This window comes from Pezoporus flaviventris, unplaced genomic scaffold (assembly GCF_033815535.1).
Source record: "Pezoporus flaviventris isolate CSIRO_AGI_PZ_B2104156 unplaced genomic scaffold, CSIRO_AGI_Pfla_v1 ptg000213l, whole genome shotgun sequence".
In the NCBI taxonomy this organism is placed as follows: Eukaryota; Metazoa; Chordata; class Aves; order Psittaciformes; family Psittacidae; genus Pezoporus; species Pezoporus flaviventris.
The window spans coordinates 3,921,200-4,026,447 of record NW_026892761.1 but is presented as its reverse complement, the minus strand read 5'-3'; the positions used below and the strand labels follow the sequence as shown (position 1 = coordinate 4,026,447).

The following is a 105,248-nucleotide window of genomic DNA, read 5'->3' as shown; positions in this document are numbered from 1 at the left end:
TGTGTTAGGATTTGGGAATAAAATGTACAAGCTCTTCACTTAAAACAATATCCAACATCTCAGTTTACCTACTGAGAATATCTGAGATGTGGAAAACAATCATTCCCATACTTTAGGAACAGTTAGGATCTCCATTCCTGTCGAACTACAGTATTTACATTTCAATGCTATGTGAAAAACAGTCCAAACCCGATTTTATTGGCTCATCATTAATTGAAAGAAAGACTTCACTAAGACTTAACCAACAAAAACCTATTTATTTATTCCAAACACCAAGATACAGAAGTTTTCAAGTTTTGCAAATATTGCTCCAAAGCAAAGTTCTATGTACAGCGCCCTCGGTTCTAATAGTGCATAAACAAAGACAAATATATTCATGTATCCACAGTGCAATGTTTGCTCATTTCATCAAGGCTCCACGTTGCATTCACTTACCAGTGATTTAAATAAAAAGTGACCTGCCAGACCAAACCGTGGGTCCACACTAAGAAACACCAATGTGGAAACTTGCAAGAACAGGGACAAAAATGAATCCAGGCAGAGCACAATAAAGCATCTTTCCTGAACATGAGGAAAGCTATTCTACTTTAAATAAATAGTTTCAGTCTTTAGCTACAAGGGCTCCCCCAGCTCTACCCACCAAGTCTCCAGTATTTGCCAGTTGATACCCCCATCAGAACCACCTCTTCTTCCAAATCTTAGGTCCTGCCCTGAGCAAAAAGAAACTGGCAAAGTAAAAGCCTACAATGGACACACAAAAAGCGATGGCTTGGGAAGGAGAAGTTCTGCTCTGGAGTGAAAAGTCTGCTCAGGGACTGAACTGCTTTCGTGCCCTCTAAGCACAGCTGATGTGTTAACACCACAGCTACGCTCTGCGAGATGCCCCGTGGGAGTGCTTGCTTTCATTTCAACCAGGGAACACCCTCCTGGCCCATCTCACCTGAAAACACCCCAAAACCTTCACAGTGTCTGGTGTGCTCCTTCTGATGCTGTCCTGGTTGTCCTGTTACTGCCGCCTGTTCTAGAGCTACACAGTACACACGAATCCAGGTATCATTCACAGGAAGGAGACAAGGTGTAAGCACTGGGCTCATCTTCGGGGAGCAAAGTGATACTTAAATATCAGGTAAGCTTTATTTCAATTGTGTTACAGAAAAATAACTATTTTTCTGCTGTACATGTGTTGTATTCACTATAGACCAACTAGGACTACAAAACCGTGACACAAATTATCCCCTCAAATGAATCTTGGCACAAAAGCCTCAGTTACTACCTAGAGCAGCCTAATTATTTTGATTTCTAAAGGAAATAAAATACTCACTGGGTAGATACCCTTATCTCCTACAATAATAGTGGATATTTCACGTTTACATTATTTGCTGTATACAAACATTACAGATTCATGTCCAAAATTAGTAATTCCTACAGTTATGGGCCTTTCAATTACAACTGTGTTTGAGCTTTCCCCTTTGGTGGTACCACCACACACAAGATCAAGGTAACAAATCCAGCTCTTTAAGGACACCCTCTCTCTGCAGAAACAGCTTTCCCACACTCCACACTGAACTTCTCAGCAACATTTGGGAAGGGAAACTAAAGTCACAGCCGGTATTTATGGAGCTATGATCTGCAGCTGAAAGACTTAACATTTCCAATACTTACAACACACCACCGTTTCATAGGGATAACGCGACCGGACCAGAAGCAGCATTTTCACCTTGCTCTCACAAAGGAACACAAACCAGAAAATTCAAACTTAAGGTATAAAAAGGGACTTGGTGAACATACACTGTGTAAGGTAATAACCCACTCACTGCCTGCGAGGCCACTACCTCATGCATAGATCTCGAGGCTTTATTTACACAATATAAAACTGATTCCCAAAACCACACATTCAGAGTAGAGTCTTTACAATGGACACGTTCAGAGGACTGAAAAGAAGTCGACATTTCAAAACAGAACCGGAATGGCAATTATTAACACATGGCTAGAAAATGACACAACATCCACCACAGACCTTGCGAAGTCTGGGACGCCGAGCGCGTCTATCCGGGGCGGCATTTCCCACTGCCACAACCAGGGTGTCCCACTGCACTGCTTCAGGAGGCACAGCGTGGCCATGTTTAAGAGCTCAAGAATGCACATCCACACAACGTTAACGGGTGTCTCCCCAGTACCAACTCATGTGATAGTGACAGGATAAATATGGAAAACAATCATTTATTCTGAAAGTGAGTGCAATCCACCTGTGACCTTCTGCTACATTATTTAACGTAATAGAAGTGGGGGTTAGGCCACTGTTACCTGCAAACCTCCACGTAACACGTGACAGTTAAGAGCTGGACATTCATACCTACTAAGTCTGAAAACTGTTATAACATTTCCTAATGATTAAATACTGTGTGCTATTATGCATAAACCAGAAGGAATAAAACATGACACAAGTCACTTAAACTATGCAAAGTTATTTACAACCTCTGTCAACTAAACATTTTTGGCTCTTAGAACTCTGTTCTTCAGTGGCACAATTTTTAGTCAATTTAAGGATGAAAAAGTCTACCGTTTAACTGAGCAACTTGTAAAGGAGTGAGAATTTAAGTGTAATTTACCAACACCCAACCTCTGAAGACAACAGCACGACCTCTTCGGTATCGTTACAATGGCCAAATACACCCGAAATAACCTTTTAGCTGTTCTTTGAACAGCGCTTCTTCACAAATCCCTGAAGTCAATCTGCATCTCATGCAACCAGCATGCTCATTTCATTTAAATATACAGAGCTGTTCACATCAGATGCTCCAACTTCGCACTCAGTAACAGTCTCCAACATCTTCTAGTCTCATGTTGAGCAGCAGAGTGCAATCTGTTGCACTTTGCCTAGGTCCGTTATAAGCTGCTTTATGCAACGTTTGAGCTGAGGGAGTCGAGCCAGTGGTTCTGGTGGTTCCAGCTCGCCTGTGTAATCCAGCCAGCTCTCCAAAACTGCAAAGAAAACCAGAAGTGTCACTACTGCAGTGCTCAGTGAACAGGTCACCTGAAGTCACAAACCAGGAATTCATTACATCTTCTGTGAAGAGCAGTGGGCAATAGTTTTACCATGTGGTATTTCAGAAACCCCAGCTCCTCATGCCAACCTTTGATACATGACAAACAATTCAGAGGGGGGTTCTGATGTTCCTAGGAAAAAGCAGGGAAGGAAAACTCATGACTAGATAGTGTGAAATCTGGTGCTAAACCTCCTCTGATGCATATCAGTTCCACCGCAAGGACACTGCGGGACAGGAAGCTTATACCATGAGATTACCTTTGAGATCAGCATTAGATGCAATTGAAGATCCTAAAAGGACAGGACTATTCTAATGAAAGAACTTTGCTATCAATAGACTATAATGGGCAAAGACAGAAAGAACTGGGTAACAGAAAACGAGGATGAAATCCAAAGGCACAAAAAGAACTGACTACCACACAAAGAAAATGAATTCCTGATCGAAAGCTTCTCAGTGGGAAACAAGAACCAGCAATACAACTGACCAGAAGTCAACTCAGGCCACACTGTACCAGAACCTTTTTCTGTGCAGTTCTGCTCAGTTTTAATTTGATCTTTCTTTTGAAATCCACACCACCACCCCCATACCAGTCCTGGCTGTTTGCTCTCAGTAAATGCAGTAATCGGACAAAGCAACGCTCACCTTTTTGTAGGGCTGCAGAAGTAAAACTCAGGTTAACATGTTCTGAATGAGTCATTCATCACAAGTTCGTTTTTGAAACAGGAAAGTGTCACCTACCATCTAGCTCCTTCTCAATGAAATCCATCCTGTGGATGACTTCATCTTGCAGAGATTCCACGTGAGCTAAAAGATTCAGCTGCCACTGCAGCTGCGAGTTCACAACTCCTTCTTTGTCTTTTTCCAGCAATTTCGTTTCAATTGCTTCCTCTGGAGAGCCTTTCTTAGAGACAGACTCTCTTACCTAGCAGGAACACACACATTAATGTTTGTTACTGTGAAACACAAGTGGGAAACCAGCCTGTCTGGGTCCTTACAGTTACTCAAGCTAATTGCTCAACTGATCTTAGCCTAATGGGAGTACAGAGACACAGAGAAGAGATCATACATGAACGTTAAGGCAGTTTGGGCAAATACAGACATATTTTTACATGTATTTTGCCAAGATCTATTCTTTGCACTTCACAGGCATCCGATTTTCAAGAGAAAACATAAATCCATGTAGCTAGCTCCCTGCCAAAGTCCAGCCCTTCACCTGTGCATCCTTGGGAACACTGAAGCCATTTGTAACATGACAGTAATCAAGTAAAGAGCAAATGACTTCGCAGTCAGAAGGGATTTTTCCTGAAGGAATATAATCTCAATTCTACTACAGCTTTCAGCGAAGCATCTAGAAAAAAAACCATCACCACCCCTTATAAAACTTGACTACACTGTCACAGTGTTGATTCTACCCCCCTACTTTTGTCATCATTCTGCTGAAACACAACAAATGCTCCTAGAAGACTGAAGAACTGAAATACACATCTTTCTGGGAAACACACTGCAATCCCAACTGATTTGATAGAGAAGTGAAAAAAAACCAAACATTTCACCTTACACATGCATGAAATAAAAGCTAAACAACCTTTTCATCTAAAGAAGGGAGGCTGGTATTTCCCAGAGGCTTTCATTTTAATTTGTATTGGCAACTTGCATTTAACAGCATAGAAAAAAGTTGAACACAAATAAATAAACTAAATACTGCTAAGAAGTGTTGAGGTCTTCACTTTGCCAGGCAAACACATCTTTAACGCAGAGACGGTTACTTTAATACAAATACCTTAGAGTAATTGTGTTTGGATTCATTCTCCATCTTGCATATTTCTCGGTCCAGATTCCAGCCAAACCTCTCTGACAGGGCATCGTCCCCGTTTTCCCGTATTCTATTTACTCCATCATCCATGGCTGAACCTCTTGTTTCCACAACCAGCCTCTGCTCTATCGCAGGGTAATAGGCTCGAGGCTTCTGGTAACAGTGTTCACTTGTAATGTACGATTCCTCCACAGAAGGAATGGTTGAGGGTTTCTCAACTGTCCCATTCCAAGTTCTATAACTTGCCGTCTCCTCTTTGCAACAGTTTTCCTCAATGTGAATGATGTGTTTTGTATGAATCTTCTCATCCACCGTGATGTGCTTCCACGGATGGCACCAAAGCTTCAGGTCAGGATGCTCTTTATTTCTGTTCAAACATAAAGAAAGTAAACCACCCGAATTTAAACGTCAAAGTGACGACACAAACTATCCTTTCCACAGAGGAAAGAGAAGTGTTTCAAGTACTGCCAGTGACCCTACTGCATCACTGCAGGTTAAATGGAAGGGGGAAAGTGCTTAAGTACATTGGAAGCACTAAAAGCTTTGCTTTCCAAACACCTCCTGCTGTGTAATTTATCAACTAGCATATTACAAATATGGAATTCAATCAGTTTAAAACTGCTGGATTTGTGTTAGAAATGTTTACAGTTGTCAGAACCCCAGGGTGAGTTTAAACAGGAAAAGATGCAGAAAACTCAATTTCTACAATCCTTGCAGAATACGTTATTTTTTCCATCTATATTTGTAGTAATCTTTGCATAGGAATGAACTGCTACACGTGGCTGAAGGTGCAACTGCTCTTCCATTAAAACATTATGCTGAACAAAAAGATTTGCTTTCTGCAGGAAAAGCTCTGATTTAGAATTACTGGAATGGAGAAGGCAAGCATTACAATAATGCTGTCATAGGTTATACACCCATCATTCTTGTTACTTACATCTATTTAGGTGCTTTAGGAGAAGCTGCTGCTACTAGTTTTCTCCCTCTTCCCTTCGTACTTTCCCAACCCTTCTATATACAAGTCAATTTACACCCTTCAACACACTTACATAGTTTTTAAGCAGCCAAGTCCTTTTCCCAGGTCACGTTAACAAGCCAAACTATGTTGTTATATACCCACAAAGAAGCACAAAAGTAAGTCCGAATTTCCAGTTATTTTTCTACTATTTGAAATCTGATTCACATCGAGAACATGCCAATTGATACTTAAACACTGCTTACTGTAATATGCTCATCTTCAGCTGCAGTCCATGCAGTACTTCTATCACTCTCTGTACATCGCCAAGAAGCTGGTGAGTGGCTACAATCTTCTTGGCATTCTGGTGGGAATAGTTTTCTTCCAAAAACGCTAAGCCATGCATGTGACCATTACTTAACCACTCCTTCTCATACCAGTACTTTAAGCTGGACCTCTGACCTAAAGCAACAGTAATGAGTGTGTTAAAATGAAGCATTCATTATGGTATGTTAACATTAATAGCAGCAATTCTGATTATCTCCAAGTCTTCCAACAGCTTATTTGTTATTACCAATGGTACCAATAAAGACCCTGAATAGCAGACAAAACCCTGAAGACATGAAAAACCTGTAAAGTGGGAAGTGAGATAACCTCAGTCAAAAATCTCTGCCCAACTATAAGAGCATTCAGATCCCAAATTCCATCAGGACAACCACAACAGGTAACTGCAGCTGATGCACAGGAAAAAAGTGTATTTTTAGCAGGTTATCAGTGTCTAGTAACCATGGTTATAACTAAGGCTACAGATTAAATAGAGCTCTCTACAGACAGAAAATGCAGCAAAAGGCAGTGAACATCCCTTCCCCACTGGCCTTGTTTTTAAGCATCATACATGCATTAGCACAGCCATTTACAAGTAAATTTTAAAGGAATCAATGATGAGGTTCTGATGGAGAACTTGCCTAAACTGGGCTATTAATAATGCAAATTCTACCTTAAGAGTTTGGAATATCAACAACAGCTGAAATGATGTTAAATGTGGTAAGTGCATCAGTATAAATAACTTAAAAAGCCAAACAAAATGATATTATTAGAAACAGTGGAGTTGAGATGCATGCTAATCTGCAAACACACAAACGTAAGCATAGCATGTATTCCTTGCTATTAGAATACAAGCTACACAAATCAATAAGTTAAGCTAGAGAAGAGTTAGTAGTTTTAAACACCCCAAAAAAACCAAAGCAGAGATGACAATGCAAATATGTACATAAATGGAAATTGTCTTAAAATGCCTTGTGATTAGGCACAAAGATCCCATTTTCTCATTATTAATGAACATGGACTGAAGCCCGGACCTCATCTGTTTCCATATTCAGCAAAGCTTTATAATTCATTGAGTAGGAAGCCAGAAAAGATGCCCACAACTGTAATTATACCTTGTGTTAGATGGACTAAGACATTTTAAAATCCATAATTAAGAGTAGAGAATGTGCTGCTTAATCAACTCTGACTGCATTACCCATTACCATTAAAAGTAATGCAGTCAGACAGGTAAGAGCTACTGCTGCTGAGAGCCTGGGAGCCTCTTGCTAACTTAAGGAACTCCTAAGCCTGGTCTTGCTGGAGGAAAGCTGCATTCACATCCCATTAGATGTGCCCACGGGGAGTTTTTGCTTAAGTTTCCTGAGTGCTTCTAAATTCATTTTCCATAGCCAGACAGTACAATCCTTATTAGTGGTATACATGTGACAGATGGTCACCACAGTTAAAACGTTCACTTCTATTCCTGTGCAGCTGCAATTCCACAATATTGACTCATGCAGAGTCACAGAAATTAAACTTTCTGTATCTATCACTCAACTTCTATTACCTGGAATGACAGGCGCAGCTAGGGGAGCAAGAAGTTTAATCTTTGCAATATGCAGATAAACTGATAAAGTTACTGCACATAAAAGAAAGCTCTGTAACCTGAAATGTCTGTACCTGGAGGATCTTGGCAAATATAGCAGGTATATTTCTCAGGTATATTATCTTCCAGTAAACCCATACAGACTCCATGCTGCCAGCACAGACACTCTTCACACTGTTTAAAGTCAAGAAGTGTACATCAACAGAAATGAAGCCTACAGGTGCTCAGCAAGATTACCTCAAGTAAAAGACACATCACCCCCACATTTTAAGACAAAAAGGTATATTAATACCCACCCCCTTTTCCAGCTACAAGCAAATACATTAAAGAATCAGACTACAGTAAAATTCAAACCCTTCCCACAGATTTTCACATGGATTCCTGGAGAATGACAACAATTACCAAGTAGAAGGAGAGATGCTGAAAAAATGTTCCCTTTGGAGATGAAAATCTTTCACACATAATCAGGACAGAAAACAGTATGCAATCAAGCTTGCTTAAGAAAATATATCAAGTATTCTGAATGAAAAAGTTTCCCCTTCAAACAGTAAATCACATTCCATTATAAAACTGAAGGGATATTTATGTCACACCAGACTAGCCAGTATTACCCTTTACTGACATCTGTATCTCTAACATCTTACCTATTTCAAAGGTACGTCTAACATCAAACCAAAATGCAGAAGCACTTGCACTAGCTTTAAAACTTCTGACATCCTTCCAAGTGTGGGCAATCATACTTGCCAGGACTGAACATAATTTAAATAGCACAGTTATGCTATTTAAAGATGCAATCATTGTACTTAAAGCCATACTGGTTTTAAGCAGGAAAAACTATCCACATGTTCTGTTTCAGTCACTTTCTCCCCTTTCACAAGGAGGCAAAACTTCAGCTGTAGCCTAAAGACTGCTGAAACATGGGGTGAATCTCCACTGAAGAACATCCAAGCCGATTCTGATTTAAACTGTGGTGTCATTCAGAATTACTGTTTTCATAAGCAGTTGAGACAACAGAGCACAACCTTTGCTTCTTGGAGCATAAGCCAAAAGCTTACTGCAAAAATCGTCAATATTGGCAAAGTCTTCAAAATGAGCTAAACCAAAGAGCAACTGCAGCAATCCCAGATGCTGCTCTTCACTGACCTACAGAGATGCCAACTTAGTCAACATCTGTGTTGAACACTACTTATGCCACTTTCAGTACTGCTGCTTTTATCTGCAGTCTTTCCTCAAGCTAGGAGGGACAGAAAGGGACCACCAGTTTTTGAACACATCACTGTATTAAATTAGTGGTCTACGTGTGGAGGAAACAGAAGTGCTGGGAACAGAGGATGTGTAAGGTCAGAGAGAAGAAGATTTCTGTAAGATGGGACTAACAATGTTTTGCCTTACAAAATGGGTAAACAGTCCTAAAGCAGTTAAGTTGCTTTAAAAACAGGCTGAGAGACCATCCACCTTTCACAAAGTGATCAGTAGGAGCCAGAAAAAGGTGTCCTTAAACAAAGGAAACAGTAAGAAAAATATGCTAAAGATAAGAACACTTGATACACACTTGCATCCTACCTTCCTGCCATATGGCAGAGAGACACTTTGGGATTTTCCAGGCAAATTTGCCCAGAACTCTAATGAAGCACCCCAACTGTTTTTATTTTACTCAACTGCTATTTAAATATCCATCCCATCAGGGCACGGGTCCTTCCTTTTATCTGCATGTCCCACTTCACAGCCTGGCTGGCCAGGCAACTACTCTGGACACATGCTACATAGGTGCTACCCCCTGCCCAAGCAGTAATAGGGAGATTCAAAGCAAAGCCAATATAAAATTTGAAGAGGAAAACCATGCAGAGTTGTGCAGTAACATCTAAATTGACGTAAAAAGGAAATAACCAAACTCAATGGGCATTTATTTAAACACCTTTTCATCCTCCAGAACAAAAATATCCCAAGTTCATTCACATCCATCACCTCCGAGGATGCCAAATCCAGCCCCGGAATTCTCTAACAAGCCCATACGTTGAGCAAAATTACATATCTTTAGGAAGAGAGGACAAGTCTAAAAGCAAGTTCTTTAGTGAAGATGCTTCCAAATTCGAGTTTCCAAGTGTCAAATTAAAGTCTGAGTAGGAAACAGGGGAGAAATCTTACAAAGTTATGATAACTACACAGGATTCTCATGCTATAGTCAAAAGGGAAGTGTCAATCTCAGCACTACACCTTTGGAAAGCTGAAAATAGGCTCCCCTCATCATAATTCCGTGTTATCTTTGCATTAAAGCTCTATACTCAACTAGCTAACTCAGGCATTTCTACACCAACAACAGAAGAGATTGTTCAACACATTTCCCCCCAAAACCACAGCCTGACAGGAAGGTGTGGGGGGAGCACAGCATATGGCACCTTAAGCAAACTATATGCCCATCCTACACCCCCCTCTGCCCCTAGATATTGTTACCAGCTCCTTGATCCCCACTTCCTATTGCTTCAGTCTCCATAATGAATGCAGGTACTTACCATGCTGCTGATCTGCATCTCTTTGCCAGAGAGAATAACCTGCTCTCCTAGGCAATTCTTTTATAACACAGCCAAAGCGTTTAAAACTTTGCAATACACTCAAAAAAAACCCCAATCCCCAAACTAGATCAACCCAGAAAACCCATCTCAGAAGCAGCCCACGAAACCTTATGTGAAAGCTATCCATAGACTATGTCCTCAGCTAGCTGACAGCTCTCTGCATTCTGCAGTCACAAACTAGTGCTGAGCCTACTTCTGCCAGAAAATTATACTACAGCCTGTATCTGTGTTTTACATTGATCCATCTCCCCTGAGGGCAGCCACCTCCTTTATCCCCAACTGTCAGGCTCCTGTTCCTCCTCTGCACTCAGATGTTATTCAGCCACTGCCCATCACTGCACCCTTTCCTACTAATGCACAAGGTATCTTTTGCCCTGCATGTGTAGCAAAATGCAAATCCAGAAGCGAGTAGCCAACTGTCAATGACTTGTATAGAATTGGCCCTTTCCCCTTACTTTTCTTCAATTAAAAACCCACACTGTATTAAAAAGGAAAGGTCTCTACTTATCATTGCAGCTGCTCAAGCTGACAGGTTACCTTAGACAAAAAATTCCTATTTCAGAGGACAGAGGCGGTTTATTTCATGTACAGACTGTACCTATGCGTGTTTCCTGACATCTTCTACTGCATTCACCAAAATGGGAATTCACCCCCCACGTCATACCTGAATCATGAAGTCATTTTCTTCTTTTACTTCACAAACACAGCGAACAATCTCAGAATCGCTTTCTTCAACTTCTTCATCAGGATTCGTGGTGACATCAACGTCCTGACTGCAGTCATCATCGCTCCACAGCAAGCTCTCCAGAGATGACTCACTCAGGGTGTCATCCTCTGTACCAAAAAAAGAAGTTAGGTAAAATCCCAAGTAATGACAAAACCCCCAAGCAAGTCTCACGATTTCACCCCGAGTATGCAGACAGACATTTCTAAAAGCACAAGTTCCCCATCTGATTTAAGGAACACTGCAATGTTACTACATCATATGATGAACTTTAATGCTAAAGTTACTACTATGTATAATGAAGTTTTATATTCTTATTAGTTCCTTCAAAATATTCCAACTTCACAGCTTCAGTCATTAACACTGTACTCTCGACACAGTGCCTCAAACCAAAGACAAAAAGTCTCTTAAGACAAGTAAGTGTAATAAAATCCCATTATATAAATTAGAACAGGATTCATAGTAGTTCCTGCAATCTGTATAGAACTGTGGCTTGGTACTCTAAGACTAGAGCTCCCAGAAAGAGATAAGAGGGTTCTGTGCTATGAACCATTCTGACTCACAAAGTAATGACTCCATTCGAGAAACATTCAGAGTCCAACACAGAATTTAATCCTGCTTCAGAAATGATTATGTTCATTAGCCTCCTGTTGAAGACACACTTATCAGTTCAGGGGCAGTGCAGGTATTCTTTAAGAACGCTCCCATAGCACTTAATGCTTCAAGTGGATTGAATAAAACTGCCAGGAAAATCTTGTCCCGAACAGCATGCTAAATTGAGATGCTCACCTCACTACTAATGCAATGTATTCCTTGGGGGTAGGATGGGAGGGTCAGAGGGAGAAGGCAAGGATTTTAATTATGTGCAAAATACTCTAATGAGGTGGAATAGAGTAAATTTAGTCGCTCTGAAACAGACTGTGGTCTCTCACCTATGTTGGGTAAGAACTATTTTGATCACTTAGGCCCCAGAACAGCACTGCAGAAACAGAAGAACCAGTCTGTGGTACAAACTCAGTCATGTGCGAAGACATCTCTTCTCAAATTTAAGGGCCTGAGAACCCACTGTATTAGTTCATTTCCAGGTTTAGAGCTTTATTCCATCTCTGAGATAGGACACTCCTCAAGTATTCTGGAAGCAACAGCGCTTCCATTCTACTACACAAGCTATACTATTGCTTACACCAGATCTTGTTTATCTGGGCACTGCTGTTCTTATTAATACGAGCTCTGCAGATGCAAAAAGCAGTTAAGAGAATTGCAAACAGGATGAAATAAAACCATTTCCAATACTTCTCACCTCTTTCAATGTCTACGAACTGATCAAAAGAATTCTGAGCAACTGATGGCCAAGTTACTAAACTGCAATACACACTATGGTAAATATATTCCATAACCAGAACTCATCAGACTTGCAGAACATGTTTTAAGACATTATCGCCATCTGCGCTTCAGTAGTTTTAAATGTTTCCTCTGTTCCCTGTGTGATGGAATTAACTGAAGTTAAATTTTTACACTTTGCCTAATTCCAAACAATAAAACAACTGTGTCAAAGCATAATCAAATGGTCACCAACAGTGCACGTCTACCACAAGGAATCAGTGAGGAACTTAAGGCTCCTGCACATAATCAAGCTGTCATATATTTCCCATTTCCTTCAAATTTGTGAGCTTTAATAACAGAAAGAACAAAATGTTTGTTTGCCTTTTTTTATTGTACCAGCTTGTGACAGTAAATACTGAAAACTCTGAAAGCTGGAACAGCAGCCACGTTTTTATGAGCTCTGTTTATGAAGTACTATGAAGATACTAATAAAGAGCTTATCATCATCATGAAGCTCAGGAAGTCATTGTAACCATATATCATAGTGTACACAACTACATGTAACCACATCCAGTGGTGTCTCAAACACAGCACACATACTGCATAAAGCTTGCATAACCTCTGTTTTTAACTCTGAATTATTACTTCATTGAAACCTTTGAAATACTAAAAGTTTAATTACTAAACTTCGACCACAGCTATGATAGAGTAAATACAGGGCTGCAAAAAGGTGCAAAATGAGTCTGAGTCTGAAATAAGGGCAACGGTCTTAAGAGTTTCTGTGAAGTCAAAGCAAAAAGCAACATCAAGCTCTGGCAAAGGAACTGGGTTCAACTAGTTCGGGCAGGGGAAAGGAAACACATGGTCCTGCATAAGAACAGCCAGATGTACATCATGGGTATTGACTTCGGCAGACGTTAGTGAGGCTCACACATTTACTGGTAGTACCAGACAGAACCAGCAAACCAGAGGGGAGAGTCAGCTTACCGTTTCTTTTTGATCTTCCTCTGTGCTGCCCGGACCCAGAGCAGTGCAGCACTGTGCTTGTATGGGCAGATGATTTATTGGAAGGAACAGATTTGGTGACACCTGATTTTTCAGGAGAAAGCTCCTGTGAAACATCCGTGTTTTCCTCGCTGCCAGAGTAGTCTGCAAAATCGTAACAAGTGGTATTCTTAGAAATCTGGGGTCAAGAGAAGTTGAGAAAAGAGAAAACCAGCACCATGCACGGAGCAGGGATGTATAATTCCTTGTGACAGTTTTCACTTCACTATGCCAGGACTGCAGGACTTTGTTACGCTGCTGGAAGCTTTCTAGAGGCAATAAAGTTATTGTCTGAACCAGGAAAACCTTACACAGCTCTGTCATCCTTCACTGCTGATGTATGTGAGAGAGGCTGAAAAGGCTGGCTAAACCTAACTTCTTCAGGGTGAACATGCTTACAATGCATTACAGGCATCTCCACGTAAGCACTGTTAGCTGGACACCTCTCCCTCGTATCCCACTATCATTCACATGGGCTACCACACACATCCCCTCATCTCTCAGATTACAAAGTGGGCAAAAAGCATCTCTTATTTTCTTAGTGTATGTATGGAACAGGATGCATGAGTGGAAAGAAGCCCAGTTAAGACCATGTGCAAAAAACACCTAGAATAGCTCCTCTGTGAAGCATCCATTCAGCACATCCTCGGTGTTGACACATCAAGGCTATGTGCAGTTATAAGCAGCACCCTCCAATCAGCTGTCTGGAGAAAACCTTCAAAGCTCCTGAAGAACCACAAGCAGCATCAAAAGAAGGGGGGCAAGCAGCATCTCAAAATCCAAGAGCAGGCGGACAAGTAATAGTGGGTACTACCTGCAAATTATTTGTGCATCTACAAATGATAGTATGCATATTATTGTCATATTTGAGGGCACCATACAATCAGAACCTCACTAAAATATTTGTTTCAGCACAATTCTGAGTCAGTCTGCCTATGGTTCCTTCTCCTGCTCTACTCTCTCATGACAGCTTGCCCTATTTCTTCACTTGCAGCAAACAAAAATGCAATCCATCTTCCTTCCCATCTCGGGAACTCCTCCGTAAGAAGCTCTGGTTTAACAAATTACGCATGCTAGTTTGAAATGTGCTGCATTAATGATCCTAGACATCCATCAATGGCAGAGAAAGCTGCCACGCTTGATCTCTAAGCATTTCACTAGAGACATCTTCCAGAATCAACTGCCATCTCCAGAGGAGAAGAATCCAATCACCAGTAACACCTGGGCCTAGATATGAATTTCAAAGTGTAAAGTGCCCCGAGGAAAGCATTCCCAAGCCTCTGTAGATAAAATCAAGAGTGAAGACGTGTTCCTACTACACCCCTATTACCATAGGTGGAACAGCATGTTAGGAGACATGACAGAGGGACACAGCATGAGTACAGACTTTAGATGAGGCTTTTAAAGAAGCACCAAAACTAAGTTATATAACTGAGAACATCTGGTACACACGGTGTTTGGTAGCAAATTCAGGGAATCTACACCCTCTATACTTATGTGCAACTTAAGGTGCATTTGCTAATGAAAAGCCATGCTTAATGTTATTAATACTTAATATTTATTTTAGAGTTAATTTATTCTGTGCCATTACATGCACTACTGCAAGCTGTCATCCAGCAATAATGGTGCAGCTCAACCAAGAAACAAATTATCTTGCAAATCACAATATTAACCACTTAATAATATTAGAACAGATTAACGAAGCAAGCAGTCTTCTCTGCAATGCTCACTCAAGAGCATGAAACTAAGGAACAGCCAAAACAAACCAATGAAGTTGTATTTCCCTACAGAAGAAAAAAGAGCTTTACCAGGCTTAGTTCTCTTTCTCTTTTTTTTCTTTTTCTTTGACTTGGACCTTCCATAGTCTTTGGATTTCCTTTCTTTGCTCTTCTCGTGTTCTTTGACAGCTGAAATTAGACAACATTCCAACTTAAGTTGTGAGACACATACACGCTTATTCTACTTAATTACTTTCTTAAAGACCTCACGGTTTCTTTGGACAATCAGGGCCAGTTCACTGCAAAAAACAAGCAGTAAGAAAACTTACCTGTAAGAATCCCCAGCTCTCATAATTGGAATGTGCTGGGTTAAGTCCTAATCTGACTGTCCCATGAGAAAATTACAATAGCATGTGTGAGAAATCAGTTGTACACTAATGCCCATTGCCTGCTTACGTGTTTCAGAGACTGTAAGTAAAGAAATTGGGGAGATTTGTTATAACTGTTTTCTAAATTATTATGGCTGAACATTTCAGTTGCATTGTGACTGAAGTCTGAAAGAACAAAACCCCAACCCCCCCCAAACTCTAGTATGGTTCCTCAGTCAAGTATTCAGTTTTCATTGAAGCTGGAGGAACAAGTGGTTCAGCTGGCTTTAACTGCAATCCTCTCATCATCTGTTCTCCATCCTACTTTTATGGGAATAAAACACCCTATAATTTTTAAATGATTGGGCAATACGTTTCAATCAAGTCCAAACTCAAAGCATGCTTCCAGAGCCCTCGCCATCAAGTATATGCCTGCTGGGAGGTGACGTGCACATAAACCCTTGTTTTCTATATCCTAGTGTTTGTTCACAACTCCTGTCTTTCAGATTTAAGTCTCTACAGCAGAATCTGTAGATACTTACGTGCTTCCTTAAATTATTCTGACTCAGCAGAGGCTGCAGATGCAATCATCAAATCTATTATGGAAGGATGCCTTGCATCTCAAAAGAGCTGTGCTCGCAGAGTGCTTGGCTCACTAAGCCGCTCACCATCCCATTCAGAGACCTATTTCATTTTCTGATTATTGGTACCAGAATAAGCACCTAACAACACTGTATTATAGGAAAGCTTCTCCTACAGAACACACTTAAGAACCCTAGGTGGTCACTCACGAAGCAAACCAGCAATACCAGTGTATTATGTTAGCCTCTTTCATACACACCGGTATTTAACTCCCCAGTTCACCACCTCAGGCTACGTATTTCTAGTACAAACAGCTCATTCTGAGAAACTGGCAGTCTCAGTCATATTTCCCCAGCTGGGATGAGCATACAGGAGATGTGCAATGAGCTCCTCCTTGTGAGAGGCTTCAGCTCTGTACCTCCCCACCCTCTTAGTCCTTGAACATCTCCTGCTACTTTGCCACTTGCACTCCTCTTTGCTGTCATTAGTGATGGCTGCTAAAGCTGCATTGCCAGCAGCCGCATCAACTGCTGGCACTGCTGGCAACCTGCCCTACCAATTACGTGCCCTTCAAAGGCAACACGACAGGCAGCACAAAAGACAAGCTTCATCCCCCCTCCGTGACCATTTGGAGGGGAAAGAGGTTCATATTTAAGTCTCAGCACAGAACCTCCAACTTCTTTCTTTCCTTTGTCCTCATTTCCCAGTCCTCCAGTGATCAGGATCCTCTGGGTACCATTTCCTGCTCCCTGCACACAGGGATGCAAGTAAATTCTGCCATTTTATTCTTCCAGAAGGGTACAGAGAGAATAACTGAAGTCAACATAAGCATGAAAATTTTGCATCTTTGCATTTGGAAACTGAGATTTGCATGGTCAGAACATTTGGTTTAAGATATCTGAGAGCAGAGTATGCTATTTCAGTCACAATCAACATATCTGTGATAAATATGACAAAAACCTGTCACTTTGTTCCACACTTTTCTCCCTTGAGCTTGCTGGTATGTCTAAAAATCTAGAAAAATCCCATTATTTGCAAATTTCTGTGTACAGCTGTTACCTTAACTGCACAACACAGCTAATGCACGTTTCCTTAATAAATCCACAAAGAATGAGTCTTCTAAAAGGGACCTTCCAAAACCCCCTGCCCTGAATAAGCTTTCTGACTCGAGTTGCTTCTTGCAAGCATTCTGAAGTCTAATGAATTCTCACTGAAAGAAGACCAGGTAAGGAGGCTGGCCAGGTTAGAAGCATCTTCGCAGTTCCACGTGGTCAAAGAGAAAGGTGAACTGCCTTGTATCATCCTAAAAAGTCATCACAAAACAACTACGTTTTTAAAAAGGGTTTTTTGGCAAAACCAGAAAGAGACCTAAGTCCTCCTGACCTCCTTGAATGGCAGAGTAATGAAGACTAGGATGAGTACTCGGTCACATCCTCCAACAGCACTATAAAAGTGTGTTCTCATCTTTATATGTCATCCTCTCAAGAAAGTGTGAGTTGAGAGGTGTGAGGTGTCCTTGCCCATGGCAGGGGGGTTGGAACTAGATGATCTTAAGGTCCTTTCCAACTCTTTCTATGATTCCATAAACATCCCACTGCATCAGCCCAATGAGGAGACACTAATGGATCTCATTCAGACCTTCCTACAAGGGAAGGCAGCAAAGGATGCCCAAGAATAGAGAGAGGTGGTGAGCACTGACTGACCACTATGACCAACAGAACAACAGAGCAACAGGTAAGAGGTGATCCTCTCAAGACTATCTTTAGAACAACAATCGCCTGTTACAGATAGAATAAGCCTAAGCTCAGATATTTTTGTGTTTTCCTCGTCACTGTGACTCAATTCTCACCACATATCCAAAGGAAAGTGGTGATGCAGTAAGTCTGGAAGTATGCTGAAAAGTTTTCTATGTATTATTTGTAAATAGGTATTTAAATATATGTATTACTTGTATATATGCGCATGTGTACGTATACCTACACACACCCTGCCCCATTATGGCTGTTACCCACCTACACTATAGTAGATTCCAGTATAAACTATACCACTGAATAAAGTCATGAAGCAAAGATCTTCAGAGATACTCAGTAAGTTTTGACTATCAGAAGTAGTCAAATATTATAAAAAGCCCGAAACTACAGAAGAAAAAACTGGATCATCCTGCTCCTGCTCCCCCCTCTGTTCTATTACGTTTAAGTATCTCAACAAGTTCAGGACACTTCCAATATTTAATGCTTTGGACAACCAAGAGTTTAACAGAATTAAGACTTGTCAAATAAGCAAGCATCTTTCATGCCCTTAAATACTTTAGTACTTTTACACCTTATTACCCACTGCCTGGGAATAATAAATCCCAATGCATACAGCAAGAAAAATTCAGAGAATTCCCTACATGGATTCTTCGTTTGAAACTACAGCAAAGAAGTGGCAAAACACCGCTTACATTTTACCCTGTACACTCATTAAAAATTAGACTCTCTGGAAGAAAGCAAACAGAACATTTGCTATCAGTATTACCAGATCCTTACAGTGTTTTAAAACCTTTCCAAGACTTCTCCAAGTTTAACTCTCTCAGGTCAGACTAAAAAGCATACCAGTTCCAACTCTCTTTTCTTGAGGCTTCCGCAGCGATCTCACTCCGTGGTTCTTGGTTTGTTCTCTAAGAGAGTGTCGGTGCCTATTTAATGCACTTACAGGAGTTGAAGCTCTTCTCCTTTCTACTTTGTCACCTCTATATTGGGTACTCCTTAGGGCTATGTGTAAAGGAGCATCTACAAAGAGAATAAAGACCAAGTCCAAGCTTTAAACACCTTCAAGATGCCAGTCTACTTTACCAGCAGTAGCTCTCACAGTCCATGGGGAGCATTTCGGAGCATTTGGATTGCTCAACTTGCAATCCAAAGCTGATGTAAAGGCTAAAACTTGGACTGCTTGTGTTGGTTTGGGAATTTTTCCACAAAAAAAAAGAAACAGAGCATGCAAATGCACTCCACAAAGCTCTACTCTTCCAGGAACACTGCAGCTTTGAAGAAAGATGGAAAGAGAAACAGCTCAGTTCAGCAGAGATATGGGTCAGGCAATTTTGTTATCAGTTTCTTTAAAAGAAAAGAAGCCCTGTTGATTTAATTAGAGGAATCAAAGCCTGTTCTCAAAGGCATGCTTTGTAATGAGACACGCAGAAGCGGTATAAAGCTCTGCACATCTAAGGAAGGGCAGCTTTAAAATCCACAGCACTGAAACAAGCAAGAATCCAGAATCACTACCTAAAACTCATAAAAATCACAAGATACAAACATGGCTTTAGCTGATATTCCACTTACTTTAAGTCAAGGCAAACAGTTCCTATCGCCTAACTACAGCTAGCAACTCCTACTGAAAGGCTCCTGGACATGGAAAAGGAAAGGTGAAGCTGACAAAAGCTAAGGCTGTATGGCATTTAGGACAGCCAAGCTAAACGAGACAAACACACCGCCACCATGGAGTGTGACATTAAGCATTTTGGTCAATGAGAGCCAGCAGCCACGGTGACAACTTGCTGACTTTCATCAAGAACATCCCATTCTATCACCATAAGCATCTCAGAGGTTCAGTGGATATGAAAGACAACGTCCTTCTTGTCTGAAGACTTACGTGCCAGGTGGATTTTCACCTGGACACCTCTAAATAATTCTGAGCAGTACCTGAAAACGACTGAAAACAGAGAGAAGAGCCCAAGAGAGCATACTTAGGAGAAGAACTGGCATCAAGTGCTCTGCCCTGGCCAACATTTCAACTTGAAGCTACAAGGCACACTAAAACATGTCATTACGGAGCTTTCAGAATAAAGTGGATGTCTTCAGGCAAAGAAAACTCCAAGAGCTGGAGGCCATCAGGGCCATTCTCACCTGGTCCTCTCCCTCTGATGCTGCATTAGAACTTATGGAAAAACAAAAGTATAGGAGCTTCCTAACTATTTCTGTAACCAACCTGTTACCTTCTGGTCACCTGCCATAGGGCTTAAGAGCAGCCACAAGACAGAAATTTGACTGAACTCCAAATTTCCATGCAAGACTGTCTCAAAGGCACCTTTTATCCAGTCAGGCAACAAACAGTTGCTTTTCCCTATGTTCTTATTTACCTCAAGAGCTGCAGAACTGTAATAGCTGCATGTTTTCCCCACAAGTATCAAAACCAGAAGATACTCCTTGATAAGATACTGCAGTGTGCGTGTGGCCTTCTGTTTTCAACAGGACTAAGTTCTCCTCTTGCAGGAGTAAGTATATAAAGGTTTTTCTTTTGTTGGTTTTAGAATCATAGAATCATAGAATCGTTAGGGTTGGAAAGGACCTTAACAACCAGTTCCAACCCCCCTGCCATGGGCAGGGACACCTCACACTAAACCATCTCACCCAAGGCTCTGTCCAACCTGGCCCTGAACACCACCAGGGATGGAGCATTCACAACCTCCCTGGGCAACCCATTCCAGTGCCTCACCACCCTCACAGGAAAGAATTTCTTCCTTATATCCAATCTAAACTTCCCCTGTTTAAGTTTTAACCCATTACCCCTTGTCCTGTCACTACAGTCCCTAATGAAGAGTCCCTCCCCAGCAGCCCTAGAGCCCCCCTTCAGATACTGGAAGGCTGCTCTGAGGTCTCCACGCAGCCTTCTCAAGGCTGAACAGCCCCAACTTTCTCAGCCTGTCTTCATATGGGAGGTGCTTCAGTCCCTGATCATCCTCGTGGCCTCCTCTGGACTTGTTCCAACAGTTCCATGTCCTTTTTATTTAAAATATGGGTCTATTTTTGTAGGACTTCTTGCTAACAGGATCTGCTCCTCTGAGAACTTCCACAGCTCGTGGGTTGAACAAGACAGCATCAGTTCAGACAGACAGAACTTCTTCCTGTGGCGCATGGTAGCTGAAAATTCAGATTAAGATACTGCATAGGCTGTTTGGGAATCCCAGTGTCCTAGCAAACCTTCCGAAATGCAAACTGTTTGCAGCAGTACAGCGTGAGAAGTCGGGTAAAGAAGCCTTTCTCAGGCTTTCCTGATTATCTACCATTGTGCATAGTTCCAAAACTATTTACAGAACATTACCTCAGGGAACCCCAAAATTACAGTACAAAAACCAGACAAGGTTCATTTAGGCCTCTCAGGTTCCCCTTCTCCCAGTTTCATGAATTAGCATCCGAGGAACCCCACAACCACCTTGAGCTCACCAGTCTTTCAAAGAGCACAGGCTTCTCATAGGCTGAGATCTGTAGATGCAGACTCTTGGTAGAACAAACCCACATTTTGTGTCCATAAGGGTTTTTTAGCTTGGCAAGACTGGGTTTTAAGGAGATGTTTCCCAAGAATATGTCGTATCTTTTAAGACCCTGCAGTTCAGAAGATAATGCAGCTTTCACAGGAAGCAGAGACTGAATTCCCCAGTGCTGTGAATTAGGCAATATTCACCATCCACAGCTGTGAGATCATTCGCTGAGAATATCCACTGGTATTTTTAAGACTGAAAGACCACACATCATCCTGACTTACAGCTGAAGCGTTTCGCACAGCCACCCTCCACAAACTAAATGCAGCCTTCTCAAGATAAGCTACAAAGACCATCAGTAATCCTGCAGAACACTGTGGGTGTGAATGCAGAGCTTCCCCTACTCCAGTGAGACACTCTGTGTTCGGAGGTCACCCATGCACATTCCAAGCCCAGCAGAGGCCTCCCTCAGCCAATCTTAAGAGGAAACAAGGAACCCCCTCAAAGGATCACCCTGCAAACCACTAACACACGTCAGAGGTTCACAAGTTAACAGCTATCAGCTGACAACTGGACATCTTAGATGTTTAACCTGCAAGTTTGCCAGCCTGCTTCCTATACAAGCACAGGTACAATCTCATCAGTCACACAAGACAAAGATCCCTTTATTCTTTAAGAGTATTCCTGGCATTACGACACTTACACATTAACTTGACATACTGTGACCAACTTTGAGTAGGCAGAACTTTTATCAATGAGGTCATACACAGAAATGTAAGCCCACTGACAAAATCAGTTTTGTTTCTCTTTAATTCTAAGGACTCTTCAGTAAAACAGATTTTCTACAGTCTCTGAACTACAAATCAAGGTCTGTTGCTTTCTCTTCTCCCTCATGGAAAGAACAACAGAGCCAAGCCGGGCAGCAGCTTGCCAGGCTGAGGCTGTCATTCTATACCTACACACCACAACTGCAGCCTAATACCACAGCACTTTTAAAGTCTCAAAACTAGCACTACTACATGGTTATAGGGTCTCCCCAGAGCCTTCTCTTCTCCAGGCTGAAGCCTGGCATAAGTTGCCATTCAGATTTCAGAACTGTACATCCGTCTTCATTCCTATGTGCTGAAATTCTGATTTTAAGCACTACAAGAAAAAGGTTTTGCTGCTGTTCTGAATATTATTACATCATCTCCTAATGACAGTAATTACAGCCATTACTTCAGGAACAATAAGTATTTTCACTTTCAATCTAGCCAACAGTCCACCTCCACCATTTATTTATTTCATGTGTAGCAGAAACAGTAAGGAGCTGCAGAACACCAAAATGAAACTTTTGAGATGAGGCCTTAAGTGTGATAAAGCTTCTAAATCAAGACTATCTCCAGGCTTATGGAATAAAAAGACCCATCATTTCTAGAGTTTTACCTGTTAGAAACTGCCAGCTTTTCTTAAGCACTGCATTAACTTATATAATGAAATACAAGAAAGGGAAATTTGTACCAAACGGTTAAATGACTTAAATATATTCACTTTGAGCAGAAGAATCTTTGCTCACAAAGACTGTAAAGATGTACCATGCTTAATGATGTATTCAAAAGCCTCCACTCTCACCAGGCAATACATCCAAAAAGCCTTTTTAACAAGAGACGTGTAGAAAGCCTTGCTCAGCTGGCTGTCTTCCTATACATAGACACCATTAAGAACAGAAGAGATGGCTGCAAAAGGACAGGAGAACAGAACACAAAATCCAACAGCCTGACCTTATAAACCCCATTAGCTCTACTTTAGAATGTGCAGTACCTCCACACCACCATTTAGAGGAATTGAGAACATACTGAGTTAAACCCTAAATAGCATTCAGCATCAGACATATGACTGATATATAATGACATTACTCTTTCTTGGTGAAGAAAACCTTACTGCAGTTCCAGTAGCAGGCTTTGACAGTGAAGGAGACTTGAGAACTTTACGGTCCACCTTCTACCTTGACACACTGTTCAATAGCCAGCACAACCCAAGGGCTATTTACAGGGATATGCTTTAGATCATCAAAACAATCCAGATTAAACGTGCTATCCACAAGTAGGGAATGAAAGGGGTGGATGCTTAGAATAAGGTTACAACTCAACACCATCAAGAATTACCTGCCAGTGCAGCCAAAACCATTACATCAAACCAGTGTGCACTTGAGGGAACGGATAAATGAAAGGCCCAAGACCTTGAGTGACTCATTACTTCATTCAAGACAATCACAGAACAACTTCTCAAACCAAAATAACTATGCAGTGACACAGAGCAGAAGTCTATGGAAAAGCACAGCATGCAAGAAGCCCATTCTGATCACTGTGCAGTTGTTAGCAGCCATTCCTCAAAGCAGTCATCTCACATGTGTTTGTCAGAGCAGCACTTCAGTTTCACCTAAGCTGCATGCAAAGCATAATACACACAAGCTGGCACATCCTAACACGTGAAGAACAACCTTCCTCTGCCCAGTCAAATCTTATGCTTTTGCCTTACTGAAGTTACAGATGTAGTTGGGGTCTAGGCGTTTACGTGCAGTAGTAGTGTGCTATCTTGTTAGGAACAGGCAGTAGCATCTCAAATGAGAAAACATTTGCTGGACACGTTAGGAAAAGCAGACATGACGCAAAGCAAAGCCAGATACATTCTGCTGTAGTGACCTGTAGCTCAGTGAACTTGCAAGACTTTGAAATTCTCAAACAGGATATTAATGAAACATCAAAAGCAAAGACAAAACACACCAGGGAACCGAGCAAAGAGGCAGTTGGGTTTGATAAAACAGGCTCAATCAGAAGACAAGAGATGTCAATTTTTATGGACCTGCAGTACAAAGACAAGTGAGTCCACAAGAACAAAGTCTAGACAGGTTATCAACACCACCCCGCAGCTCAAAACTAGACCTGCACTGCCACTCTGATGTTACACAGGACACCAGGAAGAAAAGCACTGTGGAGAATGAGATGTTGAAACAGAAGTTAGCATGATTCCCAAACACTGCAAAGCAGTTAGATCTTAAGCACTGATTTTTTCCCTAACCATTATGTTTTTATCCATTTCCACCACCCATGAGTTGTGTGAGGATCTTTTCCAAGTACAGCTGTAGCAATTACGTTTGTTTAACACTAGGACCTTCTTCCCCCACAGCTCTAGCAATGAAAATGGTAAATACTGCAGAAACTGGCAATGGGTTTCTAGTCAAGTATACTCTTCAAGTCAGACTATGAAATGTGAAGACTAAGTGAGAAATAGGAGAGAACTGGAGTTACTCACATCACTACCTTAATAACAGAACAGTGAGTTGTTACAAAGGAATAAGAGAAGCTGCATAGTTTGGTCACTGCAGAACATGAGCTATATTTCTAAATGAGGGAACTTCTTCAGCTTTATCTATTCTGAAACATGTTTACAGGTATCATGCTGCTTCTCCACAAAGATGCTAAGATGTAGCCCTAAAGAGACTCCGTCAGCCCCAAATTTCTGCTCCTTCCTGCTTGTCCTGCCTACTGCTGCTGTTTGAAAAAAGGAAGAGATCAGCAACATACTTACACAATGAACCAGCCGCGCTCCGTCCTCTTTTTGACCTTTCTTGATTAGCTTTTTCAGAAGCCAAAGAAGCTCTGGTTTGAATATTTCTTTTTACAGGGTTCTGCTGTGATTCTGCAGCCTTCTCCACTCCATGAAAGTATTTCATGTGATAATGCAATAACTTGGCTTTGCGGAAGGATTTTGAACAGTCCAAGAACTTGCATCTAAACTTGTGATCTTGATCAAGAGTTGCAGGTTTTTTTGATGCAAGAAAATCTGTTCTCCTACAAGGTTTTGTTACTGTAAGAACAAAACAGATAAATTCCCCCATGCATTTGCTATATTTATCAAATGGTTTCCTAAACTTAACAAAAAAAAAAAAGGTTAAGAAATGGGCATGCATTAAAACATGTTAGCCACAAAATGCTAAAAATGAAGTTTTAATGCTGTATCTGCCTTTAAGCTCAATAGCTTTGGAGGGAAAACTCTGCCCTACTGTGCTCTTAAAAACCCTTATAACAGCAGTGCTTTTATCAATGAGTTACTGTTGGAAAATGGTATTTTGCTTCCATGAGTCCCTTGCCCAACTGCTAATGTCACTGTAATATAGTGCTAACACAGATATGAAACTGAATTACACAGAGATTGTGCCTTTAGTCAGAATGCTGAAGGTTATGTCCTATCAAGCATGCATTTAATTGTTTATAACTGCTCACATCTTTGGTGAAAGAGCTTTCCAAGGAAAACAGTTCTGCTTCTTTGTTCACAAGTATTCTGCTATTTGCTTTCCTTCTCCTACCACCCAAGCCTGGTTACTCCCAAGAACAACGGAAGCAGTATGTCACAACTGCATTTCTCAACGAAAACTGAAGTTTTATTTCAATTTTCAAGCAGCAACTGAAGACTGAAACTGAGGAACAGGAAAATTGCCTGCATCTGTTCCAAAATGTCCCCGATGAGCTGCAGCTGGTTTCTCAAAAAAAAGCAGCAAACTGAAGAACACTTCCAGGTGCCTGGTGTACCGAGCACTGCTGCGCAAGCCAGGCCTGTACCTAAACGTAACCGGGCGAAATCTTACTTCTTTTCCAGCACTTCAGAAACTTTTCATTCGTGCTTTTGCCAAGAAATGCATAATAAAATCCCACTCTGAACTACATCAGAACTGTCACCAGTATCTGAGCCTAATACAACAGAGGAGAGGTAGCTGTTTGGAAACACAGAAATATACAGAGATCCAGGCAATCATCCATCACTAATACACACAGCATCAAAAAGTTCCTCACCAACTACAGACAACGGAAAGGAGGTGTCATTTCTTATAAACCAGCTTTCAAGTATGAGTTGTCCATTTGTTTTGCCAGTACTCAAATATTATTTCCATGTTGACAAGCATTTTCAAGCTTTGAGGACTGCTTAAAGCTAAAACCCAAACCGAGCAACAGTGATGCAAAACCGAAGGTATGCGGCACATGAATTAAGACATTCTATCAGAAACATGTGCAAAGAAGGAACACAGAAGGACCCAGAAACATCACAAACAAGAGTAAGTGAAGAGGAAGACTTTCCACATGTGCACATGTGCAGGAATGCATTGAATGGGAATGCTAAAGGTAATGTCAACACGATCTTGGTGTTAAGAACAGCACAGCTTGGTCAGAAGTTTTCAGCATGCAGCAACAAAAATGGTGTTACTGAGCTGCATACTTAAAGGTTAAATCACAGGGAAGAAGAGCATCCTAGACAGCAGTATCTGAAGCACACTCAGCTTTTAAGTACTGTGTTATGACAACGAAGCAACACTTGAAGTCATTCGTAGAGCAAAAACAAGCAATGGTACTGTGGAGGCTGATGTACAGGGAAGGATTAACAAGTCATATGCACAGACTGGTTAAAAAAGAACATTCAGTTAATTTTGAGAAGAAAACAGTAAAAATGAAGACATTGCTCTTGGGTGTTTCACAAAGGTAACAACAAGGTGAAAGACATTTTGGCATAGCCATATTAAGAACATGCTGACAGGGATGCTGCCTCAAGCAATTATGGTCAAAGACTGCAACAAAGCCAGACAACAGGGCCACATCTGCTCAATGACAAAGTTTGCCAATACCAAAATTGAAACACATCGTATACCATCAAAAGTTGCATTTCTGAAGAATGAGAGAGTGTTTCAGGAATGGTCAAGTGAAGTGGCCCTGGGGTTTAGTGAAGGTAATTCAGGAAGGCTCTCCTGCCCATAAAGCTAAAAACCAGGATTCAGGACAGTGAGAGAGAACTTGTTTCTATTTAATAACTAACGTGAAGACTGGAAAAGATTGGAAAACTTCACTGCAACGGAACTGGGTAATGGGGTCCAAAGACCTTTTAGCCAAAAAATATGACAAAGATAACGAGGAAACCCATTACAGCATCATACAACTATTGTGAGACCCTGTATCCAAGCTCGGAACAAGTCCCTTCCATTGATGGACAAATTCCAGAGAAGATACAGGGAATGGCTTCTAACTGATAAGCTACAGCTGGAAGAAGAGCACAAGATCACCTTAGCTGAAGTTTAGAAACAGAGGTAACAATATATGGGGTAGAGGGAAGCAAAGCAGACAAAAGCTTATTGCAACATACAAAAGCATCTATCCAGAGTAACAAAAACACAATCCCACAGTCTGAAGCAAAGCTTTAGTTATTACCATCACCACACATTTGGGGGCATCTTCCTCCTTTACAAGCAGCACAACAGAGCTTCCTGCTGCCAGGACACAGCAGAAAGCTCCAAGGAGAGGCTCTGAAGAGGCTGTGCTCCCAGCCCATGCTCTGAGGCCAACTCACTACACCAACATCCAAAGGGGGGACTTCCACCCCTGCACGTGTACATAATTTCTGCTCACAACACATGCTACTAAAACTGGTTTCTATGGGGAGAAAGTTTTGCTGTATTAGCTTCAGATTTTCAGTCACTTCCCTTTCCAGAGGAGCTTGGTGGGTGTTTTCTCCGAATATAAAGTTAATGATAGACCTACCACCTCTTCTTCCTTCCATGTTTATAACCCAAATGAAAACTCCTCACTTGGCAGTCAATTACGCATTACAATATTAAGTACAGAGACTCAAGGTCAAACAAGCATCAAAGGAGAAAAAAAACCCCATCTCTTCTGTGTTCAAAGAAGCCTCTTGCTTCTCATCGTGCCGTACTAGCAAGGTTTGAGCTATAACCACGTCAAGCAGTTAGTTTACAGTAAAATATCACCATGCGAAGCTTCTGAATCCACAAGGGACCTCCACATACAGACAAGCTCAACTTAAGTTAGAAACCAGATGTCCTTACAGGAGGCATTTTTTCATGGTATTTGATCACTAACCCCAAAGCTTTGTGATTACACCCAAGTAAGATCAACCTTATTTTTGAGACTATTCCATGATGACTTCTGGATTATTTTACAAAGGCAACGGCAACAGATGCTTTCTTGACACAGCATTAACTGCTTAGAAGAACATCTGTGATCATTAACACAGTTTTTCTACACTGTTAATACAGAAAAACCAAGATTCACCACTCCCCACATTCTCAGACCTTATGGAAGCTGTGCTTTGTCAATCTGCAGCTCAAGGAGTACCTTCAAAAGCTTACACAAAGATAAGTGTCATCTTAAAAATGCTACGCTTCAAGCTGAAAATCTGCTGGAATTTACAAACCAAAAGGCTAAATGCCTGTCAACCAGAACAACCTTGCTTTAAGAAATGCTGTGAGTCACTGAAGTTTTATATCAGGCTGGTTTTCTCCATAAGGCATACCCAAAAGGTGGCTCTTCACTGCTGTGGAGAGCTTTGCCATTCCTTCTCTTCTATTATATAGCTTGTCTCAAAAGGGAGTATTTTCAGACACACTCAATATTCTTTCAATCTTCAGAACTGCTACAATCTCCTGCTCTTTATAAGAGCTGTGCCTAAGGTGCAAGTCCTGCACAGTTCACCTCAAAGCAGTTCAGTTCACTGTACCTGTCTGGAGTCAGACCTGTACCTGCACACCTCACATGCCAACGGCTTGAGTCACAACAGCCACCAACCACTCTTTCTGCTTGCCTGAAGCACAAGATTCCAACAGAGTCAAGAATCATGTACTCATTACAGAGAGTAATGTCATTTCCTTGCTATTGGGAGACATTAACGTTCTGCTCAGGAATAACCACCCAGTGATTTTGCCTTCATGAGCCAAAACAAGCGACAGCCCATCAGTTAAAAAAGGTAAACCCAGAAGTACTTTACAGACTGACAAGAGTGCAGCAGCCTGACTAGCAAAAAGCTACTGCAGCCACTCTGTATCTTCTGAACTCACTGCCAGAACACAGGGAAGGAAAGGCATGGCCCCAACACACTCCAACTGAAAAGGCTCTGAACATACCATAGTTAAAATACAGGAGGATATTTCACCAGTCTGCTTAGGAAGGACAGGCAAGATCAACATAGCTTCAAGCTGTAAATATGAGACCATTCCATCCAACCTAAGCAAAGGAGAAGAGGCAAATTCCCTCCTGCACAGAAGGTACACATCAATGGCAAAGAGAGAGAGGGTGTTTTATTTGTACAACTACACAAGAGTGGGTGAAAGCACGTGCAAGCAGGAGGGCAAATTTGGAATAACCAAACAACATGATGACAGCCAGCACACACAGATTAGCAATGCTGAGCAATGGTACACGCCTCTAAATGTGCTGCTCCGCTTAAAACTAAGCTTCTTTGATAAAGCATAAACCAGGGAGTTTGTAGTTCAGGTTTCCCCAGTTAGCTGCAGATACAAGTGTTGAAGTTCCAAGAAATAATCACAGGACAGCACTATGTTTTGGCATTGTTACTATCTGTACAGGAAATTTCAATCTGAAAAAGCAAGGTAAGTACACACCCCAGCTAAGGGAAAACAGAATTATACACATTACTAAGTCAGATACTGCAGTGATTGAACCATTTCACAAATTTGCACTAAAACCTCTGAATAGTCTAAGGCTGAAGTATAACAGAAGCCAAAACGTGAGAATATAGAAATACACAATCAGGATTACCAAGCATTAATGCTTCCACACACGTGCAGCACAGAAATGACAGAAGAAGCTGCTCTTTTAAGATGTTAGTCCAACTTAATCCAGAATGACAAACATTGAATTATAACCTGAAACCAAGAGTTTGTTAATTTCATCATTCACATGCTAAAAATATTCCACCCATTTAAAAATTATGATTTCTACTTTTTGAAAGATCACCATCAAACGCCAGAGCTTAAGATCAAAACTGAGAACATAGGGAAGAAAAATAAGCATTTTCCCCCATGGTTACCATTGCAGTAATGCACATTTTTGTTAGTGACACTTGTACAAGCACAAAACACCTGGCAGCAGCTGCCTTAAGAAATGCATTAATATTAAATATGAAAGCAAAATTGAACCTGGAGCAGGAGAAGGTTCTTGAGTTACAGTTACAGAGGAAGACTCGGTGTCTCCAGCCTTCTCTTCCTGTAAACTGGCATCTGTGCTGGGTGCTGTGGTATGTGATGTGTTTCCAGGAGATCCTTGTTCACTGAAACTTTGGTCAGACTCAACAGGAATTTCTAACTGGACTAGAATGGAAGAGAAACATTTCACTGAGTACAACACACACAAAGGCGTATTTCGGAACACTGATGTATGTGTTCATCACGTTACAGTGGAGACAAACAGCCATCCACGCTCCGATGCTTGCTGTTGTATTAACACAAAATGAGTTTTTAACAGCACAGCTACTTGTAGCAACCCTCTAAATGTAGAGCTCCTTAGAAACACACAGGCTTACTCTTGATGGCCCAAAATGGGACAGGTCTCCTCAAACCATTATCAGAGCTCCCCCTGAAAGGGAAAGGCAGTGAAGCACTGGGCATCTCCACCCAGTCTAAGAATAAAAGCATCCTGTTTGAGGCTGAACAAGAGGATTAAACTGTAAGCTTAGCATTTGGGTTACTGCTTCAATCTCAAAGTGTGAAAACTTTGTAATTACCTCATTTTCACAAGCATAACCTGCATCTTTAAAAAAAAAAAAAACAAACCCAAAACTGCCACCACAAAACAAACTACCACATTTCCTTTACGTTATTTTACAGCCTATGGAGCTCTCCTTTTGCAAGGCCAGTCATCCCTCTGCTGGAAGAGCTCCAACCATGCAAAGGGAATACTAGGATTACTGATGGGAGAGGGAATCAAAAGCAAAAGGCAATCAGGGCTGCACAGAAAGATATAAACTTGAGTTTTCTCTGCACTGCTGATGTAACCAGGTTTCAGTTGCAGCTAAAGAGCCTGCAAGATACACAAGTATCATGCTTACAACTAGATGACTGCCACAAGAGTGTACCAGGAAGCTGCTTACCCTTCTCAGGCTCCTTTTGGTCAGATACTGCATCTTTCCAATGCTGAATTTCTGTTGAAGTTGTGACATGATCTGTATTTAAAATCTCTTGGCTAATACCAGATGAGAGTCTTGAAGATCGTCTCCTGATCTGGTCTTTTTCAGGGTTACCTGAAGAGCTCTTCAATTTATCTTGAGCTGGAACACACAAATGTAATGGTACCATGCAGTTACAGGATTACTAAATAGCTCACAAACAAACTTTAAAGATCTTCCAGTGGCAGTCTGAAAATGTATTTAAGGACTGAGGATAACAGCAAAGTTACACAGCCCTGGAGATCAGACCTCTCTGTAAAAGCTACAATCATATTAACAGTTATGTTACAGGTCCCTCAACTTTTCTTTTAGAAATAGATCTAAAGTAAGAATACAGATCAATACCTTACTGGTAAAACACTGCTTTAAACAGCAACTGTCCCACTGACATTAGTAATACCAGAAGTTAGATGGGATAATTCAGACACAAACCAACTTTGACTCTATGCACACTGAAGTTTTAACATTTGTGGACCTAAGGAAGGGAAAGACAGCTTTCCTCAGATCTTCACCACTAATGTAATTGTCTTTTCTCATCAACACACTCAAGCTCAACATCACTACACAGTATACCAAGATAAAGTAAAAGCTATTAGACTGCACTGATGTGGAAATTTACCTAGCATTAAAGTTTCTTTGCTAAGCAATGTGGTAAGCCCTCCATCTAGTAGTTAAAGTTTCTGTAACTAGAAAAAGGCTTTTATAATCTCCTGTGTATTACAATATAATTGCTGCCTCTCCTTCTGCATCAAGATTCACAGCTTGTGGATCCTTTATATAAACCCAGCTTCCAAAACTTAGGAGGAAATTCAGGCACAATGATGCTGCATACAAATGACCAATGGAAGAAGAATAGGTGACACATTTCAGCCATTGCATGTATCACGGTTCAAGGTCAGTATTACAGACTTTTTTTCCCACTCCACTTAAGCTTCAAGAACCTGTACGTACAAATACTGTGAGAGCTGAACACCAAGAAATACTCACATAAATTCTTTTCAATCCTGGGGCGCTTTGGTGGAATTTCACCTCCTTTAGGTATTTTCCGACGTCTTAACTCCAAAGTGATGGGCTGCAGCGTCTGAGAACTTTGCTCTACACGTTCAGATAGAGAACAAAATTGACTGGATGTGAAGCTGTAAAACAAATTCCCAAGCCTCACAGCTTACAATACTGGACTTGCATCAAGAGTTTCACCTGGCTTTCCAAAGTCTACACATTAGCATTTAATCCTGCTGTAGACATGGCTTATAACATATGAAGATTATCTGTCTAAATGTAATCTCTGACCAAACCACTGAAGCTCCAAACCTGCCTGACAAGGATGCTCTCAGCTGTCCTAACCAAGCCTGAACAAAGATGAGTTTAAACATTTCTGTGAGCTTCTAGAGACTGAGGCTGTGAAAGAGCAAGACACTTCTTGTTCCTTTAGGTAAGTTCACAAGGGTTCTGATATACGGCCTAAACATTTATGTTTAGATACATACCCGTTGGAGGAGTTACTGGTGGTCTTCCACGTTTTCGTTTAGTTTCTTTCACGTTTTCTTGTGGACTCTTTATGCTGTCATTCTCTGGCTTCTTCTCAATTTGTGTATCTATTGAATATTCCATATCATTCTCTGATATATTCTCCTTATCTTCTTTTCCATTCTTAGATATATTCTTTTCCGAGACCTTGCCTTTTTCTGAAATGCCTATCAATTTTCCTTCTTTATCAGGTTGCTTAACTCTTTTCTCAGTCTTTAATGTCTTTTCATCCTTGTCTTTCTTTGCATTACCTGTTGCTTTCCTCTGTTCTTTAAATTTCTCCTGCTTTTCAGGAGATGATGGAATTTCATTACCTCTTTCCTTCGGCTTAGCATTACCCACAATATTCTAGAATAAAGAGAACAACATATGAAAATTAACTTACTGCAATCTCAGAGTCCTCCCTCACTGCTGCATTTAGCAGACTTGCATCCTTGTCCCATTTTTCAGAGGACAGAATTTATTGTAAACCACAGATTAAAATTCAGAGGCACTTGAGCTGTTCAAGGACCCATGCAGCTTTCACAGGACACTGCAAGAGATTCAGATTCAATCTTTTCACAACTCAATGGCAAAGAGATTTGCTGTTTCTTTGTTGTCATGTGCCTCAGGTTTCATCAGCTGTGCTGCTCACAGAACAATTCCATTTGAAGCAGGTATGTGGTACTGGAACACTCACAAACCATCTCAATCAAATTATTCTCAAGAAACTAAACCACAAATACAGTATGTCTGAATTGTCTCTTGATATTCCCGAACTCTTAAAAGCTGTGTGTCCTTGTATAAGTACATTCACAGTGCAAGTCATTGGCATTTACCATGACTGTTCAATATAGCATCCTACACCCTCTACACAGGAACAGAGAAACACTCACATTAAAGAACAACCAGCTTATACTGCTGCCTTTGGAAATCAGGTGGTCTGGGGCTCTCTCCTACTGATGAACAGGAACAAGACACTTTCCATTTCCTGCCAGAATGCTGCTGCATCTGTACTGTACCTGAATCCACACTTTAAGTAACTTACACTCACCACTGAATCTTGAGCTCTGCAGTGGCTCAAGTATTTTTAAGCTTTGTTTCCGATTGTGTAACCAGAGCTCACTAGGAAATTCTCTCTTTATGTTTTTTATGCTGAAGGAGAGAACAAAATGTTTTAACATAAAACTTATCTCTTGGGTTAAGAGAAATTTTCCCAGTCGTTAAATGAAGAAAACAAAGTCCTTTCACGACCTACCCAAAGCTATGCAGAAACATGAGACTCCCTAAAGGAGATAGGAAAGACTAAATATTTTGCCTTTCTTATGCACAATAGTTCTTAAGATTCTTCAACTTCATACAATTAAGGTTAAATATGGCAGAATTATTTCTCAACCAGGCACAATATTCAATTCAACTCAGAATATTCCAGTAGCAAACACACAATATTTACCTGATCTTTGGAAATAGCTTTGACATGAATGTTTTTGACAGTCTGGACTACACCATCATAAAACTTCACAGTGTATGTACCTAAAATTTGAAAACAAGATACTTAACAGAGTATTTGCTCCAATACTCTAGCTGTATTATAGATAAAAGCTGCCTTATCTGTGTTGTTAGAATCTTCAACAGCAGAGGTCTTATCACAGGCCAGGTAAGGGCAAAACTGACATTACCAAAAACCCAATTCTGGTAAGCATAAAGATGCATGTCTAAACTTAGCGTTGCTCCTTTGATATACCTGCCTCTCAAACAGCTTCGGGGGAATACTCCAACAGATAATTACACAGACTTTTTCTTCTTAATCTTAGAATATACAATCTGAAGAAAGCACAGCACAAGTCCTTCATGATTCCTTACTGATATTAAAAAAGGATGAGGAGAAGCATGACTGTGCTGGTTTTTCCATTCATAAAGGGGTTTTGCAGCTCTGACACCAGTTTTACTGCAATTGCATGTATCTCTTGACAATAAACTCCAGAAGAAACAGCTTTTCCCAAATATATACTTAAAGCAATTACTGACCCAGCAGAAAGTTCTTTTATGTCATAAACCGAATGAGAGGTTAGGTTAAAAAAACTTGATGGCAGACTAAAAACTACAACTGAAAATAGAGCTTTTCACAGCAGTTTTCTGTCTGCTGTACTCTCTCCACCTTCACAAGAGGTTAGAATACGATCAGAAATGCATTACTAACAAGTGTGACAAAACAAGAAGTGACTCCTTACCATCTTTGTTAACAGAAGTAACTTTGGCTGGATAGAAGCGACAATCAGACCAGCATGCCAACACCTGATCATTTATATGAAATCCCTACAAGATAGAAGTGTTTTCATCTGAGAATTACTGAAATCTGTAACTTCATTAAAACATCTAAATTGTTTTCCAATACTTAGACTAGACTGTAAAACTCATAGAGCAAGCAACACTGAAGCATTTTAATGGTCATAATTCATATAATTGCATATTAAATTGTTACACACTCAAATGTCCTCTATTTTCTACTTACTGCACAACCTTCTTCCTCCTGTAATCCTTCTTTTCTTAACTGTATTTTCTCTAAGGGACGCAAATAAGGACTGTCCCAACAAAACCATTCATCATATCTATGGTTCCAGCGTTTGAAATGGATAAGCACTTTTCCTTCTTCATAATCAATTTCTTCAATGTGAGCTGGATACCTGGTCAAAAGGTAGATTAAAATATTCCAATTAAGAACAAGGTAAGTGGCCTCAGGCACTCAACTACAGCATAAAACATTACACAGATGGAGCCTTCTGCATGATCAAGAGCAAAATATCTGAAGATCTGTTTCATCAGGTGCAGGTGCTACGGGGAGCAGAGTAACTACACTCTAACCTTTAGTTTCTACCATCTTAATATTACTCGATTTATAACTTGTATAAGCAATAAAGATACTACAAAATGATTAAGCTCAGCTCACAACAAATCCCAAAGTGAACAGCCAAAGCAAATACTGGCTGCAGGAAGAGGAGACAACCGAGTTCTTAGTCTGGGATGGAAAAAAATATAACTAGAATCAGGAAATCCTTCCCTACACCTAGAAATTCCACATATTAGAAAGAAATGATAGCTCCAGCTCCCTCTTCGCAAGGATAACACCTGGAATACACTCACTTCTCTGAGACATCCATCAACAGGCACCATGAATCATCTTCCCAGTGTAACTGCAAAAGCCCGGCAGGCACTCTAAAGCTCATTTAAGTTTTATATTCTCAAAGTTAAACTTCATCTGCAAAGTCCTGGGAATTTTAAATAAAAATGCCCCAGTATTTTACAAAAGGAATCTGAGATGCTTCAGATCAAGCTGTTTCTGATCAGGAAGACCTTAAAAACTCTGCATTTCTTTAATTGCATTGGTAATTTCTTGACTTCAGCGAGTATTTCAGAATCACAGCATATTTCACTCTCCCAACTGAAGGTAACACCCCAAGTATTGATGTTTCCCCCTCTGCAACAGTAGTGCCAGGAGAAAATCTTCTTGTCAGCATTTTCAGTTATTTGTGGAAGAAAGGAAACGCCCCTGAGGAAAAAACCAAAACCAAAACCCAACAACAAACAATTCCACAAGTATTCTTTACCTGATAAATCACATTTAAAAGGATAGCACAAGTGGCAATAGAAAGAAATGGCATCTCAACAGGATCAAGCCTGATGCTCAAAATAAACCCCAGACATGCAGGAATTAAGATTTAAGGCAACACAGACTATCACTCTACACTCCTCCAAGGATGAAAAGCCACCTAAAACTGAAATTCTTCAGCCAATCTGTATGTCCGGTCAGGATGTGCCCAAAAAGGCCACACCAGAGACTAATGCCTGCCTTAACACTCGCTGCCACGTGCCTCAAGCTATGCCCTTAGTTCATCCCAATATATTACCAAAACACATGCAGCAAAGGCTGTGGAAGAGAGGAAGACAAATGGGAGATACTTAGGGCAGGGACATCTCTAACTGGTTACCAGCTTCCCAGGAATGAAATGGCTTCTTTTGTGTGACAGTCAATGTATTTCGCATTTAGGTAATTCCAGGGACTACTCTGCACAGGTTCACAAGGGGGGAACAGTCACAGTCTTTCTACATATAACAACACAGTTCTATTATAGTATATTCTTACATACCTCAATAACTGTCGATCACTAAGTAATGAACAAAAGTCAGTATCCAGTGCAGCACAAAGTCCTGCATGAACAATTAAACCCATGGGACTGACAAGGCAAGCCTTAACAGGGTAGTACAGTACTCCAACATACTAATTTTCTTCTCAATATCCAAGAGCCTCAACCAGAAGTCTCTTAAAATCCATTTTAGTCACACAGAGTGAACTTGAAGAGGTGTTATTACAACAGGTAACACAACAAGTGCCATCATCTACTGCAGGCATCCAGTGCAGCCATGCTCTTTTCAGTAAGAGAGGATGCCTGCAGTCAGTCAGCACTGAGGAGTTCAAATGATCCAATGCAAAACCCAACTCAATTCAAGCAGGACAGCATGTGCACGTACATCATCACAGCAAGATCTCTGGGATCTCTCCGTTTAGGACTGCATCACAAGTGCAGTCCCACAGCTCCATCCTCTGAACTCCACCACTATGTACCAAACAGACCTTTCAGCATGCACAGAGGCACTGCCTGATGGCCAGAGATCTTCAGCGCCCCAAGGTCAACAGACACCATCACAAGGCTTTCGAGACAGCTTTGCTGCATCAACCAAGTCCTGAGAACTAAGCCAAGTACCAAAAGTACTCAGTGTACTCACTGGAGTTCGAGTCTAAGAGGTGACAAACAACTGCACCAGGAACTGAAGCGCACTTCCAGAACGTTATGATTCCAGAGTAAACACAAATCAGTAAGAGCTCTAAAGATACAAAATTCACTTAGCCCTTTGGCAAGGAGAAGACTGCACTGGCTACTCTGCTGGCATACACATTTCTTCTTCCTCTTCAACAGGGTTGGCATCACAATCAAACACCCTGAAAGTCCTGAACTGTCATTTCAGGGTGCAAGCCACTGCAAGGAAAGGCAGGTAAACAGTGCTTTGAGATGAAATACTTCCCAAAGCACTACTGCCCTCTGAGAAGAGAAGCAGTACTGAGCGCAGGAATTAAAGCCAGCCCATCGAGCAAACAAGAAACTTCTGCCCATGTTTAAGAGCCAACACCACAACAAGTACACACCAGAAAAGCCTGGACCTCTGAAGGTCTAGCACCAGAAAAAGCAACTTCCAGCAAACAAAGTTTTGCATCCATGTAAAAGGAGCACACTGGTGCCAGAGTGGTCCTGCTCATAGAATGGCAGGTGAAAGCAGCAGGGGAAATGAGCAAGTAGCCTGTCCTCTACAAATCCACACCTGGGGAGGTGTCAGCCCATCAGCACTGATATTGCTAAGAGAAAACAGATCCCCAGCTCTTAACAATTTTGGTTCACAAACCCTGAAAGCACACACACAGATAACCAGCCAAGCAAACACAGACTTTCTGAACCAGGTTTCAAAAGCTTGGCATGCAAAAGAAAGCTTTCAGAATGGGAGAGTTAATAACTAAGATGCAAGATCAAGGAGTTACAATTCACTGTCACAATAAGACAGGTAATTTAAGTTCAAGTGTTTTCAAAAAGCAAACAACACAGCTTGGTTTTGGACATGCATCATATCCAACATTCAAGTTTAAGCCAAGGAATACACAGAAAGTATAGCAGGTGCTGAATCTACCAAAGTTTTCCCATCTAAGAGCTGTATGCCATACTTTGAGATACTGTTGTTACCTAAACATGTCAGAAGGATGATCGTTACGGACACAAGTTATTAGGCTTACTCAAACACAATCTATACTGAACTGCATCTTAATAAGCCTGCAGCACAGACAGGCCAAGAAAACTCATTTTTGTAGGCATGACAATTTCTTTTGCTGTACAAACAAAGCTCAAGAATACAAAGATACATGCAGATTCAGACTGAAGCCCTACCTAAGGCTGGTTATGCAGGAAGGCCAACATAACATGCAAGCATGAGTTAATGCTGTACTTCACATTCTTTCCAAAAGAGCTGCTTACTTATTTTCACAATTCCAATCCCCTTGTACCTGGAAAGGGGATAAATACTCTGCATGCAATTAAGATGCTTTGGAACAAGCACACTATGTCTAAGGCAGTGCTCCATCCTTATGGAATGTCCACATGGTTTTCAACACAGATTTCTGTACACTTAACCCACCAGCAGGTTTCAGAGCCTGAAGTACAATCAAGTCTAACCCACGTAGGCTCTTTAAAAACAAATTCCTGTATTTAAGAAGCCTTTGAATCCAGCAATTTTCACTGTATGCTTCATTCCCTGTGCATTATTCAATGCTAGCTTTTGAGCTAACTTCCTACAACAATCATTTAGAAGGCTCAAAGCTAGCTCAAGTAGCTTTTAGGCCCTTTTCCCCTTCCTACTCTTCCTCACAGCTGGAGTCTGCAAGACAGGCTCCAGAGAAGACGTCTCAGTGTGGAGTATGTTTCCTTACCCAATTCTTTATTCTAACTCTAACCACCCTCAAATGAGCAAGGGCCATAACAATTTCAAGCCAACTTCAAAGCCTCTGAGTTCACACCAGCAATAGTGAAGGAAGCAGCGAGGAACTACCCTGGGTGTTCTGTACTGCAAAGGATTTCTCTCTCCGTATAGCACAGAACTTGGGGTGAATTCACAAGTACCAAAGTCAAGTCCCACTGGATTTATGAGTAGCCCTGTTTCCCAAACAGACACAGCACCAGTACACTTCTTTTTAAGGACTAGCACAACACATCACCATCTAGTGCCCATTACAACCACTGGTATATAAACGTTTATCAGTTAACTACTTTCCTACAAACCAATGACCAGGACTCTAAATATGGTACCAATACAAAATGTTTAAGATATTAAAGACTTAGAGTTAATATAATATGAATGGTTTTAAAAAAAATACCAGTTTTTTAATCTGTCACGGGCTTCCAACTGGGCTCCCACCTCAAAGTTGATCCCTCTTCTATTCGGAGGATGTTTTGTCATTTTGTAATATCAACACTGCTGATTTTATTCCCCTGAAAAATGCAATTAAATATCAATCACTAATCAAGACATATACAAGATAAGCTTAAGTACCATAATCCCCCAAAAGCTAGATGTTACGGGACCTCTGTATTTGCGATTTGCAGGAAGTAATGGGGATGATTATCTCCAACCAGCGTTCCCAAGTGACAGTGTGCAGAACCATGCCAAAAACGCGTTCCAAATGGGAGCTACTGGACCATGAAACATTGAAGCTCAACCTCCGTCCATCGGTCCAAGTTCCAGGTCAGTTGAGAACTCTGCAACCCAAAGTTTATTCCCAGCTGAGTTGGAAGTTTCATAATATCCTCTCCCCCCTCCCAGTGTGGATGAAAACAAGGAATCCTGTAAACAGGAAGTGGGCAAAACCAAACACAATAAGAAGCTTTCACAGCTACCATGATAGTGAAACACTCCAGCACACTATGTCGCCTCATCACTACAAACGCAGTAAGAGTTCAAACAAGCCAGAAACACGTAGTTTGACCAGTTTTAGAAGGCTGTCTATGCTGCCTGCGTTGTCTGCATTGCTTTCTTCCCCCTTCTCCATTTTAACCAGAAAATACTCTTCATTGAGACATGTTTTCAACAGATGATACAGAAGGTTTAAGAAATCTTGCCAAAGCAGTTTCTCTCAAGGTACATGTACTGGAAAGCTTGATGAGGAGCTATTTTCCCCGAGTTTTTGTCAGTCATTTCCCGCAGCTGTAAGATACAAAACCCATTCCTGTAGTCTTCAAGCTCACAAGGTCCAAAAATATGAATTGCTTTATTCTGTACTGTCCTCCTTACAATAAGATTGTGCCTTGATGATTCAGTTAAAGACATATAAATTTTTAATTAAAAACCTTTCTAGTCTTACACTAGAAGAACAGAGACATGCACTGGCAACAGAAATAAGCAGCAGCAATTTGTTTTACACAATGCATAAGCAGCAACGATACCAACTGAGCTGCATCTCCAAAAGGACCGATATTATTTTATGAAGAACTACTCTCAAGTTCAAATGTGGTTCAGAAAAGAAGAGATCTTTAGGAAAGTCATAAAGCTCCTATCACAAGACAAAGCTACTCCATCAACACACCCTACACCAGGCCACTTCCCGAGTCTGGCCACGGAGGCACCCTGACACAGCAGGACTCAGCAAGCCCTGCACAGCAGGCTTTTTGTTTCGCAGCTGAATTCAGGAACAGCTTCCTCAGGCAGATACACACTTGGTAGAACATTACAAGAGAAATTACTCAATAGAGTACCTCAACAAGTTAACCCAAAACACACAGCTGTAGAGGAAGACTGAAATGATGTATGACATGAGCTTCACAGGGAGCCATCACACAGCTCTTCACAAACAAGGCAAAGAGGCACCACTAAATCCCATCCGCATTTCACCAGCACCACCCTGACCATGCAGAGAACTTTGTTTCTTAGAAAGACAGCACTAACACAAGGACTTGCCTCCGCTTCAAGAGTTTCAGCCTCTGTCCTCCCCTGCAAGGACTACTTAAAAACCTTGAAGTACATCAAAATACATTATTAACAACCAACCCCAGACTAAAGACAGAGTCATAACTACAACTTGGAAAGAACACTTCACCCAAACATCTCTTCTAAGATCTTCTTCAGCAGAAAATGAATTTGTACTAACTCGGTAACCAAACTGAGACAGAGCAGGCTTTTCACTTCGGTAACCCTGGGAATCCATTATTCTCAAGTGCTCAAGACCACAATTAAAACAAGGGATAGATACCAGGTCTATCCCCAAAGCTGTATGGCTTTTCTCCAAAGCTTCTTATTCCACTATGAGGATTAGACCTGTTTCAGGTACAGGCAGTCCATGATTTAAACAAGTTACTATTTCCAACAGAAAATATTTCTACATCACTGAAAGTACACACCTGTCATTTAAACGGGAGAGCCTCTTCTTCCCATCCCAAAAGTCACCCGGTAATTTAGTTTTTGAAGATTATTCAACTATTCAGATACGTAAAAGGTACCAATTAGGAAAGCACATTTCTATGAGGGCAATGCAAATGGGAATACAGTTACATTAGTATTGATCCCTTTAGGGATCATTATTTTCATCCCAGAACACACTTTCTGCTCTGCTAACAATGCAGGTTCTGTATACCTGCAGCCATTCTTATTCTCTCCTGTTTTAAGCTGTCAGTGCTGAGCCCCAAGTCTGGCACATCACTAGTGCTAAACAGGAGAGGGTTCCTCTGGAAACTGGAGGAGTCTTTCACGTTATCATACAGAGCAAAAAACCAAGCAGTCATGGCAAACTTTCACTAATAACAGCCTCTACTGTTTTCTCTCCGGAAACAGCAGATCCATTGCAGCCTTCTTCAAACATTACCTACCTTTGCAAACACCATTTTCCAAATCACTTGTAGGTATGGTTAAACACCTATGGGCATGAACTATCAAACCAAAACCCTCGCCTTCAAACTCAGTCCTCCTTCCAAACTTCATACTGTCTCAGTTCAATACTGCATAAGCAGCTCAGAAGAATGACAAATACACTCCCACAATCCAGACTCTTAACAACTTAATTCTTCAGTGTATTTGTGCAAAACTCACAATTCCCCCTCATCAGAGCACAACAAAGAGGAACTCCATGAAAAACACAGTTATTTGACTTGAGAAAGAAGCATGGTGAACTTTGACATAAATATAAGCTTTCAGTGTAAAGCAGTATTAAGTTTTATTCTGGATGGTGAGCTTGCTGTCCAATGCCTCTCAGGGATTCTACATCACTGGTGATTCAGTAGGACTGCATGGTAGGACAGCGGGTTAATAACAAGCACTGGCAAAACCAGGGTATAGAAGCAACCAGCAAGACATTGCCCTGTGCTCACTGGAAATGCAGCACAGGTTTAACTGCACTTTGACACTGAAGGCAGCCCCAAGATTTTATTTGCAGCTTCTATACAAGCAACAAGGCACAAGCTTGTTTTGCTGCCTTCATATATAGCAGTATAAGCAGCTTCGATGCCGTAACAGGTTTACAGGTCACCTAAACTGACTCTACTGTTCTCCAGCAGCAGACACCGTTTCAACTGCTAGCATATCTATATGCCCACTCTGAAACGGCCAACGACTAAATCCAGTCACACTTTGCGCATCAGGTTTTATTGTTCTGCAATAGTTAGTTCTGATCTTTCACCATCTGCATGCATGACACCAAGCCTCACATCTTCATCAGTGGTAAAACAATGAAAGCCTCACCCAGGGCACCCCCTACAACATGCACGCCCCCATCAGGGATGGTCAATCCAGAGAAGTCCGTGGTCCCCACCACAATCGGAAGACCTTGCAAGTGGATGACCACAGCCATGCTGTGCTGAAGCCACACACCTGCAGATAAGAAAAGGTAATGGCTATATCAGACTACAAAACAGCATTTACAGACACCATTTACATTGTACAGTCCTAATGGCACCTGAGGAAGACTAAGTGCAAGTCTCACAAACATCTGAAGACCACTTTTAAAACTTGTGATCAGCTTCCCAAGTCAGTGCCAAAACCAACAGACCTCTATTGCCTGCAGAGTCAAAATCTGCCTACCAGGTTTGCCTACAGCAGCACTGTAACCATGAAGTATGCCTCACTGTATTCTACCCTCATATAAAGCCAGAAATAAACCCTCACCCTGTTAAAGCGCTAACTCAAAGGTTCTGTACCAGCTGTTCACCTGAAGATCCCTATGCTCCTGCCTCATGTGTTGTTTATGCATACTATTTCATAGTAAGATGAGTAAGTTTTAGGACACAACCCCAAGTTTCAGATGTCCTTAGCACTGGTACTTCACAACACAATGCCTCAGATTTTCAGTCAAGTTGGATTTTTTTTTAATGCAACAGGAGCAGAAATGGGAAAGATCTGAACTGGCCGTGAAGACACTACCAACAAATTCCAAGGAATACTGCATCACCTCCCTTCTTCTATGCAAAAGGCATTTCAAACCAGACACCGGACTACATGCAGTTCTTATCTGCACCGTGTACAAACCTCAATTAGATCTTAACCAGCACTCACCTCTTGCTTAGAAAGTTTCCCAGATTCAACCAACAACTACACAGGCAAATTCTTTGACTGAGCAACACAACAGTGAAATTGGATCCTGAACTGATACTGAAAATTTCCCCGAGAATAACACTGCACAGATAATTCCTCAACACTAAAACATTCCCTCAAACCACAAGAGGTACGAAGTATTTCATCTCCGACTCCTATTCTTCCTTTACAGTAGACTAACAAAACCAACACCAATAAAAAAAATAATCTACATTTACTCCCTTCTTCAGGCAAGACTAAAGTACTCTATGACAAAGTAAAAAGGGGTCAGCACATGTAAGTTACCCTCCCCAAAGCAAGATCCTCACACCCTGCCTAAGATCACACGACAGTGAGAATGTCATTTCTATCCTCCCAACAATAACTGTGCTGTCAGTTCAAACTGGTGGCGAGAGTGGCACAGACCAGCATGGCAGCCAAAATTATGAACATGGGCAATTGAGCAGAAAAACTATTTTTCTATATTAAAACCTATTTGAATTACCAAGTGCAATTAAAGAAATACTCATTGCTGAAAAGAACTCTTTTCAATCGTGCGATCATCTCTCATTTAGCTGTTCTGGTTTCTCCTCTTTCTTCATGTCACACTAAAAGACAAACACTCCTGAGCACTGAAGAACCAAAAGATTTGGGAAAAGTGTTTAAGTCACAGGAAATAAAGCAGGTTTTTCCTAAATAAAACCACATTCAAAAAAGTCTACTTGAACAAAACTGCCGTTTTTTCCACCAACTGAAAATGTGCAGTCTTTGTTTCAAGAATGTAAGGATTTAATTTAGAGAAATGCTATCCACAGTGGCTGTGCAAGAATTAAGAAAAATCTGAACTTTAAAGTAAAACTTAAAAAGCTTAAAGAAAAGCTGTAATTAACAAGAACAAGGATCCATGCTTATACTCACCAAGAAGAAACTCGTTCCTTATCTGGCTGCAAGCATTCCAAACACTGTTGTACGACTATAGGGAAGGAAAAACATAAGTCATGTGAATTCCAAAACTTTAAGTAGTTTAGAGTTCAAAGAAGTATCTTCTCTACACAAACGATACCCCAATCATACAATAACACCTCTGGAACACCCATTTAATCTGAAGATATTTCAGTACCCAGGGTCAGCAGGCTGCTGTGAGCCAAATTAGAAACTTCAAGAGATCCTTAAAGACGCTGCATCCACACACCCACATCAAATTTCTCCAACACTTATGCTTTGCCAAACAGAAGCCAGTAGCACCTTTACCATCACTCCTACTTTGATGCAGCAGGTATTTCAGAATCACCCCATTAACTAAGCTAGTGGGCAGTGTAACTACCAAACCTCATATATGCAAGTAACTCCAAATTCAAGGTACTGCCTGCAAATACCTAAAGAACAGCTCACTGACATGTTAAGTGCACCTTATGCTGCACTTCAAGGAAATAACAGCCAGTTTTACTTGGTGATTCTAGTTGAAATGCCAGGCTAAAGATGCAGCACAGATGACCATCACGAGCTCATCATCTCCACCCCTTTATCTCTTTTGCCTTTTTTGTTCCTTTCCCTTCCTCTGCTACAACTGCAGAAATACTTACCTGCTCTCCCCACTTCTCTATTTAACCACCACAAGGCAGGTAACACTTTCAAGTAAATTTTCTGAAACCTTCAAAGATAGCTAAATGCAATCAATCTGCCCCAAATCTAACACCTTCTTTTCCTTTCAGTTTTATGAGAGCTACTACTGAGAAACCCAGACAAATACCACTGCAATTATACTCCCATCTTCCAAACAATCTTTAACTCTGAGGACAGCAGCTAAAAAAAGAGAAAGCCTCCATTCTGAAATACCAAGTATGAGAAGCAGCCTACAAACAAAACTGAAACTGCCAAATCCGAGTGGAAGGGTCAGAACACCAGAGTGTTCTAGATTTGGAAGTACATCAAAATGCTTTTGCCAAACGACTACAGCAGGCTGGGATTCATACCACTGATTCACTTCTGATGTAACACACAATTCCTGCTCATACCAGTGGCTTTCTGATGCAATATCATGATGGTTAATGAACTTTAACAAGTCATCCTCCAGTACTTACAGGTTATTTATAAAACACAAAACAACAAACCTATACCTGAGGTGAGATACAAGCCTTCAACAAGATTAAAATCACAGGAATACTCTGATTCCACAAGCCTGGGTTTTCAAGGCATACCACAGTAAGACTGATTCTTTCTGAATATGTAGAAATAGCTTTTCAACTAGTCAGAGACACATTAAAAAAAAACCTTCTTGCATTCAGAAATAATTCCAACACCACAAAAAAGCAGCATAACAAATGGGGGAGAATCACTTTAAACACTTATCTCGCTGAAAAAGCTTCTAGCAACTCTAAGCATCTCTGGTTTTAGATCTTCTTAGTTAAGAAAGAATATATTTAGTGTGAAGGATATTTTAAGGTGCAAATTCATGTATCAGGCAGTAAGAACTCTCTCAAGGAAATTAAGAGTTCACCCGTTTAACAACTACAAAGACCTGCAGAGAGCTCAAGCAAGCTGCATTGTACCTTGTGGAAGCACAGTCTCCAGGTCATGAGAGTTCACCTCATCAATCCATGCATGTCTAGCCACATGAGCAAACACGAGCCAAGATGACCAAACACAGCCCTCTCCTGTCAGTGAGGACATCCTCAGTTGGATAAACCACATTCATCATGTGGCAGAGGGATCTGCGTTCTGGTCATATGAGAAATAACAGTTTCTTCATTAACATTCATGTTAAGACATGCAGGGCTTCTCCAGACTGCACAAGTGGCAGAAACAAGCTACAGCCGTTTGCATTATTCCAAGAAGCCTAACACAGCCCACAGACTGGGCACACCAATGCAATTCCTCCTGGTTTTCTACCTGAAGTGAAGCTGTATGCAGCTACTTCATGGCTCTGAATGCACCAAGTGTAACTGTCCTCAGAAGGCACTTTTGCCCTGCTAAACAGGTAGCCAGAGGCTTAGAATGCCTTTATCAAATCAAAACGGAATCAGGAAAAGAGTGGACCGATTCTCTTTGCCATTCTACACTTGCTCAGAAGCAAAATCAACAAAAACAACACCCTGCAGGTCTCCCTGGACAAACTTACTTACAGTGAGACTGTATTCATTTGGCTTAAGCTGGTGTTGCAGCAGCCTAAGGCTGAACCTATTGCACACCCTGGTCCAGGTGCTAACTGTCAGAGAGTGGCCTTGCATGACAGATGAGGAAAGGAAGCACACATGAGCTCAAAACCTCACGCGTCAATCTCAGTATTTTGCAAAGAACCAGTTTCTTCTTAAAAGAACATACCCTTAAGAAATGGGTAGGGACCAAGAATTTGATTTGCCTGCTCATTGTCTGCTTGGCTACAACATTTAGATTACTGAGTCTAATACTGTTCTGCACCCAATGCCAGCGTTTCAAAGTCAGTACAAACATCAGTATTAAGTAGGTCTGAAGTACTGCCACCTACATCCCTACTGCAAGTAAGACCTTGGTGTTATAGAGAAATCCACATTTCAGATGGGTATTTAATACTTCAGGCTACATGCTGGTCAGTAAGCTGACCAATTTACTCCTCAGTTTTGACCAAATGTCCCGCCCCTGGCTTTGAGGTTGCTCTGGTTGTTCCAGCAGCACCCTATATACTTACAGCAGACTGCTGAACCTAAGGCTTTTCGTATCAGCTGGTATCAACATGTATTTCAGCTACGAGAGGAAAAGATTCTGACCAAAACCAGAAGGAGTCAATAGGAAAGCACAAAAATAATCTGATAACGGTACCTGCAGCAGTAACCGGAGTTGGGCTTCTGACTCTTAGAAGAAATCTACCTGTAAAATCCATAAAAAGAAAGTTTGAGAAATATTTTTCATAGATGATTTATATCACCTGCAATACTGGCCACTGAACTCCCCCACAGGGCATCACTGCCAGTCAGTCAGTCAGTCAGTCAGTATATATAGTGTTCTGACACACGTGGCATTCTCAGTTTCATTACTCACTTCCCTCCTGACTGGACAGAGTCAGGTCTACCTTACTTGCTGATAAAGAAGACATTTTAATCTCAAATCAAGGGAAATCCTGCAAGTTACACTGCCATGAGCTTTGATTTGGTCTTCATTTAAGACAGCTCATTAAGCAGACAAATCATTTGTGTCTGTGCCACACTGGGAAGAATGAAACTCCCTTGGTTTATTACAAGAAGAAATAGGTGCACTTCAAGGCTGCTTGCTAAGGATGCTCAGTTCTACAACCGGAGCACTAGAGGTGTTCAAGACAGCTTCCTGACATGATCACCCTGTGGAACAAGAGGATGATCTCCATCTCCTTGGGAAGCAAGTGCCAAGTAGAAGAAAGAGAAGTCCATTTTAAAACTAGGATTTTAACATCAGCAACAAGATCAGGAAAGCCCTTTGGTACTGACTTCACACTGAATAAACAAACCACACTAACTGATGTTAAAATGCAGGTAGCTGCGTTATAAGAGCTAAAGGCACAGATGGAGACAGTTGTACCTCTTTTTAACCAGTTTCATAAACCCACGTGAAATGGAGTCCTTAAAACAAGGCAGACTGCAGCTGGCTATTCTGAAACAAGGCTGGCTGAAAGCGCTCAAGCCCAGTAAAACCACACAAACGCATGGCAACAAACATCAAGCCTCAAAGAGTACTTATATTCCAACATGCATTATTTTCTGCCACGCACATCTGCAGTCAGTCAGCACGGACACATTATACACCCAGATGTGCATGATCTTGCATTCATAAAATAAAGAGCCACCAGTTCCAAAAGGTTTTTTGGAACATACAGGTGATGCAGCTATTGGCATTTTGACAGCAAGGCCAGACCAAGAGCTATTTCTTACCTGAAACAAGTCTCTTCCTACAGGAAGCACGAGTCAAAATAAACCTGCAGGCAAGCAAGGAACAGAAGTACAAAGATGATAAGGGATAAATTGAAACAAAAAAGAAAGAAGTAGACTTGTTCAGCTGCTGAATGAACTATTACAAAAGCACTGCATAAGACTTGTCAATATGATGTACCATTAAGCACAAAGTATACACAACTTTTTTTGTTTAACTAAACCACTGCACCCACACAATTAGGCAACCATCAAGAACACACTCATGACAACCACTTGTGAGGCTGAACAATAAATCCGCCCCCCTACTTCACGCACACTCTTTAGCTCAGCTCGCAATACTTGCACAAGTGCTCACATCTGCTCAGGGCAGTGCCATACAGGCAGAAATGAGGAGACAAGTGACAGGACAGCTTTCCTACAGCAACAGCTCCCGTCAAGGTGTGACAAATCACAGCGACACACAGTACATAGCTCCTGGAGATGCAGTCATAAATAAAATATGTGGTTACATATTATTACCCCTGACAATTAAACCAGGGATCGCACCCTCCTTCCCTGACCAAGGGGGAGAATTTAGGTCAATATCACTGCATAGGTTATCCAGGAATTACAAGAGCAAAAGAAAGTGCTTCAGAGAATTTATCCAATTAACGGTAAGAATTAATTACATGCTTCTTACGTTTCAGTCAAGGCAGCACTGTTATGAGCAATTACTATTCCAGCCTCATTCCAAGCTTGACCTTAATGAATTACTCTGGATTACAAAAGCAAGCAGATTTTACTCTCAGGCTGCTCAAGTCAAACTTTACTTCCATTCAGGAGACATCAGCAAACTGATCCGCAAGAATACACTGAGCGCTTCCACAGGCTGATTCAGGTCAGTAACAAGTGAATCACCTTCAATTCCAGAACTATGGAAAAAGTTACACCAAGATTAAATTATACCACAAGTGATTCTTGCTGCAAGTCTTCTCACGTGGCTTTCTTTGGAAACTGGTCCTGTGAAAGGATCCTTGCTCAATTAGAGAAGCTTAAATGAACGTCCAAAGCATTTCTGTTAGCGATGCTCAATTACAAGCTTCTGTACAGACAGCTAACAAAAGGTTACTTTAAGCCATTAGCGCCGTTTTTAACAGTTCGGTTTATTCTCCTACAGCATAAACCACCAGTTTCTGTACACAGAAAGATGTTTATTTAATCCAGCCTGGACTCATCAACATTTAAATATCCTGATCTATTTTCAAGCATTTCAGGTAGAAGCAACAGCCTGGGATCATAGAAACACCTCTGATACCAGGAGGATTTTCAGTAAGTAAAACAGATACAACCATTTCCCAAAACTGAGAGTCTGCTTTGACTAACCAAGCCCTGCTATGACCACAGTCCGCACGTCCATGCAATAATGCACATCGACTGCAATAAGCCATGGCTGAACCTAGGCCTATCAGGAGAAAACATGGTGCCTCCCAATCACACGCTTTAACAGGTATAATATGAAGCAGCGCTTGGGTCAGGGCAAGGATCCACCGGTATTTGTGCTCCACAAAGACATCCTGAAGGGACAAAACGCGGCGGCATGGAGACATTCTCCAGCCTTCCCGGGACACCGCAGCCTCCAACCGGCGGTACCGCCTGCAGAGACGCACCCGGCGCGGTGACACCCTGCGGTGTGCCTGCCCTACGCGAGGTTCCTTCCCGCTCCATCCCCCGGGGCCAGGCGAGGAGCACCGGCCGGCGCCCGGCTGAATACCCCCGGGGCCGGCTCCGCGCCCAAGGGCCGAGGCGCCGACAACGGTACCGCAACTCCCGCCGCTCCCGGCCGCCGCCACAGCCCCCGCTCGGGCTCCGGCACCGCCGCAAGGTCACTTGACCGCCTCCGACGGCCGGGCCCTCGGCCCGCACATACTCACCTGCCCGCGCAGCCCCGCGGGGCTCGGGGCGCGGCCGGAGGGAAGGAGGAAGGGAGCAAAGGAGCAAGGGAGCAAAGGAGCGGACGGGGGCCGGCCCGGACCCCTCGGCCTCAGCGCGCCGGGCCGCGGCGAGGCGGAAGCGGCCCCGCTCGGCGCCCCAGGCCCGCAGCGCGGGAGGCGCCGCCCGGCCCGGCCCTTTGTGCGCGGGGACGCGTGCCAGCCGCGCCGCGCCCGGCCTCCCTCCCCTCGCCTCGCCACGCCGCGGGCCCGCAGCGCTGGGCAGGGCAGGCGGCCCGGCCCGCCCGGGCGCCGCCGCGCTCTTACCGAGGGATCTGTACGGGAAAAAGGGTTAGAACGGAGCCGACCCGCCCCGGGCCCCGCTGCGCGCCGAGCCCAGCGCCACCGACCGCGCAGCGACACAAAATGGCCGCCCCGATGCGGCGCCGCCAGCGGAGGGGCGGGGCGCGGGGTTCCGCCTCCTCTCGCGGCCCGAGGGGCGCGCTCGCCCCGCGCTGTGGGGCCGGGCTCTGGGGTGGCCGCGGCGGGGCGGGAGCCGCCCGTTACCCCGCGCAGCGGCACTGCCCGCAGGGAGCGCCCAGCCTCCGGCTGCCGGCCATGGGAGGCCCCGCGCCCCTCCCGCCGGGCCGCAGCGGGGCTCCGGGGAGAGCGGCCGCGGGTGCTCGTTCCGACGAGCGGAACCCTGCGGATCCAAATCGAATCCTGGGGGTTCTTCTTTCAGTCTCATGCTAGGTTAACGCCAAAGCCAAACGGACACAGAGGAGCACAAATGTTTGCAGGCTGAAGTTCATAGAATGACAGAACCAACCGGGTTGGAAAAGACCTTTAAGATCATCAAGTGCAGCCGTTCGCCAGCGCTGCCGAGGCCACCACTAACCCATGTCACTAAGCGCCTTGTCTGCGCGGTGTGTGAGCACTTCCAGTCGCGGTGACTCCAGCCCTGCCCTCGGCAGCCTGTTCCAATGGCTCAGACCAGCCCCAGCTCGGTGTGAGCAGTGCCATGAACTCACCTGGCTCACTGCTGGGGAGCGGCAGGGGCAGGATGCTGCGCTGGACAGGCGAGCTGGAGCCGAGCTGGCAGTGGGACCGGCAGGGCACTGTGCCACGGGAGCAGAGCAGGACCGCTGACAGTGACCCGATGAGCATGCATGGCCCCACAGCGGGCTGCAGTCAAGGCGCACGGGCTGGTGTGAGGGTGGGGATCAGGGCAGAGGAAGCTCCCCATGAGGCATCCTCAGTTCTCTCCCTTCAAGGCCAGTTCTACAGCTGTGCTATCAGAGCTGTCCTTGGACACAGGCAGCGGTGCTAACGGCATTGCCCTTGCTGCCGGAGAGCTGAGCTTGTTGGCCAGCTCCCTGTACCTCAACACAGAACACCGGGCACATGTCAAGGGCAGCGCCCTGGCCTTTTGCTTGCACTTGTCCACTGGAGGAGCTCCGCTCAGGAAGCACCTCTGGCACTGCCCACAAGAGGAAGCCAAGCAGCTCCAGCCTGACCAGCCACCCAAGGGACCAGCACGGCCAGCGGGAAGGGGTGTCCCTGCGCCGGTGGAGTTCACCTCCTAGCACAGGACCTGTGCGGGAGCCCTCGCAGCCCACGCGGGGTCACTGCTGCTCTGCTGCCGAGAGGCGGCGAGATGTGCACATCGTCCGCCCTGGTGGGGCTCGGGTGAGGGCCGGTATGGGTCAGGGGGGCTGCAGGCTCAGCCCCGCCACGGTGTGTGCAGGTGAGTTGTCTCTGCCAGCTCTCCCCACCGTGCCTCATCCTGCTCCTACCTGCTCCTGCTGGAGGTCCCCACAGGCCTGGTCCCAAGGTGCACACAAGGGGGGGAGATGAGGGACTCACCATGACATCGTACCTTCATCACACCACGGCTCCACATCCACACAGCTCCTGCCTCAGGACAGCTTCTCCCCTCTTCTTCGTTGGCCAAAGCGTCCAGAGGGGCTGGGAGCTGCCTGCAGATCTCCAGGGAAGGATGTCCTTGGAGCAGCGTGGGGGAGATGTGCAAACAAGCAGCACTTCTGCACCAGTGCACCCCCAGCTGATCCCCTCACCTCCTCCTTCTCTTTCAGGCTGCTTGCAGGCAGCAGGGACCCACTCTGAAAGGCCCCTCTTGTCCTTGAGGGGATGGAGTCTGGCTGTCTTATCCTGCCCCGAGAGCAGGGATAGCACTCATCACAGGACACCCCAGCACAGTATTTGGGCACTATTTGCAGTTGCAGCACCAGCAGGTACCAAGGCCAGGTGACATCAGGGAAGCTGGTACATTGTGGCTGAAACAATCCCCCAGCTCCTCTTGCACTCTCCACATCCCCCCATGACCCACCCTGTCTCCCCGTTGCCTGTGGTCTGAATGAAGCTCCAGACCTGGCACAGATGGGATGGAGTAGAGATGAGCTGGTAGAAGTCATTCGGTCTCCTCTGGGAGAAGCAGGAGCTTGTCAGACCAGCCTTGGGCTTCTAAATACCTTCATGTATTTGGGTTCTGCATCCTACCAGCACCGAGCCCCAACAGCTGAGGTCGCACTGCCCTCAGTGCTGATACAATCTCCCTTTATGGCACCAGCAAACACCGAGCACTTCAGGCAATGTGGGATGGCTTTGATGGTGGAGGCTGCATCTCCCCTGGGAAACACAGGTTCAAACCTTCATGGCCTGGGCAGAATCTTCAGCTGATGCCTCCTGCTTTGGAAGGAAAAGTCCAGCTCATGAACGACTCGATTCATCCCAAGTACTCAACTCCAGCAGGTTCCACTCATGCTCCAACTCACCCTGAACGCCTGGGCTTCCCCTGTCCCCTCTTCATGCCCGAGATGGTTCCCAGCTGCCTGCACCTACACCCAGCTCTCCCCACCATTAACCGTGGCTGACAAACACAGCAGGACAACAGGAGCTCCGAAAGCAGCAGCGCTCAGCAGCTACATCAGCCTTCTCCATCTTATCATGGTGGCTGTCCCGCAGACAGTCTGTGGGTGCGCTGGAGCCGAGCGCTGCTCTGCAGAGCCCCAGCTCAGTGCCACCTCCACCAGCCGGTTCTGCCGATTCCACCGGTGCTTTGCTGTGCCCACATCAAACCCGCCGTGGGGCAGCGTCAGGACAGGGGCCCTCCCGTCCCTGACTCCCTCGGGTGCTGCAGGGCTCCTGATGCAGTCCTGCCTGTTCCTCTGCTGTCCTCCCACAGGGCTGACTGAGCACAAAGCTCAATGCTTTAGGATTAGGCTAAAAACCTGCATGAAGATTAAAGTAAAACTGGCCTCCTACTCTCTGGATTTTTGGGGAGGTGGCACAAGCTCCAGGCACCTTTGTTTTTGAGGAGAAATGAAGCATCTGGTGGGCCAGGAGAAGGGAGACACCTCCCATCTACAAGGGGAGGAGACAGTGCAAGCTTCTCTATTGAGATGGGTGGCCTCATGGTCACCGTGTCCTGAAAAGCACCAGGCAGTTGCCAAAGCTGAGCACTAACTTCTTCCATCACAAGCTGAACCCACAAAAAGGTCCCACAAATCCATGTCTGACTCCCCAACAGCTACCCAACATCTGCAAGTGGAGCATGGACAGCAGGCCTGAGGGCACGGTGTCTACCAGCTGCATTCAGTAACTGGAAAAATTGCTTCTACCAGTTTTGCTTGCAGATTCCCAGGACACGATCACAGACACAGCAAGAGGCTCCTGCCAGGCTCTGTGAATTTTAGACTCAAAACAGGCCAGAAATTCAACATCACCAACCGGAACACCCAGCATCACAAGGGTGCTGGCCCCATCGGGACACATCACCCTTCTGTGACCACTGGCAAGTCTGGGGCAAGCTGCTTTGTCTCAAGTGCACCATCTCCAAGTACTGTCCTTTATCAGTTTCAACCTGTTCTCTTCCAAGTTCCATTGAGTGTCCCTTACCAGCTGCCTGAGAATTAAGAGCAAACCAGCCTGCAGCTTGGTTTCCAAGCACTTACATCATGCTGATTCCCAAACGTTATTCATGAACACTGACAGGCAGGCTGAAATCAGCAGCTCTGGGTGGACGTGACCATGCTTCAGAAAGTCACACAGACAAGAGACAACCATGGAGATTGTATTTATTATTATAACAGAGGAGAGGCCGCTTTACTGACTCGTATTTACAAACCTGTTGGCAAAGAAAATAATATCCAGTGTCATTTATTAGCCTATTTTACAGCCCTGGCAAAAAGCATTCATTTATAATAGCAGCAAATGCCTATGGTTTGATTGACTGCTACAGCTAAGTGCAAGGAATAACATGGATCACTTACGTGGTGGCTGGCTCCAGGCAAAGCCCGACAGAGGCACATGCATCTGCAGCCCAAAGAGGGCTGGTACCACAGGTCTGAGCCTGGTCAGAGATTCCAATGCCAGGACAGTGGCAGTGCCAGTAACCCCCTGCCTGCCCCTACCCATCTGGTAAAACAGCCCCACACCAGAAGTTGTTGAGTGCTTCAGGAGGCCAAACCAAGCTGGATGGCTTGGATGGGATGGGACAGGTGTGTGAAACAGATCTGGGCACGTATTTGGGGGCATGTCTGACAGAGCTAATCTAGACATGGAAGCAAGATTCCCTGACCCACAGAAGCACCTGGTACAAGGAGAGGAACCACGACCCTTGTTCAGTTGGGTGCAAACTTAACTCAAACTGTGGAGTTCATCCAAGCAAACACATGCCCTGGAAACCCTGTTCACACCCAGCGGGAGATCCAAGCTGCCCAGCAGGCTTGGGGCACTCTGCATGTGGCACCGCATGCCCAAAATTTGGGTACAGATCCAGACATCGGCCTTAAACCTCACTGCTGGCAGGGCTCAGCTCCCAGCTGCAACCAGATGATCCCACTTGAAAGGGAGGGGGATGCAGAAATGCAAATGCAACCTTGGATGAGACTGGCAGACCTGGCACTGCCTGAGAAATCCCAACAAAGCAGCAGACCTGCCTCCAGCAGGGAAAACACTTCAAAGGAAGAGAAGGGTAACACAAGGATGCCACAGAATTGGAAATGGCTGCTTGCTAAGGAACATGCAACAGTAGCCAAAGGCTGCAGGGAAATCCAAGTGCTGCCTCTGGAGGACACCGTCCTTGCTGTGCCTTACTTCTGGTGGCACACAGAAAGCCACAGGGGTTCAGTAGCAGCAGTGAGAACGCCTGACACCACCCTTACACAGGCTCCACCACAGTTCAGACACTCAGATCTGCCTCTTCCTTTCCTTCCCCTTCACAACCCTTCTGTAACTCCCATGGGAATTTGGTGGGAAAAGCACAGGTGCCACAGTTGACTCCAGCCAGGATCAGCATTTCATGGGCACACAGCAATGCTGCTGCTCTGCCTGGAAGGGCACAGCTGAGCACAGGAGCACTTCTTACTGCTGCGGGCTTTCTTTAGACCTGGGCTGAACCAGAAGGATGGGCACAATTGGCATTTAGTCTCGGCAGAGCGGTCTGGGAAGGACATGGTACCAGGAAGGTGATGCCAGAGCCGTGGAAGCCACTCTTGAGCGAGGTTTTAGGTGCTCTTCAGGAAAGCTGGTGTCAGCTCATGCTGCCCATAGCAGAAAGGAGCTGCAAGGCTGCTGGGGTTACCCCTCCAGAGGATACGGCCCTTGTTAGGAGGTTGTTTATCTGTTTGCTGTCAGGAGCATGGCCTTCCCCTTGTCCCCAGCCCTCATGGCATGGGTGGGTGCTGGTTTAGCTCAGCATGTCCCACATGCTGCTGTGCAGCTCTGGAGCGGCCTGAAGGAGTAGGTTAGGTGGATGCTGTGTGGATCTGGCCTGCCAGGGCTTCCAGCTGTGAGATGTCTGCTCAAACGCCTCCTCTCCTCTGGGCTGCAATGTGCTTCCACTGACCAGGGCAGTCCAAGGAACCCCTCTGCCTCAGCGAACCCTCTGCACCTTCATATCCCTCTACCAACATCATCATGGGGTGAACCAGGCTCCACAGTAGTGGGATTATCCCCAATGAGGCAGCATCTCCCCCAGGACCAGCCCATGCCACAACACAGGAGTGATGTCTTCCTACCTGAAGCCAACTCTGCCTCCAGAAGGGAGATGGAGTCTCACTGCCCCAGCAGCAGTTTCTCATGGATCTCTCAGCATTTTCAATGAGCAACCAAGTCCTGTGGCTCCAAGAAGTCAGGCTGCCCCCCTCTGACACACACTGGAAGGCCAGGAACCACTGAATCTAGCCTGGCACGTCCAAGGACTTCCTGGTGCTGAACAGTCCTTGTCCTCGAGGTCATATGCTGGGAGATGCTCAGGGGCTAACCCAGGGTTTCACAACAGCAAAGACAATGAAGAAACCTAAGTGGAGGGGAGAAGACTTCAGGCACCCAGCGACTCCCCAGAGCAATGTGTGGGACCCCAGGGCAGCGGCTCAAACCAGCCCTTTGATGAAGCTCGTGTCCAAGTGCACTATGAGCATGCGAAGAAAGGACATTTCCTTGCGCGTGTTCTCAAAGATGACACGAGGGTCGTCAGACTGGCAGCGCAGGCAGTTGGGGGCCATCACCATGGCCAGGTTATTCACATCCATCTTTGTCCTGCCCACATTTGATGGCTGAGCAAAGATCTGCAGGGAAGAAGACAACATTCACCTGGAGCACTGGAAAACGGCAAGAAACTCCAAATACGTGGGCTAAGAAGAGGTGCAAGGAAGAGGAGAAATGTGGCCTGCCTGAAGGACAATGCCCCACAGCCACACTTTCATAGGGGAAGACTATGCTCCAACACAGCCGACAGCATGGGAGCCTTAGCAGACAGGGAACATCTTGCAGATGTCAACCTTTGGGGTCAAGCCCACGCTTTACAAGATCAGGAACACAGTTTATTGCTCCCATAAAGGACAAGGCCAGCAGACCCCCCCCTCAATCCCACCTTAAATACAGGTGGTCCTAAAACCCTGCCAGTGGCCCACCACAGCTGTCCCACTAACCGTGCCCCATGTGCTGCCTACCTGCAGGAAGTGTATGAGGTAACACAGCACCAGTCTGTTGAGCTCTGGCAAAAGCTGCACCACGGCCACGGCAGCATCGGGGTTCTCGTAGTTGCTGATACACTCTTTGTAGAACTGCTGGGGGATGACGGGCTCCTCCAGCTCCCGATACCAGAGCTTGAGAAGAGAGGCTGGACAGAAAGAAGGAGCATGAGAACAGCTCTGATCACCTCCCCACCACCTTCAGGGGCAAACTTGGCAGTGAAACTCAGTGCCTCAGGAAACAGAGGGCAGAGAAGGGATCTGCACTTGTGCTGTTTCACCTTATTTCAGTCATGGCTCTGAAATGCTCAGGCAGCCAAACTGGACAGATAGAGGGAAATACTGGCTCTTATCTACCTGCTCCTCCAGAAGTGGCTCTGGGGCCACCTAAAGGAGAGGACAATGGGAGCTTGGAGTTAAAAGTGCTGCTTCTGAATGGCTCCCAGCCACTCTACACAATGCCCAGCTTGCACAGTCTCACTGCACCCAAACCAGAGGTTTCCCCAGTGTTTTTCCTATGGGCAGTATTTGGAAAGGCAGTGGAAATGCACAGAATGAAACCCAGTTGGTGAAGACAGCCTGTGTACACGTCCCCAAGCAGCAGCACATCTCTTGGGCTGCTCCTGCACCTTCCCCTCCACACTGTACCTCAGCTTAGGCTGCAGCAACCCATGCCTGCTGTGTTCCCATACCTGGGATGTTGGGGTCACTGAGACTGCTTGGGATTCTCCACTGATCCACCTGCAACTTCAATGCATTGACTTCATCTATGTCACCAGGTATCCTGCAAACAGAGACATAGCAAAGGTGCTTGAGAGTTTGGCTACTGAAAAGCTAACACAAACATTAAATAAAACAAAACAAAGAAACAAACCAAAGCCCAAACCCAGACCAGCATCCCCTGTGTTCACCATACAGATTCTTTGACTCCTCCTCTCTCTTGACTCATGTCTCGTGCATGACCAAGGCTGATGTGCTGCATTTGATGAACTGCTCTGCTGCTGTTCATCTTGATCAATCTGCTGTTGATGAAAGTTCAATGCCTTGCCTGCGTACATGCTGTCCTGAGTAATTCAAGTCAGGTCTATGCTGCCCTCTGTGCTAATGAATGCCACTGGGCTAAAGCTACTTTATGAGATCATTCTTGAGCCTGGGAAAGGTTGGGTTTTGTCTGATCCACTTCAGAGTGCTATTCTCAGGGAAAAGGAAGCAGTGGAGGTCAATTCTGACTTCTCAGCATCGAGGACTTACACGTGGGGGGCTCAAAAGTGACACCATGTCCCAAAAATTCACCTGAAGATCCCCTCGGTCTGTTCTCCTCCCAGGGCCAGGACCTGCTGCGATAGCTGGGTCTGCACCCAGGGCAGCTTGTTGCCCGGGTACATGTCCTGCTGCCGCAGCATGATTTCCTCCAGGGAGCTGCCGAAGAGCGATGGCGTCACGATGGCATTCCTGGCATGTGTTATCTCTTCCACAGTTGGCTTACGGAGGCCCTGAGGACACAGAATTGTTCAGTGCAGCACACAGAGAAACACTGACCTGGGGACAGTGGCGGTGAGCAGTCAGGATGGAGGGATACCCATGCATGGGGACACAACAGTGGCCTCCTGATAGCACAGTTCTCACTCTTGAGCCTCCACCTCCTAAACTCAGGAGGGGTTTCAACTCATGAGGCCCAAGAGGAGCACAGAGAGACCCCTTTGGAGCTGGTTTTGCCCAAACCTGTTATGTTTTGCACGCTGGGGGGGCTGCTCCAGCTGCAGCTCTACCTGCTGGTGCAGCAAGAGGCAGAAGGATGGAGCCCAGCTTGTCCCCTGCCATGGTGAGGTCAGCACAGGGCATGTGTATGCCAGCCTGGTGCCAGGCGAGCGCTCAGCCACAGGGCAGCTGAAAACCAGCCCTTTGGGGAAGGGAATTCCAGCTATGACCAACTCCAGGGAAAGCCTTGCTCTCAGAGACGCTAAAGCCCTCTGAAAAGTGGGCATGGGGACTTGCTGCTTCTGAAAGACACCACCGACGCTTGACAGAGGCTTTCAATCAATGCTGGCAGGGATCTGGGGGAACACGGAGCACTGTCATAGGGGCAATGGGCTACCCAGTGAGCCTATGGCCAAGCAGGAGGTGCAGTGGTGGGGAGAAAGCTCCCAGTGACCCCTAGCAGGGCAGCAGCTGCCGGGGCTGCAGTTGTGTGCAGTGCATGTCCGGACGTTCCCTGTCCTGCCCCTGCGGGGACGCCGGGAGCCCTCGTCCCTCCCGCGGTATTTCAGCTATTTGCTCGCTGTACACGGAGTCCAGGCAGGGCCCCACAGGGATGTGCAGAAATAAAAGACAACCGGATCTGGCCTGGAGACCTCGGACAGATGGGCTGAGGCCGCCTGCCGGCTTCCACAGCCCCGGGGCAGGACCTTGCAGGGGAAAGGGAGGCCAGGGACTTCCAGCTACCGCAGAGCTCAGAGGTTCCCTTCCACACCAGCCACCTCCAGTGCGTCACTTTCTGAACTGGGAATGAACAGCTCTGCAGTAAACCAGCTGCCAAGCTCTCAGCGGCAAAAGGAGACTTAATCCTTCACTAGAAGCAACCAGATGACGGGCAGACCCTGCACAGACAGCTCCTCTTACCCTGCAGACAGGTTTGTCCTCCCCATCCCTAAGGCCAGCACACAGGCACTGCTGCCTGCCAGGAGGATGGTGGGACCTGGGCAGCACCTTCTCCTGAATGTTCATGCGGAGCTGAGCCCTGAGCGAGCCTCTCCTGCCCCCTCTATCTCCATTCCCCATCAGTGAATCAGCAGTGACCTCCCAGTGACAGGAGCTGAGGCAGTGCTCATGCAGCCCACGGGCCCTGGGGCCAGGGCAGCCGCTCACCTTTTTGCCTCCGGTGACAGCTACTTTCTGCAGTTTCCTGTAGCAGTATTTGGCGTAGGTGCTGATGGGCAGACCTGGCGGGAAGGAGAAATGAGTGGTCACACACAGCACCATGCACCCACCGCTGGAGCCTTTCAGAGCGCACCAGCACAGCAGTTCACACGGGCACAAACAGCCAGCCCCTTCTGCACAGCCTGTTGTAGGGTCAGGACACTGAGACTGCCGAAACCTCACACTGAGCACCCCAAAGCCTCCCGGCCCTGCAGCCCCATGGCAGGAAGTGTCGGTGCAAGCCAGTGCTTGGGCTTGGAGGTATTCCTTTCCTGAGCTCATAGCACTGCACCTCCTGCCCGCACTCCTGCAGATCTCCACCCCTCACACAGGCAGCCTGACCCTGTCCTGACTCAGTGCAAGATGCCCGTTCAGCATTCATAGCCTGAGCACACGTATGAGAGCGAGTCCTCGCTCCCGGCAGTGTGGCTGCAGTTACGTGGCTCACCGACACAGGTCTGGCTATTTCTGTATTGCCGGATCTCAGCCAAGGAGCAGGCAGAGCCAGCCCCCTGCCAGGAGAGATTTCAAAGTGCTTTAAACCCCAGTGGCTTTGATTCAAGAACTGCAGTGCTGGGCTAGTGAGAGAGGCGGCAGCAGCACCGTGAGTGAGATCAGGATGCAAGGAGAGGCACGGGAAGGTGACAGGATCTCTCATCTTCCCAAAGCCCTTCCTCACTCTCCTGCCCACAACCTCCTCCAACCCAACCTCGTACCGTGAGGCTGTGTGATGCAAGTTAAATCAGACACCTCGGTGCTTGGGAACTTCACCACCAAAGCTGCAGCCCTCCGCAAGAACGGCTGCTCTGGTTGTTGTGCTTGCTTCAGCGAACTGAGGGAGAGCAGAGCCAGGCTTCACAGAGCTAATCCCCCCGTGACAGAAAGAGCAATGTTTGCACTGACAGAGCACTGATTGCTGGGAGAGTTTTTCCAAACCCGTTGGCCTTTTGTTCCTTTTCAAGTCAAACCCAAATTGCTTGCTGAAAGCACTGAACAGATCTGCCCTATTTGATTCCCTGCCAGGCTCAAAGCTTGCAGCGGAGTTCAAAATACTTGTGGCTTTTAAAATCTACATTCTGGTCATATGCTGTGTATTTCAGCTGAGCCCTGCACACACCCTGCAGCTTAGGTAAGCTGGTCAGGAGCTTGGAGTTCCTCAAATCCTCTCAATGCCATGGGAGGAGAAGCTCTTCCCAGAGCAGAACAATTCACAAAGGTGAGAGATGCACTTTTCCCCTTCTCCTCTCAGCCAGCACACAAACCACAACCCTTGGCTCCCCACAACGAAACAAGCACCCCCTGCCTCAATCAATCTGCTTGGCAAATGGATGGAGCCTCTCCGTAACGCCGGAGCAATGCTGGAGAAGCTACAAAAGCATCCCGCCCTCCTGCAGGCAATGGGATGCAAAGTCAGTTTAAAGAATTTCTTTCTCTTGGGAATATCTAAAGCAAATGTTCTCTGTATGCAAAAATCCTGCTAATCCCAGGCATGGCTTATACTGGAAATATCTAAGGATTAAAGAAAACAAATCCAATGAGAGCTGCTTTGTGATGCTTCATATCCCAGGTTACAGCTCCTGCTGTTAAAACACATGGACACCCCGAGGCAACGTGTCACCTGCTTCACAAAGGAGGGAATGGGGAAAGCCTGGGCTGTGTCTCTGCATCACAACAATTACACAGGAGGCAGCACATTCAGGGCTTACAATAGGAAATGCTCTTTTCTCACTGTAATTAGACCATGAAACCCGTAATCACATGAGGAGTTTAACCGGGTTTGCGAAGGAACTGGTTGCCTGCACGGCTGATGTGTGGGCAGCAGCCAGACACGGCTGCTTGAAGCCTGTTTTGTGCTTTCCCAGGAAGCTCCCTGATCCTGGGAAAAGCCTAAATCCTACATCCTGCTCCCAATGACAACTGAACTCCCACCATGGACCCAGAAGGGAGCTGACTGCATTCCACGCAAATAAACTGAGAACTCCATTTGCCCCATGAGCAAGGCACTGGCCACAGTGGGCACACAACAAACGGCTCCTGCAGAGGCTCACACCTTACACATGCATCATGCAGCCTCCCCGTTACACAGCAGAGTGCTCCTGGCTCCCAGGGCATGGTGTAGCTTGAGGTGGGTGAAGGAGACACAGGAGGTAAGTGTTGAGCTGCAGAGAAACATGAAGGAAATGAGCAGAGTTTAGCTTTAGCCTCTGCTCTTCCAGACCAGCGACTTCCCTCGACTGCTTTCACAGTGCTCAGTGAGACCTGCTCCTGGCATCCAGCTCATCCCACAAGGTCAGTTCTCCTAACAAGGGGCCAGGTACTGGCTCTGCTCCCCAGCTCACAGTTCTAGGGCTCGAAAGGGCTAATACTGAAGGCAACTGCACTGCTCAGAGCAGATGATGAATCTGTGCAATCCAAGTTGAGCTGTTATTTCCTGTGGTACCACAGTAGCCCCAGGAGCTCGGGAACAGCCCACACAGTGAAAAAGAGTTTGCAAAGGAAAATATTTTTCCATGTGCTGGCCTAGAAGCACATGCAAAGAGCTTCTTAAAGAACCTCTCCTTTCATAACAAGCTAAAATCCAGGCCGGGCACACGCAGGAACACACCTTCTGGAAGAGACTCGAATGCTCCTGCCAAAAATGCTTTAAAAATGCAGCAAACAGTGTGGATTGAGGAGCTGGCCATGGGACACCTACTTTAGCACAGCAGAAGCTGCTGTCTCAGTATAACTCCTACCTACTGCGGCCTCTCACAGACCTGAGCGCGGCACAGTCAGAGCAGGCTTCAGCCTAGGACCTGTCTTGCTGTGCTCTTCAGCACAGGGGTAGGTGCCTCCAGGACAGCTCAGCTGGGTGTCACTCTCCTGGCTTACGTCTGCCCAGGCACCCCCATTTTACTGCAGTGTTTTTGCCCCCTCTTCCTCACACCATCAGTGCATCCTTCTGCATCCCAGCAATGCTGCTCCATCACCGTTCGCCTACGTGGGAAAAGCTTTCCTTTATCAGCCCAAATGGCTGTACAAGTCAGCAGCCTACATCTGCCACCAGGAGGATAAGAAACAGATACAGGATGTCTGAAAAGTGAGTATTCCCCTAGGAATATCTGCTAACAGCAGGTGGGAGATACCCTGAGGCAGGGCTGCACCTGGACCATTAACCATCAGCTGAGAGACCTCCCTTCTTTCATTTGTCCCATCTCTTCCTGAACATGTTTATGCTCCCAACCTGCACAACACCCTGCTTTGCCAACTCCTAATGACTTCCTTTTGTGCTTCAGGACAGAGCAGTCTCAAGCCTGCTGCCCAACAATAAAACCAGGTGCTTTACAATCCTTCTGCTATGAGATGTTTTCTTCCCCTTGCTTTCCCCACGTGACCTGTGATTTCTTGCAGCTCACTGTGCAATTTTAGCTCTCTGCTCTGAATCCCACCAAACACAGAGAAGTGATGGACAACTTAGTGCACGGGCTGCAACTGAGGGGCCTCTATAGCCACTTCCCAGCCTGCAGTGGCCTCGAGGGAGCAGTGACACAGGGAAGCCAGCGTAGGACAGTGTGGCTCTGGTGCCCACTGCTGGCTTCAGGTAGGGCTCAGCAATGCGGGAAGCTGGACTCCAGCTCTCCCAGATTAAAACCCCAAGGCCACATGATATGAACTCTGCTGCCTGATAGGAATTCCCAGGGTTGGCTCAAGTTTCCTGAAAGCAGTATTAGAAAAAGAACATGGAATGGACTTTGTCTAGCAAGACTTTAGCCAGACAAATGATTATCCTGCAGTTAGAACCTGAGGATGGAAGAGTAAGTGAACTCTTGTTCATTCAGCAGAGCTGCTATTGCAAGCCCTGGACTTCAGAGTACAGTGAGGTTGGACAAGGGGAAGCCAATACCAGGGAGAGAAAAAGGCAGCGCTCATTGCCAGATGTCAGGGTCCTCCCTGAGGGCCCTCAGGTTTGGTGGTGGTTTACAACATCCATTAATACAATTGAGACATTCTTTTCACCATGGTGGCTGGTATGGCTTTTAGCACTGGAATGTGCTATAGGAAACTCTGTGGCATTACACAGACCAGTTGAATCACAGCCCCAGCTCTGTAACCAAATTAAAACCCCTTTGTCACACAGCGGTGAGTGAAAGCAGTCACACTGTACTCATCCCATGTGCTGCCACCCACACGGCTGATCCATGCTCAAAGCTCTCACACCAGCCACCTGCAGCAGCTTCCTGAATCTAAGTCACTGAATCATTTAAACCACTTAAAGAAAAGGTCGATTCTCAGTGGAGCTCAGCATCCCCGCCTGTCAGAGCTCAGTGCAGTCTCCCTCTCAGCTCCCTGCATGCTGTGCCTCCCTTTACCTTCATCCTCAGTGTTTTGTTTCCTCTTTTTCCTGGATTTTGAGTTCTTCTTGTTTTTCAGATCCGCAAGCTCCTTGATGCGTTGGGCAACTGAAAAATCAAAAGGTTCTGGATTAAAAATGTGGAATAATAAAATACCAAAGCCTGAACTGCCCCCAGACACTGTAGCCTGCTTAACTCCAGCAGGAGGAGGTCTGCTCAGGGAAAGATCCTGTACCACAGCCAGCTCCAAACACATCAAAGGGGCCCAGAACATCACTCAGCTTCTCTGAATGGCCAAATAGTTGAGAAGGAGCTCCAAGCAGCAAGGTTATACCTAACTAAACTGACTGCCTGAATACCTGTTCATACTGTTTGTAATGGCTCCCTTAAAACTTCCTGTACTAACATTCACAGACACCAGTGAAAACCACAGGGAAAAGAGCTGGTGGCAGCTTCATCCCACCCAGGAAGGGTGAACTCACCCAAAACATGGTCCTCTCACCGATGGACACCACAGCACTGGCTGGTGTATTTAAAAACCAGACAAGCCTGAGCAAGTGGCACAACCCACCAGAATGCTGCTGGGGACAGAGTGCGTTTGCACAAGGCACTTACTGTTTTCATCACTGTCAAGGTGGCGATAAATGTAACCTTCTAGATAAGACTGAAATTTGGGTGATGGGGAGAAAAAGGCCAGACTGATGGCCATCAGTTCCCAGCCCCACGCCAGACTTCGGTAGCACGTGTTATCTGTTGTCTGCCGGATGAGTTGGATGTAGAGCTCATCCCGTAAGCCCTGCATGCTCCAGCACTTGGTGACCGTGACCAAGGCCACGTGATTCCGGTCCATGCGAGTCTGACGGTCTCCCATGTAGCTCTGCACCAGTTTGAACATCTCGCACGCCTCTTTTTTGATGGTGCGGTTGCTGGTGATGAGCATTGGCTTTTTGATAGAGCCACCGTTCCAGGACAGCATGTTGGAGATGGAGATCCTTCGGCGGAAGATGCCCTGCGTGTGCATGTTGAGGTTCTTAGAAGCCCAGTCTGCCATGCTGCTCTGAGAGATGGGCTTCCGGAGGGTGTTGTAAGGGAAGTGGTACCCGCCACAGCCACCAGGCTGGCTGCTGCTCTCCTGCTTGGGGTCCAACTCTATTGTACCGGCCTGCAATGGAGAAGACAGATGTTAAAAGCAGCTTAGACAACTCCTTACCCTGCTAGGAAAATTATCCCATGGCTGGTTCCTGCCTTTAGTATCTTTCCAACTTCTATCAAAAATAAGAAGAAAGACAAAACCATGGCTAGTAACCATCACGAGCTGCTGAGCTTTGGGCAGCCTGTGCCTCTGCTTTAAGGCACTGTAAAGATGTATCTCAATTCCAACAGGACCTTCCTAATGGAAATACTGGCCAGACACACAAACAGGACAAAAGCAGCTTAGAGAGGCACAACAGTGCATGGGCACAGCTATTTTGACAGCCAGGCTTTCACCCAGGTAGGATAAATCATGTTTGAGTTGGTGAAGCAAAGGAGACGAGGTATCTGCATCAGTCAACTCTGCAATCAGTGGATCCCACTGTACTGGCTCTCATGAACCCTACAGACACACCACAACCTCCTCCCAAACTGGCCCTGGGCTCCCTACCATGTTTTCTATCCAAAACAGGCATAAACTTCCCCCAAATTAAGTTAGAATCGTTTCCAAGCACTGGATTGTGTTTTCTTCTCAGAGCACTAGAACAGCTGCGGCCCATCCACAGCCTGCAGTGATCAAACTCATCTGCTCCAGGGACAAGTCCACTGATCACAAGCTGACAGAGATAAGCAGCAGAGATAACAACTTTCCTTCCTCCCAGACTCTGTGGGCAGCTCCTCCATGCAACCCTTGCCCAGCCTCATCCCCAGTGCTGGCTATGGATAACTGCATAATTAGAGCTTTGGTAGTACTGATCCCCAAAAATGATGTCTAATAACTACTTGTGAGAATAAGACACTGATTTTGCCCATGAAGAATTCTCTGTTTCAGATGGAAGTGGCAGCCTGGGACACATATTGAGCTCAAACACCCAAGAAGTTGGTTTTAGGAAACAGACTTTTTGGTTAGACTTGAAATTACCACATATAGCAACTAAAGGCTTAACAGCCCACACTCTGCTCTGTGAACTGCGGGATGACCTCCAGCAAGTAAGAAAAAGCCAAACAAGATAATCTTGAGGTTTGGGGGTTTTAAAGGAAGACAAAGAAACATAAACCCTGTAAACTTTGGGTTTGCAGTGGAAAAAGTGAAATAAAATATGTATTTCCCTTCCTTGCAGATCCCCTTTAACTTGTGTGCCACGCTCTATTCAGGTCCTGGCCTACAGTCACCCCCAAAATACACACCAGTTCTTAAAGATGATTGCTTGTTTAGAGCGAGTCACTGTTTTCTCAGTAAGGAGGAATTGCTGAACTCAGGACAGAGGCTCATGCAGTGCAACGCTTCCCTATCTTACCCCAACATGTACCTACATGTGGATGACGGGATTAGCACACATCACACTCCACCTCCTATTGCTAGCCTGAGGCACAATCATTTCTCCTGCTTTTCCACTTTGTTTTGGTTTTCCATCCCATGAGTTACCCCTCTACCTCCTTACCCCTCTGAATGCACCTAACACAACTGACTAAAGATCCCTCCCAGCAATTCTCTGCCATCTCCATCCTTGGTCTCCTTCAATACACCTTCCAGGCCCAGGACTGGTTTTCCTCCTACTACCCTAATCGCCTGTTCAGCATGTTAGACACTTCTGAGGATCCACCTCCTCATCCTCTCTAGAGGTTCAACAGCCTCTTGGTTCTCTCTTCTTCTCTCTCTAGAGTTTATCTCTCAAATCTCATTCACACAACTACCCAGCTATTACCTTTGTGCTGAGAGGACACATCCACCTCTGCTCAGCCTGTCCTAGAACTTCTGCCTACCCTCCTCAGTAATGAATTTCCTTGTCTCCCAATTCTCCTCTCCATCACAGTCCAGCACAGGCCATTGCTGGTGACTCAAGCCACACACTGCCATTTTGAGCTGAAACAGCGATTCTCTGCAACCTTCTCTCCTCCTTACTTGGACTCTTACGTCTCAGAGTATTTCTGTAAATAGAGAGTTTATTTATTGACGTGTTGCCTTTACCGCAACATCCATCTCCTTACATCTTCCACTGTGTTCTCTCCCTCTCCAACATACCACATATGAATTATTCTTCATTTTTCCCAGCCTATCCCCAATCCCCCATCTCCTGTGCTTAATCAAGACATCAAGTCTCAGCTCTCCATGTCAATGCAGTGAAGTGTAACATACCCTGAAGACTGAACAGCAGTCTTCCAACAAGTGTAAAGGGGCTGCAAAATGAAACTGCTGAACTGTTAACTGTAACACATGAGTGGTGTAAACGCAGACTGACCCTGTGCCTCAGAAATGGGAAATGTGGGAGCATGGCATCAGCTTTTAAAAGGGTTTCAGGTGAGAGCAAGGTGCTATCAGGAACCACAATAAAGAGGAGAATGCACACACATAAATCTGGTACAGCAGGGAGGTGGCAGCCTGGCTTTTAAAGCTATACCTCACAGGTCTACTGGAGCAATGTGAAATGCTCAAGGAGCTTTGCCAAGTTTCTTCATGAAAGGTCATGTAGTGGCAAACAGGAGAAAAGAGAGAACAAAGGGATAAAATAAAAAGCCACATTTCATGCTGGAGGTTTGTTATCAAAGAGATGCAGTGACCCAGGCTGCAGGGTGAATATAGTTCAGCAGGAGTGAAATAACTGGAAGAGGCAGCAAACAGAAAAAGGGCAAAACCTTCACAGGATATAAAATCACCTATGCAGAACCTATATCTGAGCTAAGGAAGCAGGAGGGTCCTTCAAATCCAAATAGGAGAAAAGATGGCAAACTACGTTTTGCAAAAGTGCTGTGTTATAACCAAATCCTCTTGTGCAGGCAGGCTGAGGGGCCTTAAAATAGCTATTCCCAACAACAAGATGCTAGAGTCAGTGCCACTGGTTTTCTGATTCCACTCAATGCTCAGGAACAATCAGCAGGGAGAAGAGAATATGAGGAACTCTTAGGAGAGAGCCAGGTTCTCAGCTCTGCATCACAACAGCCCAACAAAGCATGACATGAACCCGGTGTGGACGGGGAGGTACCTGGGAGGAGTGACGTGTAGCATCTGACGAAGCCAAACTCGTCTGGCTGGTCACGTTCTTTTCTAAGGAATCTATTTTCTCAAAAGTCCTCTTCTGCCTCACTGTGTCCTGCGGAGACACATCGCTGGGAAAGCTGCCCCTGCTCTCCAGGCCCTGTCTATACAGAGACCTGTTACTGGCCGAGATGTCATCTCTTGAGCTCCGGCTGATGCATTTCTTCAAGTGGTCAGACTGGAACCTGACTTTGCTGCTCTCTGCTGGGATACCACTCTCCAGGCTTTCAGCATCGAGACTCGCCTTGCTTCCCCTGCAGGCTGCTGACCTGCCCACCACAGCACGCATCTCAGCAATCAGCTTATCGTTCAAAGCCGTCAGCTCGCTGCTGCTGCCCACAGAGCCAGGTCTTCCCTGACCCGTCCCTTGCCTCCTTCCTTTCCTTTTTCTCAAGCTTGGGGAAGGGCCAGTTGAATAACCAGAGTCCTGATGGCTTATCCCAGTTGGGTACTCTTGAGTTTGCAGGCTGCTCTGCCGACTATGGTGGGCTTCCATGTTCTTGAGGACGTTGGCTTCCAAGATCCTCCAAGACTGCTTGAAGCTGTCTTTTGAAGTAAGCTGACCTGGCAATTTAGTAGAGGCATCAGTTGTTGCAGCAGAAGAATGGGAGAGTTTGGAAGACTGGTCAACATTGACCATGTGTTTTATATATTCTCTGCCAGCTGGGCTGTATTCAGTGGCAGAGGGATTTCTTGCGTGCTTCTTTGCAGCTTGCTGCTGTTGCATACTTGGATGCTGTAATAATTTGGTTGGCTGCAGCTGCTTTTTTAAGCTATTGCTTGGCGACCTTGGTGGAGACATCCCACTCATACTGACACTTTCAGTGTCCATATCTACTGGTGGCTCATCATAAATTGGAGACTCTAAAGATGGCTCATCATATATAGGTGCAGGGGAGGCATACTTGGGGGATACAGGCTGAGGGGTTCCTGTCTGGCTCCTTGGAGGTGTTTGAGAAGTTGGACCATTCATCAGCACGAGGCAAAACCCACCGTTCTCTGTCTTTTTGATCTGCATAGACTGCTTCGTTTCTCCTGCAGGCACTTGCTTTGTGGGTCCAGGGCTCGGGCATGTGGATTGAGGCTGAGCATATATGGCTGGCTTCGGAAGAGATTTTTGACTGCCGGCCTCTGAAGCACCCTGCAGCTGAAGGGAACTGTTTGAAGAGCTCTGTATCTGCCTCAGACTGTTCACTTTGACCAACATGGCTGCTTTTGTGCCAGGCAGAGGCTGCCAGTGGGTAGGAGTCTCCCTAAAGGAAGAAAGATACAAATACAGGGAATTATGTTAACTGAGTTATTCTCTCATCTACCCAAATCCCACATTGCTAAGTCTCAAGTGCCTGGAGATTCCCCAAGCAGTTATACTGGCTCCTCATTGTTTCTTCCTGGAGATCCCCCTTCCTGAAACAGAAACATCCTTGTTACACACATGATAAACTTCTGAGTCATGAACAGCAGAACAACGAGATGAAACAAGTTCATTGTACTATAACCTGTCTGATATCAGCAGCACTGAGATAGGAAACAACCTACACCATCCAAGGCTCATTAGCTAGCACAGCACCCAGAACAATGAGCTGAAGACCAGCAAAGCTGTTCTGAACTACTCAAGCAGGGAGCTGGAAAATAATCCCAAGTGTCTGCCTTCAGACTGTCAACGTATGGTGACAACCCTTCTACACCACGCTACTCTTTTGATCTAAGTTTCCTTTTATTTGGCAGAAAACCCCATGATGTCTATGGGAGATGTACAGCGCATGTGTTACACTCCCACACAACCCAGCGAGCTTCCATGTAGAGCATCCTCCCAGCCTGGCCCAGATGCCCTCAGTCCAATTCCTTTGGCCAAACCTTCTGTCCCTGCTGAGCTCTCATGGCTGTGAAATCTGCTGCCAGGCTATACCCAGCCTGTATTTGTGAGCTCTGAGGAAAAGGGAATGGAAAGGCTGCTAAACCAGCCTGAACTTCCCAGGTCTTCAAAAGAAGGTCCCCTTGAGCCTTGGCCCATTTTGGGCCCTCCCTCCATGCATCCACTACCAGCCATCCCTGAGTACAACCTGAGAGTGTGCTGTGTATGCCCCGAGATGTTCCTCTAACACCTTCACAGCCATTTTGCTCTATTTGAACCTTAATGCTTGCTCCCTATCCCACACCACTGACCCGTCCTGCATGGCCTGTGTGCTGGCAGGCAGACCAACCTCCACTGCATGCCCAGAGCTGCCTCTTGGTGATCCTGCCCCTTCCGTATGCCTTCCCTGCCAAGCCCTAAGCTATCCGGACATCCCAACCCTCTTGCACTCTGCTCCTGTTCTCCAGAGACCTTCCACATGCTGGGTCCCAGTCCCTCCCTTCAGCTCGGTTTCCTTGGGGCTCCTATGCCTGTCCTCTGTGCCTCTCCCAGTGGCAGGGTGCTCTCCCCATACCCCAACCCAATGGGACATATCTGCTCCAGAGCAGCAGTCCAACATCACTGCTGATGCCCTATTCCACCCGTTTCTCCCTTGCACCCATAACCTGCCCCACATCCTCTGCTCCACATCCAATATCCCATGTCTGCTCCCAACCACTCCAATCCTAGGGGGTGATGTGTCCCTTCCCCATTCACCACTTAACCACACCTTTGGGAAACCATGTTCTCCAGTGGCAGTGTGTCACTGTGAATCCCACCTTGGCACAGTGGCACTGGGAGAGGCACAGGTGAGGCTGGTGCTGGCTCCCAGCCATGGTCCAAAGGCCACCACCACCCTTCGGCCTCGCACTGCTCCACCACTGCCTCTGCAGGGCCCGGCTCCTTCCCCAGGACAGACACTTAAGTCAACCTCGTGCAACTACCCAGGTGATCAGAGAGGGTCTGAGGAAGGGTCACCACCCTGTGCTCCCCATCCTGGGGTCCCCCTTGCCCTAGGGACCTTCCCCAGCATCTCCTGCTAAGGCACAAAAGGTTTTATTCCTCCATCAACCCTCCCTAGGGGCCTTCCTTACACTAGTACATCCCTCCTGCATGCAGCCAAGCCCCAATCCCCAGTGCAAGTGCCACTGAAGACCTGGTTGTTCCTCGGAGAGCTCCTGGACTAACAGGAAGAACCAGAGCAGCAACATTGGGTAGGCTCTTACATGAGCATCTCTGACAGCCCTCTGCTTGGCTGAGCCAGCAGCTCATTTTGTGGCAGGGAAGTGAGACTGGCAAAGAGCCACATCAATGACGAGCAGGACAGAGCCACTCAAGGGCTCCCCATTTGGGCAGGCCAAGGGTGATTGTATGGGAGTGATCTTAACTCAGTGATACAGCCAGAGCAGCACTGAACCTGGTACCCCCCTGGGGCCCCCCGATGCCCACTGTGTGCCCACAGGCACTCCTACTTCAAGGAGAGGGTATTACACCTGTGTGTTTTACATTCACAGCTTTACCCAGGCATGTTTCTCATGCCATGGTAATATCCTTGCATGGCTCTGCCAAAATATCCAGGAGGGTCTCACAGGGCCAGAGGAGGACGGGGAGCTGTGCCACTGAGAGAAGAGGGAGCCAAGCTCCAGCCTGACCACAGCCACCACAATCCCCCTGACCAGGAGCTCAGTAAGTGAATACGATGGAGAAATGAGCCCTCTAAACGTGTGCCTATCAGTCTCATCTCGGACACAACACACCATCCCCAGCCTCCTTGGCTGCTGGAGATGAAAGAGGCACCACTGCAGAGAAGGTAAGGCTCCACAGCCACATCTGGATACATCTTCTCTCAACACCATCCCAAGGCTCCCCAAAAGACCAAGCAGAGGAGAGCAGGGACTTTCTGAGTTTGCAGCATAAAAAAGGGTTCAGCCTCGTCCTTCTGAGCAGTGAAAACCTGAACGAAAAGCAAAGCGAGTGGTGGAGAAACGTCCCAACGCAGCCTCTTGGTCATGTTCTTCAGCCATCAGCAGCAGAGACTCCACAGAGTCCCCCAAGATGTTCCTTCGAGGAATGCTTTCAAGTAGCTCCAATATAAACACGGCAACCCGGCGCTGGCTTTCCCTGCCCGCACCCAGCTCCAGCAGGCCCAGTGCATCCGGCAGCTCTTCCCAGGCTTCAGAGCCCTATTGTTTGCTCTTCCCTCCCAGAAGGCTGGAGAAAAGGACCTGCACCTCAGCTCTGCCCTTTCCAGCAGTGGTTTTCCTGGTGCTTTGACAGATGTGAATGAACAGGGATGTTTATCCCAGCAGCACTGCTGCTTCCTCCAGTGCCCATGCTGGAGGCAGGGATGGAGAGCCCATGGAGGTGACCCACCCAAACCCAGGTCTGCACAGTGCCAAGGAGAGCTCTTTGGACACTTGCAAAGCACCTTGTGTGTTTGTGCACCCTGCCCCAAGGTCCGGGGCATAAGCAGGAAACAAGCCTGCAGTAGGAATCCTGATTGTATTTTTTGCCTATATTGGTGTTATTTGCAGTGGGCCTCAAGAGACATGAGACTGTTACAAGGCAAACCAGACTCGGAAGGAGCAAGAGGTATCCTCATTGCCACCTTCATGGACTTCACTTCCTAGGAGAGCTGGATTTGTCTCTGGAGGACTTTGAGATGCGTTGTTATAGCAAGGGGAACCCTGGCAAGACCACTCTGAAACAAGCTCTGGGAGACTCATGGGAAGAGGAGGAACAGGGCTGGACTGCACGGACAGCAGGGCTAGGGACAGCAGAGCCCACTCATGGCCCTGACCGGTGCCATGCCCAACTGCTGCAGCCCAGCACACAGGCTCTGTTCCCATCAGGACTGTCCTCTTCAGGCCTTGATCCTCCATGGAAAGCACAGTGCCCAGCCCCTTCTCACCCATGAGGCCTGAGGAGCTCCAGCAAATCCCAGCATGGCTGCAGCAGCTCACAAGACACTTCCAAAATGCTACCAGCTGCTTTCAGCCCCAGGCCTGTCTCCTGATCCCCAAGGGAACACATCCACCTTTTGCAGAGCTTTCCAGCATGTGAAAGGCTCACTTGGCCCCCACCTTCTGTGGAGAGAGTCCATCTTCCTTCACACTTGGATCCCAAGCATCTGGGATGGATATGGGGCTGTAAGGCAAGTGCTGACCACTGTCCTTCCTCTGGCAAGGGAGGAGCAGAGCCAGCACTGGGGTGGGTAGCCCCGGGAAGCACAGCCAAAACCCAACACAGGACCAAGAGCACATGGATCAGCAGAAGATCCTCCCCAGGAGGCTCCAGGGTCACAGCAGCATCTCTCACTTCCCTGGATGGGGTTGACCTCCCTGTGCCATGTGGGGAAGCCAAAGGCCAATGTCCAGGGAAGGCAGAAAGGCAGCAGTGAACAGTAGGGCAGTGAGGGAGAGGATGGCATCAGCGCCGAGACCAAGGTAATGGGCAGCAAGGAGCAGTGGTTCAGTGCTCAGAGTCCAGGGAGTGCCTCTGCTCTGCTTGAGGCCATTGAGAGCTGCACACAAGAGAGTTTGGGAACAGGGAGATGTGGCTGTGGGCGCAGCAGACTGAGCAGTGCTGATAGAAGGCACGAGAGAGAAAGGGGGGGGAAGTCTGCTAAAAGTAAAAAAAAAACCCTACTCAACCACAAAGTATTACTGAAAGAGGGACAAAATCCCTCCCCCCAGCTCTCTGTGGCATGTGCTTGCAGGAGGCCCCTCTTGGGGACCACGCTGGTCTCTTCTGGCCTCTCCATCTATCACGGGATGACAAACACGGAGAGAAGAAAAACAAATCTTTTGTGCTGCCCTTAGATACAAAAGTGAAACTGTCTTGGGCTCAGGTACCTATAGAGATGTCAAGTGCTACCAACAGCACTCAACGTATTCGCCTGGTGTTTATACAGCTGCATCCCTGACAAGGGAAGGAAGAGGATACACTTATGTTTGCCTTTAGAGAGCAACGCAGACAGAGCTGACAGGCTGGATGTGCTTTTGCTGTTCCTAGATTAGACATCCCAGCAAGGGCATTAGATCCCGCCTGGGAACACTTGCTTTGGGCTTAGCTCTTTGCTCTCCATTTTATGAGCTAGCAAAAGGCAAGAAATCTCTCCCAGGTGTCAGACTTGGGCAGGGAAATCGCTCTGCATGCCAGAACTGGACATGCAACCCCTGCTCACAAACAGCAGTGACAACACATGATGGATGTGCAAGGAAACAGTGCTCAGTCTCCTGCTTCCAAGAAAGCAGCTTCCACAGGCAAATAACATCAGCTTACCAGCGTGAGGACCTGGAAGAGCCTCACACGTCCAAGCAGCCTATGAGCTCCCATGTGATCTGCCACTCACACCTGTACCCAATATCCCTAGTCAGAAGTATGCTGGACCCCATGAACCTCAGGATATTTTATGCCCTGTGCAAGCAAGGCTCTTGCACTCACTCCTCTGGAAACATGTAGTTCACTGGTGTCTTTTGGGACTGGAGGGAACTGGAGCTCCTGGGGTTCAACTTAAGGCATTTCTCACTGTGTGTGTTTTCTCCTGGCAGGGATCATTCTCTGGATGGGTCTGAAGCTCAGAGGAGCTGCTTTTGGGGCAGAGACACTGGAAGCACCACAGACACCAGTACAGCCCTGACTCTGGTGCACTTGATGTGCATCACCAGCGTCTCCCAGTCATACAGAACTGAAGTGAATGCAGGAGCATCTCACAGGGGGAAGCAGACAGGTAATAAACCTCAGTTTAGGGTGCATATATTTTCCAGAATTGCCACTGTAATGGCTTTATCATCTTGGCTTTTTATTTCTCTCCTCGCACAGAGAGGCAGCTTTGATTCAGAAACCAAGCTGTCAGAGCAGCCTGGCTTGCTGCATTGCCCAGAAGAGGGGACAAGGAGCAGCGGCATGGATGACAGGAGTGCCAGGCTCTGCTCTAGTCTTTGCATGAGTCACTTCTCAGCGTGACTCAACTCTGCTGCTGTTGGTACTACTTTCTCCAAGGCAGGATGATGCCCAGACAGGAGGATGGCAGGGCAGCCCTGTGTACTGCTCCATATGGAGGGGCCATCCCCACAGACTGGGGAGAAGATGCTTTTGTGCAGCTGAAGTTGGCAAGGTTTCAACACAAAAATAATTTGTCAGAGTGGTCTGAGTGTAAGAAAATCTCTTTGCCAAACAAAATATCACCCCGTTACCATTCTTTCATTTCAGGCTTGATGGGACCAAAGGAGTGTGCCCAGGAGCTCTGTCCCTGCTGCCCCATCTCCTGCCCTGGCTGAAGCTGCAAGCACATGCAAGCAGCAGAGTGAGTGGGGAGGGAAAGAGCTGGAGCAGCTGGGCTCACCAACACCCTGCAGCAGCCTAGCCCCTTGCACAGCAGCTCAGCCACCCCAGCAAACCCTGTCACTCCTTCTGTCTAGCACAAAGGGCTCTGGAGCAATGACTGACGTGTGTTTTCATGGTGTCTCGCGCACACAAGGCCTGCCTCAGACGGGCACACTCAAGCAGTGCTGCAGTGTGAGAGTGGATGGCTGTACCCCTGGAAGAGGAGGGCACACGGTGGTGATCACTGGCAGCACTTGGCCCCAGCTCTGCACCCTCTTGGGGCAGCACAGCTTCCCAGCCCATCCACCAGGCAGCGGAGCCAGCCTGACACCTGAAGCCACCCAGCAGACAGAGAAGGCCAAAGCTCTCCCTACCTGCCAGGGTCTTTCCTCCTCTCTGCGGCACAGTCCCCCTTGCTCTTCTCCATCTCCTGCAGGAGGGCCATTTGGACAGGGGTGCTCCTGCCGTCGCTGCCGCTGCTGCTGCGGTGCTGCCGGCCCCGGCAGTCCTGCTGGGAGCTGCGCTTCATGGCCTGGAGCTGCGCCAAGGGCACGATGTCACAGCCCTGGGGCCGGTGCCACACCGTCTGCCGTGTGATGGCATTGTAGTAGTAGAAGCGGTTGTTGTTCTGGTCAAAGAGCTCCCACCACTGCTTCTGGTCGGACTGGCGCACCTTGAGGTTGGGAGGGGGCTCCCAGCCGCACTCACCGGTGGTCAGGTTGACATACATCCGCTCCTGCGAGCGGGGCTCGATGATCTCCACCCAGTCCGAGCTGCAGGGACACAAGAGCCACGTTAGTCTGCACCCGAGGCAAACTGCTCCTTTGGGAGCTCTACAGAGCTGCTGCCTCTGGGCCAGGCAGCTGTGCTGCAGATCAAAGCACTGCTCAGGGCCATTCAGCAGTCTAAGGAGCTCAGGAGAAGACAAGGGGAAGGGCTTGAGAGGGGGTTGAACCAAGGAACCAAATCAGCAGCTCCCTGGCACAGAGAAGAAGTCACCCTCCCACCCCAGCGTCAGCTCACACCACTCACCAGCCCGGGACAAGTGGCATGGGGCGGGAGAGCATCGTCTGCTGATGCTCTGATAACTCACATCAAGGTCTGGCGCGATCGCAGGAGCGCCGGCGCCTGGCAAGATGCGCAGGGGAACTCGCTCTCGAGAGCAGGGAGGATCTGCAAAGCAGGATCTGCTCCTCTGGGGAGCTGCACCCTGTTGTTAATGTCACCCCAAACCTCTGCCCACCCGACTGACGCACACAGTCTGCCCATGCGGGTGCCTGCCTGCAGGACTCACGTGCTGCGGGGCTGGAGGGAACCTTTGGGTCACCTGGTCCCTGCTCAAAGATAGCACTTGCTGGACCAAAAGATAAATGCAGGGACTGACTGATGGATGACACCACTGCCATTAAAAGCTCTTCCCATCCTCCCTTAGCTGATGGGACAGAGCCCTCAGTGAGGCCACATGCATAGGATGTGGCTACCTTGCAACCCACGCCTGCCTGGTGTGCCTTGGAGGCTTACCCTGGCATAACCTCCAGCTGCTCCCTGGAGAGGGCATGGCAGCAGGAGCCATTCCCATAGGAGCAGCAGCAGAAGGGAACTCCCATTGCATCCCTCACACCCTCCACTGCCAGCCTGTGGTTCCTCAGAGGCGTCTGGGGTGATGATGGCAGCACTGCAGTGTCCAAGACAGCAGCCTGGGCTCTGGGCACTCAGCCCTGCTGGCACACTGGTGGGAGAGGAGGTGTTTGCTGGCAGGGCAGCACAGCCTCGGCTCTGCCCCAGCTTTCTGGGAAGGTCAGTGTGTCCTCTCCAACCAAGCAAGTCTGGGAAGGGGTTTAATTGCACATCACACCTCCCCACTAGGAAAACCACGGCTGAACTCGATCCTGAACAGTCTGGCATGCACCCCTAAGAAGTAGGCTGCTCCTTGAGCCTTTGAAGATGCAAAATTGATAGGTACAACGTCACTTCAACCCAAAATAAACCTGAACTGCCTGAAAAGGTGCAATTATCCCCACCACCACATCTACCACTTGACGCTGACCTCCACGCAGTCTCACAGAGGCTGATGTTCAGGCTATTCAGGCTGGGGAAGCTGATCCAGGTGAAAGCCACTGTTTTTGTGGCATAGGTCTGTTTTCAGCCAGCTCAACTCACCTGGCCCAGGCTATCACCACCACGACCAAGCAGTTGAGAGCAGGGCACCCACAGCACCCCTTCCTGCTGTATCCCACCACTGCCAGAGCAGCATCCTAAGTGGATCCCACTTGGAAAACCCCATGTCCAGAAAACATCTGGTTTGTTGGTTTGGTATTTTTCCATCAAAACAACATCAGTTCCCCTGTTTGATTTAAGGTGTAACAGAACAGCTGTACCAGCACCACATGCCACGGCTGGGGGTGGGAATCACAGAGCCAGCCTGATTATTCCCATGCAGTTGCAATGTGAAGCCACGGGCACAGGAACACATCAGCAAATCACTGCTGTTATCAAGGGCACTGCCAACTGCAAAGAGCTGCCATCCATAAACAGGGCATAAAAGGGGGAAACAAGGGCCCAGCAGTGCTGGGAGTGAGATGAGCATGGCCACGGAGACAGCAGCAAAGAAGTGCAGGTAGGACAAGGAACTGGTAAAGCAGACAGAGAAAGTGAGGAGGAAGATAAGGAGTGTTTGCTTGGCAAGGAAAAAAGGAAACAAAAACCCCTTTAAGGCCCATCTGAGCAAACAAGATGCAGTTGAGTCACCAACCTTTTGAATGCTCAAGAGCACACTGGGTTTGAACTGTTTTGCCAGCAAAGGGATTAGCACAGCTCTGAAACACCACTGCTCCACCAGTGCTGCTGCTCCTCAGGAGGGCTCAGCTATTTTCTGTTAAGTGCAAGCTATTGAAAATAACACATTCTTCTCATGGCACTTGGCCACAACCGAGCACGTGTTGCTAACTACAGCCTTCCGTTTTAACGGGCTTACATTTGTCTTTGCGTGCAAAGAGATGTAAGTGGATGACTGGAGCTGGTGACCTCTTTGCTCCCCTTAAAAGTGAGGGGCTGAGGATGAGTGAGGTGGAGTTTAACCAGAGAAAAATCTGCACAGAACACACTGCAATACCAAAGAGCTTGTTACAATCACATTCATATGTAAAGAAAGAAAAGGAAAAGCAAAGAGCACATTCCTGGAGCAGGGCCAGCCCTGGGCTGCCACACAAGCCTTGAACATAACATCAGGAACTCTGGAAAGACGTGATAAACACAGGATTGCAGAGAGATAAGGCCATAACTTGGACATTAAAGAAGAATTAATTCCAACTCCCCTCCATGGGGATAAAGAAGAGGTTTCCTGGGAATAATCTGAATAATGCTTTTCTCCATCCTCTCAGCTCCAAGCACTGAACAAATGTGGAGCACACATCCACTCCCGCTTGCACAGCGGTGCCCAGTCATGGTCCCACCAGCAGGATCACTGCAGTGGGATGGTTTCAGCCCATCTCATCTCTCGGGACCCAACATCCCCAGGCACAGGACCTCCCTGCAGGCCCAGTGTGCAAACACAGAGCAAACCCCACCGCAGCCCAAGCTGGGGACACACAGCCCATGGGCACCACCAAGCTCGGTCCTTGGACACCACAGGCTCTCTGGTAGGCTGTCCAAAGATAAGAATAGTAGAAAGATGTTTTCTCAGCTGGAGCTGTCTGCTCCAGGCCAGCAGGATATGACCTCCCAGCCCTCTCCATGAGGCATTCTCTCCACTCATTACCTATGCACACTGCTCAGCACCAGCTTCAGGAGGCACTCACTTGCCAAGGGCAAGAGAGCCCCAAGGGAAACCATGGGAAATCCTTGCCTTGGGGAGCTTCACACCAGGCGGCAAGCAAATCCCTCTGTATGGCTACAAGGAGAGCTCTTCCAGCTTGCTCACCCCTCATTTCACTTCCCTGTTCTGCAATTCTTAAGACTTCTGTGTTCTGAGCCAAGATCCCACCTCCTTTGCCCACTTCCCTTCTTCAGGATGAGCCCTGCAGAGAGCTGGGGCAGTACCAAGTCCTTCTTGGCCAAACACGACCCCATACCAAGTGGGATTTCTGAAGGCTAATGCCCTCAAAGGCACTCTGCACATGCTCAAAAGTGGCCCTGGCACAAAGGAAAGCAGATGGGAAATTCAGCTCTTCCTCCAGGAAATGGGAGCCTGAATGCAGCCAGTGTATGGTCTCGTGTTTAGTGTTACAGAAGGATGGCTGCACTCAGAGGATGAGGACCCTAATGGAATGCAAGAGACTGAAGAACTTGAGGGGCCACAGGCCAACATGACCTTTATGACTGTTGATGCTTCCCTTTACATACTCTCCATACCCTGCATGGACAAGGTCCTGACACTAGGTCCTGTGCAGAGCAGCCACCTTGCTGTGTCCTTGCACAAAGAGCTGCAGTTCTTTGCCTGTGGCTCCAAGCCAGGGCTGCTGAAGCCTCTGTGAAGCTCCAAAAGGTGGTAGGGCTCCAGGACCACGAGGATCCCATCATCAGTGGTAATCTGTGATGATGGGCATCACAGAATAGCTTCTCTTTAGCTAAAGCCACCCCAGCGCTCTGGGTGGGCTGTTAGACTCCCCTTAGACAAACCCCACTCTGTGCAGACAGTGAGCAATCAAGTGCAACCCCTGGGTGCTCCAAGTCACTCAGATCTGCACATCAAAGCCAGGACAAGGCTGTGAAAACTTATCTGTAACCTGGGGCTGCAGAGGAACTCCAAGAAGGTCTCTAGCACCAGCTCCTTGTGGTGATGCTCCACCAGCTGACTCAGTGGGGTTTATTCACTGCCTTCTCCCAGGCAGAAGTCCAGAAAAGCTGTAATTTAGATCCTGGGGGAAAGGGAAGTACCCAAAACAACCCTCTCCCTTCCCCCCCCATATATATATAAACTTCTCCTGAATACACATGCATCCTTCTATCAAAAATTATAGAGGAACTTAAATAAATACAATGTCAGCCTGTTCCTAAAACTCTCCTGCTTCCCAAAATAAGCATTATGCAAACAAACCAACCTCTGCTTCACAGGAGACAGACCAGACGGTGAAAATATAGAACAAATAGCTGCAATTGCTCAAAGCCTGAGCACAGATGCTCAACTCCAGCAAGAGCTGAATGGGCGCTGAAAGCGGATACCAGACCAACACCACACCACAGAGAGAACAGGGCACAGCATCATAACTTGGGTGGGTCAGAGGTAGGAGAGAGCCTGGAAAAGGTCCTATCATGGAAAGCATCTCATTACTTTGGTGGTTTTAATTACAAAACCAAAACCAACCAAAGCCCCAAGCCTTCTGCTAAGTGCTATTTTCAAAGGAAGAGACATCAGATGAGAAACTCGGTGGCTTCTCAGTTGCTCAAACTCTGCCGGTTCTTGCTTCTTCCCCAGCCATTCCCAGACTATGCCCCAGCCCTGCCATCTTGCCACCGTGAGTCTCCCAGTTCAGCCCAGCTCCAGAGCAGAACTGATGGCAATGGAGCAGCTCATCCCACTGGAGCAGGTCAGGGCAGCACCAAAATTAACAGCAGATTCCTTCAAGATCCTGAAATCACTCCCAGGCAAGCTCCAGAGTCACACAGAGAGCATCCCACAGGGAGGGGAAGACAGAAGGACTTCAAGTGCTGCTCACCCTCACCCCATCCTCCATCCCTCCTCCAGAGGATGGGAGTTGTATGACAGAGGGAAGAGCAAGGGGCAGGAAACATCCTGACTTCCATGGCTTCACAACAGAGCATAAAGCACCCGCAGGACAGGCACTAACAGAGCAGGAGGGCTTCAAGTGCCAGAGGTGTGTTACAGACACTTCCCTCTGCTCTTTGTAAGGGTCCCCAGGCTGCTAAGACTGTCCTGTGTGTCTGTCCCAGCCCAGGGGACAGCGGTTTTCCATGACTGGGGAACAAAATCCTTTGTAGAGCATGAGCCCCAGGTCACAACAGAGCAGAGAGCCAGTTTCCCTGCCTGGACAAGTGGTCCAGCCCTGGAGCTGCTGCCATGGCATCCCTGGATCTCTCCCACCTCCATGGCTGGAGTTTTTGTTTTGCAGTCAGAGTATGGCCCAAACCCCCAATCCTGAAGCAGCCTCCCAAAAGCTCTGCTTTGCCCCAGACGCAGCGGCACCTCCTAAAGCTCAGTGAAGGCTTCAGCCGAGTTGTTTTCCCTTTTAAGGGCTGAGCTTTTGAGAATGGGTTTCAGAAGAAGGAAAAAAAAATGTACTGGCAGATTTCATCCCTTTCTCTCCTTCCAAAACGTGCTGCATGCATCCACAGCCCCTTCCAAATCCCAGCTGCTGCACGGGAGGCAGCTGCGGGACAGGCTCAGTGCCAGCCGGGTGATCCCTGCCCAGGGGCACGGAGCTGTGTTGGAGGGGAGCTGAGGCCTGGCCAGCTCCATGCTGTCCTGTCACCTGCACAGCCACAGGCTGCATCAATCCCAGGACTCATGGTCAGGTCCATTGCCATGGGGACTGGAGCGATACCAGTGGTGCTGCACTCTTATGGTGACTGCATCCCTCCCTGACACACTCGTAAGCAGGCTTTGTCCCCAGCATGGGACTTACAGGGGAAAAACTCAGTTTTAGCAATATTCTAGACAGGAAATACTTCACAGATGCTCAGCTGAAGGTGCTATGGAAGAAACTGTGAGGTCAGCAGCAACTTACCACCACGTCTGGAATGTATCCTGCCCTCCCCCTGATCCCCTGGTGCTGCTGCACTGTGGCACCCTGCTCTCACGCAGCAGCCTGATGCCTTCCCATGGTCCCCAGTGGCGATGGTCCTGGTTCAGGAGGATTTGTACAGGCAGATACACCATAAGCACAGCCCTGTGAGCTCACTGCAGTCATCCCACCTCTACATGGCCCCACCAAAGGGACCAGTGGGCACTCACACCAGGCTGCACCGGCTGCATCCTTTCAGGCATGCAAATCTCTGCCATGAGGTATCCAAGGTCACCCATCTGCTTTGTCCTTATGTCTTCTTGGAACACACCAAGCTAAGACAGATGCTTCCAGCCAGAACAGAGCTGGGCTTTATCAACCTCTGAGAGCATGTGCTGGCACTGAGTCACACGGGATCTGCCCAAGATGGGACCCAAAGCACCTAAGAGCCTCCCATAGTTAATGTAACCCTAAAATTAGGCATGGGCTGCTACTGTTTGTATCAGGGGACATGTGGCAAGAGGAAGGGGTGGAGCCAAAACCCACGCATGAGTCTCCTGCCTTCCTGATGAACCCCAGCACCACAGGGGTACCTGCTGATGGAAACCCTGCTCAGGGACCAGAAAGCTGAATACAGCTTGCTCCTGTTTCATAGAATAGTTAGGGTTGAAAAGGACCTTAACATCATCTAGTTCCAACCCCCTGCCACAGACCTTCACCTCTTGCCAGCCACCAAACAGAAGTAAATCAGACCTAAGCAGGGCAATATATCCCAATGCTGACAAGGCAGCAGCAGAGCCAAGAGCACCATGCAGAGGTGGAGAAAGATGCACCTGCTGAAAGGAGGAAGGCAAAAGCCCAGAGCCCTGTAGAAGCAGCACATGCCAAGCACTCTCCCTGTGCCAAAGCAAGTCATGTCACCCAGATATCATCCCTGCCATGTGAAGGACACAGGAGCACCCGCTGCCCTCTCTGTCATTCCAGGAATTACTGACACCGTTCCCGATTTATCTGGCTTGCCATTCAGCTGCTTCAGGACTGAGATTCACTCTTCACAGCCTCCTGTATCACCACTGCTGATTTCAGGGATTCCTCCCAGCACTGCCACCAAGTCCTTGCAGCCCAGGACCCTGCAGCTGCTGCCTTGGCTGGTCAGTGCCAAGGGGAGCAGCCCTGAACCAGGAGGCTCCACAATCAGAAGCTGTTCTGGAGAAGCTGCCCCACCACATAAAGCCAGCAACTGCTCCACCAGCGTGGCAGGAGCCCACATCACTCACCCTGGGAGAGGAACACGACTCTGCAGTGTTGGTTAACTCTGCACCAGCTCATCTGCATTGTACATGGAGAGATCACCCTGGGCTTAGTGAAACCACGCAAGGCATTGCTCAGCCACCAACACACTGCAGTGTTCCAGCACGTAGAGTTTCACCATACAGGAGGGAAAAAGAACAGCTTTTGTACCGTCTCTGTTGAAGGGAAGAGAGAGCCCATAGCAGCCATAACAGAGCAAAGCAAACAGCCAAGTGCTGGAGGCTCATTTACACCCAGCATAGAGACATTTGTGTGCTACACAAGGGTACACTGAGCAACACGGGGAAAACATTTACAGACGTTTCTGAGTGAAGGCTGGAAAGACAGGAACAGAAACCCGTAAAGGCACAAAAAGCAAACCCCATCCAGTGCCACCTCAAGACCAAGCAGCCACCTTAGCAAGAGCGGACAGGAACTGAAAGGGCCTCTTGAGACACCCACCTCATGTCTAAAATAACTCCAGGAGGCCATGAAAACCCCACCACAAGCTCAGCTTGTCCAAAGGAGGCAGCAGCGGTGGCAGGAGCAGCCCAGGGCTCTAATTGCAGGGTGGAACACCTGCAAGGCAAGGCCACAAGCGCCTGGTGTCAGCCAGGGTGCCAGCCGCTGGCTCCATTCAACCCACCAGACCCCAGAGCATAAGGCTTCAAGAAGCAGCCTCCAAAGCTCCATATCTGAAGCAGGGACATTCCTAAATGCGTGGCATTAGCAAAATAATGGCCCTCTGTCTCTCTTCATTTAAAGGGCTGCCAGTCATTTATCAGCCCAAACACAGAGCCCCTTGAAAACTGGTGCACAACACAGCCGCGGTTTGCAAGGGACCAGGTTATTTCTCAGCTAAGCAGAGCCCACAAGACACTGGTGGCTAAAAGCATCAAACAAAGATAACAGTGTTCCATCACCGCTTTTTTAGGTCGCTTCATTCTTCTGCAAATCTCTCCGGCTGCAGCTGTCTCTGCTGAAAAAACTAAGCAGGAACAAATGCAGAGCAGCTCTTGAAAGTATTAACTGTCCAAGCTTGTGAAGCGTGACTCCAGTTAACCGCTGCAGTGCCGGGATGGCAGAGGAATTTGGCAGGGAGTCAAAGGCAATAGGAAACACAAGAGCCCGTAACTCTCCCCTGCGCCCCAAGCTGCCATCAGGAAACTCATCCCAACATGACTCCGTGCAAAGGAGCTGCTTCACAGTCGTCATTTCTCCCAGCCCAAAGCACACTGATTTCCTCTGGCAAGGGAAAAGAGGCAGTAAATAAATAGCCGAAAACCTCAGCCACGGAGTTCATAAACCTTTCATAAGCAAAAAAAATCCCTCTTTTCCATGAGAAATTAATTTCTTACATTTGTTTTGCCTACAGGAATTGCTGAATGAGAAGCGCATCGGACATGACAGAGGAAGGATGCTGCAAAGCCGATGAACTGGATCACACAGCATCAGTTCCCTCCCGCATGCCTGTCCCACCGAGCAGGGTATGGTTCCCTGCTCCACACACGCCTTGATCCCTGCCACACTCACCTATCGATGGGTGAATCAGCAGTTTCGGATGAGACATACAGCCCATGTTTGACTTTTTCCATTGTTTTTAATTCTGATGTAATAAACCATGAAAAAAGCTTCCTCTGGGAGGAAAGGCGTGTTTAAGAGTTGCCCCAAACTGACATTCTTTTCCTGATTGTCTCCAAAACGTTACGGTGTGGGTAGGAGTCACATCCCGTGAGCTGTATGTCAACCTCTGCTGCGTGCGCTACACACTGGTGTCTGTAAGAGCAGCAGTGACTATAGTAACACCTTCAAACTCCGAATAAACAAAACCACGAGTTATGTGTAGTGCTGGTGCTTTGTCATTAACAAGATCTGGCTCGATTTAATGAGACAAAGACCCAGTCGCTCAACCTTACCTTAAAACGCAGTCACAGCCTTTTTAAACTGAACATCTCTGCAGTCTCGCATGCCAGAACAAAGCACGAGTGGTTAAAGCCCAAAATCTGCCTTTGCTTTCGCCATGTCATAGAAACAAAGGTGGGATTAACCTTCCCGAGAGTCAGCAAGAAGCCAGTTATTGGTAAATGACTGTGCCAGTCACCAAACGTTCTCAAAAAGGGTCTCAGTTGTTTCTTGGAGACGTGCAGGAGCACAGTCGGGCTGTGCGAGCTGGTACCATCCCAGGCAGGCTTACTGGGCTGAGCTCCCGCATCCCATGCACTGCATCCCTAGTGAGCTGCAGCCTTTGGCAACACCTCCAGTGGTACCACATTCAACAGACCCTCCTGAGAAACAGAGCGGCAATAAAAGTCACTTTCTGCAGACACAACTGAATTATTCCTCGCCTTGGACCAACCTTTTGCAGGGCATATGCTCATTTCTGCAGCTTCTCCAGGGAGGTCTGTGTTTGCACTAAATCTTTTCCTTTCAGTGATGACGGTAGGCTGTCAATGCAGCAGGGTGGGGAGAGCTGGGGAAGGGTGAAGCCAAAGACAGCAACAACAGAAGATGCTGAGAGACTTGAGAGCAACAGAAAACAAGGAAAGCAAGAGTGCTCATAGAGGGTCTTCTTTTTAGCTCTCAAGTTGGTGAGGAAAGGGGGCAGGAAGGCTTTTACAATTAATAGCTACACTTCTTCAGAAGAAAAGCGAACTCCCTGAGGAAGAAGAGATTGCCCTGGCAGTATAAGCAAAAGCCCAAGTTCCACCTTCCCCACAGCTCCTCAGCCCATGCCAAAAGACACGGTGACTATCTCTGACACACTTCCCTCTCAAAGGAGATTCACAGGGGCATGCTAATGCAGCTGGCTAAAGGTGGATAGGCACTAAGGGGTTTTTAAACATAGCTAAATGCAACTACTGCCAAGAAGTTGAACCACAAATCCGAATACACAGGGTTTATCTTGCTTAAATGACCAGGAGTTAAGTAAAGAAATCGTGCAGACCAGAGCCTGGCCGAGGCCATGGTTAATTGGCAGCAGGTTCTCCCCTTAACTAAGTTAGCCTGAAATAAACACTTCAGCTTCTGTGCCTCGCTGGATGAGTAAATACATGTCATCTGTTTGTCCTGGTGAAGGGAAACAAGGGAAAACAAAAAGAAGGAATAAAAACCACAGACTGGGCTTTCTTATAAATAGCACAAGAGACAGCTCAGGAGGTGGCTGCAGAGCTGGCAGCACCAGACAGGATCTCCAGAACAAAAAATATCCAGGAAATCCCCAGTGTCACTTCTCCCCACCATTGATTTAAAATGAGCTTATCCCTCACACTTGGTACATGAGGAAGAAGAAACTTCCTGGCTACAAGAGGGGGGAAACACAGTTATTAATAGCACGACAATGAGCAAGGATCAGAAGTTATGTTGCAGCCCTGGAAGATCTTGGCTGGATCTTGAAAAACCCTGTTGCCATGGCAGTCATTGCTATACATGGTAACAGCACACAGTGGTGTGAGAACAATTTACTTTTTGATTTGGTGCCCAAAACAAGTTCCTTTTGTTTTCTCTCACCAAAAACCCAAGCATTTATTAGCTTGTGCTCGGGCCAGAACTGAGCTTTTCACTTTCAGCAGTGGCAAGGAAGGCAGCAAAACAAGGGGCAAATTCAGAAAGGGGTCCAAGCGGGCAGTGCTCTGTCCTTCTTTTAGAACAAAGCCACTGGAGCGGGGCAACCATCAGGACCACAGTCAACTTCCCTTTGTACCCGATGTCCATCTAGACAGCCCTCACCTGCCTCCAGTACACAGTATTTGCCACTGATGTTAAAATATAAGAGGAAAACCCCACAGAAGCACTTACTTTACTTCCATCAAGGTCTCCTCCGAGATGGGACAAACTGACACACGTTTATTAGTCAACGTGGCAGCAGACCACAGTGGTGTCATGACTTTTTCACTGTCCTCCGCTCCTCTCTCTGCTGTTCTCTTTCTCTTCCCTCTCTCCCCTTCCCACAGCACTGCCAAACTCTGGCAGGAACACCCATCACCCCCAACCTCATTCATTCCTCAGGAACTGCAGCATTTCTTCCCCCCTTTGCTCAGAGCCCATCACTGCTCACACAGACAACGGGATGCTCCTCCCCAGCCATCGCTTTCATCCCTGTTTCTAGGTCATGCACAAACACTGTGAACAGAGATCCAGCCTGGTTCCCGGAGGAACTTCCCTCCGCTGTGAAGTCTGACAGCCTATTCCGCATCTTTGTAGACGAGCTTTTAACTGTTTATTCACCCATTCATCCCACAATGGACTTGTCTTGGATAGCCCATCCTGAAACCTTTCAGGGATGTCCACTAGACCACTCCACCGGATCACCCCTGCCATGTGCTCGCAAACACTTCCCAAGTACCACAGGAGCCACGTGGCTCAACTTCCATTTACAAAAGCCATGCTGGCTCCTCCAGAGGGTCAAACTGATGCCTTCTGCTTTGTTGTTATCTCCCTTGCTGATGGCGACCAAAATTTAATGGCTTTTTTGGCTAACACTGCATGCTGAGCTGGCGATTTCAGGGAACTGCCGGTGATGACTTTGAGCTCCTTCCTGAGCTGTAACCACCAGCTCCAGGTTGAGCATTACACAGGCCCGGTATAGGTAATTTTCCCTGTGGGTATCTCACATTTCCCTACAGTGAAGCTCAACCTGAGGATCCTCTGCAAACCTGGGCATTTCACTGCTCCCCTCCACGCCCGAGGTCACCAACAGCATGAAAACCGGTCCCAACACCAGTCTCTGGGGCCTCACTGCTGACTCTTACCCATGCTATAAAGCCCTACCTTTGCATCCTATGCTTTCATCAGCTCTCAGTCCGTAACAAGACCTTTCCTCCATGCCCATGGCAACCTAATTTAGTGGTGGAGAAGCTTGCCAAAGGCTGTTTGAAAACCCAGATATAAGAAGTCTCTTGGTCCTTCTACCCACGTGCTCACCAACCTGCATGAAGCACGGCTGTGGTCCCCAGGATCCTCCCCACAGCCCTTCCCAAGCAGTGGGCCTGGCACAGACATCCCATCCCACTTTCAGAAAATGCCATCACATTTACCGCCATCAGTTTCTGCAATACCAAGGGCACTCCAGTAACAGGATACACACAGAAGTATCCCAGCAATTTCAGATCTCGGATCCTGTGGCACTCTTGAGTAAATGCTATCTGTTCTTCACAGTCTCTTATCAGTTCCTCTGTTTGCTCTAAAGCTATTTCTACTGACATTCGATGTGAGACAGCTTCTCAAACAGCTCTTTCATAGCGAGTTTGCAGCTTGCAAAGCTACAAAGCTCCTCCACAGGAGTCAAGATGGCCAAAAAATGGTTTAGATTTTTCTGTGATGGCTTTATCCTCCATTCCTCTCATACCCCCATCCCTTCCGCTGCCTGGCTCCAAAAGGTTTCCAATGCATCTGAAAATTAATCATATTTGGCAAATTCACTCTTTCAAAGTCTTACAGTGGCCTGCCTTGTTCTGATTTTACATGCAATCTGCCAAAATAAATACTTCTTTTGGTCTTCTTATAGGGATACAGTTTCCCCTTTTTGACCAACATCCTTCCCACTGCAGCAGCTTCTTTCCCTTCACATTTCCTTTTGGTTGCTGCCTTACTTTAAAAGGGGGGGGGGGAAGAAAGGAAGAAAAAGCCCCCAACGTTATAGTCTTTGATCTTTTCTTGGTGGAGGTACCCATTCCTTCCGAGCTGCCAATGTCATCACCAAATAACTTCCATACCACCCCTGGTCCTATCAGCTACTCTTCAGCAGAGGGACAGAGCCGTACAAGGCAGACAAATATCAGGGCTCTTACATGACTGCAACAACAGCCAGCAGGCTCAGGAGTAAATGCCAGCTCTATGGCAGGGCAGACATAAGTCTCATTAATTTTATTAACACTGCCAGTCATAAAGAGTCTGTCACAGCCACAGGCTCGAAGTTATCATCACTGTTCCTGAGCACCTATGTACTGAGTTTTCACAAGTACCTGCACATTCCTGTTTTCCAGACACCCAAGCCAAGATGAGTTTCCAGCTGGAAACATGTTAAGTGACTAAAGCACCTCTTAAGGCACCCACCAGATGAGAGGCAGAGCAGTCAAAGCTTCTCCTTCCTGGGGGGATATGGGATCACATCAAAGGGCAGCCACAACCCCAGGAGAGCAGCACCCTGTATCAGCATCTCCCTCCTAGGGAGCAGCCCCAACCTGGACCTTCTCCCTTATTTTCAGTTTCTGAGCACACAGAGCTGCGGTCAAGGCTTGCACAGCTCCTGCCAAGGTCCTGCTGGAGACAAAAGGCAGGGCTCAATTGCTTACAAACTGCAAAACAGGTTTAGTCAGGAACAGGTTTTAAGTCAAAAAAATACTAAATTCCCCAATCAACTTTTGCCTGAAGCGCAAGAAAAACGAGGGTTTCATCTCCCAGCTGTTCATTACTCTTCTTGATGTCTCCTGTCAGACCCTGGCAGGTGTGAAGTTGAAAGAGATGAAGCCTGATACTCTTCTGCATCTTGAGCAGCACGGAACGCTCCGCCACGACAGGGCTGCACCCCAGCAAGGGGCTGGCTGGCTGGCACCCAATTTTCACAGCCAGCTGCACTGACATTGCTCTGCCCACAGACCCACACACTGCCTGTCCTAATGAAAGCCTGCGCTTCACGAGGACCAACGCAGCAGCCCAAGCTCTTGCAGAGATGCACCTCACCATTAAAGCTGTTCATGCTTACGGATGTCATTTGCCTTTCCCAGGGGTAAGTGCTGCATCATTAGCAGGGTTTACAGCTATAGCCCTATGGGCAAAGCAGCACTAGCTCTTGTCACAGGTAACAGCCCCAAAATGGTAGTTTCAGGGAAATACTGTTAATCCATCTAAATTCCATGGGAACTCAGGTTTACCCTAGGTGTGGAGGGCAAGAAAGCAGCACTGCAGGCAGCCCCACGAGAAATCTGTCTATTCCCTAACCTTCCCCACACACTCACTTGAAGAAACAGCTACTGCTGCAAACAGCAGAGGTTTGAACAAGGTAAGAGGAGTTAAACACGTGCCCTCCCCTGCTTATACCCATAGCCCATAATGGGCTGCTCCTGGGGCCGAGCTCTGCTCCAGGCAGCCACCACATGTGCTGCCAGGACTGCAGTAATGGAGCTGCCATGGTCAGCTGCAGGGGCTCTTATTTCAGTGCCCGGAGTACACGATGTACATGATTATCAGGAGACACCCAAATAGGAAACTGTGCTCTTCCCCAGCAAGCCTCCAGTGCAGTATACAGCCCAAAATCCACATGCCCCGAGCACAGCTCACCGCCCCAGCCACCAGGCCAGGCAGGAACAAGAACATCAACCTTCGGAAGTCACTTTGAGCTGAAACACTTCACTGAGCCATTTGGTCATCACCATGCTATCCACCCCCTTCCACTTGCAGTCTGTGTTTCACACTCGAGAACAGCAGGGCAGAGAATGCAGCCCAAGATGAAGTTTTCCTCCAGCCCCATAGCAAACATGCCTTGCACCAAACACATTGTACTGAAAAACTTCACCATGCACAGTTCTTGCAGCTCAGCAGAAGCTTTCCTACCCAAATGGAAACAACAGCAAGTGATTTCATCCTCCAAGACCAAATGAAGTGTAAGCACTCAAGTGCTGGTGTCCTGCTGGTGACCCATGGCCAGAAGAAACAGGAGTGGCAGCGCACAGCTTCACTCCCAGAAGATCATCCACATCTGTCTTATGTGTCTATTGCCACCCCAGAACACACGCCTGCTTTGGAAGAGCCTTCAGTCTCCAGAACCTCAAACCTGTGTTTTAGACTAATTTCAAATTACAGCTTTAGTGAACTTAGGCTGAGTTGTCAGACCACCACCTACTCACCAGGCATTTCCTCTGCAGCTTCTAAACCCACACTAGGGAAAGGACCACAACACTTGCTTTTCGCCCTCACTTTCAGTGACTTAAAACCTAATTTCATTAAAAGCTTATTCCAGTGGCAAGCTTTCCAAGGAGTTTCTCAGCCAGAACTGCAACTCTTCTGCCATTTATGCTCTAATGCAGGACCTGCAGGCACAAGACCAAGGGCAGCACCACCCCAAGCACAAAGCTGCCCTCCAAGCCCCAGCTACTTGCTTCACACTCATTTTACTGTCCTGATTAAATGCAGCTCAGCTGTATCCCAGACAGACTATCCACATCATTATGATGATATAAATTGCTAAGAAAATGTACCTCCATATTACAGTGTGCTTAGCGTTTGTCCTTAGGCAGGCACTAAGTGCTTCTCACGCCAGCCACACTCCAGGCTCTCCACCTCAGCTTATGGCCCTTTCGCCATCTCTCTTAGCTTCACTTGATGTTGATTCATCACCAAGAATTCATAAAACACTTGGAGCTTCTCTTCTCACCATAGCTCAGAGCAATGCTTGGAAGGCCTAATAAAACAAAATCCTAAACCTAATTACTGTAGCTAGGGAGCTGAGGAGAGCTAGACAGTGTGGCTGATACACAGGTAGCTATCAAAGGACTATCAAAGAACTCCAATATACATGAGGAGGAAACAGTTGCTGGCCCAGAAGAGGACCAAATATGGCATTTACAGTTTTACACCAAACTGAATGTGTTGAAACTAACATCTGGACCTTAAGGGGTCCCTATAGTAAAACTGATCCAGCCACTCCAAGGTGGATCAGCCAGAGCAGAGACATCAAAAACTGCAGCCAACATCCACTGCCTGGTCTGGCCACAGCCTCTGGAGGAGCATCTTCCCAGGCAACACCACACAGCACTGCTCACCCACTGCATCTCCTGGGTCTGTATTTAATTATGCAGCTATAAAGTCTCCTATGATAATTTTTTCACTGACTTCACAGTGTTACTGAACATATGCCAATTCATCCTTCTAAACTGAGCCTTGGCTGCTGCTACACGTGAAAATCCACACAGCAGACGTTGCTCTGCCTCACTCGAAAACCCCAAGACAGCTGAACTCCATGTGGTTGAAAGGGACTTGCTGAGCTCAGCCCCAGCTCGTCAGGCAGCATTGTGCAGTGCTCTTCTTGGTATCACTGGTGATGGAGACAGTAAGCCTCTTTGTCATTCTTCTGGGAAAGAAACCAAACACAAGCAAAGCCAAACAGAAAAAACAGATCTATAGAACAAAGACGTTATCCCTGTTACAGCACACCTGGCCCTGGGCCACTGGTTCATAACATCCAAGATGACACTAAATCCCACTACACTGAGGCTTTTCTGCCTCCGTAACAGGTTTCCAGCCAAAAAGCAGCAACCTTGTTTGCCCAGGTAGGAAGCAGCCCCATCTGCCAAAGCAAAGTGCCTTCTGGCAGTGTCCCACATCTGCCAAGTTACACACACAAAGGAGCCCAGCAGAGGTTCAGTTTTCTCTCCCCCGCACCCCACTTGGTTTGTTTGGTTTTGGTAGATCATAAACCCTGTGGCTAAGAAAAAGGATGGTTTAGAGGGGCCCAGGACTGCTCTGCTCCAGGCTGAAACAGGAATATGCAGCAAGTCTTTAGGAGCACAGGGTGTTTGCTGTCATCTTCGTTCCATCCCACATCACAGCAGTTTCCACCAAGGAAGGCAAAGTGCAGCGAGAGCTTGGCTCAGGGAGCTGAGCACAAGCACAATACAAGAGGGGTGAGAAAACACAGCCTCTACGTAGAACCAGCCTTCTATTTGCCTCCAGTGGCTGAAGAAGATGCCAACGAGTAATTCTATTCAGACACCTCTGTTTCAGATGTTCCCCAGCACTCTGCAGCATAAAGCCCTCAGTGGAATTTCATGCAAGATCTGAAGTCCAAGAAGACAAAAGAGGCTGAAAAAAACCCCCACATCAGCATCTCCACTGCTTTGGTCTTTCAGCTTGTTTGATTCAGGAGGAATTTCTAAAGGGACCCAAGTCCCTTCTCTTCACCTGAAGTACATGAGAGGCCAGACACATCCCAACTCCTTGAGCTGCTACATAAGGCATACTGATGCTCCCCTTGGGATCACGGAGTCCTTTCCATCTCCCAGGCTTTGCTGCAAGCAAACAATCTGGATCTTCAGCATCCTCATTATAAGCTTCCCAAACCTCTTCCGGCTCCATGCATTGCATAACCAACAAAAATCAGCAGCTGACAACACAAGGAAAAAAGCTTAGGAGAGAACCCAAAGGATGGTTGACACCAGCTACACTGGAATTCGCTAGTCAGTATTCAACTGGAAATATAAAACACTTATTGCTCACATCAGTAACCTCAAACACTTGGAATGGTAATTAGGATGAGAAAATACATCCCAAAAAATGGTATTTTTTCCATTCTCCCACGAGACAAAGACCAAGTGCAAAAACATTCTCTTGACCTGCAGTGTCTTGTTCCAGATGTACGAGCCAGATGGACCTCATGCCTGCTGCTTCAGTTAGTGCTTTCCTGACACTCCAGAACCTGACTGCTCTGAGAAACTGCTCAGAGACTGCTCTTCCCCATGAAAAGTACAAAACCAATCAGACAGTTTGCTTCAGTGAACACTCCTGACTGAACTACTAAAAAGTGCAATGCTCTTTCCCACTGCCTGTCTGTGCACCTTGACAAAGGCAGGAATTAACATCAAATGTGTAAGTAATGCCGGCAGAGCTCAGAAACCCTCTATGAATCCATCTGAAAAACAAATCCCGGTGTCTGCTCTGGAATTTATTTTTACTACAAATAAGAGGCACTTCACTGACTATTCAAATCTGCCCAGAGGGCCTTTTAAAGAAATAGGAGTGTGTACATGTCACGACAAGGCACAAATAATTGTGCTCCACCTGGGAAGGACTGATGGAGCCTAAACGGAGCATTTCACATCCTGATGTATTTACTTGCTGAAAGCTTGCAAGCATCTCCTGCTAATTGCATCAGCCACTGAGAAAGCCATTTGAGCAGTACGACAGGAATGGAGACACTGGGAGAGAAGACCACAGGGAAGGAGGAAACCCTGCTTCTCTCCTTTGAACTTCTGATTAGTATCCATTAGAAGACTGGTGTGTCTGAAGGTGTTTCCCAAGGACCAGGCTTTATCTGCATAGTCAAACACTGTAACTCAAGGCACAACTCCACCTCAGGAGCCAACTCCAGGCTGTGCTGGGTCTGCTGACAGAGCAGCTTCAAAAGGATACGGCAGTGATGATGGGCAAGATGACTACCTTGTTCTCCACAGCTTATCACCCCTCTTCTGCCTCTACCAGCAGAGCTACTGGAGCAAAACCACACTCCTGGTTTCACTTAAAGCCAGCCCGTCTTTCATCCCCAAATCATTTCATCCCAAGGAAAACTGCCCTGGCAAGCTCACCAACAGCTCCAGCAGTACATTCAGAGGAGCAGGGATGACAGCAGGAGCACGTGGCAGAGGTCAGGCTGCTGATAACCTCTCCCACCTGCACTTATCTCCACTGATGTCAGAGAGCAAACAAGAGACCTTCACTGCCCCAGCTCATTTACTGTGAATGAGCTACTACAGTGCTCATCCAGGAATAGGCTCACCCAGAGAACAACCTGCTGGGAGCAGAGGCTTGTTCCTGCAGTCACAGCTAGCTACAGAGAGAGCATTTATTCATGGCCTTATTTAAGCCAATTAAGAAGAGGGTAAACCAGAACAGGACACGTGGACCCAGTTCAGAGAACATGGGGAGCTCTGCGCCGAGTAACAACGGGAGGCTGTGCCAAAACCAAAAGACCCCTTTGCTGCAAAGCCGCGGCTGAGCTCAGACACAAGGAGGCTGTCATCAGCCTGCCCTGCAGCTGCTGAAGCATGGAAGTTTTCACTCACTCCTAAATTAAAGCTTCTGAAAAAACAGAGACACCAGTATTCAGGCAAAGACAAATCAAAGCCTGAATTCATCCGAATTAACTATATGCAACAAACTCATACTCGAGATACCAAGATTACATAACAAAACTAAGGCATCGGCATCGCAATCAGAACATAACGCACACAAATCCTTTATAGTTTTGTATTAATCAAATTAAAATGGCCAGCAGACCAGCAGGACTCCCGCTGAACAAGTGCACTATTACCATCCCCAACTCTTCTGCCCACCCAGCTTCAGCAGTCCCCAGTGCTCCTGGTGCTGGGGAAGATCTCCCTCTGCTCACATCCCAAGGCTGTTTAATTCAAACAGCCCAAACCGTGCTGCCAAAACAGCAAGTCCCAACTGAAAAGCTTTCTTCTCCATAGGTAAAATGACAACCAAGTAGTACACTTACTAATACATTTACCTATCAAGGAATATACATGTGACACATCCTTTTGAAACTTCAAAGAAACAGTTCATTAATATATTTATTAAACTGCACTGCCGGGGAAAAACAAACAAAACACAAACACCCTCATGGGCCTAAAAGCCAGAATCCTACAGCAGTTTACACTTCGCTATCTTTAATTACAGAAGCGATTCCATTAAAGCTGATCCAGATCTTACAATCCTTCCCACAGTCCCACAATGATGCTAATAGTTCTTCTTTCATGGCTCCATGGAAAAAAACCTCCCTGTTCCCTATTTACGGACTTGCCCTGGTTGCCAGCAAGCAATTGCTCCAATCCCACGAAGCCAACCCCAAAAGAACAGCAGGATCAAGTCAAAAAATGCCTCAAAGCTCAAACACAAATACATAGAAATGTGCAGGTTTCTCTCACCCATTTGGTACTTCACTACAGGAGTCTCAGTCTCTCCTCCTTTCATCTCTGCACCACGGCACATTACATTTTTCTAGAGATCAAGTAAATCACTTGAATGGGAGGCGTTTGCCTTTTGTGCCCCTGAAGCAGGGCAGCGTGCAATGAACCAGATCATTCACGTCTTGTTGGCACATTGAATGTGCAAGTCTATCAGGAGGTTTTCAGCTTCAGATCCAGTAAGGGTCAGGCTGAAAACAGCCTTTTGCACTACAAGGATGGCCATAGAAGTATCCTGGTTACAAAATGCACCAAGCCAGTATACTCAGATCTCCCTGTAGCTTATGTGCTCCCAGCTAAGGCCAAGACATCTGTTTCAGCTAAGCAAACCTGTTGTGAATACAGAAGGCATGTGAACTATCCGACCAAAAAACTGGCTTCAAAACCTGCATTCCTATAATCCACTGTGATCTCAGCATCACTCCAAATAGCCTCCATCCTCCTGATAGGAAAAGCTGTCTCATCAACCCAGCAAACACGAAACTCAGAAAGCATCAAAGAGAGTGGGGATACGCTGGAAAAAATATGGCAAAACCCAGTGCAAGAAATCCTGTATCCTCTGCACCGGCTACCAGAGCAAGAGCCCCAGATCGACATGAGTTTTGTCAGGTTTGCCAGTTTATCCCCTGAAATGAGCAACCTGCAACCCTGATCCCCGAGCACCTAGTGCCCTTGGCTGTCACAGCAGGGAGGCAGAAGCAGCCGCTACGAGTTGCTACTGCTGGCAGAGCACTAGCGTGCTGCTGCCCTCATCGTTTGGCCCTGAATTCTGGCTTTCTACATCCACCCTCAAGAGGATTTGCTATCTCTTCCATCAGTCCGTAAGAAGGCGCTCCATGGTTCTTCTAACCATGTTCTGCTGGAGAAAATGCAGAAGAGACAGAAGAAATAAAAAAAAAAAGGGGGGGGGAGGGGAATAAAATAACTTCAAACTCAAGAGAAGTAAAAAAATCACACCTTGCACCATCACCGAGGTACAGGGCAAAACGCCAGCACAGCCCTCCCTCCTCCCCCCCCCCCAGACAAAGAGAATGTGAGAAGCCAGCTGAAATGTGGTGCCCCTGGGGAGAGCCGTGCTCTCAGGAATGTTAAACCGTTCCGAGCTTTTCATTCAGGGTGGAAAAACAACGCTGGCAAAACAGCACAGCAGCAACTGGCATCGGCCGCGGGGATGGCAGCGCTTGCGCCAGGCTCGGTACCTTCCTCCCAGCGGAGCCAAATTTAATTCAACCTCTTCTGGCCGACGGGCCGAGGCGCAGAGCGAGCAGGAGGAATTCTTCTTGAATGGGGGTATTCAGAGGAGCCATAAAAGCCGCCCGCGTTCGTCGGAAGCAGGAGGCAGCCTGGGAAACTGGCCTGGCTACCTGGCCCTCCATTTTCACTGCCAACAGGTGATCCTGGCTCCCTACCCGCTTCCAGGCAGGAAGCAAACCCTCTCCTGGTCACCCACCTCCAGCAAATCCAGTGCAACTGCGCTTGACCAGGAAAACTGCCATTTCAGAACTGTGTGCGGTTTTCAAGGCAACAAGAACAACCAAATCCAGCCTCGCACCCCAGAGCCTGCGAGCCCAGTCCCAAACGGGTCCAAAACCAGAGGGTTCTCCCTGTTAACCGCTCTTCCGAGGTGCGAGGCCACCCTGCAGAGCCGCTCGCAGCCTCCGGGGAGGGCGATGCTGCCGCTCCGCCGGAATTGCGGGGCAGGACGGGGGGCTCCGGGCCGGGGTCGGAGCAGCTCCGCTCAAACAACTCGGGAGCCGCCCGCCCCGCTGGAGCCTGCGCTCAAAGGGGAACCGACCTGGAGGGGCCGAGCGGCCGCAGGACCCCCCACACAGACGGGCCGGCCGAGGCGGGGGGCGACGGGAGGCGGCCCGGGGAGCGGCTACCGCACAACTTGGCAGCCCGGCTCGGCCTGGTGGTGCCCCTGCCACCGCCACAGGGCCCGGCCCGGCGCCGGCCGCCCCTCACCTGCCCGCACGGCCCCGCTCCCCCGCCCCGGCCAGGGGTGCCTCCGGGTGCCGGCCCGTCCGCCCCCCGCCCCGAGGGGACGACGGCGGCGGCAGCGCCGCTCTTCCCCCCCGCTGCCTCAACAGGTGCGCGGCGGCCGCGCTCCCGCACTCACCTCTCCGCCATGTCCCGCTTGCCCGCGCCAGCCGCTCTGCCCGCGAGCGGGGCAGGATGTGAAACCCGATCCCGGCCCCGCCCGGGAGGCGGCGCGGCCCAGCCCGGTCCGGCCCGGCCGCCGGGACCCCCGGCCGCTCCCCGGGTCCCTCTGCTGGGGGCCGCCGCGCCGAGCGGGGCCGGGCCGGCAGAGGCGGGGCGGGCAGCGGAGCCCGGGGCCGTCGGCAGCGGCTGGGCCCGTGGGCCGAGGGCAGCCCCTGGCGGCGGCGGCGGCGGCGGCTCCGGGGCCCTCCTGAGCCCCTGGCGCAGCGGAGCCCGCCCGAGGGTCACGGCAGCCCCGGTCAGTACATCGGTAAATAGTTCGTTCCTGTGATGGGTGTCCCCGACACGGCGCCCGGAGCTGGCAGGGGGTGTCCAGACGAGCACCGGGCTTGAACGGCTCTGCTCGCCCTCTGTTATTGCTGACACCTCCAAGAGCAGGGATGGAAAGAGGGACATGAACCAGCCTGGAGAACCGACAGAGGAAAATGTCTTGGCCTAGACCGGGTGCTGGGCTGTCCCTGTGAGGTGACACCGTGGGGTGACGAGCCTTGGGTCAGCCCATGGTGTACGGCTGCTGCATGTCTGGATTTGCCCGGACATGCCCTCTATTGTGCCCCAGCAACTCTGTCTAGAAAGATTTTGGGGACTTTTCTGTGTTCATCTGTGTGCTGAGCACATAGCAGTCTCCTCGACCTCCTGAAGGAGACCAGGAATGTCCCCCATGGAAGCACAATCAACCATCAGGGTACAAAGAGCAGTTTCAGAGGGCTCTGGAGAAGGCAGAGCCCCGCCCCTCGAGCGGCATGAGCAGTCTGAACAAACACGCTGTGCATTAAAGGTCAGCCCCGCTAGCTCAGCTTCTGTCAGGCACCGGTTTGGAGTGTGTCACTTGGCACGGTGGCTCGGCAGAGCCCTGCTTATCGCAGTGACTGCTGCAGTGTGGCACTGCTCCCAGCAAACCTCATGTGGGGTCCTGTCACTGCAGAACACTGCGGGGGCAAATCCTGGGGGTTTAGACCCCTCTAACTGCGGGTGCAAGGCTTGGCAGACTCGCAGTGGGTTTTGCCACTAAGGGGGATTTGGGGCACATATCACACCACGCAGCAAATGTCTGCTACAGACAGAAACGAGTCTGTTCAGCTTATTCATCACCCTGGGCGAGCCAGCGGACGGGGTCCCTGCACGGAGCGGTACTGCTCTTGCCATGTGCTCTGTTGCAGACAGTGTTTTGGCTCTACTGGAGAACTTCAGAGTAACTTAATCTGAAGACATTTGCATGGAAGTCCCACTGCACTTTTAAATAACAAATAGAGAGACAGTGAGATCATGGCCGCGCAGCTGTCTTGTGCTGACCAGGGGGTCCATGCAGTGGGGCCCCCACGGGGGCTGCGGAGCTGCTGGAGATGCCCATGGTGCTGCAGCAGAAATGGGTTTTGCAGGGGTGCAAAGCCCAGGGACTAGTGGGGAAGGAAAGGAAGAGTTAAACCAGGTCTGCACTGGAAACAAAAGTTTGCTGGTGTGGTTAAGTTGGCAGCTTTCCTTGTGGGGATGCAGATCTCACTAGCCTTTGCCAATAATGGCTATACCTGTCCTCTGAGGGAAACAGCGATGCTTGGAAAACGCTTACGGCAGCCTGACAATGTTCACAGGCTCTCGTAGATACAGACTTGGTGTATAAAAGTTTTAACAGCCTGATTGGCATCGCTGTGCCAGCAAGAGCCATGGGACAGGCTGAAAACAGAAGCAGGGGAGATGGGAAGTTGCAAGAGCCCTACCTTCAGGGGACCCCAAAATGAGTGACCGACGCGGTACATGAGAAGTTGGCTGCAGGAGGGACCAGACAAGCCTTCATTTTTTTTCTGCAATGTTCTCATTTTATTTTGCATATTTTGGGTTTTGATGATAATATATAGGCTGTTTTCAACCTACACCTCCAGCAGGTTTGCTGAAGTAACTTCATTGCTTAGTGGCTGCAGCTAAAACTTCGGATGTGATTGTGCACATAGCATGCCAAGAGATCCCTTCTCTCTTCAGGCCACGGTGGGTGCACTGGAAGCACTTAAGGACACGCTGAGATAACATCTCAGATCAGTCCTACTCAGCAGCCCTGTGCTGTCTTGCACAGTCATGCAGCAGGAAGGCATCAAAATGAAGAGCAAGGAAACCACTGTGAAAGGAGAATCTTCCCACCAGAGGATGGTCCCATACCCACTAGCACCAAGGACACTCTTGGGATCAGAGATCCACACTGCCAGAAGAGGAAAGCTGGGTGAAAGGGGGTTCAGCTACCAGGCATGATAGATGGTTGTGAGGTTGTGACTTGCACACAGATACAAAGCTGCCAGACCAGGGTTCACTTTATTGGGAGAGCCAGAGAGCGCTAGTGGACATGAGCTGTGTTGACATTAGTGATCCAAAGAGGGGGAAAAAAATCCTTGAAGGGAAAAAAGCAGCTAAGGGAAAAGCTTCTTTTGTGGGACCTCTGCAGTGGCTTTATCAGGGGCTTTCACAGCCTGGGCAGTTATGGGCTGAGAAAACTTTCATTTAGTGGTACCTGGTACAATAACACAAAGATGTCCTCCTCCAGAGAAACAGATGGGTCACTATCTGACACATACATGGGAGATGAAGCCTATCAGTCATGATGCCTGCCATCAATACACCAAAGATGGCAGCAGGAGGTGAATAGGCAGTGTCTGAAAAGTCTTTGAGAGCATGGCAAAGATACCGCAGTGCCTTTGAGAACAGGGGGTCGTAAACCCTGGCTCTTTTGCTAATAACAAAACCATACTGCCTACAAGAAGAAACAGCCTTCATGAGGCTGTGAACACTAGGTCACCGTAAGATGAATTAAGAGATGTATGTTCAGTGTTTCCAGGCCAAAGTATCCCCTTGCTGCCTGTTCTTGGCTAAAGGATATTTCCTACAACTGTCACTGAAGAACTGCAGAAGGGGCTAGCTGCTTGAGATCATGCTCAAATTGTTTCTTCAGATGCTGCTCCCAGGTGAAAGAAACTCTATCTGGAGTCATACGTGCACCCTGCTTTCATGAAGCTGCTCAGCTGGTGGATATCCAGACTTGCACATGCACTCCAGGAAATGGGGTCTTCCTCATCTGTGAGTGTGGAAGAACTGGTGATGCTAAAGGTAAGGAAAGCTCAGTATTGCACTGCTGCTGCCTGGCATATACCAGATTAGGGACATGGGGCAATGCCCAGGTAGATGTGCTACAGCTCTGAGCACAGCCTCACAGTGTCTCCATATACAGCAAGCAGGGAGTAACAGCTCCAGTCAGGTGTGCACAAACCCTGTGTTGAGAGACGTGATACTGGGAGTAGACATCTAAAATGCTTGGTAAGGTTTAGATGAGCTTACAGCCAGCACTGCCCTGGTGCAGCTGCAGCCCTGGATTTGCCTTCCAGTGATGGTGGGAGGATGAAGGAGCCAATAATATCAGACAAAATTCTGCACTGTGAAAGCCATATGTTAAATAGGTCAAAATACTACCAAGCTACTACTGTGAGTGCCTACGTGTAGGTGAGATGTTTCACCATTGGCAGCAATTTGTTTGCAATAGGAACAAGATAAAGTACTAGGTTGACCAGGAGGTACAGTTAACCCACATAGAATCATAGAATAGTTAGGGTTGGAACGGACCTTAAGATCATCTAGTTCCATGATAGTATGTCCTCATGTGGATCTCTGTCCTTGGAGATTTTCAAGGTTTGGCTATGCAAAGCTATGGCTGACCTGATCTAGTGCTGGTGATGGTCTCACTTCAAGCAAGAGTTTGAGCTAACACACTCCAAAGTTCCTTTCCCATTAACACATCTGTAATTCAGTGTCATGTAATTCAATGTCAAGGGGCATGAGGTTCGAGCCGGGCAGGCTGATGTGGTGAATTCTCCATTGTTTCAGTGCACAGACATCTGGTATCAAATGTCCCAAATACATTATTGAACAGGACTGGGCTGACCTGGATGCTGGCTGAGGTTCTCTGGACTGTGCACTGTGAAAGTGATCTCTGACAAATGGTCTTAGCATGTAAGAGCAAAGAAAAACCATCCCTGTTCTTAATTAACCCTGTCTGTGTTTTGAAGCTGACTGAAGATATCAAATAGCTCAGGATGGTCCTTTGGAAAGAGCTAGTTGGATATATTTGGCCATTTGTAACAATACTTGTTTGTAAGCAACAATCAGCAGGGGGTTTTATAATGGGCATGATGTAAATGTATATAACAAGCCAGGTGTTCTGCAGAGGGGCTTTTTATCATCCTGTCCCAGTTTTTCCCTCTTACCTTCCTTAGCTCCCTTGCAAAGGAATCAGTTGTGCTATCACATTACCAATTGGCAATGGCAGCAGCTGGCTGTAACCCAACCTTAGCAGCATGGGACACGGAAACAGATGGAGCAGCAAATGCTCTTTGTTTCCTCTCCTGCTTTCTAAAACAGATTGTGAGTAAAAACATACTGGAGAGGTTTCTGCCATCTTCCCTGCTACCGTGGCTCCCTACTGCTGGCAAAGCTATGGATGAGCTCTAGCAGAGCTCCCCACAGCAAAAGAGAGCTTTGCCTTTTTAAAGGGGAGCTGAGAACAGGAAAAGAGCATCAGATACAATTACAAGCCCTGAGAAGGGAAAGAAGGGTGCAGTGGGTGAGACGGCTGAACTGAGTTGAGGGCTGCCCATGCATCAAGTCTTGCTCCTCCTGCTGCTCTCACTCTTGGTTCTGGTGTTCATCTGAGCCTGGGTGAATCTTATCAGCTCACTAAACTGGCACAAACCAGAAGTGAGTGGTGTTTTGCCAGGCTGGTAACCTGAACCAGCCCAACAAATGTTCAGGTAAACACTGGGATGAGGATAAGGAGCAGAGCCACAAACCAGAACGGGCCAGGAGGAGAGGAGAAAGGGGGAGGAAGGTGAAGGTGGCAATGTCCCTTGTGAACCAGGAGGTCAACTCTGCTGTCCTGGGTAGTCCTTGTCCCAAAGCTAGGCAGAGATGGAAAGGGAAGTGATGCTTCCAGGTCACTTTCTGTGATCCAAACTCTGAGGCTGCTGGCAGCAAAGGTCAAGAAAATATCCACAGCAGAGCTTTGCCTGCCTTACTTCAAAATTCCCACAAACTCCCCAAAATAAGGGGCATATGTCCCTGCCACCGCATCAGTTGCAGGTTCCCAAGTGACTTTTACACTTACCTGTGTCTGGTAAGAGCTCTGCTGCTTTCAGCCCAGCCCTCTAAGGATTTACTGATGGGTGCAAACACATGAGCTGGGCAACGTTGCTCGCTCTGCCCTGCAGAAGACATTATCCACTGGAAAACATGACACTGTGTGTGGGTTGGCTGCACAAGTCCCACCAGCAGCTGCCGTGGTGGGGGACAGCTGCCCAGCGCAGAGATGGGAGGACAATGCCAATGACACTGAGCTGACACCACAGTGTGCACTCAGACAGCAACGTGAGCAGTGGTGACAGAGCAGTCCCACCTCACTGTCACTCCCTGTTCCTCTCCCTCTGGCTTCATGAGCTGCCTGACCCGTCTGGCTTTGCGGTGGCTGGTGTTTGTGCCAGACCATGTAATACTGTCGTAGGTACTTGCCAAGAACTTTTATTTCTTAGCCACAGACAGAATCTGTAAATCCTCAAGCTAATCCTGCAGTCTGATGGGTTCTTTTTCTTACAAGGCTTTACAAATTAATTGAATCCCCATTTCTGTGAGGAATCTGCAAGGAAAGTCCCACAGACAGAACTACAGAGTTAAAAGCAGACGGCGACTTGTAAGGTCGCCTTTGCCATTTCTCACCAGTGCAGAGGCTCTTCTGGGGGTATTTCTTGATGGCCTTGTCTCCTGGGGCAACCATTCAGACTCAGATCCTGTCAGGGTAGTTTGCATTATAATCTGCCTGAGTTTTCTCAGCTTCATCCCATTATTCCTGCTCTTCTTAACTATCAAAAAAAAAAAAGCTCCATTTTGTTGTTTATAGATGTCCCCAACTGAAATACCTGCAGGTTGTTACTTCTGTATCCTTC

General features: G+C 47.0%; 2 protein-coding genes across 8 annotated transcripts; both read right to left on the bottom strand.

Annotated features, from left to right (window-relative positions):
* Positions 1 to 237: 237 nt before the first annotated feature.
* PHF20 (PHD finger protein 20) lies at positions 238 to 47,794 on the bottom strand. Of its 6 annotated transcripts, XM_061441719.1 has the most exons (21): positions 47,741 to 47,794; positions 44,864 to 44,918; positions 43,118 to 43,246; positions 39,768 to 39,882; positions 35,310 to 35,481; positions 35,029 to 35,113; positions 34,251 to 34,330; positions 32,779 to 33,166; positions 32,279 to 32,386; positions 31,217 to 31,393; positions 30,267 to 30,437; positions 24,860 to 25,138; positions 18,651 to 18,827; positions 15,197 to 15,295; positions 13,332 to 13,493; positions 10,962 to 11,131; positions 7,802 to 7,901; positions 6,082 to 6,277; positions 4,828 to 5,227; positions 3,786 to 3,969; positions 238 to 2,982 (listed from the first exon to the last, which is right to left on the bottom strand). In XM_061441719.1, the coding sequence occupies exons 4-21, from the start codon at positions 39,848 to 39,850 to the stop codon at positions 2,840 to 2,842; spliced, it is 3,174 nt and encodes a 1,057-aa protein (XP_061297703.1). In that variant the 5' UTR covers positions 39,851 to 39,882; positions 43,118 to 43,246; positions 44,864 to 44,918; positions 47,741 to 47,794; the 3' UTR covers positions 238 to 2,839. The 6 variants fall into 6 exon arrangements, with proteins under 6 accessions (XP_061297703.1, XP_061297702.1, XP_061297704.1 ...); XM_061441718.1 differs by lacking the exon at positions 43,118 to 43,246; XM_061441720.1 differs by lacking the exons at positions 18,651 to 18,827; positions 43,118 to 43,246.
* A 7,357-nt stretch (positions 47,795 to 55,151) lies between these two features.
* LOC133262588 (rho GTPase-activating protein 39-like) lies at positions 55,152 to 99,349 on the bottom strand. Of its 2 annotated transcripts, none has more exons than XM_061441899.1 (10): positions 99,182 to 99,349; positions 76,790 to 77,188; positions 69,144 to 70,449; positions 65,587 to 66,133; positions 64,990 to 65,079; positions 60,590 to 60,663; positions 59,018 to 59,217; positions 58,417 to 58,508; positions 57,704 to 57,873; positions 55,152 to 57,319 (listed from the first exon to the last, which is right to left on the bottom strand). In XM_061441899.1, the coding sequence occupies exons 1-10, from the start codon at positions 99,190 to 99,192 to the stop codon at positions 57,125 to 57,127; spliced, it is 3,084 nt and encodes a 1,027-aa protein (XP_061297883.1). In that variant the 5' UTR covers positions 99,193 to 99,349; the 3' UTR covers positions 55,152 to 57,124. The 2 variants fall into 2 exon arrangements, with proteins under 2 accessions (XP_061297883.1, XP_061297884.1); XM_061441900.1 differs by lacking the exon at positions 99,182 to 99,349 and adding an exon at positions 97,024 to 97,515.
* Between the last annotated feature and the right edge of the window lie 5,899 nt (positions 99,350 to 105,248).

Excerpts from the sequence above, each read along its gene's own strand:
- LOC133262588 (XM_061441899.1), bottom strand. Across the intron at positions 65,080-65,586 it reads CCTTGACAGTGATGAAAACA|TTGCCCAACGCATCAAGGAG; the intron begins GTAAGTGCCTTG and ends TTGATTTTTCAG. Across the intron at positions 59,218-60,589 it reads CTGTCACCGGAGGCAAAAAG|GGCCTCCGTAAGCCAACTGT; the intron begins GTGAGCGGCTGC and ends CTGTGTCCTCAG.
- PHF20 (XM_061441719.1), bottom strand. The coding sequence starts at position 39,850 with ATGACAAAACATCCTCCGAATAGAAGAGGGATCAACTTTGAGGTGGGA. Across the intron at positions 32,387-32,778 it reads ACCAGTAACTCCTCCAACGG|AGCAAAGTTCTCAGACGCTG; the intron begins GTATGTATCTAA and ends CTGAACGTGTAG. Across the intron at positions 18,828-24,859 it reads GAGCGCGGCTGGTTCATTGT|ATGCTCCTTTACACATAGCC; the intron begins GTAAGTATGTTG and ends TTCTCTTTGTAG.